The sequence below is a fragment of the Rhamphochromis sp. 'chilingali' genome, assembly GCF_963969265.1.
Source record: "Rhamphochromis sp. 'chilingali' genome assembly, chromosome: 6".
Taxonomy (NCBI): Eukaryota; Metazoa; Chordata; class Actinopteri; order Cichliformes; family Cichlidae; genus Rhamphochromis; species Rhamphochromis sp. 'chilingali'.
In genome coordinates this window covers 887,216-1,031,394 of record NC_137933.1, presented here as the reverse complement: position 1 = coordinate 1,031,394, position 144,179 = coordinate 887,216, and the positions used below count along the sequence as shown (strand labels likewise).

At 40.6% G+C, this 144,179-nt stretch overlaps 5 protein-coding genes and 1 long non-coding RNA gene across 9 annotated transcripts in view; 3 read left to right on the top strand and 3 right to left on the bottom strand.

Annotated features, from left to right (window-relative positions):
• mtch2 (mitochondrial carrier homolog 2) overlaps positions 1-3,233 on the top strand; it is a 17,739-nt gene extending 14,506 nt beyond the window's left edge. Inside the window, exon 13 of the mRNA XM_080884622.1 lies at positions 2,561-3,233. Coding sequence (XP_080740748.1) covers positions 2,561-2,647 — 87 coding nt within the window. The 3' untranslated portion in view covers positions 2,648-3,233. The remainder of the gene's footprint in view (positions 1-2,560) is intronic.
• Positions 3,234-12,038: 8,805 nt separating this feature from the next.
• On the top strand, positions 12,039-15,337 carry tlnrd1 (talin rod domain containing 1). Its single transcript, XM_080884303.1, has one exon. The coding sequence runs from the start codon at positions 13,661-13,663 to the stop codon at positions 14,723-14,725; it is 1,065 nt and encodes a 354-aa protein (XP_080740429.1). The 5' UTR covers positions 12,039-13,660; the 3' UTR covers positions 14,726-15,337.
• A 43,515-nt stretch (positions 15,338-58,852) lies between these two features.
• LOC308398453 (hatching enzyme 1.2-like) lies at positions 58,853-64,541 on the top strand (the record flags this gene model as incomplete). The annotated part of the gene is made up of 8 exons (XM_080885111.1): positions 58,853-58,912; positions 59,203-59,206; positions 59,423-59,500; positions 60,322-60,477; positions 61,958-62,078; positions 62,865-63,043; positions 63,959-64,040; positions 64,347-64,541. The coding sequence occupies 8 exons, from the start codon at positions 58,853-58,855 to the stop codon at positions 64,537-64,539; spliced, it is 873 nt and encodes a 290-aa protein (XP_080741237.1). The 3' UTR covers positions 64,540-64,541.
• Positions 64,542-65,423: 882 nt separating this feature from the next.
• On the bottom strand, positions 65,424-69,060 carry fadd (Fas (tnfrsf6)-associated via death domain). The gene is made up of 2 exons (XM_080885508.1): positions 68,696-69,060; positions 65,424-66,672 (listed from the first exon to the last, which is right to left on the bottom strand). The coding sequence occupies exons 1-2, from the start codon at positions 68,991-68,993 to the stop codon at positions 66,410-66,412; spliced, it is 561 nt and encodes a 186-aa protein (XP_080741634.1). The 5' UTR covers positions 68,994-69,060; the 3' UTR covers positions 65,424-66,409.
• A 941-nt stretch (positions 69,061-70,001) lies between these two features.
• ano1a (anoctamin 1, calcium activated chloride channel a) lies at positions 70,002-121,083 on the bottom strand. Of its 4 annotated transcripts, none has more exons than XM_080884819.1 (26): positions 120,928-121,083; positions 115,416-115,564; positions 109,770-110,099; positions 100,941-101,039; positions 100,241-100,392; positions 92,596-92,650; positions 92,284-92,335; positions 91,527-91,582; positions 90,887-90,928; positions 89,029-89,093; positions 88,650-88,784; positions 87,892-88,052; positions 87,173-87,258; positions 86,522-86,533; positions 83,659-83,730; positions 82,759-82,833; positions 79,511-79,712; positions 78,138-78,249; positions 77,856-77,913; positions 77,484-77,584; positions 76,662-76,804; positions 76,078-76,230; positions 75,048-75,100; positions 73,387-73,571; positions 73,101-73,206; positions 70,002-71,676 (listed from the first exon to the last, which is right to left on the bottom strand). In XM_080884819.1, exons 2-26 carry the CDS (start codon positions 115,500-115,502, stop codon positions 71,440-71,442), a joined length of 2,829 nt encoding a protein of 942 aa, XP_080740945.1. In that variant the 5' UTR covers positions 115,503-115,564; positions 120,928-121,083; the 3' UTR covers positions 70,002-71,439. The 4 variants fall into 4 exon arrangements, with proteins under 4 accessions (XP_080740945.1, XP_080740942.1, XP_080740944.1 ...); XM_080884816.1 differs by lacking the exon at positions 120,928-121,083 and adding an exon at positions 119,077-119,672; XM_080884818.1 differs by lacking the exon at positions 120,928-121,083 and adding an exon at positions 118,453-118,483.
• Positions 121,084-129,196: 8,113 nt separating this feature from the next.
• On the bottom strand, positions 129,197-129,980 carry LOC308398359. Its single transcript, XR_013971941.1, has 3 exons — positions 129,827-129,980; positions 129,403-129,480; positions 129,197-129,312 (listed from the first exon to the last, which is right to left on the bottom strand). It is a non-coding gene; the product is annotated as an uncharacterized lncRNA (long non-coding RNA).
• Between the last annotated feature and the right edge of the window lie 14,199 nt (positions 129,981-144,179).

The window sequence follows — 144,179 nt, the reverse complement described above, 5'->3', positions numbered from 1 at the left end:
GATAGAGCGGCTGTGGCATGCGGGACCTGTCGGTGGTCTGGATAGCATGTGGAGCTTCGCTAGCAACCCGGCATTTCATCTCCGACAAAGTTATCCCGAGAGAAGTAAAGCAAGTGTGTAAGTCCATCTCTGAATGTAAAGCATTCCTCCGTTAAGCTTAACAAACGACTGCCTCTTCTGGCTGCTACTTCAATCATGAAACTGCTTAACGATCAGCTGATCAGCTTTTCTGTCACGAGTCCGTCTCTCTTGTTTGCTTTTGGCCCACTTTGCACCAGAAAGAGGAAACCAGCGGCTGAACAACAGCAGCACGTTTAAGCTTGATCAGCTGTTGTTAGAATTTATTTAATATTACTTTCTACTCGAGGATCTTTTTCTACATAGCTGACGCTGGTAACTGTGCAGGGGCGGAGCTAGCAAAGTTTAGCCAGGGGGGCCGATAGGGCATTAACAGGGAAAAGGGGGCACAAAGACATACTTTTCTTTCTTATTCTCATTTAAAATGTCGAGCTTTTAATAAATAATTATCTGACACCCAAAGTTTTAATTTGATGTAAAATGAATAGAAGTCAATTACTGTATATAGTGACTATTAAGTCTAATATATATACCCTAGTAAGCTATAGTACTTTTTCCTTTGGGAAGGTACCATCTGTGCAGTCTGCAATTTTGTTGAAGAAAGATGTTGAATCTATTTAATATTTCTTGAAAAATAATTGATTTCTGTGCATTTTTTTTCACACTGCATCAAATTAAGGTTGATTACGTCGATTAAGCATCATGAGGTGGAGCGTGAGGGGTGGTTCCCTATTTTTTATTTATTTATTTTTGTTGTTGCTGGGAGTTGGAACCCTATTAGTTAGGTTGCTTAATATTTACGCTAAGTACTCTTTAAAATACCAGAATAGGGAGGATGGTGTAGGCTTAAGTTTATTAGATTGATCAGTATTGCTGAACTATGAAACATTTTTTTTGCATACAGGTATAACAGAATAGCTTTAGTGTAGTTGTTGTTTTAAACTTGAGTATGAACTTATACAAAATGCAGCAAGATATTAAAAAACAGTTTTGTTGATTAAAAAACACTATATCGGATTCATATCGGTATCGGCAGATATCCAAATTTATGATATCGGTATCGGACATAAAAAAGTGGTATCGGTCCATCTCTAGTAGTTACCACTGTTGCCGCACAGCAACAAGGTCCTGAGTTCGGCTGCAGCATCTCACCGGGGCCTTTCTGTGCGGATCTGCATGGACGTCATTCAAACATTATACGGGCCACAAGAATTTGCACTTTTATTGACTAAAGCCATATTTTGATATGTTTTATGTTTTTTTTCCACAAGAGCAGTTTAAGTTTGATGAAAAATTAGATTTTTCATGGAATTTTCCCACCACTGCACGATCATGTGACCTGCTCTAAAAACAGTTTGGAAAATATGTCTTTTTTTCCCACCCAAACCTTTTGTCTACATGTATAATATATACTTTAAAATGTAGCTGTTGTTGCCCTCTTTCATCCAGTGTAATTCCTCTTGAGCTGGGATTTATGGTTCTCTCACAAATGCTATCAAAGCACAGACTCCTCCCTGTCCCTCTCCTATATGCATCCACTATTTTAAATTGGAGTCCTAACACTTTATCTCCCCACTAGGCCATTGTGGCTCAAGAGTTGGGCGTTCGCCTTGTAATCAGAAGGTTGCCGGTTCGAGCCCCGGCTTGGACAGTCTCGGTCGTTGTGTCCTTGGGCAAGACACTTCACCCGTTGCCTACTGGTGGTGGTCAGAGGGCCCGGTGGCGCCAGTGTCCGGCAGCCTCGCCTCTGTCAGTGCCCCAGGGTGGCTGTGGCTACAATGTAGCTGCCATCACCAGTGTGTGAATGGGTGGATGACTGGATGTGTAAAGCGCTTTGGGGTCCTTAGGGACTAGTAAAGCCTTATACAAATACAGGCCATTTACCACTAACATGTAGTCTTTAAATAAAACCTACATAACAGTTAAGGATTAAAAATATTTTTTTTCTGCTCATTTGATGCCAGTTCCCTTCTTTGTCACAGACACACAACAGATATTTTGCAAATGTTCTGTTTCTATTTGAGATTCTTGAATTTAGACATTTAAAACACATAATTTCACTCTTCAAGTAATTTCAAGAATAAAGGCTTTCAGATTTGTTTGTGGCCAAATTTTCTTTTGTCATTAGTCAACTTTTTAATGCACATTTAACTTCTACAACTACTTTCCAAGAAAGGTGAGAAAAACAGCACCTTTGTTCTGAAGTACTACCGACTGATTTGCAATCACGATGCCAGGGTAGTGAGTCAGTCACGTGACTGAAAACTATGGATTGTTTGATGACAACTGACCCAGCAGCATCACCCAGAATTTCTTCAGAAATGTTCTTTTCTAGTTCTGTCTTTCGGTCATGCATTATGTATGTTTTATTCTTGTACAGCACTTTGGTCAACGCTCCTGTTGTAATTAAATGTGCTATGTAAATAATTAAACTATGTGTAAACTGACTATTACTAACACTTCCTACCTCTTTTCATTACAGGGCAACATGAGCAGAGGCAACAGTTTATTTTTCCGAAAGCTTCCAGCAGGAAAGACATACGCAGTCGACCAGAAGAGATTTTTCTAAAGCTTCAGGAGCGCTGAAATGAACATAGTTGTGATAATAAAACAAAAATCCAATATTGCCTGATTTGGGAATTGGACAGTCAGCTTTTTGTATGCATTCGTTTGCCCTGAATTAGTTTTTTTTCCTTAACAGCTTGCCAGCTTAGGAACTGAACAGTTTTAGTTAACTGCAGAAAGATTGTTTAAATGAAATGACAAAAATATTAAAGGGCAGAGCTGTAAGACAGTGACATGTTTTTAAAATATGAACTGCCTTTCTACTTCCACATTTACAAAAACTAAAGCTGGCATAATGATTATGTGATTTTTTCCCTTCATGTTTTCTTTTTTGTTTTTTATGCATTTGGTAATGTCTAAGATTTGCCACGTTAATGATCATATGGGATCTCTTTTCATCTGGTATTGTATTGATGTAATTATTCTGAAGGTGACCTCTGAGTGCATGTGTAAAGATAATTGGGGGTGAGGACAAGTGGTGGTGGTGTTTCTGAAGTATACAGTGAGACATGTGTAGAGCGGTCTGGGTGGACTCTGAAAAATGAAAGTACTTTAGCTCCTGATTGACCCAAATAAAAGGAAAAAATGTCTTTCCTGTAAAAGGTTTTTGGGAAGTATGTTATGTGAAGTGGTACAAGTGTACAGATGTTTCATTTTTAACATAGTGTGGCACTTATATGTGCAGAGCCATTGGCACATGCAGTTGAGAGGCAGTTGGGGGGGCACTGACTCCTCTGGTTGTTGAATGACAGTCAGTTTGTTCAGAATCTTAAATGTTCCTGCTGCTGCACTCTTCTGAACAGAGATATCTGATGATGTGCCTGTAATCTGCTGGTGCCAAGTATAAAACTGTCTGTCTGGAAGTCCCTCAGGATCTAAGACTTTTGGGACCTTCTCGACTACCTTCGTCTTGGGAACTTCTAATCGACCTCCTAGGACCTGGCGTCCATATATGTGGACGTCATATTTTGGGTTGTCTAGACCAAAATACAAAATCTTGCTCTATAAGGGCCTGACATCCACTTACGAGGACATTATACTGTAACTGTTCTATCAAATTTAAAGCAAGTCTCATTTTTCTCCGAAACAAAAATCAGGTAAAAAAAAATTTTTTTTAAAAATCACGTAATTCTTTGTTTTTACATTCATCAGGTTCCAATCAGCCCAAATAGCAAAATAGAAATTGAAAATGCATACCATGAAAGAGTTTGGGTCTTAGTAGGTTAATATGCAGCACCAATGTTCCTCTATACAATTTCAGTGGAACCCCGACTTACGAATACCCCGTTTCACGAAAAAGTCAAGTTACAAAGGCACTGAACGGCAACATTTTTGACCGTGTTGCAGCAAAATGCCCAAGTAACGAAATCCGCTGGCTCTGATTGGCTGAGCCTACAATGCCCACAATTCCTTCCGAATCATGTGACAACCCCTTGGCTTCTGTACTTGAGCTTCGCTGTTCCACTTGAACGACGTTTTGTTGTTCTAGTTAGCAATTAGCCTATAGCCTGTCGTTCAGCATCGCCTCAGTCAAAAGGCGCGATGGGTGCTTCGACTTAGGAAAACTTTCGACTTACGAAAGACCCTCGGGAACGAATTAATTTCGTAAGTCGGGGTTCCACTGTAATTTTCTCAAGGGACTGCGTGAGAAACTGTGGCCATGTCCACATGCACACAGGTATTTTGGTAAATGTAGATACAAACATTTATATCCACATGTAAACGGAGTTTTGGATTAAAAATGAGGTGCTTCAATTGATGGAGAAGGAGCTGCCAGGGTAAAGATGTTCGAAAACACTATCCTGTGTTTAGACGTGGACAGGGAAAACTAAGATTTTGCCACACAATGTCAAAAGTGTGCACATTTACTTGTTTTGGTCAATTTGCACCATGTTTGTGAGCTGCTTTTGACAGTGTTTGGGTTTGGTTTTTGCATTTCGATGTGAACTGAGGTTTTTCAAAATAAACTCTGAAGAATCCCTGTGCATGTGTGGACATAGTCATAGGACTGTTGTCGAGAGCCATACCAATAAGCTTATAAAGATTGAGGTTCACTTTATACCAGCTTGGTATAACTTTTTTTCACATACGGTCAGGTAGGTTTGGATGGCTTTTATAAAGGATTTTTATCATCATTTAAACTATATAGTCATATCAAAAGAGACTTTTCACAGGACTGCATAAAGTTCTCTGAAAAACTTAAGTACCTTGAATAGGCATTAGACTAGACTGAGTAGCAGTTAATCAAAGGTCTTGCTAATCAAATGCACTTGATGTGACCACCATTGTAAGAGAAGATTTGACCCTTTGCTGATTGGGAGGATTTTTAGGTATGTGTGAACACTAAGCCGCAATCTTCCCAGGAGTGGACATTCTGGGAAGTTCACTCCAAGGTCAGATCATAGATTTGGTCAAACACTGGATGTTAGCGCAAACTCCATACCAGCTGCCAAATATGATAAGGGAAAGTTGATGGTTTGGGCTTTTCTTGCAGCTACAGAAGCCGACCACTTTATTAATTATATAATTTGTTCTCTGGATTTCTCTGGTGACAAATAGTTGACAGTTGCAGAAAGGAACTTAAGTCTTCTGTTTACACAATTCTTAATTCTTGGATGTATGTTTTTGAGAATTAGAAAATAGAGTAACATTACCACTACTTGCATGGAAATTTTCTCATCCTATGCAAGAAAATAGGTTTGCACAAAAAATACTGTCAGATTTAGGAGATAGATTTGTATTTCATGTGTATTCTGAAATATGAATCTACTTTATTCTTATCACATTGTGTATGTTAGTAATTCAGAATCATTCAGAATAAACAGCCTCCATACAATCTGCATGCTGCCCTTTTCTCTTTATAAGGAAACATGTTTTCCTCCAGGTAGACCAGTGAAAGTAGTGACCCTGTTGTAATAGGGAAGTCTGCATTTCTCTCATACAACACACAAGAAATAAGGAGATAGGATGGCTGTAAATGGAACAATAAGTATTGGGAGTGCAAACCTCTGCCAAGGCAGCTTACATCTGGGCAGTTTTTAATTCTTTTAGGGAATAGTATTGTCTTTTACATGCAGATCACGAACATTATTATGATTACTTAGAGGTGAGGCGAATAACACTGATAATCTCTTCATCATGAAACCCATTAGTGGTTGGGTATATATGAAGTTATGTATTTGCAGGGTGGCTGTAGATCAGGAGGTAGAGCAGGTCAGATGCTGATTGGAAGGTTGGTGATTCGATCGCTGGGTCCCCCAGTTTGCATGCCAAATATCCTTGGGCAAGATACTAATCCCGACTTGCTCTCCGATGCATCCATCGAAGTATGAATGCATATGAATGATAGTTAGAAAAGCACTTACCGTATAGATAATATTGCTTGTATGTATGGGGTAAATGCGGCGTGTTGTATAGAGCGCTTTGAGTACTCCAGGAGAGTAGGAAAGCGCTACATAAGAATGTGATGATGATGAGCCTATGATGAACTATAGGTTTACATTAGAAGGGCTCAAAGTCGTAACACACACACACAAAAAGAATTTATCTCACAGCATTAACAGAATGGGGCTCAGACCACATAAATCCCCTTTTAAAACCACAAAAGTCTTCAGATGATATTAGTTCACCATCCCCTCTAGAATGGTTAACACTTTGTTAACCACTTTGAGAACGGATGTAAAATGTGAAAAAAAATGTATCAGAACTAGAACAAAAGATAATTGGAATCTGCCTATGCTGCCACACAAGAACATGTAATCAACAACCTGAGAAAACGATAACTAGAATTAAATGAAATATTTAACCAGAGAACAAAATTTCTGATGCAAAGGTTGCGTTAGGACAACGTTGTATGTGGTACTAAATCTGGAAAATTCCTTACTAACCAGTTAAAGCTACATAAACAAAAAACAACAACATAAAATATATGGCTCTTAAAGTACCACCCATATGACCGACATTAAAGTAAAGTAAAATAAACAACTGTACTGCATTAAAACAGTCAAAGCAGTTCAAGTAATTTCTTTAGGTGATGACGCCTGAACCCTGCTTTGGGCTCCAAACTACAGGGTGGACCATTTATATGGATACAGCGTAATAACATGGGAATGGTTGGTGATATTAAAGTCCTGTTTGTGGCACATTAGTATATGTGAGGGGGCAAACTCCTCAAGATGGGTGGTGACCACGGTGGCCATTTAGAAGTCGGCCATCTTGGATACAACTTTTGTTTTCTCAATAGGAAGAGGGTCATGTGACACATCAAATCTATTGGTAATGTCACAAGAAAAACAATGCTGTGCTACAATGTAGCTGCCATCCCCAGTGTGTGAATGTGTGTATGACAGGTTGTGTAAAGCGCTTTGGGGTCCTTAGGGACTAGTAAAGCGCTATACAAATACAGGCCATTTACTTTGTCTTGTTTTGCCTTCTTGTGGTTTATCCATGTTTCCCCAGCCTGTCATGTCTGCTCTTTCCCTCGTGTTCCCTCGCTCCCTCTTGTCAGCCTCTGCTCCACTCCTGCATCATGCTTCCTGTTTTATTGTGAAGCTCTTGTGTTTTCATGTTCATTCTGTTCAGTCTTGCTTCCCCTGCCTCGTTATGGTTATTCGTGTCAGCTGCGTTCCTTGTGTGTCCTCACTTCCAGTATGGCAAAGCCATAATGGTCCACTCGGAAAAATAAATCAGTCTGGCATTTTTCTTGGCCATCAGACAATAATTGTGATTGTTACAGTGCTGGAGAGGCAAAAAATAAATTAAATTTAAAAAATAAAATTCATGGAACCACAAGTAAGGCCGCAGTCCGAGGGCAAAGTGCTCTAATGGGTGTCTAATGAGTGAGTAAGTGAGCAAATGGCTTGTTTGTGTGCAAGCCTGGGTGTGATGCTTGCTGGACCTTGGTCCCGTTGGGACATGGTCACCGCTCCACGTTGGACTCTTTTGCCCCTCCTTGGCTGCTTGTTGGTCCCGGGGTGCGTGGCTGGATGTACTGGTGTGGCCTCCTCCCTCAGTTACCCGTTACCGGTGTGAGCTGCAGCTTCCCACCTTTATTATGAATTCATTCTCACACAAACATACACTCACTTATTCTCTCACACGCACACACGGTAAGAAGATTGTTGATTTATGTATTTTTACATTTTTGTGATCCAAGGTTTTGTGTTCCAGGTGCTGTATGGTTTTTGGATTTTTGTCACTTACAGGTGCAGGAGTTAGCAATACTTTGTGCATTTCTATTTGTACTCCATCCTTTTAGTCTATCCCCCATCTCCTCCTTTTTCTCTCTTGCCTGTCTTGCCTTAGACATCGTCATACTATATCACATATATTGTAATAACTGAAATAACACAAATAAAAATTAATAAATAAACAGATAAAATATTCACATGAACAAGAGGAGCCTATAGAGATTCTACATAGCTGTTCTTGCAAAAGAAAAATGTATTTGGCACCACAATGCATTCAGATCAAAATTCTGATTGCAAAAGCAGCCAGACAGGACATTAGTGCGCAGGGAGCCACCGACACAGTGCAGAGATGGTCGGAGGAGAGCGAGGAGGCTCTTAAGGATTGTTTTGAGTCGACTGTGTGGGAGGTGATCTGTGACGACCACGGAGAGGCCATCGACAGCCTTACTACATGCATTACTGACTATATTGATTTCTGTGTGGATAACACCGTACCTACTAGGACTGTGCGGTGTTTCTCCAACAACAAACCGTGGATTACCCCAGAAATTAAAGCTGTCCTGAAGCAGAAGAGGAGGGCCTTCAAATCTGGAGACAAAGAGGAGTTGAAAAGGGTGCAGAGAGAGCTGAGGGGACTGATAAGGAATGGGAAGGACAGCTACAGGCAGAAGATGGAGAACCAGCTTCAGCAAAACAACGTTGGTGAAGTCTGGAGAGGCCTCAGAACCATCTCTGGCCACAAACATCAGAACTCTCTGCCTGGGAGGGATGTGAGGTGGGCAAATGAACTGAATCATTTCTTCAACAGATTTGATTCATCCATGAGACAGTCTCCAACACCGGCTGCAGACTCACCCACCCCCACTGCTGCTGTTCCACCTCTGACACCTCAGAGACTTTACACCTCCTCTAATCACCCTGTTTACTCCTCCCCACCCCCGACAACAGCATCCAATACACACTCAACACAAGGCTCCAGCCTGTCCCTCTCAACCACCCAGGTTAGGAGGGAACTGAGGAGGATTAAAGCCAAGAAGGCAGCGGGCCCAGATGGCATCAGCGCAAGGGTCGTCAGGTCCTGCGCAGACCAACTGTGTGGTGTGATGGAGCACCTCTTCAACCTGAGTCTGAGGCTGGGGAGAGTCCCACAGCTCTGGAAAACCTCCTGTGTTGTACCAGTGCCAAAGACTTCACGCCCCAAGGACCTCAAGGTTCAAGGTTCTTTATTTGTCACATGCATGTCACAGTGAAATGTAGCCTGACACGCTCCTTGACATGTGCAAAAAATTGGGGGGGGGGGGGGGTAGAGGAAGAACATTTTATATATATATATATATATATATATATATATATATATATATATATATATATATATATATATATATATATATATTAGGGGTGCAACGATACACAAAATTCACGGTTCGGTTCGGTTCGGTTCGATACTTTGGTGTCACGGTTCGATATTTTTTCGATACAAAAAAATGTTCATGCCTTTTTAATTTGTCATTTATTAAAATTATAAATATATATTTTAACTCAAAAGTACAGTTTTTTAATTTAACCCTAACCCTTGTGCGTGTTTTTTATTTTGACAGCGAATGCGCACCTGCGGACCACTTATGTGCAGCCCTGGTTATTTAGCTCGTCATATTGCAGCCACAGAAATTCTTTTGTCCATGAAACCATAAAGCTGCACTTTCTTTTTGCCTTATAGTCTGATTTGTCATAACTTCTCCGTTTTGTGGTAAGCTTTTCTTTGGCTGTCACTTCTTCCCCCTGACCTGTCTTATTTGGCTCAGCAGAACTGAAATGCTTTTACACACGCACTCACATAAGCTCAGCGATTCTCTGCGCGATCAACCTCTCACATGTTTAAGCTGCGGGAGATTTCACTTGTCATGTTTGCATAGTAAGCTAACGATTAATAAGACGATGTCAGAGGAATTGGTGCACAAATGATCATCACTCACAGATCAGTGCTGTCGCTCTCTATACACAGTTCGCACGATTGCAAAGTGAAAGCAAAAAAACAAGCGCAAATTCAAACGCGACTTCAATATGTCACATATTGACAGTGGCTCACCGATGCCAATGACATAATTACCCAGCTACATTTCTGAAAGAATGCAAAAGCATTGACATATATTTTTCCTACAATAGCCCGACGGGCAGGGAAGAGATAGATTTTGGTAGCCCGACTGAAAAAATCGCTAGCCCCGGGACGTCGGGCTAGCGATATTGCGAGCCCTGTATCTAATTGAGGAATCACTCATCTTTGGAAAAGAGAGTTTATTACAGAGAAATGTCTCTTTCCAAAATAAAAGCTATACTATCCGCTTCTTCTGGGCTATATTCTCAGCAGCATAAGGAGAATCATGTGCTAACAGCTGTCTAAATGACTCGGCTAAAGTTAGTAGCATGCTTGTTGTTTTTGTCTTTGCACTAGGATGATGTCGGCGTAAATGTGCAGTCATATTCGTTGTGTTCCCACTAGTGCTTTCAGGTTGATCTTGTTGAAATGACCTTAACGCCACAACACGGCAAATCTCCGTTAACGAGCTACCGCCGATCGCTCTGTGCATGGGGCTAGACGGCCAACACGTTAACGAGCTAACTGCGCTAACACACTAGTTCCCACCCATGTAATTGAGCATTGCATGGCACATCCAACATACTGTTTTACTTTAGTCCATGACTCGCTTACCTTCAGGGTCATACGTCACATGAAAACCAAAATAATTCCAAACGCCAGATCTGAATGTTGCAAGGAGAGCTTAACTTCTGTCTTGCTAGCTTGCCCTGCGCTCTTCCTTCTGACTATGCTGTCTGTGTTGAGCGCTCAGTGGATCTGCGCTCGACAGTGCAGCCTAGGCGGAGTAGTCGAACGCAGATTCACTGAGCGCTCAACACAGACAGCATCGTCAGAAGGAAAGTTGATAAAATAAATTACAAATGTTGTATTGTTCGATACATATGCGTACCGAACCGAAAGCACTGTATCGAACGGTTCAATATCGATACGAATATCGTTGCACCCCTAATATATATATATATATATATATATATATATATATATACATATAGTATATACACTGGGTGAATGTGCAGTAGTAGCAGCAAGCAGGTGAATTCTGTACATTAATATGAATAGACATCTGACTATTTTACAGGATAGACAATATAAACATATTTAAAATTAAAGGAATTGAAATGTACATTGTGCCTTGGTTTAGTGTCTGGAAGAGTCCTGACTCAGTCAATTATAGATGATGTGAGAGGGCGGGTGTGTGTGTTTAGGGCACGGATGGCTTGGGGATAGAAGCTCCTCTTGAGTCTCTCTGTCCTTGCCCGGAAGATGCGGAACCTTCTACCAGATTGCAGAAGTTGGAACAGTTTGTTGCCAGGATGGGACGGGTCCTTCAGTATCTGCTCTAGTCCGGCATCTCCTGGTGTAGGTGTCCTGAAGCGGGGGGAGAGCAATCCTGCAGCAGCGTTCTGCTGTACGGATCACTCTCTGGAGAGCTTTTTGGTCCTTCACACAGCTGTTCCCAAACCACGATGTCATGTTCTGTGTGAGGATGCTCTCCACAGCTACAGGCCAGTGGCTCTGACATCGGCCTGTAGCTGTTGAGGTACAGGCCGATGCACCTCAACAGAGGCTGTCTTAATTTTACAGTAAAGTTTCCTTGTAATCGTTGATTTTTAAAAAAGTTATGTTGTTCATTTTTCTCAAAACGTCTTGTTTAGAGCCTTCTCTATCCCAGCAAAGTTTGTCTGCATTTGTCATTATGATGAAATTAGCCTTTTGTCATATGTTCAGTGCAGTTTGCTGTGCCTTGGTGAGGCTATGTTTTATTTTCAATTGTCTTTTATGATTAAACAGATGTGAAATGCCTCTTTCTACTAATCAGCAATATGCGTCAACAGAGGAGTTTCAGTGTTTGGGATGAATGATGCTAAATACAAAATTGAAAATAACTTGAAATAAATTGAAATAACTAAAATCACTCACTGATTGAAACCAACTTAAAACATGTAATTTAACTAAAATAAAAGAAGCATCTTTTTTTAAAAAGGAAATAATCAGCTATTTATCCCATACAAGTGCAAACGCCATGGCCTCGCCGTCATGGCTGCATGCTGTTGCATAAAAGCTGTGCTTTTATTTGTTTAATAAAAGGCTTCCGGTCTCGGAAGCTCGCTATGCTAGCGCTAGCGCCTCACTTGACTTTATAGGGGTGTCTTATGGCAGGGCAGCAGTCGCCAGTCCTGAGAGTAAAACAGGTCGCGGAACTCTGTGGTCACTGTATAACTACGAACTTTTTTCGCGACTCCGTTAATGTTAAACTACATTAGGTTAGTAAATATAAACGGTGCTAAATTACTTAACCGCGAAGGACTGCCGGTATTGTTCCGTTGCTACAAGTTTGCTCAGTCCAGCAGCCGTTCAGAAGCGACCACACCCTCCTTGCTTCCTGATAGTACTGTAGTGGGAGCGCGCAGCTCTACTTTCAGTCGCTGGGAATAACGGCCACTTCTTGTTGCTGCGCTGTTTGGATTCGGTGTCGTGGACCTACAAAACAAGTGATTTATATGTTCAGAGAACACTGGCTGTTATGGATATGAAAAGTGAGCGCACACAGAGGATATGCGGGGCTACACACTCTCGAGTCCCGAGTTAAGACGCGGAGGAGGACGTGGAGGGCGGACTGACGGACGATGCATATGGAGTCGAGAGGACCGGAGCAGTCGCTATCTTATAACCCAGCGCTCGGATTGAAAAAGAAGAGGTTGAAAGTGGACTGAGAGGCTTCTTCTTCCTGGACAGTGGCATTTTCGGTGAATTTTACTCGGGAGGACCCGTGAAATGATGGTGTTGGAGGATAACTCCAGTCCTTCCACTGACCAGAACAGCTTGCCGGGTGGTTCCCCGATTGTAACCAGCATGAGAACGCCACACTCGGTGGGAACAAGTCGGCCAAGATCTCGGTGCTTTTTCTGGCTATTTGCTGTGACGCGAATGGCCACAAAATGATATCCTGAAGTTAAAAAACAGAGAGAGCGAGAAAGAGAGAAAACTCAAAAGGCACCCGTTCATTGCTGAGGTGACGTCTTCTTTGAAAGAAAAAAAAAAAAAAAGCACCAAGGAAGGAAATTTGACGTTTGCTGATCAGCAGAGATTCACTTTGGGAATGTTCTTGATGACAAGGGGCTTGTCAGTGTGTACTTTCCCGTTTAGAAGGCACCTTGGTGGCACTGCTGTTTGTGTGTTTTGTTTGTATTTTTTAATTTAGAAGCCTGTGAATTCCTTTTCTCCACAACAATCTGGGACTATACTTAGAATAGTGACTATGTTGTTCAGGGCATTTAAGTTAACATTTCCAAATAAGAGCGTATATCTTGTTACACTGATTACTTTAAAGTTGTAGGGCTTTTTCTTGGGTGTTTTGTGTAATAGATTTACTAACAAACTACGGCAGATAATGCTGAGAATATATTCACATGTACTCCTATTCTTAAGGCTTTTATACAGACACATATGCGTTAACTATTTGGGGTAAATGTAGTAATTGAGTTTTGCTCTTTCCGCATGTTTACACTGAGCGTACGTGTCTTGTGTTTTAACATGTAATTTACAATTAATAACCTAAACTCTGAAGGAACTTAAGGAAGACTGTTTGGCCAGTTCTTATTTAAAAGTTTAGTTTTATTTGAGAAGTGTCTTAAACAGTAAAATGCATTGTAGCAGCAGAAAACGAGATATCTGAACCCTTATATAAGAGCCATTTGACCCTCTCCCCCTTCCTCTGACTCCCTTCATTATTATGGCTAGTGGTGGCTCTGGCAAATCAGCAAGTGAGGGATCAACCAGCACACCCGGTGGCAGTTTGCAGCAGAGGAAGCGGCTCTCCTTCATCTGTGACACATGTAAGGGCAAGATGCAGCTCGTGGCTGACCTCCTCCTGCTGTCCAGTGAGACCAGGCCTGTCATGACATCTGAAGGTGTGGCTGTGGCTGACACCTTCGACCAGTGCCGTGACACGGTCATTGCCCGCACTAAAGAGCTCTCCATTCTCACCCATGACATCCAGAGCCAGCTCAACATGGGTCGCTTCACGGAAGTAGGGGACCGCCTCCTGGAGATGACTAACCTTGTGGTGTCTTTGACTGAGTGCTCAGCTCATGCTGCCTACCTGGCATCTGTGGAGACGCCTGGCTCTCAACAATGCCTTCCGGGTCTGGTGGATCGCTACAAGGTGACCCGCTGTCGACATGAAGTAGAACAGAGCTGCAGCGTTTTCCGAGTCACTCACCTGCAAGACCTCACCCCACAGCTCCTCCTCGAGCTCTCTCAGAACATCTCCACCAACCTCAAGACTCTAACGGACATCTCATCACTGGCCAGCGAGAGGTCCAGGGATCGCTTTGCAAAAGAGCAGTTCAAGCTGAGCGTCAAGAGCATGAGCACAAGTGGCACGGCCTTCCTGGCGTGTGTGAAGGAGGTGAAAACCCAGCCCAGTGAGCTGACCAGGAATCGATGCATCCTCTTCAGTGCTGCTCTCGTCCAGGCTGTCGGCGCCCTTGTTGGGTTTGCTACAGAGCCACAGTTCCTGGGAAGAGCTGCGAGCATCTCTGCCGAAGGAAAGGGGGTGCAAACGGCAGTGTTAGGTGGGGCCATGAGTGTGGTTTCTGCCTGTGTCCTTCTCACTCAGGGCCTCAGGGATGTTGCCCAGCATCCCGAGAGCAGCTCCAAAATGGCAGACTACCGTGAGCGTCTGCGTAACTCGGCGTGCGCCGTGTCCGATGGTTGCACTCTGCTTACTCAGGCACTCAGAGAGCGCTCCTCTCCAAGGACTCTGCCACCAGTCAACTCCCATTCTGTGAATTAGTTTAGGAAGGGGCTATGTAGGTTCAGTGTCTTGTTTCATGTACCAAAGAGACTCACTTTGGGTTAATCCCTATTCATCAGGTGTAGAGTAACATCCGAAGAACACTGTGTGGGCCTGTTCTTGTGGTTAAAATTTGTGTGTAGAATGCAGAAAAGCACTAAAACAACCACTGCAGGGTTTTTGAGGTTGCGCTGGATGTAACTTAACTTAAACCATGCTCAAAACGGACCACTTCACCCACTCTGGGTATGAACTGGGCTCAGCAGACAATGTGCTTTCATCAACAGACAGCAGCTTTCAGACCTGAAAAGTTTACCTCAGTTTTCAGTTGCAGTGAAAACACCAGCCTCGATGATGGATGTAGCCTCGCAGTATGAACCTATAGTTGGCTGACCTGCTCCATTATATGGGCTTTGTGAGATTGGAAAGAGTGAGCCGAGTGTCAAGATGCTTTTTTTTTTTTTTTTCAGTGTGTGTGAATTTTTTTAAAGCTGCTGTGAGTGTGTGCCCTAGGGTTTACACTATCTACCAGACTTCCCCATATTATTTTCAAGTGTTTTGACCATGCATGTAATGGAGTATTTATTTCATCTATTAAAAATGTTTCTTATATGCTGTTGTGGCTAAAATGTTTTTGAAAATCCGGCTATTCACTTAATCTAAAAAACCCAAACATTTTCGGTTACTTTTTTGTGCAAGCTATCTCTGTGAGAGCTGTAGACTGCAGCTTCTCAGTCTGTACATTATGATCTCCATTAGTGATGAAACAGGAGGCAAGAGCAAGCTAGTATGTACTTTGAGACTGACATGCTGCTTACCCGAGGGTAAAGCTGACCATGGCTACACTCAAGGTAGATCGTTTTTAATCACTAAGATGAAACATTCACCCTTTGACTGCATTAATGAATGAAAGCAGGTTTAATATGTGAAAGACAGATAAACTGACTTAAGTAATTGTGTAATATTATCTGTGTGAGACTGCAAACTAACTTTAATGCTATTTCAGCATCTTTCTTAAAAAACATTAGACATATTTTCTATTGATGAACAAACATTCATGAATTCATTAGTACCTGTTCTATTTTAGGCCTTTTGGTGTCTGTAATGAACATTCATGAATGTTTCATTTAGCCTGAATTGAACAGTTTGTGTGTTTGTTGCTGCTTTTTGAAAGCATCAATGACAAATGTTCACTCACTCATCTGTCAAACTCTGCGATGCATTGGACTCATTCCAGACAGTCACCCCTAAATTATTTGACACAGTGCTTCCTTTTACAGTTTTCTCTCTTTTTTTAATTTGTTTTCAGATTCAGGTGATCCATAGGCCAGAGTATATTCACCATGTGTGCTCGGGGCTCTTTCTCTCATGGTTTCCAATCAGGCTGATCAGTTTTATCTCTGACATTTCTGCTTCTGTAATGTGGTATTTGTGGTATTCATAGAAAATATTATGAAAAGGCTTTAGTGACTAAAACTAACCCACTCAAAGAAATAAGGATATGCTCTAATACTTATGGCATCTCGATGAATTAAATATTCAAATTTCTGTACATTGATAACAAAATGACATAATAATGGTCAGTGGAAACCAAAGTCAGGGATTCAATTCAAAATTCCACTAAAAATGAAACTTTAGTTAAAAAAAATCACAAAAACGTGTTCATCTGTAATTTGATTTGTAATCATTTGTACAGCAAAGCAAAAACATGACCTGGGTAGGCATGCTGATAGCTTTTCACTTAGTAACCAGCTTAGATGCTGTTATTTTGAAGCAGGGAAATGTAGGTCCTTGCACACTTATGTGAAGATAAACTGCATAATATAACACAAAACATACGTTTATTTAAAAACAGGTTAATAAATAGTTGAAACCATTACCTTGGAACTACCAAAAACTTCAGTGACTTTGAGTACTCATGGTAATTAAAAAACAGTTGTAGTTTTAATGTTTTCAATTGTTTATTGGAATTTAATGGCTCCAAACCTGATTGCCTCTATCATGGCACATTTGTCTGACAGTGGCAAACTTCTAAACAGTGCTGTCAAACTTGTCAGTGGAGCTTATGCATATCTGATTTACATGTAAGCCTTCTGTATACTCTTTGTTTAACAGTGTTCACATAATAATTCAGATAAACTGTAGAACAGAAAATTGGTAGTATACAACGAGGAAGTTGATATTTCCATGTATGGCCCTGCCTGTTGGCATCTTGCACCCTGCTATAATGTGAAGGGGCACACGTTTTTTTTTTCAAATGCAAAGTTTGCACCATAATTCAATATCTTGTGGAACTACTTGTACCAACCATAACTTCAAGTGATTGTTTTCTGTATAACTGTCAGTTTGTCAAATCATTGTAGAGGATTTTTGGGTTATTACTCTTTACAACTTTGGTCTGGTTCATTTAATATTGTATTTGTTCAGGTTCTACCATTGTATACCAATCAAGTTGAGGTTGACTTTGACTGGGACATTTCAACACCTCTTCTTTTTCAGCAGTTCTGCTGTAGATTTGTTGATGTGCCTTAGAAAAGTCTGAGAATTAAGAAAATATTTCTGAGTAAGGGCTAGGTGGATGATAGATAACAAGAAATAAAACTTTTTGTTTTTAGTATTCCAAACAAATTAAAACTGTCTGGGGGTTTGGTTGACGTGGCATTATTAGTGGCCTCCACCTGTAAAATGTCTAATTATTGCCCCTCTAGTTCACCTTTTAATTAAATTCAGTTCAATTCAATTTTATTTATAGCACCAAATAAAAACAACAGTTGCCTCAAGGCACTTTATGTTGTAAGGTAAAGACCCTACGATAATACAGAGACAACAGAGAAAGTCCCAACAATCAGAAGACCTCTAATGAACAAGCACTTTGGCGGCAGTGGGACTTAAAAACTCAATTTTAAAAGGAAGAAACTTTCGGCAGAATTAGACTCAGGGAGGGGCGGCTATCTGCCTCAGCTGTTTTGGGTGAGGGGAGGAAGACAGGACAAAAGACACACTGGAAGTGAGCCAGAGATTAATATTAAATAATGATTAAATGCAGATTGCAACCACATAGTGAGTAAAAAAGTATGAGTGAAAAAGAAATAATTGTGAATTGTGGGAAGCCCAAATTAGCCTAGTCCTATTGCAGTATAACTAAGGATTCAATAGGGAATCAGTGAAGAAAAGTCGGTGTGGGAAAATATGCTCTCCCTGTCAGTAACCTTGCTGCAGCAATTTGGACCAACTGAAGGCTTTTGCGGGAGTTTTATAGGACATCCTGATTGGGCCTGCACAATAAATCGAAAATATATTGTCATCACGATATCAGCCTGCGCGATGGGCCCATCGCAAAAGACAGCGTAAACTGCGATAATGGAGTACCTTAAAATGTTTACACACGTGCTTTAAAGAATTTGCCAATCAAAGAAACCCCTTTACACATTAGACCAGTCGAATAGAGCCCTTCACGGCATTAACCAATCAAATGGATTAGAGGCCCGCCTCCTACGCAGGTGGGGAGCGAACAACGCTGCAGCAACGAGTCACAGTTGTAATGGCTGAGAGCGAGACGCATGACGAGAACGCTACTGACTATGAACTCGTGGCTAAAAAAAATAGCACCTCGCTTATTTGGAGGTACTTTGGATTTGGTAAAGACGACGTTCTCCAAACACAGGTGCTCTGCAACACTTGCCGAACACTCGGCAACCACCAGAGGAAACACGACTCCACCATCATCTTCAACACAACCACAGAGAACAGTTTGAAGAGTTCCAGAAAGACCGGGCTAGCTAATGTTGCTAATGTTAGACAAAGAGCGCCGCAGCAACGGCCGTCTCTGTATCAGAGTTTTTCAAGTGGAACAACTTATGAGAAAACGTCGAAGCGCTACAAAGAAATAACAGAGGCCATTACACATTTTTGACAAAGACATGATGCCTATAAATACAGTTAGCAGGGAGGGCTTCACCAGTCTGATACATAAAGTGGACCGGAGATACCGCATCCCCTCAGGAAACTACTTTTCCCATGTCGCCATTCCACAAATGTACGAACCATGCCGCTGGACCGTCAGGTTTGAACTGAGCCAAGCTGAAAGCTACACCAGCACTACAGTAAAGTTTCCTCTCCAGTTTTGACTGGCATCATAACTACTTGGTGAGAGGTAAAATGATGAACAGCTGCATTGAGATAATTTGCAGAATAATTTAAGTTATGTTTATTTAAAACTAATTATAGGGATGGTTGTTCGGCAAGCTTGAATTCTGAAAGGATGTCTTTCAGGATTCAAGCCTCAGAATTTTTTATTATGGGGCAATGTTTCAATGTTAAAGTGCAGTTTGTTGTTACACTGCTAATACAGCAGCTTTCTTTAAATAAAACTGTTGCAGTAAAACGGAAATTATGTATTCTTTTTTGTTTGTTTGTTTTGCTATTTATTTTATCGCAAGTCATATCGTTATCGCAGTATTGATCACAGTTATCGCACATCGCAGGTTTTCCTAATATCGTGCAGCCCTAATCCTGATAATAATGAATTACAGTCATCCAGCCGAGAATTAATAAAAAGACAAACTAGTTTTTCAGCGTCACTCTGAGACAGGATGTTTCTTTTTGTTTTTTACTTTTTAAAAACGTAATAATATCTTTAACACCAAAGCAGCTGAAACTGATTAACAAACCCCTTTGTTACTTAACTGGATAGATAATTATCCCAGGACTCTAACTGACTTGATGCTTGATACTGCTGCTTGATTAAAAAGTATTTCTTTTTTATCTTTATCAGAACATATATTTTTTAGAGAACACCAGAGAGGCAAAAAACCTGTTAGTGGTATCCTTGGGAATCAGGACTCATGGAGTGTGGTCAGCTTCTTCAGCCAGCAAGTGTGACTCATGATGTAGCCTGGTGCTGTCCAACTCTTCAGACTGTAGAGCATCTTTGCTGTCTGTCGCTGTGACACTTACTGGGTCCTGTTCAGGGAGGTTGCTGTGGTCTGCTCTTACATCCACTGCCACTGAGCATTGTGTTGTTATTAATCTCTGTCTCTCTTCCACAGCCTGCCTTTTGTCCCGTCTTCCTTCTTTCACTCCAACTGGTTGCAGCAGATGGCCCCGCCCCTCCCTGAGCCTGGTTCTGCCGGAGGTTTCTTCCTGTTAAACAGGAGTTTTTCCTTCCCACTGTTGCCAAATTCCTTGCTCATCGGGGGTCAATGATTGTTGGTTTTTGTTTTGTATGTATTATTGTAGGGTCTACCTCACAATATAAAGCACCTTGAGGCAACTGTTGTTGTGATTTGGCGCTGTATAAAAATATTGAAATTGAATTGAATTGTTGTGGGTTTCATCCTTCCAGTATTGTGTCATCTCCAACCTTGGTGGGGTTATTCTCCCCTACCACTGAGAGTACACCTTGGATGGTTCAGTGGAGTACACCTGGTTTAATCTCCTGTTATGCCTCCTTAAGCCACTGGCCAAGGCTGTGAGTCTTTGCTTGGCAGATTCCAGGGCCTCCGATAGGGAGCGCTAACTTGCCCGCTAGTCTCCTTCTCCATGGAGTGTACTGCTACTTGGGGCTGTTCATCTTATAGCCAAGAATCTATGTGATCACTGCTGTAGTGGCGTAGATTGGGTGGTTAGTTTCGGCGTGTTCGCAGTAGGGATTGTCTGTAATGCTGATTTCAAGTTTCAAAGACGAGTAGTATTACCACTACACTATACCAGTCAAAGGTTTGGACACAGCTTCTCGTTTTTCTTTATTTTCATGACTATTTACATTGTAGATTCTCACTGAAGGCATCAACACTATGAATGAACACATATGGAAATTTGTAGGAAGCAAAAAGTGTGAAATAACTCAGAAGATAGTGTCATCTCTACAAAAATCCATAACATCCACCAGCAATCTCAGTTCAAATCTTGTGTCTACCTCCTCTCCAGAACCTTTTCTCTATTTTGAGCCCTTTTCCACGTTTCATCTTCCTGATTTATCTGATATTTCTGAGTTTATATGTAAATCAAAGCCTGCCACATGTCATCTTGACCCTATGCCTACAGGGCTTGTGAAATCCTGCCTCTCTTCCTTACTCGCACTCATCTCTGCTATCATTCACTCTTCTCTCACCACCGGTATCGTTCCCTCCTTATTCAAGACTGCTTCAGTCACTCCTATACTGAAAAAACCTTCTTTAGATCCTAACAACTTTAACAACCTCCGTCCGATTTCCAATCTACCCTTCATCTCTAAAATACTCGAAAAAATAGTTGCAGTTAATCTTCATTCACACCTGGTTAATAATAACATCTATGAGAGGTTTCAGTCTGGTTTTCGCTCATGTCACAGCACAGAAACTGCTTTACTTACAGTCACTAATGATCCTCTAATCAGAGCTGACTCTGGTCTTCTCACCATTCTCGTCCTTTTGGATCTGAGCTCAGCCTTCGACACCATTTCTCACTCCGTCCTTCTAAGCAGACTTTCCTCTCTCTGCATCTCTGACACACCCCTAGACTGGTTTCAATCATATCTCCTTGACCGCTCCCAGTTTATTCACCTGAAATCGTTCTGCTCTCGTCTATTCCCGGTCACTTCTGGTGTACCCCAAGGTTCAGTCTTAGGCCCTTTTCTCTTCAGAATATACATCCTCCCTCTAAGTACCATTTTCTGCAAATCTGATCTTCACTTTCACTGTTTTTATGATGACGCCCAGTTATATCTCTCCTGCAGACTTGATTCCTTCTCCCACCTTCTTCCCTTACAGAATCTGAATTAAAATCCTGGTTTAGCTCTAATTTTCTAAAGCTCAATGAGGATAAAACTGAAATCCTCCTTACTGGCACCAAATCCAACCTTTTGAAGGCAAACCATTTCTCACTCACCATCGATAACGCCTCAGTTTTCCCTTCTCCTCAGGTTAAGAGCCTTGGTGTCATCCTAGACCAGGGGTGGGCAATTAATTTTTACAAGGGGCCACATGAGAAACCCAAGTTGTGTCAGAGGGCCACATCAACGACATCTTGAACCCAAGTCTGCTTAACTTTCTTAAATTGTAAAATTCACTAAATTATATATTACGAATAGGTGGTACTGGTAATCAGAAGAATAAAAATAAAATAAAGTAAATATTTATATTGGGCTATGCTATGTGAAATTGTGGTGCATATTCCAAATAAAACAAAAACAACCACCGAATCAATGTCATTTTATTTTAACATGTTTAACTCAACAAACAAGATGTTTATAGAAATGCAACAATGCAATGACTTGTGTCATGTTTTCCTCCTTTTCAGTGAGAATAATCCAGCCTGTTCTGGGTTTGAACAAGGGCATTGAAATCTGGCTGAATGTCTGAGGTGGCTATGCGAAGAACTGCTGAGAGGTGGTCCTCAGTGACAGAGGACCCGTGTTTGGATTTGTTGAACTTCATCACCGAGAATGTCTGTTCACATACAGAGGTCGATCCAAAGAGGACTAGAATTCTCTGAGCATGACTCCTCAGGTGTGGAAAGTTCTCTTCTTTGAGGGAGGAATGAAAGTCCAGCAGTGAGACTGACCTGAAGTGCTCTGCCAGAAGTGTGTCAGACTGCAGGCCAATGAGTTCCATCTGAACATCACTTGAAGCATTATCCACACTGCAGGTGAAGGGAGAAGAAACCATGTCCATTTCATTTTCAAGAGCTTTGAAATCTTGAATTCACCTTGAAAACTCTGCATGCAGTGCTTCTAACATGGCTGAGTACTTGTGGAGGTGATTGGCATTTGGAAGAGCCTCCTTTAGTGTTGGCAAGTGGGTCAGAAAGTTGTCCTTCACTTGGCTTGAGATAAGCTGCAACTTCCTCATGAAAGCCTTTACTGCACTGTACATCTCGTGCACAAAAAGTCCCCTGCACTGCAGTTTGACATTTAGTTGGTTCATTAGTGCAGTCACATCCGCAGCAAACCCGAGGTCTGCCACACAATCTTCATCTGAAAGCTCTGGGACGGCATGTCCTTTCTTCACACAGAAATCCTGAATCTGGTAGTAGCTGATGTCCCCATGTTCCATCTCATTTTCCTCCAAAAGAGCAATAAATTGTCTGTGATTTAATGCTCTGATGAAGTTAACTGTTTTAGTTACAACATCTATCTTTAACACTATCTCACACTTCCTGATGTATAATACAATGCAAAAATGTCAATTTCTGCACAGGATTAATTTCTGTCACTTTATCCTGCATTCTCTTTAAAAGTCCTACCGGTACATTTTTCCCAGTCAGATTTGGACAACCATCTGTTGTTACACCTGCCAGATTGTCCCATTTCAGCCCTAATTTGTCCAAACATGCATTTACCTCTGTGAACAAGTCATTGCCGTTTAAGTTTATTACACTGATACATATATACCAACAAGACAGTGTCCATCACTGTGACAACAGCGTTTGTTTTCATTCAAAGGCTTTATGGTTTTTCCTATAATACCTGGTGGGCCGGTCTCTAGTCAAAATGCCCGGGCTGATTTTTTGTCCCAGTCCAGCCCTGGTCTCACCCGTTCTGCGTATTTCCATATACGCAACATTAAAAGATTACGTTCTTCTCTTTCCACCCAGTCTACGTCCATTCTTGTACATAGTCTTGTTACCTCCCGTATTGACTACTGCAATTCTCTTCTGCATGGTCTCCCCCAAAAATCCCTCCATAAGCTTCAACTGGTTCAGAACTCTGCTGCTCGCATTATCACCAGAACCCCTCCTACCAGCACATCACCTGTTCTTCGGGAACGTCACTGGGAGCCAGTGACGTTCCCGATAATATACAAACTTCTTCTGCTCACCTTCAAGGCCCTTCATAACCTCGCTCCTCCTTACCTTTCTGACCTGTTAAGCACTACCTTTTCTGCCCACTCACTTCGATCTTCTTCTTCTATCCAGCTTTCTGTGCCTTCCTTCTGCCTCACCGCCATGGGAAGCAGAGCTTTTAGCCTTTTAGCTAACCCAGGGTGTCTACCTCCAGATACAAGAAACACTGGTTCTCTCCCCCAGTTTAAATCTCAACTCAAAACCCATCTGTTCAAATCTGGATATTCACTGCGAACCCACTGTTTGTTAATTTTATCTTGTGCTTTTGTTTTATTGTGCTTCATTGTGTCATTGTTCTATTGTGTGTTTTATCCTATTGTACAGTGTCCTTGGGTGTCTTGAAAGGTGCTTTATAAATAAAATTTAGGATTTTTTATTTTTGATTCTTCAGCCTTTGCTTTTAATACTGTTGTCCACTCTGTTGTTATTATCTCGATGAGAGAGGTAGCCACCTAAAATGGTTTTCCTACAATCTTGAAGGAGTTCCCAGAGGTTCTGAGCACTTGTTGGCCTTTTTTCCCTTCACTCTGCGACCCGTCTCATCTCAAATCATCTTGATTGGGTTTAGCTCAGGTGACTGTAGAGACCAGGTCATCTGGTCAGCACTCCATCACTCTCCCTCTTGGTCAAATAGCCCTTACACAGCCTGGAGGTGTGTTTGGGGTCATTGTCCTGTTGAAAAATAAATGGTTGTCCAATTAAACGCAAAGCGGATGGGATGTCACTGTAGCCATGCTGGTTCAGTTTGCCTTCAATTTTGAATAAATCCCCAACATTGTCACTGGCATAGCACCCCCCCCATAACTCCTCCTCCATGGGAACCATCCATGTAGAGACCATCCATTCACCTTTTCTGCATCGCACAAAGAGACAGAGGGTGGATTTAAAGATCTCAAATTTGGACTTATTAGACCAAAGCACAGATTTCCACTGGTATAATATCCATTCCTTGTGTTTCTTGGCCCAAACAAATCTCTTAGAATTCATATAATGGCATAAAGAATCAGCTAACAGTTGTCAGATAGGGCTGTCAGCTATGTACAAACCTGACTTCTGCAGAACCCAACTGATGGTTCCAGCCCCATTAACAGAGCAAGATATTCCACAAATGAAGTCTGACAAGGCACACCAAGTGAAAACCATTTCATGTGACTGCATTATGAGGTTTATTGAGAGTAGGCCAAGGGTTTGCAGTGCTGTCAACAAAGCAAAGGGTGGCTACTTTGGGGAATCTATTTAGAGTTATTTATCAAATCTTTCTTTGCTAGATAATTCCATATACCCTGCTTCATATATTTGATGTCTTCAGTATGTATCTACAATGTATCTGTGAAGGTTCTCAGTCATCCAGGTCATCGTAGTCAAAGGAGCTTGCAAAGAAAAGCGTCTGGACTTCTTTAAGTTGCTTGAAGACGTTTCACCTCTCATCCAAGAAGCTTCTTCAGTTCTAAGGTCAAATGGTGGAGAGTCCCAGATATAAACCTAGTGGGAGTAGGACAATGAGCTCACCCGAAACTCTGGCTGATTGGGCCCCACACCCAATTTCACACCTTGGCTCAGGCGATTAGAGGATCATCAGGGGTCCTTTTGTCCCTCTGTGGGGGGAAACTCCCACTAGGTTTATATCTGGGACTCTCCACCATTTGACCTTAGAACTGAAGAAGCTTCTCGGATGAGAGGTGAAACGTCTTCAAGCAACTCAAAGAAGTCCAGACGCTTTTCTTTGCAAGCTCCTTTGACTATCTACAATGTAGAAAGTAGGGAAAATAAAATAAAAACATTAAACAAGAAGGCGTGTCTAAACTTTAGATTTTTTTTACCCTTAATAATCTTCATTTAGAAACTGCATTTTGCGTTTACTTGTGTCATCTTTGTCTAATATCTAAATCTGCTTTAAAAACAATCTGAAACATGAAGTATATCAAACAGAGGAAAGAAATACTATATCAGGAAGGGGGCAAAGATTTTTTCACACCACTGTAGCTGTAATTGTTTCTTAATTTTTCTGTGATTAAGTTAATTTTTTTCAAACAATCACATGGCCTACAATTACAAACCAATATCCATTTAAATCTGAAACTGACTGCATGAATTCATTTAGTCACGTTTAAATTAACAGTAGGACTACTTAACAAAAAAATTGTTTTACTTGCAAATGTAGCACTTTAGCCTTTTACATGGGTAGTAGTAGATTGAAAGGCTTTCTCTTAGCCCAGCATTTTGCAGCTATCTTGAGAACTCTAGGTGAAACTAAAACTGCTGGTCCACAACAGGAAACCTATAGCCTGTGCTATCAGGAGCGACTTCCTTCACACAACAAAACGCTGTAGTCATAATTTCGAGCAAGGTTTCGCCCATTTCCTGCTGCAGGAGGGAAACGCTTGCCTATCCTTTTCCCCAAGGGAGCGCCCATCCCTTTAGTGCTAAAGACACCCTTTTCTGAAGAAGAAAAACCTGCTGCAGTGTTCGGAGAGAATTCTGATATGCAGACATGGTTTGATTAGCAGCTAAACACAAGTTTAGTTTGTTGGTTGGAGCCGTTTGTCACTTGGATAGATTCGTTTTTTGTTCATTAAATTCATATGCTTTTTGACACTGCAGTGCTTTCTGTGTTCCAGACAGGCTGGAGCCTTACTACCAGGTGTATTGTAATCTGAGAAAAGCAAGCTGATCCTGGGTGCATTATTTATGAGTCTGCTTTGAAACAGGGTTAGTGAACACTCTGCTTCTCATCTGTTACCATACTTATACGTTTAAATACAAGGCAATTCAGTATTTTCAGAAGATTGATCTTCTTGAATTTTAGCAGCAAGTGACCTCTGACATCAAGGAGGAAAACATCTCAAGTCCACACAAGTGAACTGGCAGAACACTGGATCTCCTTTTTCCTTTTCTTTGGTCATAAGCAGACTGTACAGAAATTCTCTGATGGACAACTAACCGACAGATTTCTCAGTCAGTTTTCTATCATCACTAACCTGTTGCAGCTTTTCTGTTTTTTCATGATTTCCTAAACCATTAAAAAGCTTTTCACATAATACACAACACATGTGTCATGTTCAATTTTGCCCCCCCCCCCCCCCCCCCCTTTTTTTTTGTTAGTTAGCCTTTTGCTTCTGTTTTGTTGACTCCTGCTTTTGACATCTAACAAACCTGTAATTTTGAGTTCATGTCTGTCTGCTGAGTGCTGCATACTGGGTCTATTGTTATATGTGAAATATATGGTAAGTGGATGGATTCTTATTTAGTGCTTTTCTACTCTAGCTGAGCACTCAAAGCGCTTTGTACAATTTGCCTGATTCACCCATTCAATTTTTTCTATGTTTATTTTCCACATAAGTACTTTCTAACATTCATACATATTTGCACCACAATGGATGCATTGACAGCAACGTGGGGGTAGTATGTTGCCTAAGGTATGCAGATTGGAGCCAAGGATTGAACCATCAACCTTCTGAGTCACCCCTGCTTGTCAGAGCTGACTGGCAGGGGTAAAAAGACAGACAGAAAAATGAAAGGGGGAGAAAGTAGGAGAAATATAATAAGAGGAAATAGTACAAGAAGAGTGTTAAAGACCTGAAGCCACACATCCCCAAAACAACTGAAATGGAGAGAAATTTGCCTCAGAAATCTTATGAATGCATACAAAATGATACAAAAGCGTAAACTAAAATTTACAATTGTGTACAATGATTTGTGAGTAACTTTTGAGGTCTCATGTGTGCTCCAATCCACACAACAATGCAAAGCAATTTGACCACATGCAAAAGTATTTTACAAATGCATACACCAAAGCCTGAATAAACAATGATTACTTACGCACAATTTATTAAGCTGAGCTTCACAAATTGAATAATGTTCTCTTTCAAAAACCTTTCTGTTTATTACAAATGTCTAAACCGACACTTAACATCCATCGCACAGATCACATCCAATGCCAGCGTTAGGTTTTCAGACAAATTTCACACTGCCCGCTTTGCAAAAATGTACTTTGCATTCAGGTCCCTGTTTAAAACTATCACTGGGCTTCCTCTGGTTATTTAAAAAATAAAAACTTGTCACCCCAGGTATTGTGCCTGTTAGGTTTAATATACTGTATTTTTCAATAAACTGTTAAAGAGTTCAGGATAAGCCATCAAGCTAATATTAGTGTTAGCCTGCTATTATGAGAGAATAGTAAGATAGTGTCAGTTTGTCATTCCACATTACCTGGATCATATCCATCTTCAAAATATACCGAGTGTCACATAGGTGCTATGTGGCTGGCAGGATGATGACCCAAATGCAGAACAAAAAAACAAAAAACCCAAACAACAAAATCCACAACAAAGAAAAAAAAAACAGTTCTGGAGGGCCCCCACGTGGACAGCGGTGGTGGCAACAGTTCTGTTGGCCGACCTTGTGATAAGTGGCGGCGCAAGAAGTTATGGAGGTTGACCAAGACAGTGAAGATCCTCAGCCAGTAAATCAGGAGGTCAACAGCAGAGGTGAAGAAGGAACCTTCAGGACCTAGACAAGGGCGAAGACAGAGGTGGAGAACTTCAGGTGGCTTGGATGGTGGTTGGCGCTAGCGTAGCTGTAGTCTGATTGATGGCCAGCATCGGTGGGGCTTAGTAGATGCAGGACGTGCAGGCCACGTCTGACTTGGCAAGCCATGCAGGCTCTGGACATGCAGACCTCTGGTGGAGTTATCTGGAGCTGCACAGGGCACACAGCTTTCTCAAGATGCATTGGCTGGGGCTGCACAGCATTGCCTGCTCTGGACGTTTATCAGGCAGCAATGTGGAGTTCATGGCTGGCAAAATAAACTTGCCTGAACTCCCAGCTGGCAATGGAGGAGGCTCGGTTGGCACGCCTGGGCACGCAGTGGAGACAGGTGGCTAAACTCACAAGCAGGGGAGGCTAACCAGTCCCTACGAGGTGCAGGTTCAGAAATAAAACAAACATCTCTAACAGGCTGAGATACAGGGAGTGCAGAATTATTAGGCAAATGAGTATTTTGTCCACATCATCCTCTTCATGCATCTTGTCTTACTCCAAGCTGTATAGGCTCGAAAGCCTACTACCAATTAAGCATATTAGGTGATGTGCATCTCTGTAATGAGAAGGGGTGTGGTCTAATGACATCAACACCCTATATCAGGTGTGCATAATTATTAGGCAACGTCCTTTCCTTTGGCAAAATGGGTCAAAAGAAGGACTTGACAGGCTCAGAAAAGTCAAAAATAGTGAGATATCTTGCAGAGGGATGCAGCAGTCTCAAAATTGCAAAGCTTCTGAAGCGTGATCATCGAACAATCAAGCGTTTCATTCAAAATAGTCAACAGGGTCGCAAGAAGCGTGTGGAAAAACCAAGGCGCAAAATAACTGCCCATGAACTGAGAAAAGTCAAGCGTGCAGCTGCCAAGATGCCACTTGCCACCAGTTTGGCCATATTTCAGAGCTGCAACATCACTGGAGTGCCCAAAAGCACAAGGTGTGCAATACTCAGAGACATGGCCAAGGTAAGAAAGGCTGAAAGACGACCACCACTGAACAAGACACACAAGCTGAAACGTCAAGACTGGGCCAAGAAATATCTCAAGACTGGTTTTTCTAAGGTTTTATGGACTGATGAAATGAGAGTGAGTCTTGATGGGCCAGATGGATGGGCCCGTGGCTGGATTGGTAAAGGGCAGAGAGCTCCAGTCCCACTCAGACGCCAGCAAGGTGGAGGTGGAGTACTGGTTTGGGCTGGTATCATCAAAGATGAGCTTGTGGGGCCTTTTCGGGTTGAGGATGGAGTCAAGCTCAACTCCCAGTCCTACTGCCAGTTTCTGGAAGACACCTTCTTCAAGCAGTGGTACAGGAAGAAGTCTGCATCCTTCAAGAAAAACATGATTTTCATGCAGGACAATGCTCCATCACACGCGTCCAAGTACTCCACAGCGTGGCTGGCAAGAAAGGGTATAAAAGAAGAAAAACTAATGACATGGCCTCCTTGTTCACCTGATCTGAACCCCATTGAGAACCTGTGGTCCATCATCAAATGTGAGATTTACAAGGAGGGAAAACAGTACACCTCTCTGAACAGTGTCTGGGAGGCTGTGGTTGCTGCTGCACGCAATGTTGATGGTGAACAGATCAAAACACTGACAGAATCCATGGATGGCAGGCTTTTGAGTGTCCTTGCAAAGAAAGGTGGCTATATTGGTCTCTGATTTGTTTTTGTTTTGTTTTTGAATGTCAGAAATGTATATTTGTGAATGTGGAGATGTTATATTGGTGTCACTGGTAAAAATAAATCATTGAAATGGGTATATATTTGTTTTTTGTTAAGTTGCCTAATAATTCTGCACAGTAATAGTCACCTGCACACACAGATATCCCCCTAAAATAGCTCAAACTAAAAACAAACTAAAAACTACTTCCAAAAACATTCAGCTTTGATATTAATGAGTTTTTTGGGTTCATTGAGAACATGGTTGTTGTTCAATAATAACATTATTCCTCAAAAATACAACTTGCCTAATAATTCTGCACTCCCTGTACACACAGTTCAACAATTTTGTTGAACTAAAAACTAGGAACAAGGAACTCAAGCTAGGACACTGGAAAAGTAAGACAGAGTAGCAGGAAATATAAGAAGCACAGAGGAAATACATCTGTACCTATCAGGTGATTGTTGCACCAACATTTAAGGTTTTGCACGTAAGTGAGAAGGATGTTACGTGTAGTTTTAGACATTTGTGCGCACAGAAAGGGTTTTGAAAGAGAATATTTTATGTGTGGTCAAATTGCTTTTGAATTTTTGTGATGGGAACATGCATCCTACATACAAATTTGGAAATCCTAGTTTACACATGTGGATCATATTGTACAGATTCATAACACTTTCTTTCCGTACAACTGCTTGTGCACCCCAGCAGAAGAAGAAGAGAAGCCCCAGATAAAGCATTTTAGCCAAAGGTCAAGATTCCCAAAGAACTAGAGGCAACAGGCATGCCACCCCACTAGAGGCTGGCCATTACAGCATGAGCCAAGAACAGAGCCCAGGGGTTCATGATGCCAAAGAACCTCCAAGTGTGAGTGGGCTCCCCACCTCAATGTCAGTTACCCACTAGTCAACAATAGACACACAGAAAAGCACATGAACTGGTCTGACTCTTAGTCAAGCTCCAAGGTAAGCTGAAATTCTCCATGCCCACACTCTGTATGAATCTGAAATGCACAAGATCTCCTGCTGAATTTGGTGATATCAATCAGGAATCCAGAAAAATACATTACATAAAAGTTCTAAATTGATTTCCATGTCACTGAGTGAAAAACGTGTTTTTATTTGTTGTTGGTCATTGTCACTCACTCACTCTACAACCCATATTCAGTGTTCTGGTTTAGAGAAGGTTGTCATCCAAGATTTTTCAATATATGGCTCAGTCTACTGGGTGCTTAATGCACTAAAGTTATCCTGTACCGTTAGCAGAAAAATGGCCTCAGAGTTCAACCTCCATGGTTGGCAGTGGGGATGGTGTTCTTTCTTTCATGTTTAGCATTTCTCCTTTTCCAGTCTGATGCCAAATTGATGATTTTGATCTCATTTGATGACAGTATTGTCTTCTAAGCTTTCTCTAAATAATTTAGATGTTATAAACATAAGGCGGCCCTGTACACATCTTGCAGGTGCAGCAAAATTCCAATACGTAATGGTGTAGGTGTGTTGATGTAGTGGATCATCAAAAAGCTCCTTGTGTTTAGTTTTGGGCTCATCAGCCATCTTTCTTGTGTTGATCCTTACCTCATGAGGCATGATCTTGCACGGAGCTGCAGACTGAGTGATTGATGGTCATTTTAAACCATTCACACCTATGGGCAATTTAGAGTTTCCAGTTAACCTAATCCAGGGGTGGGCAACTCCAGGCCTCGAGGGCCGGTGTCCTGGGGATTTTAGATCTCACCCTGGGTCAACACAACTATCAAATGATTAGATCATTACCAGGCCTCTGGAGAACTTCAAGACATGTTGAGGAGGTCGTTTAGCTATTTAAATCAGCTGTATTGGATCAAGGACACGTCTAAAACCTGCAGGACACCGGCCCTCGAGGCCTGGAGTAGCTCACCCCTGACCTAACCCCACTAAATGCATGTCTTTGGACTGTGGGAAGAAGCTAGAACACCTGGAGAAAACCTACACTAACATGGTTTGCATGCAAAAAATACAGAGGAAAGAACCCAGCCTGAGGGGGGAACTGAACTCAGCACCTTCTTGTTAGAAGTAACAGAGCTTACCAATGTGTCACTGTGCTGCCTGCTTGTGTGCAGTTCAGTTTAATTTTATTTATACAGCACCAAATCACAACAACAGTCGCCTCAAGGCGCTTTATATTCTAAGGTAGACCCTACAATAATACATACATACAAAATTTAACAGGGAGCCAAAGAAGGGAAGCCAATATAGGAGAAATCTGCTCTCTCTTTCTAGTCCCTGTCAGGACTCTTGCTGCAGCATTTTGGATTAGCTGAAGGCTTTTCAGCGAGTTTTTAGGACTTCCTGATAATAATGAATTACAGTAAAATAATTTTTCACCATCACTCTGAGACAGTGAATTTTCTCTTGTGGGACAACTAAAGGATTATTCTATGCTATTCTATTCTATTCTATTCGATATTTCCAATTTTAGAGATATTGCATAAATGGAAGTTAAAAATCACAGTCCTACATATTTGCTTAATTTGTGCAGTGAAGGACATATCCTGGTCAAATATGACCCCAAGGCTCCTCATAGTGTTACTGGAAGCAAGGTTATTATCGTTAACGAAAACTAACGAAATAACGAAAACTAGAAGTGAAAAAACATTTTCGTTAACGGAAATAAAAATAAAAACAAAAAAGGAAAACTAACTAAAACTGTAATGTGTGCTCACAAAACTAACTAAAATTAACTGAATTTATAACAAAAATGTGTTTAGTTTTCATTGATGTGTGCGTGTCCTACAATAGTCAAGGGTGAAAATGAAGTTTAGTTTCCAGATTTATTCTTGCTGTGTCTCATTGTGCCAGCAGGTAGCAGCACGTTAGTCGAGTCGTCTGTGTTGCTGCTCCGTCCACGTGCAGAATCATGTCAGGGAAAGTCGGGAGAAAGCGCCAGAGTCCAATTTGGGATTACTTTGAATATGACTGTGTTTTGGATAAAGCAAGTGTCTTGTAGTGGAAAGAGACAAATTATGAGGGACATTTCTAAAGGGGAAAAATCCCACAAACCTTAAAGCGCAGTTGAAAAGCTCACACAAGAAGGCTAACCTAGCTTACCTTGAGAAGGGAGCACACTCAACCCTCATTCCCAGAAAACAGACGCTAACCCCAGGCAAGGCAGAGTGATGCATCCCGGGACAACAGGACGGGGACATCTACATAACTGTGTGAGTCAATTGCCTTAAAAAAGTTTATCAATTCACTTGAACCAAAATTACGAACACCCGGTGCTGCAAGAGTTAATAGTCTCATTGGGGCCAAGATATAAAATTTAAAGTTGCCTGGTATCAATGGTTGTTCATCTGCCTTTATTTATTTATTTATGTATTTATTTATTTATTTAAAGAACCCACAGTGTTGGGAAGGTTACTTTTAAAATGTATTCCGTTACAGAATACAGATTACAGATTACATGCCCCAAAATGTATTCTGTAACGTATTCCGTTACGTTACTCAATGAGAGTAACGTATTCTGAATACTTTGGATTACTTAATATATTATCATGCTTTTTACAACAACATGAATGTACTATTGCTGTGTGATTTATTACTATTAAGATAAGATAAGATAAGATAAGATAAGATAAGATAAGATAAGATAAGATAAGATAGAACTTTATTAATCCCTCGGGTGGGTTCCTCTGGGAAATTCGATTTCCAAAAAAGCGCAGCACCGACAGAAGTTACAGAGTTATACACACACACATATATATAAATACAGAGACAATATAAATAAAATATACGAAGGGGATAAATAGAATAAATAGGAATAAAAATAAAAATACAAGTGAATTGCACATTTTACACATTTTACTGAAGGTCCGCGGCTTCGAACTGTAGTAAAGGGACCTCTGACTAATACGGCGGGGTCCGTAGCCGAAAAATAGCTTTACTTTGTTGTGTGGGTCAACTTTGCTAGCAGAGACAGAGAGAGGCGTTGAAAGGCTGCTCCAACGGAGCTTATTGTTTTCGGAGGAAAACAGGAACACAGCGTACAGTCGAGTCTTAACAGCTTACTTACAGCTGGGCTCGTCAGGCACTCTTCTTGGCTGCAGTGGTTATTATTATATTTACATGCTTCCAGCTCCCGTTTTTCCTCGACGGCAACTCGTACCTTTCCACTCCCCTTTTTCTCCCTCCTCGCACTCACAGACACATAACGTGTATGGCAGTCCATTCTCCCTGCAGCACGGACTACACTGCCCATGATGCTACATTCTTTAGAGCTATATCTGTAGCATTCTGCCTGTTAGCTTAGCACAACAACAACAAAAAGGCGCTCTCTCACCCAGGAAACACAGAGAGAGAGAGTCACCCTGTAACCATGGCAACCGTAACGCTGCCGCCTGGAACAACAGAACGTAGCTGTCAAACAAAACCAAACAGTCCTGACCCGCGACAATATGAAACAGGAAAGTACCGCAGTGTAATCCATTTATTTCAACAAAGTAACTGTATTCTGAATACCACCTTTTAAAACGGTAACTGTAACGGAATACAGTTACTCATATTTTGTATTTTAAATACGTAATGGCGGCACATGTATTCCGTTACTCCCCAACACTAGGTGGAAATGTGAGTTGTCTGTCTCTGCGTGTTAGCCCTGCGACAGACAGGCGACCTGTTGACCTTTTGTTACACTTAATTATTGCAAACACAGCTAAAACTATAACTGAAACTAATCAAAACTAAATCGAAACTAAGGATTTTCAAAAAAATAAAAACTAAACTAAAGTAGCAAACAATTGGTAAAAACTAATTAAAACTGATATAAAATTGAAAATCTGAAGTCAAAACTAAATAAAAATAAAAACTAATGAAAATTGCAAAACTATTAAAACCCTGACTGGAAGCCAAGATAATGCTATCTAGAGGAATGACACAATATTGTGTCTGATGACACAATATTGAGAAATTTCCTGGAATTTTAGGGTCAAGTACAAAGGGAAAGTTGTCACCAATCTTTTTGCCAATTCCAGCCTATTTTCAGTCTACAGTCTATTTTCTTAAATTTGGGATTGATATTCAGTCTCTCGCTATTAAAATGAAACCATAAAAATTACAGACTGTTCATTCCTTCATAAATGAGCAAATTCTGTATTCAGCAGAAGATCAAAACATTATACCCTCCTATGTTTAGAAACCTGTCAAATATACAGTCCTCATGAGAACATTTCTCATTTATCTAAATTAAGAAAGTTTTCCTTTTTAATAAATTGTGTATTTGAAATGGAACAAAAAGATTGCAGGCGATAGAATCAAACATGTGGGCTGCTCTATTTGACTGAAAACACCCCCAATTAACATTCAGCTCCAGAATTTAAAAACTTGGCTGCCTCTCAAGTTCATATTTAATCTCAGACCTAGACCTTACACCATAGAACTGAAACAACCTTTATACTGAGCCATGTCAACCCCATTGTTTTTCATGACTGCAGGGAAAAGGTGGTCATTTGGATTCTGTAGACCCACACAATGACCTTCAAGCCCCAACAGTTTCAGGATCTTATTCTGGATCCTGAATCACTGGATAGTTTCCTCCTGATGGGCAGGCACAGTGCACATATTGTTAACAGAAACCCACTCCTTCATTCACAATACACAGTTTCTTTCCTGTCCCTACCACACCCTGCTTACTATTGTCCTCGCATACAAACACAAAATATCATATTGGGCTTGTCTATAGTTCACCTCCACAGGCACAGCTTTTACTTTCTCAGTCTTTCTTTTTTCTCCATGCCTTAATTTTTTGAGCCAAGTCACTATTCTTTGCATTGTAATCTGTCATTCTGTCTTTGTGCTGTTATTTCTCATTTGGTAACTACCAAAAATATTGGTACTTATAAAAATGTTACCTTTCTACACAACTTGAGCACTCAAAGTGCTTCCTACTACAAGTGTCTTTGAAGTATTCCCAGTCACCATGATCATGGTAGTCTAAGGGGCTTGGAGATAAAGTGGCCAAACGTCTTTAGATTTATTGAAAATGTATCATGTGCTTCATCACATGAGTCAAGATTTGAAAGATCTGTTTAGACTTACATTACAAGACTTAGACTTCAAAAGAAAGTAATTCAAAGAAAGTAATTTATATTACTTTCTTCTTACTCCATAAAATGACCTGAAACACACTGTCTCATAATTGCTAGTTAACAATATAATCCTACTCTGGGCTATAGTTCAGGATCAGAATCAGAATACTTTATTAATCCCTAAGGAAATTTTGTAATTCCACACACGAACACAAATTCCTATCCTAATGAGGACCAGTGTTGGTCAAGTTACTTGAAAAAAAGTAATCAGTAACTAATTACTGATTACTTCCCCCCAAAAGTAATCCTGTTACTTGTCACGTACACAGTCATACACAGTACGATATGCAGTGAAATGCTTAGACAACTGCTCGTGACCTAAAGAAAAAAAAAGGAAAAGGCTATGAATAAGATAGGAAATAAATATGAAAAATTAAAAAGGGTAAATTTAACTAGGAAGGAATAAAATATAAATTAAGGTTAAAAATGAAATAACTGTACAACACAAATTAGAATGAAGGGTAAATTTAACTGGGAAAGAATAAGATAAAATATATAAATTAAAGTTGAAAATAAAATAACTGTACAACAAAATACACAATATAGAACTATATAAGAATGTATGAAGAAATATAAATAAATAAATATATATATATATATATATATATATATACACACACACACACAATAACAGCAGCTGTACAAGTATTAACCGGAAATGAAGAATATAGTGACCAGTGTTGTGCAAAACCAAAGTCCAGAAAGTCCAGTGTGTGTGTAAGAACCATATGTGTGGGTCAGTACTGTGTGGTGGTGTGATTGAGAGACCGTATCGCCTGCGGGAAGAAGCTCCTCCTCAGTCTCTCTGTGTTGGTCTTCAGGGAGCGGAATCGCTTTCCTGACCTCAGCAGAGAGAACAGTCTGTTGTTGGGATGGCTGAGGTCCTTCACGATCTTCCTGGCCTTGGTCCAGCACCGCCTGCTGTAGATTGAGTGCAGGTCAGGGAGCTCGGAGCGGATGGTGCGCTCAGCTGACCGCACAACCCTCTGTAGAGCTCGTCTGTCCTGCATGGTGCTGTTCCCGAACCAGGTTAAGATGTTTCCCGCCAGGATGCTCTCTATGGTGCACGAGTAAAAGTTCCTGAGCACCTTGGAGGGCAGTTGGAAGTCTCTCAAGCGTCTGAGGTGGTAGAGACGCTGTCGGGCCTTTTTCACCACGGTGTTGATGTGACAGGACCATGACAGGTCCTGCGTGATGTGAACTCCGAGGTATTTGAAGCTGTCCACTCTCTCCACTGGGCACTCGTTGATGACGGGGGTCTGGTAGTTCCTCTCCTGCTTAGTGCTGAAGTCCACTATCAGCTCCTTTGTCTTACTGACGTTTAGAAGGAGGTTGTTCCTCTGGCACCAGTTCTCCAGATTCCTAATCTCCTTCAGGTAGGCCGTCTCGTTGTTATCAGAGATCAGGCCCACCACGACGGTGTCGTCAGCAAACGTGATGATGGTGGTGGAGCTGGTAGTGGCCACACAGTCATATGTGTACAAAGAGTACAGCAGGGGGCTCAGAACACACCCCTGGGGGGCTCCAGTGCTGAGAGTGGTGGAGGCTGAGACATGTCCACCCATCCTTACTGCCTGTGGTCTGCCAGTTAGGAAGTTGGAGATCCACTGACACATAGATGAGCTGATAATAAATAAACTGAATGAAATAACTGCAATATTTCAACATGTCACTTATTTGACAAAGATGTAGTGACTTGATACCAATTAAGCCACTACGAGGCTCAAGTGGAGAGTACTGCTTTGCTGACTCACTCTTAAACAGACCAACAAACAAATTGCAAATCCCACGTGACATACTATACCATGACAACCATAATCCCTGGATTAGACATGCAAATACCTTGCACACTACCTTATCACCTGATCAACAATCAGTGGTCATTGAATAATGGTTTTTGATCAGTTTTTGTTGATCAATGGTTTTGACAATCTGCATATTAATGATCAAGGAACTGAGCTCACAGCCCATTGTTCACCATTTATTGCGCAAAGGTACTGTGGGGGAAGCCTGCAGTCAGACTGAGACTGAAGAAGTCCCTTGGATGAGTGACGAAATGCTGAAAAGGCTACGTCCAGATGAACAGAATGAACTTTTTGGGATTTCCTTACTTTACCTGCATGATTGAGCATGGATCAAGACAAAAATTCAGTATTATTTCTGTTCATATTATAAGTTATGTTGTTTTGTTAGCATTTTAAGATGTCTGTTAACAATCTCTTTATGTACTTGCACTGAATGCATCCATGTGCTAATTTTAGCTTTCTGACCTATGTGACGTGATGATCATATCATACACAATTAAGTTGTGATGCACTTTGACATAGTTTTAAAACCTTTTATTTTTTCTTCATTAATAACTCTGGAGTACTTCTTTTTGGATCTTTTAGGCTTTATTTGCACTCCTGTATTGCTTTAAGTCACAGAGTGTATAATACTTGTATGTTGTGATATTGTTCACAACTTAATTTAAAGAGACTATAACTGCTCCTGAAGGTTTTTCATGTTCGAAGTAGAATAAAGGGCCATGCTCCAACTGATGTTTAACCAGTATTTTAATCTTCTTTTCACCAGCAAACACCGTGAAAAACTATGTTGAAATGATCAATGAAAAACACGGATATTATGTCAGCAGAATAAAAATTACAACTCAAATAAAACATACACACAAAGTAAATGCACCAACATACTGTGTGCGCCTTTCTACTCAACATTCATGTGCAATTGTGGTCCATATTTTCCATATTTTCACCTTGTACACAAGTCAGCCTACTCCCATTTGGTTCGAGCCCTCAGTCTCTGGCAACATGTGCGCTTAATTACACATCACCCCAAAGCACCACAAAGCGCCATACTCAGGTCGACCAGTAGGTTGCGACAAAACAACATGAAACCAGATTAAACACCAACTTTTGAACATTGCAATCACATAATAATTACATTTTAATGTGACAGCTACAGAAACTGTATGAGAAGCAATAAATTTTTTATTTTGTAGTTTTCACTGTGTTGAAACGATGTCCAAAGAACTGTCAGACATTGCTCAGAACTGTGTTAGCTGAAGAAAATAAATGGCTAGACCCATTAGAGACTCTCTTCTGTTATTATTGATGCCAGGGGCTGCTACATATGCTGCAAATCATTAAGCATACTGGCAACTATCTCTAGATCATGTTAATAACATTAATCATGAAGAAATCTACTTTATATAACCTCTGAGAGGAGTTGTACATTCCTGTTAACATTTTTCCAAACAATATGTACGTGTGCTTCTAGCCTTGAGCAAACTGTCATTGTTTATTTAACAAAACCTAAGCCAAAATCTGATTCGCCGTAGATTCATTGATTGAGTCATTAATTGATTCATTGTAGCTTGTGGAACCATGTTTACCAGCAATAACTTAAAGTTACCATTTTCTATATGACTTTAACAGTCAGTCACATCATTGTGGAGAAATATTGGGCCACACTATTCACAATGTTGCTTCAGTTAATTGAGGTTTGTGGGCATTTGTTTATGCACAGTTCTATTAATATCATACTTTAACATTTAAAATCTAACTGAGGCCTGTGAAGTCTGAGATGTAGCTTTGCATATTTTGCAGTTTCCTTCAGCTTCCACGGTTTAAACTTGAGGTAAAATAACTGAGACTTCCACACATGGGAAGATTGGCAACTGTCTTGAATGTTCTCCACTTGTGACTGATATTTCTCACTGTATCATTCCTCAGATTGCTTGAAAATCACCTTATAACCCCCTTCACTGATGGGCAGGAGCAATTGCTTCTCTAATATCGTTGCTGATGACTCTCCTCCTTGGGGTTTTGTTAAAAACACCTCAATATTCAAATTCAGCAACTGCAAAAATTACATAAATAGATAGAAAAATCATTTATTCCTTATTATCATTTTGCATTTTTGTACAACAAAACCTTTTTCAACTGCAGTCTTTTTCACAACAGCATATACAATAAATAAAGTATAAGAAGAATAAAAAGAACATAGTAGATACTAAACTGGCTATTGCTAAGTTCTTTGAGTCGGAGAGTGTAATTAAGAATAAATACAAAAGAATAAATAACACACATTATAATGTCCACCTCATTCCTGACAGGACCATGACAGATGCCTGGTGGATTCCTGACTGATTGCCGGCTGATCTGTGACTTTAATGATATCCCCCACCTGTGACTTGTACAATACAAGGAATATTAATGCCCCCTCGCAGCATTTCTGAAAACCAGTGTTGATGTCTTGTACATCCACCAGGGGACGCAGTGCAAATGGAAGTTTATTCATGTTTTTGCATTGAGCAGAGGTTCTATAAATATAGCAGAGGTTGTGCACACTGAGCACGCAAGAAAACAAAAAGTGATGCTTACACTTGGTGGTAGAGCAGGTCAGCTACTGATTGCAAGGTTGGTGGCATGTAGACTAGGGGGTCTGCATGCCAAGTATCCTTGGGGAAGATACTAACCCCCATCCATCAGAGCGTGAAAGTGTGTGAATGTTAGCTAAACAGCACAAAGTATAGAAGAAAGTATTTGTGTGATTGGGTGAATGAGTCGTGTTGTATAGAGCGCTTTGAGTACTCCGACAGAGTAGAAAAGTGCTATATAAGAACCAGTCCATTTACGAATGTTGTCTTTGTTCAAAAATGAAAATCGAAATTTTAACTCAAATCGATTGGTTGGTCCTGTCAGAGAAGAGTGTATTTTAGACGTGATACAAAAGGCCAAGTCAGACAGAGAGCACCATGGTAGCAACAACATTCATGTGCTTGTGCATTCTGTCATAATAAAATCTACGTGCATCTACTGTACATGTATTGGCAATCTGTCCATGCCAGTTACTGTATGCATTGGCTTAGTAAATAAATGAGAAAACATAGCAGCAATGATCGCATTCACGCATGGTTACTTTCAGCAGTACTCAAAGCACAAAGTTGCCTGCTGCTAATATTTGTACAGTACATTCCTTTTTTAATATTGTGCTGTGAACTGGACACTCCAAATGCAACAACAGATAACGGTTTGTTCAAAATATTTCTGATGATTAATAAGGTAAGTGAAATGTTGCTGTAGAAGTTCACCAGGTAGCTCTTGCACTGTGCTTAAAACTATTGGTAATTCTTGCCATTTACACTTTCCAAATTAATCAAAAGTCATAGCAGTATTTTTATGATTTATTTTAATAATGTGTTTCAAAACTTTTGCACTGTGAGAGAGACACGACAGGGAAACAACCCCCATGCCTTCCTGGAGATCTTCAGGGCCACAGCAGAGACGTGCCGTTGGCCAAAGGAGTGGTCGCTGGGGCTGCTCCTGCTGCAGTCTGGCAGAGCCCAGGCAGTGGCTCTCAGCCTGCCCACAGCAACAAGGTGCAGGTTTGCGGGTGTCCACCGAGCAATCATGGATGGCTTGGGCCTGGTATGTCTGCAATGCATTCAGCAGAGATGTGGGGTAGTCCGGACCTACTTGCATTTTGCATTATTGAAAGAAAGGCTTTATTGATTGAGTCGTGACACTCACACAGAAGAGGAATGCCAAAAATGATTTTCCAGGTGGCTCACCAAAACGCCATGGCAGGGCATATGAAATATGCTAAAACTCTGGAGCAAATAATGGCCAGATTTTATTGGCTGGGAATCTGAGCAGATGTGCGCTGATGGTGTGCGCCCTGCCTGGACCATCAGCTGGTTAACCAGCTGGCCATCGCAAAAGTGCCCATTACTATATAAGACTGCTTTCTTCCATTTGTGCAACATCTCTAAAATTAGAAATATCCTGTCTCAGAGTGACGCTGAAAAACTAGTTCATGCATTTATTACTTCCAGGCTGGACGACTGTAATTCATTATTATCAGGAAGTCCAAAAAACTCCCTGAAAAGCCTTCAGCTGATCCAAAATGCTGCAGCAAGAGTCCTGACAGGGACTAGAAAGAGAGAGCAGATTTCTCCTGTTTTGGCTTCCCTTCATTGGCTTCCTGTTAAATCCAGAATTGAATTCAAAATCCTGCTCCTCACATACAAGGTCTTAAATAATCAGGCCCCATCTTATCTTAATGACCTTGTAGTACCATATCACCCTATTAGAGCACTTCGCTCTCGCTCTGCAGGCCTACTTGTTGTTCCTAGAGTATTTAAAAGTAGAATGGGAGGCAGAGCCTTCAGTTTTCAGGCCCCTCTTCTGTGGAACCAGCTTCCAGTTTGGATTCAGGAGACAGACACTATCTCTACTTTCAAGATTAGGCTTCAAACTTTCCTTTTTGCTACAGCATATAGTTAGGGCTGGACCAGGTGACCCTGAATCCTCCCTTAGTTATGCTGCAATAGACGTAGGCTGCCGGGGATTCCCATGATGCATTGAGTTTTTCCTTTCCAGTCACCTTTCTCACTCACTATGTGTTCACAGACCTCTCTGCATTGAATCATATCTGTTATTAACCTCTGTCTCTCTTCCACAGCATGTCTTTATCCTGTCTTCCTTCTCTCACCCCAACCAATCACAGCAGATGGCCCCGCCCCTCCCTGAGCCTGGTTCTGCTGGAGGTTTCTTCCTGTTAAAAGGGAGTTTTTCCTTCCCACTGTTGCCAAAGTGCTTGCTCATAGGGGCTCATATGATTGTTGGGTTTTTCTCTGTATCTATAAAGCGCCTTGAGGCGACTTTTGTTGTGATTTGGCGCTATATAAATAAAATTGAATTGAATTACTATTAATGGAGGTCCCATTTGAACGCATTGTCAAGGACCTCATCAGGCCATTTCACCGGAGTGCACGTGGATATTGCTTTATATTAGTTCTGGTGGATTATGCCATGCAATATCCCAAAGCAGTGCTGGTTGGCTGAAACGTTTAATGTTTAATAATGAAGAACCTTAAAACATTACTTTCAGCATCAACTTTGTTTTAAAGCCTTTAAAATATATACCGTTCAATAGTCGACCTTTATCTTACAGAGATGTGATGATTTTATGGATAATTAAAGTCAGTCATATATCCACAAACACAACAAGCTGAAAGTCAGTGATGCTGCTCGGTTTGCAGTCCTGAACATCACGGCACAAGCAGGATCCACTGCACTTTTAATGTGAGCTGTGTTATATTGCTGCCTCTGTTCGGTGGTGTCGAGCCAATCAGACTTCAACGTTTGTTTCAACGAGCTGACGGTTCACTCGTTAAGCTGAAAGAAAGATGCTAGACAATCTGCTCCCTGTTTGTGAAGGATTGCTAGAAAAGTTTTTTAAAAAATTATTAGGTAAAAATTAGGTAATGTTAAAATAATGTTATCATCCCAGTGTTTTCAGTGTGGGAGAAAGTACTCAGGGCCTTCAAGTTACACACCATGAAAGGCAGCAACAAGTTTGATGTTCAGAAACCTAAAGTCTGTATCAGCAGCAGAATGGAGCTAAAAATAAATGTTGGTTTCAGTTCTATGAAGCTTTGAGTATTTTGGATCAGTAGCTGCTGTGTGTGTTGCATCATATTGCTGTAACTGTTTATATGCTTTATATATTCTGAGCTAAGTTGATCTATAGTGTTACATCATATTCTATAAGGATGTTATGTGTTTGTAGACTTTCTGCCCAGTTTGACCCATTTAGCAGAAGTCAGCCTGTTTAAGGCTCTGATGTCTATTCTGTGTGACTTACAGCAGTTGTGACATGGTCTGATTTTCTCACCCAATAAAGGAATATTTCACATATCAGTATAGCAGACATCTTGCTCCTCCCCCTTTTGTGAGTGTGGACACTTCCTCTCTTTGCTCTTTAAATGCTTTGCTTCTTTTATTGATTTTTATGCTGATTTTTTTCCCTTTTTTCTATATGAGCTTACCTGCGATAGCTTCTGGACACTTATAGATCATTAGGACTAAAGTGTTCTTATCAGAAACAGCAACATTTTTATAGTTACCTTATCTTCAGCGCTCCGTGTGTTTGTGGCCTAGACACAGCTGAAGCCTGATTACAGCGTCTGGGCACCGAACAGCCTCAATAGCCTGGAAAGGTGCTAACCGCTAGGCTAACTAGCAACAAGATGCCTTCCCTCTCCACAGATGACTACCACAGCCTCCTGCAGAAGATTGCAGTACTGGAGACAAAAATTCATCGCTTAGAAGTAAACGTGGAGGTAAATGGACTGTGTGGAAATGAAACAACCTTGCCTTTGACTCAAAACAATGGCGATGAGCAAGCTAGTACACAGCTAAGGAGCACAGATAACATGACCAAGAAAGTAGACTCTGTGCATTATTATAAATCCTCAAGTGATAATCCCCCCTTGGACTGTCTTGGTGCAAAACCAAGACATAAATCATGTCTCCTGGAAGGGGGAGGACGTACCACAGGCAGGGCACAGCGAGCTGAAATCTCTGAAACCGACTGGCCTTCACTTCCTACGAGACAGAGAAGCTCTTCTACCCCTGTATACGAGAGGAAACAGGACTGGACAACCGTGAATAGGAAGGTTAACAACAAACCTCCAAAACAACTGAATGTGAAACTGCAGAACAGATTTGCTCCACTATCAAAGGACCCTGGATCGATATCGGACAACCATCCATCTAAAAGCAGCGAAATAAGGTCTGAAAATCTGTTGAAAAGTAAAAGGCCACAGGGAAAGCTAAAGGCTAGGCCTGAAACTCTGATTGTGGGTGACTCTGCTGTAAAGGATGTACAAAGGATGTGCGGTAAGAACACTAAAGTCGTTGTTTGCACTGAATAAATGGCTCATATCAGCATGTGCTGACCACTCAGTGCATTTTATCGACAACTTTAATATTTTTTGGGAACGCAGGCATCTGTTTAAAGCAAATGGATTTAATTTTAACAAGTCAGGGGTGAAACTGTTCACCTCCAACTTGTTTTATTCCATACGTCATCCATCCTTGGTGCCAAGGCTGAGATAAACGAGGAGTTATCTCATAAAGAGGAACAAACAGTACTCCAAGAACAGACAAAGCCCAGCAGAAACCTTGAGGAGGAGCTCCATCTGCCCCCACCCGGGAAGAGCCTCAGAAAGGAGAGACATCCATGGCATCTGAGGAAGAGCCTCAGAAAGGAGAGACATCTGAGGCAAGAAGAGGGGTCCCTATTTGCCTCCAACTCTCTCAACAACACCAACGACCAGGACAAGGGACCACGACCTTCCCCAGTCCCCCAAACCCCTGACAGGCCATCACCCTCCTCCCCCTCCCTTTCTCCCTCCTCCCCACACCTGAAATTCACTGAGGAGATGATGGAGCGGGTCAGTGCTGGGCTCAGATCTACCCCCCGTCCCAATCCCTTTTTGTCCCCCATAAACCCCCCACCAGAGCGGCCAAAGGTTCGCCATCGAGCCCCACACTCAACAGAGCAATCGAAGTCACATTGCCCAGCCTCGCCCCCCTTAGTTCCTCTTCATGCCCTGTCTCCACAGTCTGATGTGTGATGTGTTTAGGGTCCGGGCTGTGAGGATTATGGCAGTGATGACTTTTCCCAGGAGAAGCTGGGACCCTGTTTACTAGAAGGTTTTAAAATCTCTGTACTTTTAGGTGACAGGAGACATGTGGCCTGGTCAAAACACAGAGAGCTGCTCTCTAAAAGATCTTTAAACATAGTAAACATACCTTGTGTGCCACAGACTGCTCCCAAACACGAGGGGACAAGTAATACCTCTAAAACACTTAAGTTGGCTTTATTAAACGTTAGATCTTTAGCTGGGAAAACATTTTTAATTAATGATTTAATCACTGAGCACAGCCTTGATTTTATGTTTTTAACTGAAACTTGGTTGGACCAAAGTAACAGTGGAGCTGTTCTCATCGAGACGACCCCTCCTAACTACAGTTTTATCAGTGAGGTCAGGGCGAGCAGGAGAGGAGGAGGGGTTGCTGTCTTATTTAATGAATCATTTCAATGTAAGCAGCTATCTCCTGGAAGTTTTCAGTCTTTTGAATATGTGGCTTTACAGCTGAAGGCCCCATCCAAAGTTGTGTTTCTTAATGTTTACAGGCCTCCCAAATACTGCACAGACTTTTTTAATGACCTCAGTGAACTGCTGTCTGTGATCTGTGTTGATTTTGACTGTGTAATTATTGTTGGGGATTTTAACATCCATGTGGACAACCCTCAGGACAAAGGGACTAAAGACCTGAGTAACACTCTGGGCAACTTTGGGCTGACTCAGCATGTAACAGAGGCCACACATAATAGAGGACACACTCTTGACCTACTGATCTCCAAAGGCCTGAGCATTTCAAAGGTTACTGTGTCTGATGTGGGCCTGTCTGATCATTACTGTGTTTTCTTTGAAAGTAAAATCTCAGCCCACACAAATATATCAACAACAGTGATCACAAAACGGTGTATAACTGAAGACAGTAGTGCAATTTTTAACCAGGTCTTCCCATTAACACCTGACCTGTCCAGAGGGTCAGTCAATGAGCTCGTCAATAGCTTCAATGCTAACATGTTAAATGTAATGGACACTATTGCTCCCATTAAGGTGAAGGTTATCTCTGGAAGGAAAAAGTCTCCATGGAGAAACTCCACACTGGTGAAAAATGAAAAAAGAGAGTGTAGGAAAGCTGGGCGCAGATGGAGAAAAACAAACCTCCAGGTTCATTATGACATTTATAAAGAGAAACTTCACAATTATAATTTACAACTGAGGAATGCAAGAAGGTCCTACTTCTCTGACATCATCACTAAAAACAGCCATAATGCTCGGGTCTTATTTTCTACAGTTGACAGGCTAACAAACCCTCCTGTGTCAGTGGCAGCTGAACTTCATTCAACCATGGCCTGCAATGACTTCGCCAAATTCTTCACAGAGAAAATCCAAAAGATTAGACAAGCAATTGGTACATCAACAGCAGATCCAGGATATGTACTGTGTCCACCGAAAAACTGTTTAAACACCATGAAACAGTTTTACCCGATTAACAGCAAAGACCTGGAGGACATCTTAGGTCAACTGAACTCCTCCTCCTGCTGTTTAGATGTCCTGCCAACAAGTTTTTTCAAAAAGGTCTCAAAGACTTTGGAGTCAGACCTGTTACAGATCGTCAACTTTTCTTTATTATCAGGTGTGTTTCCAGAACCACTAAAAACTGCTGTAATCAAACCTATACTGAAAAAGGACAATCTTGACAAGACACAAATGAACAACTACAGGCCGATCTCAAATCTCCCGTTTTTAAGTAAGATCATTGAAAAAGCAGTTTCTCAACAGCTCAGTTACTTCTTAAACAGAATAACTGCTACGATGCCTTCCAGTCAGGTTTTAGACAGAACCACAGCACTGAAACCGCTCTGACCAAAGTGTTCAATGACATATGTCTGAACACAGACAGTGGAAAAATGTCAGTCTTAGTTTTACTGGATCTCAGTGCAGCATTTGATACAGTTGACCACAACATATTACTCAAACGACTGGAGAACTGGGCAGGTCTTTCAGGAACTGTACTAAACTGGTTCAAAACATACTTAGAAAACAGGAAATACTTTGTATCAATAGGTAACTTCACATCTGAGCAGACAAGTATCACATGTGGAGTTCCCCAAGGTTCCATCTTGGGACCCCTTCTGTTTAACATCTACATGCTCCCACTGGCACAGATTATAAAGAACAAAATAAACTACCACAGCTATGCAGATGACACACAAATATATATCACAATGTCACCAGGAGACCGAGGCCCTGTACAGGCTCTTGGTAAATGCATTGAGGAAATTAATGACTGGTTGTGCCACAATTTTCTCCAACTAAACAAAAACAAAACTGAAGTAATAGTCTTTGGTCCCAAAGAAAAACGATTACAGGTCACCAGAGAACTTCAATCTATACATCTAAAAACCACAAACCAGGCGAGAAATTTGGGTGTAGTGATGGATGCAGACCTAAACTTAGAAAAACACATTAAGACAATAACAAAGTCAGCTTACTATCACCTCAAGAATATATCAAGGATAAAAGATCTGATGTCTCAACAGGACCTGGAAAAACTAGTCCATGCATTCATCTTTAGTAGGCTTGATTACTGTAACAGCATCTTTACAGGTCTACCTAAAAAATCAGTCAGACAACTACAGCTCATTCAGAACTCTGCTGCTCGAGTCCTCACTAAGACCAAAAAAGTGGACCCCATCAGTCCAGCTCTGAGGTCTTTACACTGGCTGCCTGTCCGTCAGAGGATAGACTTTAAAGTCCTGATGCTGGCCTATAAAGCTCTGAATGGTTTAGGACCAAAATACATCAGTGACCTCCTGACCCAGTATGAACCTTCCAGATCCCTCAGGTCATCTGGATCCGGTCTTTTATCAGTTCCCAGAGTCAGAACCAGACACGGAGAAGCTGCATTCAGCTTTTATGCTCCTTATATCTGGAACAAACTCCCAGAAAGCCTCAGATCAGCTGAAACACTCAGTTTATTTAAATCCAGGTTGAAGACTCACCTGTTCTCAGCTGCATTTGAATAAAGCACCAAATCCACACTTTAAGCTTAAATTTCAAAGCTTACATTTAACTACTGATTTTATCTACTGTTTTTTTTTTTATCTATTTTAAATCATGCTTTTTATTGCTTTTGTTTTTTAATGTCTCTGTAAAGCACTTTGAATCACCTTGTTGTTGAATTGTGCTACACAAATAAACTTGCCTTGCCTTGCCTTACTCTTCATTTTATCAGAAACAGTTATCACAGCTCGTAAATTGAATTTTTACACATATATGTATGGATTGACATGTCAACATATTAAAAGAACAATATTTGTCTCTTATATATAACACACCTATATATACACTGTAACAGATACTTGTCTTTGAGTGAAGATTTAAGGTGATAGGAAATATAAATAACTGAAACTTGAATCTTTACTGAAGCTCAGTAGCTGACACAGAGTTCAGGTTCACTGCTGTAATAACTAATAATGATTAATATATGGTATATAATATATAAGTGGTAAATGGACGGGTTCTTTTATAGCGGTTTTCTACTTTGTCTGAGCACTCAAAGCACTTTACTCGCTGCAACAGCATTTTGCAGATGTGTTCTCCCTGCTGCCCGGCTGTGCAAATGGAGCACCATTTTAAAACACAGCCTGGCATGACAATGTGTTCACGGCCCTACAGGGTACCTGAGCATAAGAGACAAATTGTTCAGATTGAATTGGCCAAAATGCTAAAAGTGGGAAAAATAGAAAAGTCACACAGCACTTGGTGTAGCCCCACGGCTCCTGTGGTGAAGAAAGATGGTTGTATATGGTTCTGTGTTGATTATCGCAAGGTGAATGAAGTGTCACAGTTTGATGCTTATCCCATGCCCCAGGTCAACGAGCTCCTGGACCAGTTATGCACTGCTCGCTTTTTCATGGTTCTCGATTTAACCAAGGGCTACTGGCAGATTCCCTTGTCTGGGTGCGGAGTCCAAGGAAAAGATGGCCTTTTCCAGTACATACAGTTTGTACCAATTTGTCACACTTCCGTTCGACTTGTTCAGAGCCCCTGTCACATTCCAGCGCCTGATGGACCGGGTGCTGCAGTTGCATGCTGCATATGCTACTGCCTTTTTGGATGACATCATCACAAGCCTATGAAATACTGGGAACATATAGTCTGGTCAGATAAGACCAAAATTGAACTCTCTGGATGCCATAATACACACCATATTTAGAGGTCAAAAGACATATCACCTCAAAAATACCATACCAACAGTGAAGTTTGGAGGAAAGGACAGAGATATTCTTCATAAAGATCTGCTGCCATCTACTGGGACGATGAAGATGAGATGAGGATCAATGTTTGAGCAAGACAGTGATACCAAACAAAGCCAAGAACAACCTCAATTAGTTTCAGAGGAAGAAATAAAGCTGCTAGAATGGCCAAGCCAACCACCTGACCTGCATCTAATTAAAAGTCTATGGAAAAAACGTAAGAGCCCATGAAACCTTCAGGATTTGAAGACTGTGTGGAAGAATGAACCAAAATCACACCTGAGAAATGCATGCAACTAGTTTCTCCATACAACAGGTGTCTTGAAGCTGTCATCACCAACACAGGCTTTTGTAGGAAGTATTAAATACATTTGAGTAAGCATGTTAAGTACTTTTTCCCTGTGTCATTATTACAGATAACGTAATTTATCCATCGTCTTTGTTGTGTGACACTTTGGTAATGAGACGCCTTTTCATAGGCCATTTTCTCGTATTATTAATGTAATTTATGGATATCTATGGTATGATTTCTTTGCATGTGTGAATTGGATGGGTTGCTAGTAGGGCTGGACTGGAATAAAAGAATCCTCCCTGACATTTTTGGTCTAGGCGGTCCATCCCTCAAAAAAAAAAAAGAAAAAAAGAAGCATCCATATATTATGTACACATTTCATATTGTTTCATTATTGATATTGAAAGATTTTCTTGTTAATCAGGTTTGAATAGTTGTTATTGGGTTAGTTATTAGTTGCACTGCTAATAGCTAAAGCTACACTTTAGCTATTAGCAGTGCCTCGTGGTCAAAGCGGCCATTCCTTTTACCATCTCCACGGGACAAGACTCATCTGTCCATCCGCATCATCCGCAGATGCCAATGTTCACATTTTGGACAGAGAGGACAGATGGTTTGAAAGAGGAGTGAAAGAAGCATCTATGTCCACTGTGAGCGACCATCTTTGAACAGAGGCGGGGTTTACGACACCAACTGTCTGCCATCTATAATCCAGTTTTGAGATCCCTTCCCAGACGCCTTAACGCCCACTCACATCCTGGGCCATTTGACGTCAGGAAATCACATGACAGGGTGGGGCCAGGTTTCACAATGAGCTCACCCGAAACCTTGGCTGATTGTGACACACACCCGTTTTCACACCTTGGCTTGTGTGATTAAGTAGAGGATCATTAGGGGGTCCATTGTCCCTCTCGGGGGGATACTCCACAGGGCTTAAATCTGGGACCCTCCACCATTTGACCCTAGAACTGAAAAAACTGTTCGGATGAGAGGTGAAAGGTCTTCAAGCAACTTAAAGAAGTCCAGACGCTTTTCTTTCCAAGCCCCTTAGAATATTCATTTTACCCGAATCCATGAATCTAAGTATGTCTGTTCATCTATTTTCTCACCACCTTAATTTCACCTCTTCCTCACTCTGTTGTTATGACTGCGGTCTCGCCTCCTGTAGTTCTCCTGTGACTATGTGACCTGGTTACTGGTTCTTTCTGGTACAGCAGCAGGGCCTCCCACAGCTAAAGTGGTTAATTTGACACATTTTTCTGCATTTATTTTTAGTTGATTTGCCATGTGTAAGTGATACATGCAGGTTTTAGAATGTGAAACAAAACATAGCAACAAACTGATTTTCTATTACTTTGAAACATTTCTAAATGATCAAGGTGTACTTTCTTGGTATCTATCATACAGCACATGGTATGTCTGGTGTTAAATACATATAAATATATATGGTATTATTAATACTGTATGCTGTTCATTAACATTAATTATTAACTGATATTTATGCAAATGCTGGTTGTTGCTGTGGTTTCTCTGCTGTATCATTTCTTTTTTTTCAGCAGGTGTTGAAGCAGATTCTCACTGTTTCTTTTCTCTCTTCCTCTCCTTTTGTTAAATTCAGCTGTTAAAGTAAGACCGGCATATTTTTACATCAGGGGACGAGCGAAATACTCAGTTCTCCTCCGCCATTGCTGTGTTTGAGTTTTGGACGAAGTGCATTCTGGGATACGTATGGAGAGACATTTGGCCATATTTGTGTACTTGCGTTCTCATGAGATTCTGATACCCAAAGTAAAGCATGCATCATGTCAAGTACGCTCAAAATGCGTCCTCGATAGAACCAGAGGATGCCACGGACTTGGTGCAGCCAATATCCCAAAATGCATTTCGTCCATAACTCAAACGCAGCAATGGCGGAAGACAGCGGGTAAAACTACAAGTAAAGTTTGAGGGGGTGTCCAAATTCATGGGCTGCATCCTCCTGAGGCCGCATTTGTAAACCGATTGCGTCACAGCGACGCGCCGAAGGCTGTCCAAATTCGTAGACTCCTCCGAATGCAGCCGACAAATGCGTCCTCCTTTTCCCCGAATTTGAAGGATGGGTCGGGTGCGTCCTTCGTAGCCCACCATATCCCAGAATTCATAGCGCGGCCCAGCCAAACTCCAGTTTCCGGCAATGGCGGCCGCTACTAAGTTTTAAAATTACTCTTATTAATCTTCCTGGGTCGATAGCTAGCCGGGAGCTCGAGGGTCATTAGAGCCGCAGAGAACGGCAAACTCCCGGCACATCATGTTCAGATCACCGCGGACTTTTGCTACTGAGGTTAAATGTAATATATAAGTCACTTAGACAACCTAAAAATGTTATTGTTGGGCTTTTTTCAGTGTTTTATTTGTTCATGAGGCTGAGATTAAAGTTATTAGATTAGATAAAATAAAAGATAATTGATAATAGATAAAATAAAACTTTATTAATCCCCCGGGTGGGTTCCTCCTTGGTTTTCACACAGCTGAATAAACGTCAGACAGAAAACTGATTAAACAGACGTGTGAGATGGTGGAGAGTTTACTCCAGTGTCCTGTTATATTTTAGATAGCAAGGAGCAGACGGCTGAGTTTATTAAACTCCACCGAGACAGCGGTGACGCTAATCTGAAGGCGAGACCGTCCAATTTCACAGCCGTTTACTTCCGGCCTACCCGACCTTCTGAGGACCCGGCCCACGTAGACCGCGAAGGCCGGGTCCTCAGGAGGATGCAGCCCATGAATTTGGAGACATTACTTTGTCTGTGACACAAAAAAACCTTTTAAGATATTTTCTTAAGAATGTAGATGTGTAAACTTCAGATGTCTGCTAGCTTTACCAATACATCACATATTTGCAAAAGTGCTCCAACGTTTTGGCAGATGTCTGTTACCCCACCAGCTCGGTAGTTGACCGCGAGATGAAGAGAGCCGGTGAGGACGACTTGACTCCCGGCACATTCTTTCTAGCTAAATAAAGCCTTAAATCTAAAGCTTTACTTTAAAATTAAATAAATATTCAGCTCAAAATATACTGACAGCTGTCATTATATTTTGAGCTGAACCTGATGTAAAATGTTCTGTTCTTACTTTAACAGATGACTCTGAATAAAATCTAACATATTTTAATCCAGGAGGAAACATTTTCACCAGCATGTTGATACATGGCGATCCTGAAGACTGTTCCATTGATGATGAAATTATGTTTTTAGTATTTTTTCAATTCTCTTCCAAACAGCAGCTGTCTAGTGTAAGTTCTGAGTGTTTAATAAAATAAAAATAAAAGCATTCTATTATCCAATTTGTTTTTATTCAATAAGCAACTCACTTTGACTTTTGACAGTTTGGAGGCGGAGTCTAAAGGAGACCAGCGTCCTAATGTGATTGGTCACTTTTTTTTGGACACTTCAGGTTACCTCGTTAAACTGAGCTACACTGAGGCAGCGACAGAAATGCTTTTTTAAACTGTATTTGTTTACAATTTGAGAAATAAAGTTTGCTGAATTAATTATCAACCGTTGATATTTGCTGTGCAGCAGTGGAAATGCAGACAGCTGTCACTGGATTACGTCAATGTTTTGGAAATATTTAAATCAGAGGATTCTGAGGCACATTCTGAAATACTGCCGTCTCAATCTTTTGTACAGTATTACATTGCTTCTATGATTTAAAAACTAAAAAAAGAAACATCCCCAAAATCTCTTAACGGGAATCAGGAATGGAAGTATTTATCAGAATCTGGCCAAAATACTGCCAAAGTTGCTCAATCTGCAGCAAACACATGTAACTGCACATACATGACTGGACGCCAAACGTTTTTTAAGATGTTTTTCAGTATTAAAGTGACGCTTAGTGATAAATCAATACATCCACTGCAGCACATTAGAAATAACAGCTGTAGTTACACCAGCAAACTTTTCAAAAAGTCAAAACCTCAAGACTGATGTGTAGCACCGATTAATGCTTACATTAGAGATGTGCAAAGCAGCCGGCATTTGTATCGCTAATTGTATTTGTTGGGGGGCGGGTTCACTGAAAAGAAAATAACATAACAGCCAGTACCTCATCTGCATTTAATCTGAGCTTTTGTTCACTGTTCATTAAGACATTGAACAATAACCTTACTAATAACCACAGATCTAAGTAAGAGCAGAAACAGCTCTTTACTATTGTTCTTGCTAGTCTCTTCATGAACTCAATTAAGATTTTTAATAAACAAATATTAAACTTATCAAACAAAGATGAAAAGAACTTGAAAAGAAATTGATCATTGACAACAGGCGGCAGATAGATGTGTGGTGTACCCTGTGGTCTTCAAGTCCAGGACCGGAGTGACAGGCGGCCAGTGAGTGAGGATAAAGCGGGAGTAATATGCTCCCTTCTCCTTGTAGCAGTTTAAAGCCGTGTGGCAGCCACGAGCTGAAGATGTGACAATGATACCAAGGTACAATGAGTTATAGAAATCCAGCCGAGTTGTCTGGAACCAGCAGCTGAGCGCCTCTGAGGCAGAGTTTATCTAAGTCTGATGTAAGAGAACTGAAAACTGCGCTGCAGTGGCTGTGACAATGCCATGCAGGAGCGTGGTTCTTAATGCACCTCATGGACAATACAATGTCAAAGAACACAGGCTTATGATCTGTAGACATTGCATCTAAAATCATCAAGTTGTCAAGTTAGAAAGGGGCAGGCCATAGGCTGAAACAAGGTCCAATGTATGTCCACGTACTTGTGTAGGTCCGTCCAGCCACCCACTGTGTAAGATTAAAAGAATCTCTTTGTTTATCAGGACAACACACATGGATCTCCAACAATAAAGACGTGACCATATTTAGGCATGACTTCAGCTAAGAAATCAGAAAGTCACAATCACCACAAAGCATGAAGCACATATAGCACGCAGCAGCTATGGTGCGTAATACAGTTATTTACACAGCATAATGATGCGTGCTTCTTAGTATGATGACTTGTTTAAATCATAGAAGCTATGTGATACTGTGCACAGATTATTGGGACAACAATACTTCAGAACCTGCCAAAGAATCCTCTGATTTAAATATTTCTTCAACATTAAGGTAACGCGTGTGGCTGCTGAGTTCTGCGTGTGGGCGTTGTTGATTTTATGCACAAGTAAATTTAAATGCAATGAAATGATTTGCTGGAATTATGTTTTTTCTTGCCCTGGACTTATAATATTATCCATACAGTTCCTAAAGAGTCAATGTAATACAGTTAATACTGGAGGAAATTGCAAAACTGACATTGTCCACATACTTAGCTAGCTGTGTCACCATGTGGACAGCTGGCTGGTAAAAGCAAGATGAACTTGGATTTCAAGCAAAGTGAACTTTCTTTCTTTTTCTTTTTCTATTCTGTCCTGTCTTGCAGTAGCTCTCACTTGGAGAGCTCTCAGTATATTTGAAAATGAATCTTTTGCTCGTTTTCAGTTTGAGTTTCAGTCGTGTAGTAACTGTTGGTGCTTGTGTTCTTATTAGGCACGATGAAACACATCATATGAAAAAAAGCGCTTAAAATACTTAAAATTCTATTTTTTGTTACTTCAAAATGTGTAATATGTGTAATTTCCATTGCAAATAACAATCATATTTAAATTGGGAGGATGCCACTAAAAAACTGGGCTGAGCTGAACTGTGATGTTCCCCAGGTAGACTGAAACTATGTGCCTTCTTCTTGTGTCGTCTCACTCATCTCTAGCCCTGTCAGTACTCTTGCTGCAGCTTTTGAATTACAGTAGTCGAGCCTGGAACTAATAAATGCAGCTTGATGATTTGTTTTATGTCTTAACAAATTACACAGTGTGAGTAAAGATTTTCAACCTGAACATTTCTCAGGTACAGTGAGGACAGGCTTTCTTTGTGCTAATTAATTTGTTGAAAAATTGGATGGAATTGGCCTTTCCCACTATAGAATCTGCTGAGTTAACATACTGCTGTCAATATGATGCCTGGCCTTGTTCACTGTGACAAGGTCAGGCTGTATTGACAGCAATATGTTGAATATCTCACGCTGATAAGAACAGCAGATGTTTTTTTTCTCAGACAGACTAACAGATGATCAAACTCCAGCGACGTCTCAACACATTTATATGCAGGGTGATTCTTACTTTTGCTTTTTAGAAATGTCAGTGAATTATCTGCCTGTATTACTTTAGGTCTAACCATGCTGTAGAAGAATAGTCAAAAATATCCCATCACTTACAAAAACACCTAAATACATGTGCTTGACAATAATAATAGATGGAAATGGATTTATACTATAGGCAACATTTTACCCTATGAGTACTCTATCTCCTCGCATCCGCAGACAAATTAGAATCATCAGTTAACCTAAAGAGCACATCTTTTGAGGAAGGTCAAGGACCTGCACAGGTATGTTGAAAACATGCAAACTCCACACGTAAACCCTAGCCTACTGGGAGAGATCAATCCAGAACATTCTTCCTGTGCAGTGACACCACTATGATAGCATCTGTCATAGGATGGAGAAGAGGTGGAGTGGACAGGCCATCACATTAACAACACAGAGAATGAAGCGAAAACACTCATTAATACCAGCAAAGAATTTAGAGTCATCACTAAATTGTGCTACCTGTCTAATGCAGTTGGGTACCATGCTGCGTCAAGCTATAAAGTACTGTTTACTAAAAGTGGTCCAAACATTTACAAACCAATTAAATTCAATTTTATAAATGTTTTAATGTAACAACAGTTGCCTGAAGGAGCTTTATATTGTAACAGTAAAGATCCTATAATAATACAGAGAAACCCCAACAGTCAGACGACCCCCTGTTAGCAGGCACTTGGGTGACAGTGGAAAGAAAAAACTCCAGTTAAATAGGAAGAAACCTTCAGCACAATCAGGCTTAGGGAGGACAGGCCATCTGTGGATGGTTGGGGATGAGGGGAAGAAAACAGGACAAAAGAGAAACTGTGGATAATTAATGTGGATGATTAATAACAACTAATAATTAAATACAGAGAGGTATATTAACACATAGTGAGTGAGAAAGGTGTGAGAGAAGAAAAACCACTCAATGCATCACGGGAATCCCTCATCAGTCTAGACCAGGGCTGCCCAATCCCGGTCCTCGAGAGCTACCGTCCTGCAGCTTTTAGATGCATCCCTACTCCAACACAGCTGAATCAAATGAATGGCATGTTATCAGGCCTTTGCCAAACACGATGGCATGCTGAAGAGGTAATCAAACCATTTGACTCAGCTGTGTTGGAGTAGGGATGCATCTAAAAGCTGCAGGACGGTAGCTCTCGAGGACCGGGATTGGGCACCCCTGGTCTAGACCTATTGCAGCATAACTAAGGGAGGATTCAGGGTCACCTGATCCAGCCCTGACTACATGCTTTAGCAAAAAGGAAAGATTTAAGATTAATGTTGAAAAAGAAGAGAGGCTATTCTGTCCCCTGAATCCAACCTGGAAGCTGCTTCCACAGAAGAGGGGCCTGAATGATGAAGGCTCTGCCTCCCATTCTACTTTTAAATAGTCCAGGAACCGCAAGTAAGATAAGATTTGGTCTGATTATTCAAAAAACTTGTAAGTAGTGAGAAACATTTTAAATTCAAATCTGTATTTAACAGGAAGCCGATGAAGAGAAGCTAATATGGGAGAAATCTGCTCTCTGTACCACAAAAAGATAAATAAATACAAAGTTGAATTATGAGTGATTTCTATGTGGAAATACTTGTGTCTGCAGTACCTTCAACGGTATTACATGCATGTAAGCTGAGAAAATAGTATTTCTTTGCAGCATTTTTGTCATACACGGTCAAAAGCACTGGAAGTATTTTGTGCAGGTTTGTAGGGGTGGTGATGGCATCCTTGGTAAACCATGTTTTTCACCTGTAAGTTCAACCTTCCAACTACCAGTTAAGCCTCTCATGGTGTCCACTTTTCTGCTTGTTTTTTAAATTTATTTTCCTGAATTGACTCACATTCAGCCGTTTTATACAAACAGTCACAGCACAGAATACAAACTGAGCTGACAGCTTTTGGCACGAGGAATGGGCTAGAATTAAAAAATTCTGCAGACATCAGAAGTTGAGAAAATGCTATAAGGATTTATTAAAGCTTGTCAGGTTCAATGAATATTGTTAATTGAGGTCCTTAATATTAACATTAATAAATGGCCTGCATTTGTATAGTGCTTTGCTAGTCCCTAAGGACCCCAAAGCGCTACACTACATTCGGTCATTCACACACTGGTGATGGCAGCTACATTGTAGCCACAGCCACCCTGGGGCGCACTGACAGAGCCGAGGCTGCCGGACACTGGCGCCACCGGGCCCTCTGACCACCACCAGTAGGCAAACACGGGGTTAGTATCTTGCCCAAGGACGGAACCAGCAACCTTCTGATTAGTGGCTGACCTGCTCTGCCACCTGAGCTACAGCACCCCTGTAAATACAGACTGTGGGTTATTAGACTTTTGAAGAAAATGTATCTTTAGGAATATTAGCATGCTCCACAACGTTTTCTCAAATGTTCTTTTTTTCTAGTTAGTACAGTAACTTACATTATGACATAAAATGAAAAACACTACATACATATGTGTGTGTGTGTGTGTGTATGATGTATATATATGTATCTGAATACTTCATGCTCTTATGACACGCGTGTACACTAAACCTGTGACAGATGCAAAGTTTCACACCAGTTGCAATGACTCACAGTTTTCCATCTGCAGTGATAACACTTGTGTTTGCACCTTTCGACACATCCTGTTATCGTTGGCGAGCCAGGGAACAGTATAAAACTTGACAGAAAGACGCTCACTCATCAGCGTTTCAGGTAAGACAGGTCTTCTGTCATCACCGCAAACTCCATCGTTCACATGCTAATTTTCTGATTTCCTTGAAATTTTGCATTTTAAGTACTTTAATGTGCATGAGCTATGCTGCTTGATAACATACAATAATGTGGTCTATATCACAAATCTTTTGCAGCCATGTTGGTTTTCTGTTGGTGTCTTGTCACTCTGCTGCTGCTATCCTCTTCCTGGGCTCAGGTAGAAACTTCCAGAGACAACCATGCGTGTTAAATTAAATTGTGTGTAGGCCAAATTCCCCCTGATGCAAAAAAGTATTACATTTGAAATAAAAAATGTTATTAAAGAAACAATTGGTACAAAGAGTTGTATCAGTTTTATAATGAGAGTTTTGTTAGTCGTGTTTATTTCATTATGAAATGCATATTTCAGTTGTTTTAATTTTCCGTTGTCCCTTTGCTTTTCAGTTACAGTTACAAACTAATGTCTCTTTTGTCTGTTCTTTGTAATGTTGCTGTGGCTGAGTACAGGAAGGTAAGAAACAAATAATTGCTTTTTATGATATAATTCAAAAGTCACCAGTAAGGGAAGATTTATTACAGGTTTTAAAATTCTACTTTTTGTGCTATTGGATATCAATTAAAAGAAAGTTAAGCAACAGTCAGTCCATTTGAAGTAAAAGCTATCCAGCTGTAACTGAGCTGGTGTTCAAAATGATCATGTCTACTGTGAATATATTATCTTATGCAGAGATTCCTAGCACTGACGAGGACATACCCAGAGAGCTCTCTGTAGGTCAGCTGCTGGAGAGAGCCAATAGAAACTACAGTAAGTTGGTTACCTGTTTTAGAACTTACTTGCACATATTTGTTGCAGCAGCATTGGTGGTACAGAAGTGGGGATGTTAGCAACGTGGATTTAACGTAGTTTGATAGTCTTTTCCTGTTTAACTGGTAATTCACTCCACACTGAATTATCGGTCAAGCAAATATTAAACTGTGTACTATATATAGCTATAACTTATGTTGTCATCACAATAGGCACAGGAAGACATACCCCTGAACAAGAAATTTAAGGCGCATCCAGCTACAGCTCATTTTCATACAAACAAAAACTGAACCAATAACAACGGAGAACTAGATCCAAATCTAACTCAGCTATGCCACCGAGTGCATAATCTTTCCTCATACAAAGCAAATTACAGCCACTAAACTTTCCATGCAAAATGTGTAGCTATTCTGGGAAACAACACTGACCAAAATTTGTACTTTTTATGTTACATGACTTTTAAAGGAAAAAGCTTTTTTTAGCAGCTTCAGGTCTACACATGATCCAGATCACAAGTGCTAATAATAGACAAGCAAAATGGCTCTGGACTGGCTATTTTAATTACACCCTAGACTGGGGCCACGTACAATGTTGTGATTTTTCCAGTAAAAATGCATTTTATCGGTTTTTATAAACATTTGCATTTGAATCTGGTCTTTGTCATTTGTCATGAGAGGTGGCCTAGTTCTGCTAATATGAACTTTCATCAGTTGTTATGACTGATGTATGAATTGCATGACTGATGACGGCAGTGCCACCTATAATAAACCACTGCTATTCTGCATGTTGAAGACAAGGAGCTGACTCTGTTTTTCTTACAGCACCTGACATTGATGAGCCGACATTAATCGGAGGTGACGTTGCTATCAAGTCTGAAGCTGACAGAAATGCTGACCCCTGCACCTCCAGAGGCTGTATGTGGGGAAAGTGGACTGATGGGAAAGTCTATGTCCCATACTACATTGCCAATCACTACTGTAAGTATTGTTTTCTTAATCATGGAACAGGCCAATGCCAAGTTATGTACAGTGTTTATGCCTGGTGGACAACAATTCATCTTTACACTGACTTGTTATTATAACATCTCTATTTGTATTAAATCTAATGACTTTCAGACTCTGCCCTTTGATACCAACTAATCTTCATTTTAAGAATTAATACATGAATATACCACAAGCACTTTCCTGAATCAATAACCTGACATATGCACCAGTTAAAAGGTTGGACACACCTTCTCATTTAACGTTTTTTCTTCATTTTTACTACATTCTACATTGTACATACATACTGAAGACATCAAATATATGAAGCAAGACATACGAAATTATGTAGCAAAGAAAAAGTTGATAAATAACTAAATATTTATTATATCTTAGATTGCTGAAAGTAGCCACCCTTTGCTTTGTTGACAGCGCTGCAAACCCTTGGCCATATCTCGATGAGCTTTATGATGTAGTCACCTGAAACGGTTTTCCCTTCACAGGTGAGCCTGTCAGGGTTCATTTGTGGAATTTCTTGCCTTCTTAATGGGGTTGGGACCATCAGATGTGTTGTGCTAAACTGCTAGAATTCATATTATGGTAAGAACCAATCAGCTAAGGAAAGAGAAACCACAGTCCATCATTACTTTAAGAACTAAGGTCAGTCAGTCTGGAAAATTGCTAAAAGATTGAATGTGTCCCCAAGTGCAGTAGCAAAAACCATCAAATGGTACGATGAAACTGGCTCACACGAGGACCACCCCAGGAAAGGAAGACCAAGAGTCATCAGCCTCAGAAATCACAAGTTAACAGCACCTCTAGTTAGAGTTAATCAGCTGTTCAAAGGAGACTGCACGAATCAGGCCATTATGGTCAAATAGCTGCTAAGAAAGCACGACTAAGGAAAAGCAACAAGCAGAAGAGATTTGTTTGGGTCAACAGATGGTCTCTACATGCATGGTTCCCACCGTGAAGCATGGATGAGGTGGTGTGATGGTGTGGGGGTACTTTGCTGGTGACACTGTTGGGAACCAGCATGGCTACCACAGCACCCTGCAGCAACATGCCATCCCATCTGGTTTGCATTTAGTTAGACCATCATTTATTTTTCAACAGGACAATGACCCCAAACACACTTCCAGGCTGTGTGAGGGCTATTTGACCAAGAAGGAGAGTGATGGAGTGCTGCGTCAGATGGCCGGGCTTCCACAGTCACCTGAGCTAAACCCAATGGAGATGTTTGGGGATGAGGACCACAAAGTGAAGGCAAAAGGGTCAACAAGTGCTCAGCATCTCTGGGAACTCTTTCAAGACTGTTGGAAAATCATTTTATGTGACTACCTCTCTCATCGAGAGAATGCCAAGAGTGTGCAAAGCAGTAATCAAAACAAAGGGTGGCTATTTCTTCAAAACAGCCACCCTTTGTTTTTAGTTATTTCACATTTTTTGTTTACTACATAATTCCATGTTTTACCAGCTTCCCGTGAGATTGCCATCATCACTCGTGGACTAGAGTCCTTCTCTTCAGTTTCCTGCATTCGTTTCAGACCCTACCAGGATGGCGATCATGAGTGGCTGAGCATCGAGTCCAGAAATGGGTAAAGCTCCGAGTCTGACCATTTTTTTTATTCTTACCACCTTCGGTGAGCCACATGCAGTTAGTAGGATTAAAAATTTACCTGGAGATTGTAAGTTTTCTGTTTTAATTTAAAAGTATCACAACTCCTCCTTTCATTAGTTTATAATGAAAGAAAACCCACTCTTTAATCACTGTATTACAAAGGAAGTGATTACAAATGGGGCAGCACGGTGGCACGGTGGTTAGCACTGTTGCCGCACAGCAAGAAGATCCTGAGTTCAATTCCACCATCAGGCCGGGGTCTTTCTGTGTGGAGTTTGCATGTTCTCCCCGTGTTTGCGTGGGTTCCCTCCGGGTACTCCGGCTTCCTCCCACCGTCCAAAGACATGCAGCTTGTGGGGATAGGTTAATTGGATAATCCAAATTGTCACTAGGTGTGAATGTGAGTGTGAATGGTTGTCTGTCCCTGTGTGTTGGCCCTGCGACAGACTGGCGACCTGTCCAGGGTGGACCCCGCCTCTCGCCCTATGACAGCTGGGATAGACTCCAGCGCCCCCCGCGACCCTGAAAAGGAGAAGCGGAAGTGAATGGATGGATGATTACAAATGTTTTAGGGACCACTAATATTTTAAGTAGCCAATGAGTGACTACTGGCCAGTTTAAACAATAAGGATTCAACATAATTCATCATATGTTCAAATACATTATTGTTGTCCTATGAGGTGTGTAAAGCAGCACTTGCCTTACAGATATACAAAAGGCTTTTGTGATTTCTAAATATTGCTGGACTTTTCTGTTTTAACAGCTGCTACTCCTATGTGGGTCGCCAGGGCGGTGGTCAAACTGTGTCTCTAAGCCGTCAGGGCTGTCTTTACCACAGCACTGTCCAGCATGAATTACTCCATGCCCTAGGCTTCAATCACGAACAGACCCGCTCTGACAGGGACAACTACATCAGGGTGTACTGGGAAAACATCCTCGATGGTCAGTCACCATTTTCTGTGCTAATTTGGATTTTGTGTTAAAGTAGTTCAAAGCACAAAGCAGTTCTAGAGAAAGAAATAGTCTAATTAAGGTTGAGATTAAGGTTTTATTGCACTGAGCTAAAGTTCAGTAAATAAAATTTAAAAAAAAAACTAAAGATGACAGCATAATCTGTCAACAAAGATGAATACAACTTTAGAATAAAGCTGTTTATGAATGTGTGTGTAAATGGCCTGTATTTATATAGCGCTTTACTAGTCCCTAAGGACCCCAAAGCGCTTTACATATCCAGTCATCCACCCATTCACACACACATTCACACACTGGTGATGGCAGCTACATTGTAGCCACAGCCACCCTGGGGCGCACTGACAGAGGCGAGGCTGCCGGACACTGACGCCACCGGGCCCTCTGACCACCACCAGTAGGCAAACACGGGGTTAGTATCTTGCCCAAGGACGGAACCAGCGACCTTCTGATTAGTGGCTGACCTGCTCTGCCACCTGAGCTACAGCCACCCCACCGTGGCTGTAGCCCACCGTAAATGGGCTAATGAGGCTCATAGTAAAAGGCACTTTGAGCATTTAATTAAATCAGACAAGTGCTATATAGTTACTGATCAATTTACCGCTTAGAGCCTCTTAGTTATCTCCAGAGTGGGTGCAGCCCTTTCAACCATGTTTTTATTACTTTAAATCTTTAGTTATTTTTTATTGTTAGTGGAGTTCATTTTTTATTGATTTGATTTACTTTTTAAGACATAATTTTAGTTTTTAGCTTAAAATTAGTTCATGACAACAACCCTAAATGGGATGAGGTTCAACGGCTGCTTTATTAGAATGATAATATAAAAATGTGCATTTGTTAGATATTTGAGTTCCCACACATCATGAACATATCTCCTTATTCTCACAGACATGGTGTACAATTTCTATAAGATTGATACTCTAAACCAGGGAACTCCTTATGACTACAACTCTGTCATGCAATATGAGAGGTAAGAATAAATTCATACTTTTATTTACATATGTTACTTTTATACTTTTTTTACACATAAGTCCAAGTAAACTATGTATCAAGTTAGGAATTTGGGTGTTCCTATTATTTTCACATGAAGAAACCATCAACTGTCCCTGCAGCATACTGCTAGCAGAGCAGAGCCTGTGCACAATCATAACTTGTCTGTGCATACCGTCCTATACAAGTGTGTTGAGTAAAACCAGTGCAAATATGCTTTCAAAGATTAGAACATGATGTACTGAGGAGCTAAATCACCAGAAAAATGAACTTAACTTGTTTTCAGGTACGCCTTCTCCAAGAACAACCAACCCACTATGGTGCCCATTCCTAATAGCAATGTAATGTTGGGCGGGGCCACTCAGATGAGCAAAAATGATATCGATAGGTTGAACAGACTCTACCAGTGCTGTAAGTATACTGCAACAACAAACACACAAAGTGATACTGTACTGCAAAGTCAGCTAACTTTAAAATGAGAAACTGTGTCTGAAAAGACAAAGTCTGGAGGTCTTTAAAGCTCCTTTCTTGCATGGAAATCCCTTCCTCTTACACTTTCAGCTCTAGTTTTTGGGGGTGAACCTGGGTCTTCATTCTGTGTAAGAAATATATCCCAACATTAAAGTGAAATTAAAAAAAGCTTTAGCAGACCAAGTCAAGTAGATATCATGTAAAATGAAAATAAGTCTCATGCATGGATTTTTTGAACTGCCCTGCAGCAGGTTTGCCCCGAATTTCCTCAAAAGAGGAAAATGCAGATTTCTGCAAGTGACCCAAACTAGCATCAGTTCATGTTCATATGCTAGCACCATCTGTAGCTACACAGAGAGCCACACAGAAAGGAGATCAGGGTGAACCATCCAATCAAAAGTTCGTTGTTTTTAAGCATGAAATTGTTTCTATCCCACACAATATGAGACACCATTTAGTTATTATTATTAATTATCCTGGCATTGTTAAACTGCAGTCACAAAGAAATATCCTGTCTGACCAGATATTTGCGTTAGATGGCGTCAACAGTAACACTGTGAGATCATATTCGACCAGGATTTGTCCTTCAATGTGTAAATTAAACAGATATGTAGGACTGCTTTCCATTTGTGCAATATCTCTAAAATAAAAAAAAAAACATCCGCAGAGTGAAGCTGAAAAACTAGTTCCTGCATTTATTACTTCTAGACTGGACGACTGTAATTCATTATTATCAGGATTTCCTAAAAACTCCCTGAAAAGCTGAAAAGTTGGACGCTTCTGCTTAATTTTGTGCAACATCTCTAACTTTACAAACATTCCTTTGCAGATTCGGTTTAAAATGCTACTTGCATAATCGGGGCCCATCCTATCTTAAAGACTTCATAGTACTGTAATCAGAAAAGAGTGAGAAAAGACTGCGGGCTTACTTTTGGTTCCTAGGATATTTAAAAGTAGAATGGGAGGCAGAGCCTCTCCTCTGTGGAAACGGCTCCCAGGTTGGATTTGGGAGACAGACACCCTCTGGTTTCTTTAGACTAGGCTTAAAACTTTCTTTTTTGCTGAAGCATATAGTTAGGGCGTTGTTTCTTCTTTCTCATTTCACTCTCTATTGAATTATTATTCGTTCCTTTTAAACGCTGGCTCTCATGCCTTTTATTTTGTGTGCTTCTGCTTTTCTCTTTCCCCTCACTCCCAACAGGTAAGTCCCCGAGCCTTCCTCCTGCTAAAGGGAATATTTCCTTCCCACCGTGTCACAGTTATCATCTGTCAGTCCCATTTTGGTTCTTACAGAAAGGTTCCCTTAATGAGATTCATTTTTGTCTGCAGAAACTGCACCCTGGGCAGAGGACCTGCCACCTTGATGACATCAAAGCCTACGAGGGAAAAGAGTTGGATTCGGGGTATATTTTGGGTTAGACGAGCAAAAGCATTGAAATACAAAGCTGTCTGTTGACAAAGAATAAAAAGAACAACAACACAAATCTCATTTTACTTTCCAAAATCAGCTTCTTTTCCTAATTATTTCCCTTTTCGTCTAAATTGTGAATCAAGAGCAAAATCTTGGATGAATAGTGTGACATAAAAAACATCTTTCATAATTTTGGAACGCTTGATGAGAAGATCCTGTACCTCAATACAGTTGAACACTTTTATATATGAGCCATATTAACAAATATCACGAGCAATTTAGTCACCTTGAAAGACTGAGAGCAACATTGCTTTCACAAAGCAGGAGACCCAAACAGCAAACTAATAATAACGATAACAGGACATAGAGATACAATCAATCACTCAAATTACTTTCATGACTTTTAACCTTTTTGTTTGCCATTTCCTTGAGCAACAATTTTCAATTTAAGAGTGTATTCTAGGTTGCTAGAGTCTTTCCTCTACTTTATCAGCAGTCATATTCAACTGGCAAGCTCTCAAAGCATCTATCAGCATCTTTGTTTGGGCTTCAGCTCCTTGACTCTTCCTCCACTCCTTGAGCAGCTCCACTGCCGTCTCCTCGAGATCTGTTGGACGCCTGTTAGAGATGGACTCCAGCTTGGTTTCACTCAAACCTAATTTGCGGCCTAGTTTTCGCCAACTCTTTCCAAGATTTTCGGCAATTACCTCTGTGGCAATTTTCAGTTTTGCTGCAAAGGAGAAAAGCATATTAACAGGTTAAATATAAAACATTTTTCTGATATGGGTAAAGATTCAACTTTAAGATACTTTCTGGAAACCAGGGCAGCCATCTAAACACCCTACCAGGAAACAATGAAACGTGGCCCCAAACAGGGACAACTAGAAACAAGCCTATCTAAAACTCCCTGCGTAAAGACCTACTTATAATTCCACTTATCTAGTCAATGACTGTTGCAGACGGCATAAGTCTGCAGACAATACAATACATTCTTGATGTATTTATGGTTATACATACAACAGTGCAAATCTGCTTTGTTGTATGTAGAGATAAAACCCTACCTCACAACCCTCTAAGAGAAAGCACGTGACGACAGTGGGAAGGAAAAACTCCCCCCAGCAGGTTTTTAACCCTCTCCAGGCAGACGCTGCAGATTTGCAACCGTTAAGAACTAACAACCTGATCACCCCACAGACATATTTTATGAGTTGCTTTACTCAGAAGTACCACTGCAGGACTTGGTTGTGCATTAGCAACAAAAAACCTAATTGGGCCTGAGAGGGTTAAAACTCTGGCTCTCTCCCATGAGCATCTTTTAAGCGGTGTGTCTGTGCTCTCTTCTCTCTCCACTCACCCCCAACTGTTCATGGCAGATGGCCCCGCCCCTCCCTGAGCCTGGTTCTGCTCCAGATTTTTTCCTTCCCACTGTCGTTACATGCTTTCGCTTAGAGGGTCGTGAGGTAGGGTTTTCTTTCTCTCTACAACCTGAGGTAGTAGTGTCATAAACGTCTTTAGCACAAGTGCATCCTTACCAATTTCATAAAAATTAAGAGGGCATGTGGCAGACAGGTGCTGCTCATCAAATGTGATTAATTGATTATCAGCAGATGTGACAAACGCTGTAAAACCAAAACTTTTTTGATCATTTATGTGTGTCCTAGCCCAAAATCACAGACACCATAACCCACTCTACAGGCCTGAAAAATGTTACATTTCAAGTCAGTGTAGTTAGAAAAACACTGAAAAAGTCAAAGTCCAGACCTCGACCTAACTAACTAACACTGTGGTGTGACGTTAGGACAGCTAAGAGTAAATTAATGCCTCCATAACCTTTGTTAAGAAGAGTGGGGAAGACTTCCTCTACAATTATGTGAAACACTGAAAGTCAAACAGAAAACCATTCGTTCACGTTATTGCTGCTGAACACGGTTCCACAAGTCCCTGAATCGTGAGTCTGCAGAGTCTTGTGATAAACATTGTCCTGGTACATCCAGGGCCTTTTTTACTAATAAGAACACAAGATTTTGGCACGTCTTAATTAAAAAATAAAGATTAATTACACCATAAACGTAGTTAAATACGTCAAAAAGCTAAAGTTACTGTACATTACAACAATTACTTGATTTTGAGGTCAGCTGGAAACTATTGTGGCATTTGGGTGATTTTATACTGAACGACACAAAAACAGTGTCTCAGGCTTCTGAAAACATTTTTGGTCGAAAGATTTCAGGATTGAGAACTTTTCATTTTCTCTTTTTTCTCTTTGCAATCGGTGGCAGGAGTAAGTGTGTGACTGCTAAACAAAGCAGCTTTCATCCTGCACTGTGACAGCATCCTTTACCCTCCAATGACCAGACGACTTCACAGATGTGGTCAGCTGTGTTAAGTATGGGTGGAAGCTCAGACAGAATAAATGGCTAACTCTGCCCAGTCACAGGAACCCAGTGCATCCTTTGGCACTCTTTGTATAAACCTCAAATGAAGCTTGTGAGACGACATGTTTTATTGCCTAAAAAGAATATTTGAATGTCTGGCACTAAATGAGGAAGGCTCCAGCCGTGTTTCTCGAGTCTGCGGTTGATACAATCAAACATGCTGGTGTCTAAAGTGAAAGTCACTCGTTTTCTGTATAAATCAGCGCCCATACTTTGGAGCACGATACTCTGCAGACGTGCATTATTATTACTGTTGTTATCGTTGCTCTTGTCTCCCCACACTGCGACTGTGCTCACACGAACACGTTCATGTCGTACCTTTCTCCTCCTCACTCAGGCCATCGTCAGCTTCAGGCTGAATACTGAAGTTGTCTATCTTGTCCGAGAGATCTTGTCGCTTAATTTCTCTGAGAAGCTTTGAAAGAAAGGCCGTGTTATCTTCTGACAGTTCGCCTCTTTCCCTGAAAAGCTGAAAGAGTTCCCGGCCGCTGCCGATCTTTTCCAGATTTCTTTTCCCGATCTCTTGTAGAACCAGGAACTTCATTTCATTCAGCTGATCAGCAGACATGGCGTTAGAGATCTCCAACAAAACGCTGTTAAACTGTAAGGCGCTCATGTCGACAGGATCGAGCACAAACACAGCACAGCCTCTGGGCGGCTGACTTTCACTTTCATTTCGGTGAGTTACGTCTATCCGGCGTGTCTGTTGTTAAACTTCCGCTTACCGATAACCAATGGAAACACGGCACACGTACAACACCGAGGAGTGTGTTTGCGGGGATGGGGGAGGTTTGCCGTAAGCATGCCCGTCTGCTGAGCGGTGTTACGGTTATGCTAGATCCGAGGGCGCACAGGAGCTGGTCCGCTGATCCCAGCGGCTCAGACCGCCAAAGACTTTTCTTTGAATTAAACAGTTGTGATAGAATCACGTGTTGTTACAGTTATTATTTAATAATGCGATGGTAACGTTGTGCTGTGGCAGACAGTGCTCCCAAGATTGACCCCAAAAAGCATATCTTAGCTACTTCACCCATATGTAAAGTAAGCGCACACAGTGTAGCATGTAAACAGAATTTTAAGTTGGAAAATAAAATAATATACTAGCAGTTAGTCAATATTCATGGGTTTAACTAAAGAAGTTGGAACGAACTGTGTTTTGTAAAAGGCTGCTATAGTAACAAAGTACCTACAGATACAATTCAGTCACACACACACAAATTATTTATATATTTATCATAAAGGTATTAAACATACCTTTATTAGTGATACACATTATTGTACTTTATTGAGCCCCGTGGGGAAATTGCTCTCTGCATTTAACCCATTCACTCAGTGAAGCAGTGGGCAGCCATTGGGCGCCCGGGGAGCAGTGTGTAGGGACGGTACCTTGCTCAGGGGTACCTCAGGGTAGCTGTTAAGGGGAATCGAACCCCCGACCTTCCGATCATGGGGCAACCACTCTACCTACTGAGCTATCCCTGCCCTAAAAACCTCACTAAAAACAAATAAAACTATTATCTAACACAAACTGTCTCTGCTGACTCGTGCAGTCACAACTTGAGCAAATAATACAAACTCCAAATCTACCCTGACTCCAACTGTGCAAAAGATGTGAAATTACTCAACACATAAAACAACTTGAGGACATTCACCCTTTATTTTGCAGTAAATATAAATAATAAACAGACAAGTTATCAAAGACAGCCATGAATGTGCACTGACACACATTAGTTTAAATACTAGGATGTTACATTTGTTGTTTCATTAGTGTTGAAAACAGGAGAATATGATCTCATCAGGGCAATCCAAAGAGGGTGTTCATGTACGACATCAGGTTTTACAAAGTTATAAAAGGCTGTGATGGAAAGAAATTAAGCTAACAAAGGCACTACTACCCCGTACATGTGCTCTATTAATGACTATGACTACTAACCAACTAAGCCAGAGATTACTAATGGGAAAATTATTTGGTAAATTAAAATGTGCAGTTTTTGTCACAGCTCAGAAAGAAGTTACACCGTTAGTGATAAGAATAGTTATAGTTTCTTGTTTACAAAACTATGAATTCAAATTGGGACAACAATAAAACATTTTTAGAAAGTAGCTAAAGTTAGTAGATCCCTGGTCACCTACGGATTCATGAAACGAATTCATTGAATAAATATAAAAGACAACGTTATTCATGCTTTGTGCTTAAAAAGCTGGAATTGCAGCTTTAAAAATTGTTGCAAGGTAATGTTTTTAAATACAAATATATGAAAAATGGTGAATGATCATTGTCGACAGAAAGATGATCATCTCATGCTGGAAATCTGTTGAGGAGTTGAGTGATTTAAGGCAGACAACTTCGTAACGCTTTGACCGGGTTCAAACCTGTTCCTGTGGTGACTTTATGTGATACACTGGTCCTACTTTTCAGAGACATCAACAACTTAAAAAAATGCAAAGTTCTTGTCTTGTTGACACTCCACATTTTAAAAACACAATAACACGCACACCGCAAACACTTACTACTATATTTCCTTTCCCTTATTAGCACACAAACTCTACACTAGTAATTAAGAAAATGCACCGGACATTTACTTACTCATAGTTGATAGCTAGCTATGCAAAATAATAGCTTGAATTGCAAAGTGTGAGCGGCTGTAGTGGAAAATGTTTTTCTTTGGCAAAATCTTCAAATAAATAAAATGGCACCTGAAATGCTGTAAATTGTTTTAGAGTTTGAATCACTTCTTCTGGGCTCTGTAAAGCCGACAGGTTCCATTTGCTGAGTAGAGAATGGGTTAAAGAGAGAGGCTGAAGGCTGAATGGCTTTTTCTTTCCTTGTTTACATCCAATAAAGAAGAAGTTGGTAAAATAAGTTGAGGATTTATGGTTAGTGGTCTAAGATGGAAAATGTCACATGCAAGTGCAGCAAAACCTTTGCTGATATTACAAAACTGACTGTTAATGTGGACTTTACACAGTTAGCTTGTACCTCAACCAGACCGCTCTAACAGCTCAGTAAGAATTTGTTTTGCTTATTGCCATTTGTGATTCTTTTCCCACCAACCAACAGGTTAGGAGCAGTTTGCCTGTGAAACAGGGCGTGAGCGTGGCTGTGGTGGCCTCTGATTAGCTGACAGAGGAACTGTGCAGTTGTCTTGGTTGTCTCTTGCTGCAAACCTTTTCCCCTGCTCCTCTTTCATAAAGAGCTCCACCATTAGGATCTTCTCCTTGTGGATCTGGAGGCTGATGTCCTTAGGAATGTCTGGGATAAGCCAGTCCACAAAGTCACTCATAAGCATCACCACATTCTGCAAAGGGCAGAGTCAACAGAGAACACAGATCATTATAAAACAATTCTCATTAGTGATTGAACCTTTCTTCTTCTTCTCTTACATTAAGAATAAAATGTGCAATAAATAAACCATTAATCCAAGTCAGCTGCAACAGAAGTAGCAAAGAGTGCTAAATCAACTAATAGTTATATCATTTACCTCCTTTTAGATAGAGGAGGAAGACAGCATATGAGTGGAGCTCTACAGAAATCTCAAATCTACAGAAGCATAAGTTCAACAAGTTCAGAGAAGATCGCTGAAAATGGCAGGAACATAATAATTCATATGGCTCTGTGTAGACTCAACATTAGTTTTAACCTCCTAGGACCTGCGTCCACATATGTGGACATCACATTTTGGGTTATTTAGACCAAAATACTTAATTTTGCTCTACAGGGGCCTGATATCCACTTACGAGGACATTATGCTGCTACAGTTCTATCAAAATTTAAATGAATATCCTCATACGTGGCTCTCATTTTTCTTAGAAACAAAAATCAGGTAAAAAACAAACAAAAATCAGGTAATTCTTTTTACATTCATCGGGCCCCAATCAGCCCAAATATCAAAGAGAAATTAAAAATGCTGCCGTGGAAGAGTTCGGGTTTTAGGAGGTTAAAGGAATAAATGGACTGGTTCTTATCCAGTCCTTTAAGTCTGACGTCATCAGACGTTTCCGGGTCCAAATATTCGCTTCAGGTCCCAAAGTCAAACGACTACTGCAGCATCACTGAGTTAAAAACTGTAAATTCTTTCATCTTTAATAAAATGATCAGTGTCGCTGCTCCACCAGGTGTAACTATGAAGTTTAACATGCAGGCATCCATGAAAACAGGTTAAAAACGCCGTAATAAATGCAGAGTGGTTCGGACCTGGAAGCAGGTTCATCACCTAATAAGACCTGATATAGTGCTTTTCTACACTACTGAGGACTCAACGTGCTTTATACAACATGTCTCATTCCCCCATTCACACTTACTCATATAGGTTTGCATACACCCTTTTCTATGCTTAATGGCTTTCTATCTAACATTCACACATTTCAGACTGATGGACACGTTGGAGAGGAACTTGTCTGATGCCATGTCTTGGCATGCAGACTGGAGCAGCCAGGGATTGACCTTCTGATTAGCAGATAATATGCTCTAACTCCTGAATTACAGCTACCTCAATAAGTCAACTGTAGAACTCAACTTCCTGTTTTTATACTAATGTTTTATGACTGACGAGTACTCTGCACTTAAGGCTGTGAAACAGCAGGTTAGGAAAATGAGTACCTTCAAATGAGATGTCACAGGCTATGTTCAGACGATTTCTATCAACGACTTATTTCATGAAATAAACGAAATCATAAATGGTTTGTTTGCTTTGTGCGATCTTATCTGTGCATTGTTCCGAACCTGAAAAACAATAACGAAGGCGAGACGAGCTGCTAGAATGGCCCAGAATTCCTTGGAAAGTTCATATTTCGTACTGGACCAGGGAGGATCTCTGTAGTCCTTGTATCTAGCAGTAAAAAACACAAAAGCTTTTTTACATAAAGTTTATTCAAACTGTTGTTGTGCTTTTATAATAGATAAATGAGAAATTTGAATATGTTTGGATATATTGAGTCTTCATTATATGAATATCGTCTGATGACTTCAGCAGCCTCAGTTTCCAGACCCTAGGAAAGCAAAAGCTTACCTGCATACTGATACCTTGTAGCCCAGGTGCATTGGCTGCAGAGGTTCTGTGCCTGGATCGAAGTCAGTGACATTGAAGTATGACAGAGTGTGGTTGACAAAGCCATGCAAGGTGCCGTCAGGACTGTACATGTATTGGTAGACAAGCCGAGGGATGAAGTCAGAGGTGAAAGCGATGACAAAGGCCTGGAAGACAAAAAGTTCAATTCAATTTCTTTATATAGCACCAACTCAAAACAACAGCAACAATCATATGAACCCTCATAAGAAAACATTTTGGTGACAGTGGGACGTAAGAACTTTCTTTTAACAAAAAAAAACAAGCTCAGGCAGGAGGAGCCATGACCGGTCGGGGTGAGGGGAGGAAGACAAGACAAAGACATGCTGTGGAAGAGAGCCAGAGATGAATAATAACTAATAACTGAAAGCAGAAATGTGTATAAACACAGAGTGAGTGAGAAAGGTGACTGTAGAAGAAACACCCAGTGCATCATGGGAATCTCTCAGCAGCCTAGACCCACTGCAGCATAACTAAGGGAGGATTCAGGGTCACCTGGTCCAGCCCTAACTATATGCTTTAGCAAAAAGGAAAGTTTGAAGCCTGATCTTGAAAGTAGAGATAGTGTCTGTCTGGCCAAGGTAATGCTGTCCAGACTAAGAATCTGGTTAGACACCATATTTCTAAGATTTTTAGGGCCGAGTACAATAACCTCAGTTGGATCTGAATTTAGAAGCAGAAAATTAGAGGTCATCCAGGTCTTCATATCTTTATGGATATATGAAGTTGTCATCTGCATAGCAGTGTAAATGTATGCTATGTCTTCTAATGATACTGCCTAAGGGAAGCATGTATAATGTAAACAGAATTGGTCCTAGCACTGAACCCTGTGGAACTCCATAATTAACCTCAGTGTGTGAAGAGGACTCCCCATTTACATGCACAAACTGGAGTCTATTAGATAGATATGATACAAACCACTGCAGCACAGTACCTGTAATACCTACAGCATGTTCTAATCGCTCTAATAGGATATTATGGTCGACAGTATCGAACGCTGCACTGAGGTCTAGCAGGACAAGCACAGAGATGAGTCCACTGTCAGAGGCCATAAGAAGATCATTTGTAACCTTCACTAAAGCTGTTTCTGTGCTGTGATGAGCTCTGAAACCTGACTGAAACTCTTCAAATAAGCCTCTGCAGATGATCTGTTAGCTGTTTGACAACTACTCTTTCAAGGATGTTTGATATAAAGGAAGGTTGGAGATTGGCCTATAATTAGCTAAGACTGCTGGGTCTAGAGATGCTTTTTGAGTAAAGGTTTAACTACAGCCAGCTTGAAGGCCTGTGGTACATAGCCGATCATTAGAGATAGGTTGATCATATTTAAGATCGAAGAATTAATTAATGGCAGGACTTCTTTGAGCAGTTTTGTAGGAATGGGGTCTAAAAGACACGTTGATGGTTTGGAGGAAGTAATTATTGAAGTTAACTCAGAAAGATCAATTGGAGAAAAAGAGTCTAACTTAACATCAATGGTACTAAGAGGACCAAGACAATGTACTAGTGTAGTCCTAACTGAGTGAAAATCGTTTTCCAGGACAGCCTTGGCATTGTTTTTATATTGGCATTGTATAACCATACAGATTGCTGATAAGACTTACGTTGACAATGACCGCTACCTTGCTGAGGCCCCTCAAGAGGTTGTACCAGATCCCTGCAGAAAGACAGAAGAGCCGTTATTCATGAGAAAACAGCAGCTCCGACATGCACACGACTAGAGTTTGCACAGGGTGATTTAGTACAACTGCAACTCACTGGTGCTGAGTGTTCTCTGCATATTGGAAATGCCACTGCAGACGGGTTCTGAGATTAAGCTACTTAATCGAGTCACTTAACTTCTCTACGTGAAGAAAACCAGCTTTCAGAGATTTCAGTCTTGCAACATATAACTCTACACAATGTTAGCTTCATAATAGGTTTGCTGTAGTGTAATTCAGCTGTAAGCAGAGTCTTTTTCCTTACAGCAGCCTACTAGAATGGCATATGTAGCAGTCCTTATTTTTATGTGTTCTGCCTAGTGTGAGAGTCATAAATTTAATTTGAAATCAATTGAAATGTATTTTATTCATATAGCCTCAAACCACGAGGACAGTCACCTTCAGGCTTTTCATATTGTAAGCTATAGACCTTACAATAACAGAGAGGAAACCTCAACAATGAGATGATCCCGTTTGAGTGCACAACAATGGGAAGGGAAACTCCCTTTAACAGGAAGAAACCACTGACAGAAACAAGTTCATGGGATGGGGGCCACCTCCAAAGACAGATGGGTGAGGATACATGTATTTAGTTTCAGTTTGTCGGGACACTGTACTGCAAATTCACCTCTTTTTTCACCCAAATGAAAGAAATGCTGTTGAAGACATCTTAGGGCATATTTTCTTGAAGTCTGAATAACAGAGTGCTAATTTAGTTCATTGATTAAACTGACTAAAGGCTGCAAAAGAAAAATACACAAACGAGCACTATTAGCAATTGCAATGTGCTACTTTTGTGTGCTGTTTTCAGTCTGTGTGGATTTTTTGTACTGGGTTTATATTTTTGTAACATTAGTAAAACACATTTCTTAACAGCAGATGTTACTGCAATTTTAAGAGGGTTTAATCTCACATAGAGATAAAAGAAACGAACCAATGTCTTTGGCTTTAGCTGCAATAGGCCTGCGAAGCTCGGTAACAAACTTCTTAGCATCCAGACGAATTTCAATTATGTTATTCAGAAGAGCAAAGAGCGGCGCCAGAGGGAAGGAGGCCACGAACAGAGTCACCATCCCAAACTGGATTACTAAAGGAAAAGGGAAAAAACAGACAAATAGAACAGCATTTAGCAATGACTCATCCTCGATTGGGTGAAAGAAAATTAATACAGAAAACTATTTTTAACATCTATAAATAAGCATGAAAAAAAAATTCCTTCAGAATTTCTTTAAAAATGAAAAGAAAGCCAATTTTGATAGCGGTGGACAGTTGTGAAAACCTATTTCTGTTTAAGCATGCCATGTTTAAAGTCACGAGATTCTGGCTGCCTCCTAATGTTACAATTATTACTGAGTTTCTTGTAACTGTAGTTTGAGCTTAATCAGGTATGTCAGAAACAAACTTTATTTGCTCTGCTCGTCTTTGTCCACCACTACTCTTTAAATGCATTTAGTGCAAACCAGGTAATTTATTTATTTGCTAACAACATGATTAACAAAAGTGATGAAACTTATTTACTCATTTCCATGTACTCTGGATTGAGGCCAACAAATGGACCCAGGAGCTGGTCCTTCTCATAGCGTTTCAGAGTTTTATGCGGCACTGGCTCTTGAATGGAAACCATTTCTGACTTCCTCCTGCGGAGCATTTTTTTCAGCTTCCTGCAAATCCCAACAATCCATTAAGAAATTACACAATGAGATTTGTAAAAGCATCACTCAGTTTCTAAAGTGTTATTGTGCAAATGCATGCGCATCTTTGATTTTTGTTGTTGTTGTAGATTTCTCCTTAACTTAATGGATTATGTATCCTAAAATTTGGGAGATTATTAACCACATTTGGACAAATACAGGAACTCTATTCTGAATACTACGACTACGATAAGTGGTAAATTCTTCAAAGTCTTGAGTTCTTAATTGTTAGGGATGATAATTTGGATGTCTAACACTGCTGGAAGAGCCAAACATGTGGCATAAACCTCAGTCACAGTGTATGTGCACAGAGAGGCTGAGCAGACTACAGGCTTACAGTTCAGCAAGGTGCTGTCTGGTTTCCAGGGAAATGTAGATGAAAACTAGACGAGCAGTATTCTCAGACATACACATAACTGAGTGGGTGTGCATTATGTGATCTGTGACTTACTGAACCCACACAGTGGGATCTGTGCACACCACTGTTGCTTGTGAAGCTTGCACACAAGAATTTCCCTCATGTGTGCTGTACCAGTGTATCAGCACATGTAACGTGTCAATAAAACTGATTTGATTTGATGCCGATCCCTCATTCAATCTGTGTTCAAGTGTGTTTTTGAGCTTGCTGCAGTCTCTGTTTTGCACTCACGGTAAGCCAATCTCAAACAAGTTGTTCTGGATGAGCTGTTTGCCTAGCATAGTGATGCACAACTGAATGCACAGCTCCATGAGGCAACCTGCATGGGCACACTGTAGGAGAGACAGTGAACAAGTGTAGAAACAGACAATAGTGAAACATTCGAAACAGACCATTTGAGAAAAGAAATGTAAAATTTAACTTACTATTAGTTACTAGGATTTTTTCCCCTTAATCTTTATATGAGAATGTTAAACTAAAAATAAAGGTGACTGTGTGCTCTTAGTCATAAAGCACCATCTAATCTAGCTGTTAATTGTTATCTAGAGACAACTGGCTCCATTCCCTCCCTCTCTTCTCTTGAGCATATTTAAAGTGGATTACCTCTTCCATCCTGTAAGACCCAACAACATACAAGTAGTTTCCAGGCCTCCCAACAAGCCTATAAAAACAAAACCACAGTCACAAAGTCTGACAAAGAAAGCATTGACTTTACAGAATCATCATGTTTCCTTCTTCCAGCAAAACATCTGCAGACAACAGTGAGTTGGATAAAGCTGTGTGTGCATTGTCAGTAACACATTATAGTGCTTGATTTCCCTACAGTCCAGTTTAGTTTGACTAAAATGATCTGAAACTAAATTATGTGAGAAACTGTTGTTTTACCTGCCCCTGAAAAAGGCCAAGTAGACAATGGGTGTGAAGGCATTGACGAACTTCAAGATAAAAGTCTTGAAGATGAGGCGTTCCTCAAAGCTCTTGTCCGTCTTTGGAACCTCTGAAAAAGCGCACAGTCGATGTAGTGTTAGACTCTCCTAAGATGCCATTCTCGTCCTATGTCGGGGACATTAGTCTGAGATTGCTACGTCAAGCACCATTTATGCAATCTATAGGACTAATGCTGTACTGTCGATGAGACATCCTCGGCTTTCTATGGTTTCCACATTTGTGGGGGCTGTTGCAGCCCCAAGCAAATTTAAAGATGTCTAAACAAACAATGAGAAGGTGGAATGACATCTGCACTAATGCAGCTGTTGTTCTAGACTGTTGAGCTGAAGATATTCTAGCGCTCACATTTGGCCACAAGCTCAAGGTAATGTCTGAAAGAAAGATATCATTAAGGTGGCGCTCGGGCTTAGAGAACTTTTAAGGCAGCTCAGAGTAATTGTTGCATGTCCATAATGGCTAGATTTGGGCACGGGCAAGCTTACCATGCACACCAAACTAAGAGAAGACCCATAATTCTCTTTATTATCTCTCATGTGGTCTGGAAGGGGATTGGTGTTTCTGCCCAGGATGAATGAAAACACTGCTGGAGAAAAGGGTACCAGGAACACCCTCCTGCCACCACAACTTACTTCAGATAATCAAATTAAAAAGGACTGATAAAAAGAAAGGCTTTGTGTCATGGCTCTTGCTCATTTTGACCCAGCATTTCCTGTTTCTTATATTTTGGTGTTTTTTCTGTATTAGGATTTATGTTCTGATTCTTTAGTTGTGCTGTTTTGATTATTATTGTTCTAGATTTAGTTCAGTGTCACGTCTGCGTCTTTGTTATTTGTTTCTTGTTTCCTGTTTTACTTTGAAGGTCCATGTCTTATGTCAGTGTATTCGGTTTTACTTCCCCCTGTCTCGTTAGGCCTAATTTCTCCCAGCTGTGTCTCCTGTTTCCCATTCCCTGATTATCCCTCTGTGTACATAAGCCCTGTGTTTCTCTTTGCTCTCTGTCACGTCGTTAATGTTGCTACCCTCTGTGTGCTGTGTGTTTTGGCTTGTACTCCGGTTTAGTGGCTCAGTTCCTATGTGCAGAGTTTTGTTTTGTTTCAGTTTTATTCATGAGGAGTTTTTCCAGCAACAGATGCTGCGTTTTGAGTTAAGTCCTGTCTTTGAGAGTGCTGCGATTGGGTCCTTTCCTGCACACAGCCTATTATGACACTTTGTGTTCTAAAGTCCTTTTGTGTGGCATACAAATACTACTACAAACAGTAGGAAGAAAATAATATTTGGTAAGAACATCAATCCAACAAAATGTGCCTCACCCAGTCTAGTGAGCCAGCGGGCAATGGCTCCATAGATTTCATCCAAGATGATGATGATGATGAGGTTGATGATGGCAGCAGTGGTTTTGACTGTGGCTCGGATATTATACCGAACTACAGGGTGGCTGCTCATGTGCAGCGCTGCCTTAATGCTAATCCGGTACAGGATGACTCCAAAGACTATAACAAACGTCACAATTATCTAAAATACAAGAGAGGCAGAATTAATAAGTGTGTTGGTTAAATGCGTCCACACGGAAAAAGCTTGGTTTTCAGCTACTGAACCTGCGGCACACAGTGAGCACCGTGAGACCAAAACAAACCCAACTTCCCAGAGAATGATCTTCGCTCTGCGTTCTAGGGGATCAAGTCCCTTTCCAAGGACCCTTACATCAAAAACTCTCTAGTGACAACTTAATGGACAGGCCTTTTTGAGAGCCCTTTTCTAGTCTTACAGCTCTCTCAAGCTCTGCCTCCTGACATCTGACCCACATTAAACTCATGGACTGAACACACACACAACCACCTATAACTGAACACACACAAAATGGACAAAAACAAACAAATGGACAACTGTACCCTCATACACACAATAACAACATGGACTGAACCACCACTCACAACCACCAGCACTTTATATACCTCTGTGGAAATTATCCACATATTTCTTAACTGCACTACTGTAAATGCTGTATAGACAATCATTCTGTTTATAACTTGCATAGTTCATATTTCTGTATAGCTTTATATTTATATCCTGTTCATAGCCTGTACATATAGTTATAGCATATTCATAACATACCTTAATACCGTGTACATTGTAACATACCTATAATAGACCCATTCTGTAATATATCTATATTATGTCTAAAGCACTTTCTGGATGGATGCAAACCGTTTTTCGTTGCCTTGTACTTGTGACATGTGCAATAACAATAAAGTTGAATTCTATTCTATTCTAAGCACATAGTGGATTATTCTGCATGCTTTATCTAACACATATTGAGGGGCAAATTAAAATCACCAGTTAACCTAACCACCATATTGAAGCATTTAGATTGGTCTTGATGAAATTTCAGTAGCAGCTTAAGTTCAGTATTTTGATTCCAGTTTTTTGTAGAAGACACATTTATTTAGGGCGATCGTGGCTCAAGAGTTGGGTGTTTTTGTCTTGTAATCAGAAGGTCGTTGTGTCCTTGGGCGAGACACTTCACCTGCCGCCTACTGGTGGTGGTCAGAGGGGCCGATGGTGCGATATGGCAGCCTTGCTTCTGTCAGTCTGCCCCAGGGCAGCTGTGGCTACAACTGTAGCTGCCTCCACCAGTGTGTGAATGTGAGAGTGAATGAATAGTGGCATTGTTAAGCGCTTTGAGGGTCTCGAAAAGCGCTATATAAATGCAATGAATTATTATTATTAAATACCCACATTTTCATACAACAGCATATTCAATCGCAGCCTTCATTTCATTCCACATAATCACATAATAAATACCCTATAAAGTGCTTTGCAAAGGTAATGTATGCTCCATAGCCAAGTTGTTTGATGACCTTGTAATTCTAAGGACCTTGTTATGGGAATGTACTTGCATTTGTTAAGTGGTATAAAAAAAACAACTTTTAAGACACTGGTATGAGGAGGAGTTCATATTGTCTTTAAGGATTAATGACTGAAAGTGGTGCTAAAGGTAAAATGTCTACAATTTCTTTGAGATTGGCAAAAGAGAATGCTAACACACTACTAGACAGAGCAGGTCATCTACTAATCATAAGGTTGGTGGTTAGATCCCTGGCTGCTCCAGTCTGCATGCCATGCTGTATAAAGTGCTATATAAAAATCACGCCATTAACCATGTAAGTAGTGTATAACTTCATGCATTTTACAATAATAACATTTTAAGTTTCCGTAGTTCAGTAGTATAATCCCCTCAGCTCTTTTCACCAACTAGGACCACTGTCAGTGGATCCTCACCAGTCAGTGAGGGTGGGAAACATGTAAGACTGGGCTCTCGACACGTTCCATGCACTTAATAACAAAATAATGACCAATAACTGTTTTTGTTCACTGTCAATCTGATTGCAAAACAATAAGCATTTCCCTGTATGTCATACTGTGTATGATTGTGTATGTGACAAATAAAACTTTCAAACTGAAAGTACGCGTTTCAGGTCATGTTTTGAGTGGCTTAACCTTGCCTAAGGTCCAGGTATTTTAAAGGACAGGAAACACTTTTGAAAGTTATGTTTGAACAGTGAAATGTATTTAAAAAAAGTTAGACTTGGCTTTATTGTTATAAGGTCACATCAGCCAGGACATTTTTATGGTATTCATTTTTCTTGTAAGTTGGTAGGGTAGAACAGCATTTATCACATTTACGTTGATAAAATGAGGAGTTAATAAAACATCCATCAAGCATATAAACACTGACTATTAAAGATGTAAAGGCATGAACAATGAATCGCCTCCATAATATAGTTCCTGCCCAGAAACTACTGCATATTTATGATGTGAGATGAGGAAATACTTGTTTTTCTGCTAAATTACAGTTTTCACAGTTGTTTTCTGTAAAAACTGACTTGTCACTGTCATGTAATTAATATATTCTTAGTGCTTATTTTCTGATTATATTGTTTTTATGTACTTTAATAATGAAGGTTTGTAAAGCAAGGCCACTTTTGATAAACCAAGTGCTTAGCCAGACTGAAAAACAGGTAGTCTAGGGTAGAGCTGCAGAGGTATAGGAATACATGAAACCAGACAGAAAAGCGGAACTAGTACATACAAGGACCAAAATAACACCTATATGAGACACATGTTTGGCTGCTAATGTCAGAGATTCTGCAGCTGGCTTTGGGCTGTGCAGGGCTCTCTCTTCTGATGATTGAATAAACAATTATAAATGTTTTGACCACTGAGTCGGGTTTTCTCTGTCCTATCATGGGGACCAAAGAAGCAGGTTTAATATCACCCATGTATTGAAGTGTGCCTATCTTCAAGTATTTGTAGGCAAATATAAATACATTGTCAATACTTCAATTAATAAGAGCCTGAATTCATTTTGTGATTAAGCACATTATTGTCGTCCAAATCCTAAAACTTATGTAGTAACATTATATTCTCGCCTTTCTCATTTACAAAAACCTTTCAACATAGTATTGCCAGAAACAGAAATAATATGGGACAATGACATCATCACTCATGCTTCAGAAACACATGTTGGTGAACACAGTGGGAGACTACTGGTACTCACCATAAAACCCATCATGACCACAGTAGTCAGGTAAGCAGGCAGCCTATCTGTACATGTCAGCTTCACCTTTTCATCCTATACACACACACACACACACACACACACACACACACACACACACACACACACACACACACACACACACACACACACACACACACACACAATGAAGGGCATTAAGACCTGATGCAGATGTGCAATTCCCCTTCCACTGCCTTATTTCTGTCTTTCAGTAGCAGCCCTTTATACACTGGTCATGGAGTTGCACAAAGCACATATAACAAGCATAGACACAAATCAGTGGCTCCAGTGGAGCAGAGTTAATTCTGCCCTCAGCTGTAGTGTCACATTTGAGTGACTTAAAATTGGGTCAAGATGCTGAGATGACTCCATGTTTATAGGATGAAAAAGGTGTGTCCTTGATATAACGCAAGGATTTTTGGGGGGGCTCAGGATATCTTACACTTTGAGCCTTATCTTTATTCAAAAGCAACATCATTAACAACCAATTAGATTAAATCAGGCTGTACTCAGAAAACCAGTTAAACCAAGCAAGTTATCACTATGTAGTGACCTCTGTGGCTTGCAGGTCATTACATAGCAGAACACAACATATTACATAGTGATTTACATTAAACCCACATTGACCATTTCGCACACAGTGCTTTATCATATGTGCTTATATCTACATCCAATGGCAATTTAGAATAACCAGTTAACCTAACATGCATCAATTTGAACTTTGGGAAAAGGTGACGTGACAGCAACCACTGAACCAACACTATTTTAAATCAGCAACTGTCTATGTAAATAAAATTGTGATGCATCCAATATCCATATTTTCATAAAGCACTGGAAACATGAAAAGATTTTGTCAGAAAAAAATTGACTTAATTTTACCATCAAGTCCGAATGTTCCAGTTTCACTTTCTTTTCCATGACCCGGAACTCGTACTCAGCTCGATTGTGGTCCTGGAAGAGAACATTTGCTTGTTACTTTTATTGATGGTGCTTTTTGTTGATTAGTACTAAATGTGCAAGACGTTAAACTTGCAAGAGAAGATCCCATTTGGAATTCAGAATGGAGACAGGAATAAGTTAAACAGCCTTGTGGCAAAAAGTTTTGCAAAATAAGCACTTGGTGTTTAGGTTTCTGTACAACTCTGCACAAGAAAAGGAAGATATGTATCAACTCACCATGAAAGAAATACACCAGCTACACCAGTAGTTTATCCTATTTTGGCATTTACAGAATTTTAAGGTGGAAAGCATCAATCCATCATATTTCTAGCTCATTTAGAAATTTACTGCCTTTATTAAAAAGGCAGTATTTTGGGGATTTCTTATATTTCTGGGACCCCCCCCAAAAAAAACAAAAATCCCCAAAGATACGAACAAACAAGTATTACATAAAGTTTAAAACAATGACACATGATGATGATTAATGATGCATATAATTTTTCCTTTAGGATTAATACCGTTATTTTTCTTCTCTGTATTCTTAAACATTAGATTGGTTCCCAATTTTTATTCTTTCCTTCCAAATTTTAACTCTTAACCATTTAATTTACAAATGAAATTAAATGGTTGTGTAATAGTGACGTGTGTAGCTGATGGTGAAATGTTCCTTTAATGGTGAGAAATACATGTTTATATCTTAAGGAATGTGATATGCAGCCAGAATTGAATGGATGTGTACCCAGCGGAGGAGGAGCTGTGTGTAAAGAGAAACTGCATCACTAGAAAACAAAGCTGACGGTTAGACAGTGGCCTAAAGGTACATGTGTCAGACTAATGTACAGACACACAGGCTCAGTGAAACACACATGAGCAAGCTTCCAAATAGGAAAAATGACAATGTTGTCCAGTACAGCTGAGTAAGCAGAAGAACTGGTCTGTGCTGAACAAGGCTATTTTTCATGTGGACCGATCAAGTAGAAATAGCTTGAACTTTTTCAAGTAACCATTTTTTATACCATCTCATCTAGATGTTTAACAAGACATTAATTCAGAACCTGCTTTACATTATCACAGTGTCGATTTCAACACTGACGTATGAACTACAGAAAGTAGACGACATGAAGAATGTATTTGCTTCCATATTTCCACTGAGATTTTTTATTTGATCCATTTTGGAGAAAATACATGTATTTGACATAAGATTATTCTACCAGCCTACATGTCCACTGAGGTACCACCGGAGCTAAAAGTGATCTAAAAGCATTTTGAAGTTCATAATTCTGTATTATGTGGACCTACCTAAGCCTGTGCTTTAACTGAACCCCATAACCTGCAGACCTGGATCAGTAGGACCAACATATTTGCCACTTACACAGATGATGCCATTTGCATTGCAACGTTCCTGAACCTTGCACGACCTATCCTACAAGTCAATCCTCCTCAGCATGTTTCACAAGGTCGTGCTGAACCCCCACCATTTACTCTGCATCTGCCTTACTGTACGTGGACATTTCTGCCCTAATAATTCTGTTTCAGTAACTAACTCAGTTTTTTATGCAAGCCATCACAACCTTCAGCTGTATTTATCACCGATTCTAGTTTTTCTACTAGGTTTTGTTTTTTCTTTGTTTTGTTGACTTAATGAGGTCCCAAAGATGTATTTTATTCACAACATCTTCATCACTGAGTCCTGCCAAAGGATGGGATACCACATCCCGCTGACAAAGAGAGGCCATCCTAACTACTCATGCCTAGCAACTCAAATATGGGGGTGGGATGGCTATCGTTTGTAATAACAACCACACATAATTACCTTTGCTCTCTTTCTTCTTTTTCTAGCTTTACTGCTCGTTTTAATCACCATGTTCGAGACATTTAATCTTGAAAAGTCAGTCAAAAGCCAACTACACTGGACCTTGTGCTGGGCTACAGCATCTCATGAATAACACTGAATTACTTTACCTTAATTCATCTGCTTACAAGCTTTTTATGTTTCATAGCTTGGCTCCATTTCCTTCTCAGAGACTTCTACCTGCATTTGCTCTCTCTGAACTCAAAGGTCAGCTAGCAGCTTCTCTAGAACATTCTTAGTTGCTCCTTCATCTAAGGCGTGTCTCAGTCAATGAATTGTTAAACCATTTTAAATACACATCAAACATGGCGCCAAAATATCCTGCCTGTATTGAATCCTCATTGCATTTGAGATTTTTATTTCAAGAAGATTAAAAGTCAAGAATTGGTAGCACTTGCTATTACAGCTCAGTAATAAAGGGGTAATAGTAGGTAACAAGAGTAATAATATGGTAATTTCTAACTCGTTACTATGCAATTACTAAAGTAATAACCACTTAATATGCAGGTAATATAATGGTAGCAACAGTAGTTACAGTTGAGTATTATTACCATGAAATTACAGTAATAGGATAATAAGAGCGCCAAAACTGGGGGTAATAATATGGAAATACAGCTCCGTAATAACACTGTAATAGCAGGGTGACAAGGAAGAAACCAGAATGTCATAATGTGGTCATTTCTAAGTTATTCCCACCAAAAATAAAAAAATGGATAAAAAAGATAAAAGTCAGACAACTTCAGAGCTGTGAGTCCAAGAAATGCCAAGACTGCTGTATTGATCAACTAATTAACTGGACCACATCTTCAGAACAAACCTCAAAAGATAGTCAAGCCAACTGAACCACAGAGACAAAGTCAGGTAAAAAGACCACATGGAGACTGTTAGACACCTTAAAAGAGAAGAAAAGTCAGAACAGATCTGTAACAGTTAGTGAAAAAGAAGTCAAACCTTGTGTTCCCCCTGTGAAGTAAACCAAACACACAAGAACATAAAAGCGATATCAGTTTACGTGTCAAGTTAAAAACATTTCATGTTTTTTAAGAGTAATATAATGACGATATGATATTGTATTGAATTGTACTGTGTACATTATGATTTAAAAGACATTCACTCCTAAAGGTTTGTGTGGGAACCTTATCTTATCTCAACCATTATGTTACTTATTACTGTAGGAATGTGTTTTTAAGATAGCTGCATAGAAGATTCCTGTATCCTTTATATCCATATTTGTCTCTGTTTGAAGAAGAGTGTTGTTAAACCTTAACATCTGCTTTCATGTTTGACCAAAGCACTTTGTAAAACGAGCAAAGATCAACTGGAACATATGGCACTGCAACAACAAACTTCAAGTTTCTATTTCATTTGTGTTTCTAGCATCTTGCATCACACGTTTATACTACAAACTGTGCAGGTTTTGTAGTTATTGTGGTCCTAAAAATATAATTAGCACATTAACATTAAAAAGATGGACAGTAATATTTGCACAGAAAAAGAACTTGTGCAAAAAGTGCAAACTTATTATTCATTATCACTATTTACTAATTAACACTAGGTAACAATTATGCTCTGTGCATTAAAACACATGTGGGGTTATCTCACCTCCTCCTCCTCTCCAAACCCTGTGAGGTCCCAGACATAGTTGAGTCTCATCTGCCGCCTCTTCCAGTGCTCCATAAAGAGAACAGCTACATAATAAGACACACAAACTCAACGCATGCTCGGACACCAGCTGCAACATGTTTCTTGCTATTTTCCGTATATATAAATGGCAACCATAGAGAGTGTGAACATTTTATACTTTTATTGTACCTGTTCATATAAGGTTATGCAAGTTTTGTTACATAATGTACATAATCAACAGCAAGCAGTGCCTTTATTTAAAAAGTACGGATTTATAAAACGATTTGGAAATCATGTACATTTTACAATCCTCCAAATGCTTTTTGTTAATTCATATAAGGGGTTCATAATAAGATGTGCTGATGTTACATTGCTCACAGTTGATGACTCCACTTGTATGATTGCACCTTTCATATTTCTTAATATAAAATATGAAATATAAAGTCTGGCAGTATTTGGCACTAAAAATACACTGAAACAAAGGTGCTGGTTCCATAGATCAAAGCTTTAAAATAATACAGTCTTCTGTTCCGAGCTCCTTAGACTACGATGACCTGGATGACTGAGAACCTTTACAGACAACGCAGTCTTGAATTTGGTACAGTTTTAGCGATGCTTTGCTGCACGAGCTTTATTTGTTGGTGGTCTGCATATTTTCTGGTTGTTGCCTATATATTTGGACAGCAATTTGTACTCACCCCATAGAGCCATGAAGACAGAGAAGAACACAGTGGCTGCATTGTCAAACAGATGGCTGGCTCGGGCTGTGCCACATGCTGTAACCAGCTTCCAGTAGCTGCAGGCTTGGTCGCATAGTGGACACATGGTAATATTGTTTCTGGGATCACAAATTTCCATGCTAACAAAAAAGAATAGATTTCAGATATGAATCAGTCTAAGCCAAAAGCCGGAGACACCTTCCCGTCTGTTACTGAGACCAACTTGCTATACTTCCTATGCACTTTTCATCCCACTCTCACTTCTTCCTTACTAATCCTCTCCACCTCCTGATTTACCAACAGTCCTCTAGTACTTCGCTCATCTTCTCAACACATTTCCGTCATTTCTTAGCACATTTCCATTTTTGTCAAACCTAAAATCTGTTGCACACCCTTTCTGGCTTGGTACAAGTCCCTTTCTCGTTTCTTAGCTTCTAGCTCCACATACAACTCACTCTAAGCCTTTTCCATTGCCACCTCTCTCTTTACTGTAGACCTACGCTTTCTTGTACTCCTGGCTACGTTCTTCTTGTTATTAAGACATGAAAATGAGAAATTTGTTCACTCCATTTGTGATGCAAATGTCAACAGGTCACAAATAAAATAAAATAAAATAAAATAAAATAAAATCACAAAAATGTTACCTACCTGCGGTGAGTTTTAGACAAAATTGGAATCATAGCAAGCTGACACTTGCAATAAAGGCAATAAAAAATAAATAAATATGTCCAGCGTACCTAGGTATGTTATCATCGACAGTAGCACAGCCATAGAGAAATACAATTACTCCAATGATGGCAGCAGGGATCAGCATCTGTGTGTAGACTCCCAACCAGGCAAAATACAGTCCAATCTTTTCCCCAAAATATTTCCTGGGTGAGAGGAGATACAGAGGTCACATCACTGTCAAATCCATCACTGCAAAATTAACTGTGATTCCTTAATAGTTGAGCTTAATTCCATGTAAATAGGTCATGTATGCCACTATTAAAGTCATAATTACAAGACCTATCTGATTAAAATTAATTTCCTCAATTTAAAGTCAGAGGACAAATAAATTGTGGTTTTGCAAACTGCATTTCCTGTCAGCAATTTCATGCCAGATATGGATCTCACCTGATAAGTCCAATGGGCTGGTACTTGTAGAAGACACTGTAGCTTGCCCACTGTTCGTACAGGAGCTGTGAACAGAAGCACGACTCAATAAATATATCACATGCTACAAATATATATATATATATATATTATTTATATATATATATTTTTTTTCTTTTTTTAAAGAATTAGAGGCTATTTTTTTGCAGATTTATCAATTTTTATCTATGAAGCGCCTTGAGGCCACTTTTGTTGTGATTTGGCGCTATATAAATAAAACTGAATTGAATCAGTTTTTATCAGTTTCACGTTATACGTCCTAATGCAATAACATTTATTGTGCCAAAAGAAATGTTTCCAGATTTTAATTTCATAATCATCCATCCATTCATTATTGGGGGTTCGGGGATCAGCAGTCTATTACATGGCTGACACAGAAACAGACAACCATTCACATATATAGTCATGCCCACACCCAACTGCTATATGATGCAGTTATAAAGCAGTTGACTGCATTAGCTCTGCACATTCTCATTTCCTAATTCTAGCAGGGGGACAGCACATGACAGTTAGCCCAAAAGGTTGATTCTGTTCATCTGGACGTTTTCAGGGGGAGAAACGTTTCGTCACTCATCCAAATGACTTCTTCAGCCTCAGCTGACTGCAGGTTTCCCCAACCTTATAAACAGTACATTTGCACAATGACTGAAACCAGCCCACTACATGAACAATGGCTGTGAGATCAGTTTTTGATCACTAATATAACCAGAGGGAAGCTACACCAAGTCTGAAAGGTTTACCAAAGTTACATAAACAGGGTGCACCTTTAAGACCAACAGTCTGTATGATCCACTCGGTCACCTGTAACATCTCCAAGTTTCTGGCTTCAGTCCTCAACCCGCTGGTGGGCAGCTCTGAGCACCACATCCACAACATTTCAGATTTTGAGAGATGTCATTATGGAGGCAGATGAAACCATGGTGTTGTATGATGTTACGTCTCTCTTACTTGTGTTCGAGTCACTGAAGCAGTCGACGTAGTGCGTAAGAGATTACAGGATGACCCCGATCTCAGCACCGATCAAGTGTGTTTGAACTGTGTCTTCATTCCACCTATTTCACATACAAGGGTCGGTGCTACAGACAGAAACGCAGGTGTGCCGTGGGCTCCCAGTTTCACCCATCGTGGCCAACTTGTACATAGAAGAAGTAGAAAAGAGGGCCATGTTATCCTATCCAGGAACACGACCAAGTCACTGATTCAGGTATGTGGGTGACACCTACAGGCCAGTGGACACTCTTTCAATGAGAATGTACACATCCTGTACAGCGAGGAACGCTGGTTTAAGGGTGAGTCAAGGAGGCCATTTACGTGAAAAGAGAGAGACCATCTCTGAATCGAGCAGGGGGTCTAATTGTCCATCTGTCACCATCTCACAATGCTGTGATTGGAGCCATTCCCCAACTCTCTGTGAATGGGACTCATGGCCATCAGAGGAAGAGGAAACCTGCAGTCAGCTGAGACTGAAGAAGTCACCTGGACGAGTGACGACACGTTTCTCCCACTGAAAACGTCCAGATGAACAGAATCAACCTTTTGTGATTTCCTTACCTGGAAGATTGAGCGTGCATCCAGATACATGATAGTTAATTCAGTATCTGTAATGCTAAATGGACTCGTTATTAGTTATTACGTAGTGCTTTTCTACTTCACTTGAGCTTCCACGATAGCTTCCAAACTCCATTGTCAGTTAAAAACAGGGTGTAAGGTCACAGTTTTGTCATCAGTCAGTTTAGGTTGAATATAAGTGAGATTTTTTTTAATAGACTATGTTTTGGTGTAATACTGTTACAAAGAAGTATTTGTATTCTCTACTTACCTTCCTGTCATTAGGTTCTGCACTCACCCCTTCAATGTCTCCCTGTAACACACAGGTTTCATATTCAGTATTATACACATTTCCACTGTATAACAGCCTCCCTAGTTGACTTTAGGTTAACATTTAGAAAAGGAATATTGGTAAAAATAACAACAATAATACATTTTATTTACATTTTACAAGCAACTAAACAACAAAATCACAGCAGATATAAGATAAAACAGTAGAAAGACACCATGGAAATAAAAGTCAATACACCATGAACTAAAAACACACACACAGCACTTTACACAACTTGTACATTCACGAGTCACACAGCAGACTGGGATCAAACCACCAACCTTTGGTTATTAGGTGACCTGCTCTACCACCTGAGCTACAGCCGCCCCAATTACAGCATCACAATTAAAAAATATTACTGTCTTAAACTGAGCTACATAAAAATACATAAAATCACAGAGAGAGCTGAGAGTAAATGTAAACAATGTTTTGGTTTTTTTGTTTCTTTTTAAATAATAGTGTACAAGCAGCTTAGTAATTGTAGATTTTAGGAAACCCACTGAACTATAATCATTATCGTGGTGTATAAACATCAGCCTTCTCAGTCAAACATGGGGGAGCCCAAAAGTGTGATACTCACATCATGGAGAGGATAAGCAGATGTGTACACACCATTGGCTAGCAGACTGGTGAGCCCTGCATGAAGGCACATTTAACAGAATTATAATTCAGAAACACACACACACACACACACACACACCATGTTGTATAATTAAATGCAGAAAAGAGTGCATGATCAACCATTAGTTCGTTATCTGAAGCCCTTGAGTTGCTTTTGAGCATAATGTCACAGTCGGCTCTGATCATCAACATATTCAGTAAATCGCTCATAAATAAAAGCTAGTGCAAAGCTGCTGTCCTACAGAGTTTCTGTATTTTGAACAGTTGTGCAGATCACTGCCACTTTTGCTGATAATAACAGTGCTGGTGGTCACAATTTTATTATCATTTGTTGTGCAAATCTGACCTTCGTCTGAGTTATGTGACTGTCAGCTACATTTTATATTCTTAATTTAATTTAATATTTTTCTTCAGGTGCTGTTAAAACCTAGAAGTGGACTTTAAAAATTGTTTCACTGTGTTAGGCTGTTTTTTCGTGTTAGAATAAAGGAGTTTTTTCAGTACAATTCTGTTTCTCACACAGTCAAAAATCCTCTGTGGGATTATTGACGTTCATTATCTAATATTTCAGCTATTGTACTGATATGGTTAAAATGGACATGATGGGGAATTCTACATGTGTCAAGACCGCTCTCGGCCTGTGGACCTAATCAAAGAGAGACTAGGATTAATTGCACATTGATTCATTCCTAGTATCAGAAAGGCAGATTTCTTACCCAAGGGATATTTGGGTTTGATGCATTTTGTCCTCTTCAGTACCTCATAGACCTGACCGTTAAACAACAAAAAAGAAAACTGTAGCAATAATGCAGTTTGTCTCTTTGAGGATGAGGAGCTGAACATTTAACAGAAAACAAAGCAGGGAACTCCGATTCATGAAGTGTTTTGGTTAAATTCCAGCCACTCTCTTGTTGTACAGAATTAGAACCTTATAATCATAAGCCAAACAATTATTTCTTTATTTTGACATGTATCAATATATACAGGATTAACTCTTCAACCATCCATCTACTAAAACAAATACTTACTATGGAGCTCCGAGTCTTGCTGTCAAAGAACTTGTTCTTGTCAGAGAGATCAAATCTGATAAGAAAGAAAAAAGAAAACAACACAGATGAGTTACAGATGCAAAGAAACACTTGTGGCATGTTTGTGAAATGTGCTCTTTTTCACTATGTAGTCTATATAATAGATGCAGGAAAAGAAAAACATACAGAAAGTCTGAACTGAGTGAATCCGTTATAATTCCAATATCAGACAGGAATTCCACAAAGCTATTCCCCATGTTACCTCGATAACCCTCAACTTAAATAAAGCTTTTGGCTTTTTTTTCATTTATTAATTATTATTTATTAATCATTTCATTATGAACTGTTTCTTTTCAGATCAGGCACTCCCACCCATCTCATGTTCTTCTTTCCAGTTCTGTGATGTTTATTAGCCTCTCGGTGATATTCTGTTGGTCATTTTGAATCATTCCAGTCAATCAGCAATTGTGTTTTTCATAGTAGTTGTTTGGCCTTGTTTATAAGTTCCATCAGCTCTGTCAGCCAGCATTAATATGTTACAGCTGCAGTTTTATTGGTTGAATGGTGTTCTTGTTTCATACCAAGAAACGTAACATTTCTTTGGAAATTACATCATTTAGTTCAAGACAACTGTGGAGATATGTAGGAATCAAAAGCATTTCTAATGAAGCCAGAAATGCTTTGTAAGATACATTTTGTAATCTAGAACTAGGAAAGTTGCTTAGGTTAGAGTGATTTCAGAGCCGAACATTAAGTAACAGAGAAAATGTGGAGGGATATCTCTTGCAAGCTGTTAGTCAGAGCTCCAAATATAGCTGCTCACTGCCCACTCTCTCCTCCATACATCCCAGCAGGATGACTGTAAGACATTAGTGTTCTCTTATTACTGCCTTTAAAAGCAAATTCACTTATAGAGAGAACATAAAGCCTGTGCAGCCTATATTTAGTCAAGTTATTCTAAATCTTTTATTCTGGGATTTCTCTTTCATTGTGCTGATAAAATAAATGTTTGCTGTAGACTAGCTTTATTTGATCACTATGCAAACCTGATCATGATGAAAGCTTCAGCTTTCCTGTTATAAAGTTGTAAAGTTGCCAGTTCCAACTTCAGTTCAGTTTAGAAAAACAATATGAAATATCAAAGTCTATCCTGTGAATGTATTTTTCTCTGATTCCAGATTTGCAGTTATCTTCTCTCTGGTTTTTAATTCTAAAACTGATAGTAATGTTCTTGTTTCCCTCGGAGAACACTCTCTGTCAGCTAACATTGCTCATTTATTCAACTATTTAATGTTTTTGAATGGATACATCGAGCTTCCTTTCTTTATTATCCACATTTTAAAGGTGTTTAAAATTAACACACAACTGACATCAAACACAATTAGCATATTTTTAAATTAGTTTTTGGTCACTTGATAAATCTAAAACCTATATTTTCATTTTGTATCGCCTCTGTTTCAATGTACAGCAGGCACTGAAAATTGTTATTTAAGACTTGTTCAGAAACAGCCTTATAGCTTCTTATCTTACTGCTATTTGCTACTGAGTATAAAGTGGGTTTCTAGGCTCTTTCTAGAAAGCCACGAAGATACTTGAATGTTTTCACTTGGGGCAGAAATTCATTCCCAACCTGGAGGTGGCACTGCAACCTTTTCCAACTGAGAACCATGGCCTCAGACTCAGAAGTTCCAATCCACATCTTAGTAGCTCTACTTTTGGCTGCAGAAACCCCAGAGTAACCTAAATGCTTCATAAAGCCAACAGAATCACACCAACTGGAAAAAGCTAGGATTAGATGCAGAGAAAATTGAATCCAACATCCTCAACCTCTTAGCTGTGCCTAGAAATTTGATCCATAAATTATGACTAAAACTGGTGACAGAGACTGGAGTCCAGTACACTCAGCGAAGTCTTACTCTTTGCCAGCAGTACAAAACCAAGTTTCCACAATGGTTGCACAGGGTCCAAATAGCCAAAACCATTAAGCCCAGAACCCCATATTACCAAAGCTCCCTGTAGTGTACATCTCAAAGGATGCATTTGAATACATTCTTGAAGTGCAAAACTCAGATGAAGACTGGCTGGACAACCTTCCATGTATCCTTGAATAGCCTTGAGTGTCCCACTACTGGGATAAAAGCTACATTTTAACTTCTGAATTCAAGATTTGACTAACGGGGAGACGTTCTTCTCTAGTATCCTCAAATAGAGCTCCTCAGGGAATCTGAGAATTGTTAAAGCACACTATTTGTTCCCCCTTTTTAATAGGTGGACCACCACAGCAATTCAGACAATAACTAGGATAACCCCCAACATTTAAAGCATGTTTTTAACCATCCCAGGGATCTCAGCTGACCCTGTGTTTCCAGACTACCTTCTCTACAGCAGACATGTCAGTACTGTTTAGGAAAACTCAAATTGCTGCTACTGCCTGAATGCATCCTAAGTTGAAGTCAATAGCAATCCAGTAAACAGTGGGTAGGGAAAATTTTCCCTTTCCAAAATTTTCTGATGGTCTGCCCGAATGACTTTGAACCAAACAAAAGCCTTTCAGAAATCACCAAGGTTTTGTTTCAGTTGGTACCTAACAGGTGTATCCAGGATCCCAAAAGCCAACAAAGCTCAACAGGACTGCTTTCACCTGACAGCATTTTTCATCTCTGGTGTCCACCATGTAGATCATGTACTGGTGCTACAACAAGTAGCAGCTACCAAATAATGAAAGGTCTGTGCTGCCTCCTCAGCAAAAAGGCTGTGAAATGAGGTTGAGGTTTCTCAACCATAAGCTCAGGCTCCTTCCACACCAGAGAGGTGGCACTCCATATGCCTAAAGGAGCTGTATATTAGATCACCAAGACCTTCAACTGTACACTAATCCACAAAATACGGGATCTGTAGGTCTTTACCTATATAAGCTGAGCCCAGCCAGGCCCTATGGGTTAAGGCCTACATGCTTTCAAATGAATTGGCTCTAGGGTGGTGCCCTGGGTAAGGTTTGAATCCCTGTTGAATATATCGTCACTGAATTTTTGGAAACTCAAACCAGTAAGCAAGCTTACTTGCAAATTTCACATAGGGTCAACTACTTTGTTGTCTTCATTTTAATTTTGTTTTAAATAATAGATTGAAGATGGTGCCGGATGTCATGGCACGCCGTCTCTCGGTTCTGCAATGTTTACGTTTTATGTTCTTAGTGGTGTCCCTGCTAGTTTTAAAAACTCACTCCCTGTTGGTATATGAGCGACAGACGCTGCTTTACATCCGTGACTCACTACTGAAGCTCTCCAGCGTTAGCGAGCGATGTGGAGGACTCGCTCTGGCGTCGGTACCGGGGGAACTACATCGCCGTGATCCCCCCTGGAATCCTTTGAAACGGCAGTGCGAATGCGCGGCACACGCTCTGGGAAGCGTGTTCGGGTCAGAACTCGGATGCGGCGGGTCCTTACCATCGGTGACCCTGGCTGTTTAGGACTTTATTTTGGCCTCAAACAGCGCTGCCTTCTTCCTATTTACCCGACGTCATCGGAGCACGCTCACCCGAGGCTGCTTCATTGGTCGCCATGCCGACGGGATACGAGGAGCGGTGGAGCAAATATGAACAACCTACAAATACTGCCTGCTGCCACGGATGGACAGAGAGTTAAATTAGCTCTCTTAAACGCAAGATCCGTATCAAATAGAACTCATGTTCTTCGGGACTTCTTTGGTACTCATAAGCTGGATGCCATGCTCCTAACTGAGACATGGCTGCGCGTTGGTAAGTGGCACCCTTGCTGGAACTCTGCCCCACCGATGCCAGCTTCTTCAGCTCCCCCAGGTTGTGTGGGAGGGGAGGCGGGGTAGCCTCTATCATCAAACACTGTATCTGTTTGCATTTAAAACAAAGTCCTGGTGTTTTTACCTCATTTGAGTCCCAACTTCTGACTTTAGGCTGTCCTGTGGTTCTAATTATAGTCATCTATCGTCCACCTAAATATAATGACTTGTTTACTTCGTAATTTTCAGACTTCTTGACATGTTTTATCACTCACTATGAAAGGATTCTTATAGTGGGGGACTTTAATATTCATCTGTGTTGTGAGGATAAACCCCTGGTCAAAGATTTCTTGAATGTACTTGATTCCTTAAACTTCACACAATTTGTGTCTGGGCCAACACGCAAGGGCCACACTCTAGACCTTGTCTTGGGCTTGACCGAGTTAATCATACAGACAATCGGTCTTAAAGGTGCGTCCTGTTTATGTATCTTTGGTAAACCATACAGACTTGGTGTAGACCCCCCTGGGTACAGCCTGTGGTATGAGGTCCGGTCAACAACATTGTCTTGTTCTAACTGCTTCAGACGGTCTATCACCCTCTTCCTATAACCACTACCTGGGTCTCGTTTCAGGGGCTCATAAGTATTTTCATGATTGAGCAGTGACAGTTGTCTGCCGGAAGGATGATGATGTTGTTGTCATTACTAAGTGATGTGAGTGCCTTCCTCTCCTCCATGGTGATGTTGGACGCTGGGGGCTTTGCATTGCTGAGACAGGCTAAAACTTTCGTCCGTAGTTGCTCTGCTTCCACTTTGCAATATTGTTGTTTCAAATTGCTGTTTCTGTGGCTGTGATCAGGTCCACTAGCGGGATTTGTCTCGGCATGACAGCAAAATTCAACCCTTTAGCAAGGATGTTTTTCTCTGTTTGGGTGATCTGTCTGTCAGACAAATTCTTCACCCACTTGTCCACATCGGTGTTGCATCCTTCTCTCTTCTGGCTGTTGAGGACACTCTCCGTATTTTGCCGTGGTTTCCGACATACAACAAGTAAGTCAAAATTCCTTTGTTGCCTGGTCTGAGACTTCGTGTGCTGTGCTAGACGAGCCTTCTCAGTGTAGTCAAACACCTTTTTAAGAGTATTCTCATCTAGAAGCATTGTCAGTCTCTGTCGCATCCGCTCTTCTTGAGATTTTAGCATGTCGATGGTAAAATTTGTTTGCCTCACCCGTTCATTAAGCAGCTGATGCTGTGCCTTCTGGAGGATTTTTGTTGCCCGGAAGCCTTTAACTGAAGAGCTCATTTGCAGACTTTTAGGAGTAATCCTGTTTTGTCGGCATCTGAGGCTGAATCTCAGGTGGTTCCTGTTATCCGCCATCTTACGTGCTGTTTGCTCATACTGACGTCCAAGCTCTAGGCAGTCCTGGATGAGTGACGAAACGTTTCTCCCACTGAAAATGCTACGTCCAGATGAACAGAATAAACCTTTGGAGATTTACTTACCTGGATATCATCGGTTGGTATGTAATTAAAGATGCAAGCAATTTCTGTTTAACTTTATGGAAGTAGGCTCCAGCATATTTGATTCTCTTTTTAGATATTTTTATGCACAGCCCTTTGAATGTCAAGGTATATGTCAAACACACATTCATTTTTCAAGTTAATAAATGTAATTAATAATTAATTGGACAGTTCCTTTTACGACAATTAAATTAAGTGATGATTTGTTAACCTTGTTTTTGGGCAAATACATCATGTATGGGATAATTGTGTGTTTGTCCCACAAAGATAAAGAAATGCTGCCAATGAAAGAAAAGCAGCTCTTAAAATACAGGGAGTGCAGAATTATTAAGCAAATAAGTATTTTGTCCACATCATCCTCTTCATGCATGTTGTCTTACTCCAAGCTGTATAGGCTCGAAAGCCTACTACCAATTAAGCATATTAGGTGATGTGCATCTCTGTAATGAGAAGGGGTGTGGTCTAATGACATCAACACCCTATATCAGGTGTGCATAATTATTAGGCAACGTCCTTTCCTTTGGCAAAATGGGTCAAAAGAAGGACTTGACAGGCTCAGAAAAGTCAAAAATAGTGAGAGATCTTGCAGAGGGATGCAGCAGTCTCAAAACTGCAAAGCTTCTGAAGCGTGATCATCGAACAATCAAGCGTTTCATTCAAAATAGTCAACAGGGTCGCAAGAAGCGTGTGGAAAAACCAAGGCGCAAAATAACTGCCCATGAACTGAGAAAAGTCAAGCGTGCAGCTGCCAAGATGCCACTTGCCACCAGTTTGGCCATATTTCAGAGCTGCAACATCACTGGAGTGCCCAAAAGCACAAGGTGTGCAATACTCAGAGACATGGCCAAGGTAAGAAAGGCTGAAAGACGACCACCACTGAACAAGACACACAAGCTGAAACGTCAAGACTGGGCCAAGAAATATCTCAAGACTGGTTTTTCTAAGGTTTTATGGCCTGATGAAATGAGAGTGAGTCTTGATGGGCCAGATGGATGGGCCCGTGGCTGGATTGGTAAAGGGCAGAGAGCTCCAGTCCCACTCAGACGCCAGCAAGGTGGAGGTGGAGTACTGGTTTGGGCTGGTATCATCAAAGATGAGCTTGTGGGGCCTTTTCGGGTTGAGGATGGAGTCAAGCTCAACTCCCAGTCCTACTGCCAGTTTCTGGAAGACACCTTCTTCAAGCAGTGGTACAGGAAGAAGTCTGCATCCTTCAAGAAAAACATGATTTTCATGCAGGACAATGCTCCATCACACGCGTCCAAGTACTCCACAGCGTGGCTGGCAAGAAAGGGTATAAAAGAAGAAAAACTAATGACATGGCCTCCTTGTTCACCTGATCTGAACCCCATTGAGAACCTGTGGTCCATCATCAAATGTGAGATTTACAAGGAGGGAAAACAGTACACCTCTCTGAACAGTGTCTGGGAGGCTGTGGTTGCTGCTGCACGCAATGTTGATGGTGAACAGATCAAAACACTGACAGAATCCATGGATGGCAGGCTTTTGAGTGTCCTTGCAAAGAAAGGTGGCTATATTGGTCGCTGATTTGTTTTTTTTTTTGTTTTTGAATGTCAGAAATGTATATTTGTGAATGTGGAGATGTTATATTGGTTTCACTGGTAAAAATAAATCATTGAAATGGGTATATATTTGTTTTTTGTTAAGTTGCCTAATAATTATGCACAGTAATAGTCACCTGCACACACAGATATCCCCCTAAAATAGCTAAAACTAAAAACAAACTAAAAACTACTTCCACAAACATTCAGCTTTGATATTAATGAGTTTTTTGGGTTCATTGAGAACATGGTTGTTGTTCAATAATAAAATTATTCCTCAAAAATACAACTTGCCTAATAATTCTGCACTCCCTGTAGTTTAAGACCAAAGCATCAAAGCATGACGCTTTGGTCTTAAACTACAAGAATTAAATGTGTAAAATTAGAGAAATTATCAATTACTTTGCTGTATTGTGAATAACACGGGGTGGGTTTTTGTAAAACTTGTGAAAATGCAGTTAAAAGTAAAAAGTGACTTCTTCAGTCTCAGCTGACTGCAGGTTTCCCCAATCTTATAAACAGGACATTTACTGTACTGTTTATAAGAAGTATGTACTGAAGAAGTCACCTGGATGAGTGACGACACGTTTCTCCCACTGAAAACGTCCAGATGAACAGAATCAACTTTTGGAGTTGAAATTGGAAATTAGTAACAAGCTACAAATTTGTGGTTGTCAACAAACTGGACAACTCAGAGACAACACACACGGGTTCTATAGTGTATGCCTAAGAACATGTGTAAAAGCCTAAGTTTGAGATATACTATTTTTCAATTGTCTTTATAATTATAACCAGATATTTTACTTACAGGTGCTGTTTTTCTCTGGAGAAGGGGTGAGAGAGGGGTTTCTGACACTGTGCTCGGCTGGTATCGACTTTAGGGTGGAGAGGAGCTGTAACTTTGTGAATGAACATCCTGATCTTCTCCACCACACTACTGCCTTGTTTCACTTCATAAACCTGCAGAGGAGATCCAAATAATAAAAGAAAAGAAAAGAAATAAAAAAAAAACCAAAACCAAACAATCCAAAAACTACCCAAAAGTAGCAATTTGATTGAATAATGATTTCATTCCAAGAGCTAAAATGTAATATATACTTTTTCCATTTTGTGTTTACCAGCCATTCACTTCAAGAGCCTTGAAAGGTTGAGGTGTAGAGAGCTGTAGTTCTTTCTGTTGCTGTGTTCTTTCACATACATTTTGCTGTCAGTTTATTAAAAACAGGCTGATGGTCAATAAATTTAAAAATAATTTACTTGGGTACTACAGCGATCATAAACTGGACTACATTATTGGAGATACTTTCAAAACACTTTAAGAAAAGCACAAACTAATACAAATAGGGGACTGTATGATATGATATGATATTTTTGGACTGAGTCAGCTGATATTTTGTATTTTGTGCAAAGGATTGTGCTACAGGACAGCATCTGAACACTTCTGAAGTCAAAGCACAGCAGCAACACTGAGTTCATATTTTAGAAATGGGAAATAATTGGTGGAGTACCTTCTTTGTTGGCATTTTGAGTTTCATGAATTCAGCCTCTCGACACAAAACATTCCAAGGAGCATGGATCTTTAAGAAGCCAACTCCAGGGATAGTACTCTGAAATACAACAGAGGTTTGGATATTAAAAAAAAAAAAAAAAAAAAACATCATTAAAAATTCTAACAGATTAATTCCAAAAAAAGAGCACATCCTAAATTGCAAAGTGCACAAACATAATATATACACATTCTACTGTTTTCTTAGCAGGAATCAAGTTAAAAACATGCTTATGTGTTTCTGCAGAGAGCCTTTTTCATCATTTAAAGTAAAACTTAATTCAGTTATATCCATAAGGGCAGAGTTAAAATCACTTTTATATATACCATTACTTATGCACAGTGAAGAATAACAAGTACAGATATAAGCAATTATAAAAGGATGCAAATACCCCTATGCAATTCTGAGCCAGTTTGACCTTTAGGCATCAAGATCTAAGCCTAGCATCTCAACAAAATTCACAAACCATTTACACAGACTGAGGTGAAGCATCCTGGAGTATTTTTTTTTAAATATTTTTTTCATCAGCTACAAAAGTCAGGAAACAGAGTGTTCAGAGGACGCTTTGATTTTGATCATTATCATGATAGCCCATACCCCTATAAAACTGTTCATTTATGTCTTTAAGGAATTTTCCACGTTTTAACTAACTGGTGTGGTATATGGCTTTATGAACAGATAAAGCAGAGTATTACCTGCATAGCAGTGAAAATGTATGCTATGTCCTCTAATGACACAATTTTACAAAAATGGATGGAAGCAAAATCACAAAAGAACACCTTTGTGATTTTGTTTTTAAAAAAACAAAAACAAAATTAATAAATAACTTTGAGAGGCTCTTATCCAGAGCCTATCCTTATCAGGATCGCAGGGGGCTGGAGCCAGCTACCATACAGCAAGAGGCGGGGTACACCCTGGACAGGTCGCCAGTCTGTCGCAGGGCTCCCACCCAGAGACAGACAACCATTTGGACTCACACTTAGGGGATATTTGGATTCACCAGTTAAGTGCATGTCTTTTAGCTGTGGGAGGAAGCTGGTGTACCACAGGGAGCATGGAGGACCACAAGAGTCACACATATCGAGATTCTGTGCTTGAATAATGAATTATGCAATCAGATATGTATTTGTAAATTCATTATTAATTATTTTATGTACTGAAACATTAGTAATTTATTACTTAGCAATTTAATTAAAAATAAAAACACTATTTATAAATCAATATTTCAAAATGAATTATTAGTCCATTAATAAATACTTGATATTCGACAGAACATCACTTCATATTCTATACTGTTCACTGGTTTCACCATACTTAAACTATTGTGCAGAGGTCTGGGGCAATAACTATAAAACCACATTACATTCACTTTTTACTCTTCAAAAAAAAAGCAATTCGAATCATCCACATTGCAGGTTACAGGGAACATACAAACTCACTATTTTGCAGTCGATCTAGTAAAATTCCAGACAGCACAAATTCTATTCAAAGCAAAAAATAAAGAACTGCCAGGTAATATTCAGAGTATGTTTTTTTGAAAGAAGTTATAATTTAAGGGGTTTTTGTAACTTCAAAACAGGGAAGGTACGTACTACAAGAAAAAGGTTTTGTGTTTCTGTTCATGGAGTGAAACTGTGGAACAGTCTGAATATGGAATTAAAGCAACGTCCAAACATAAAACTGTTCAAAAAGAGTTATAAAAATATAATCTTCTCCAACTATCACATTAAAAATGGTGATTCCATTCCTCATTTGAAAATGCCTTTCCTTTTCCCTTTCCTGTTAGCTCACAGACTTGCTATTATATTAGCAAATCTGTGAATTAACTTTTTAACTAATAACTATTGGATTAGCTATCCGGTCTTTAAGTCTGACGCCATTAGCCGTGCCTGGGCCCAAACTCAGCTGCAGGTCCCCAAGTCACATGATCACTGCGGCATCACTGAGAGTTAAAAACAGTTTAAATTCTTTCATCTGTAACAAAATGATCAGCGTTGCTGCTTTACCAGGTGTAACAATTAAGTTTAACATCCAGGCATCCATGAAAACCGAATTTATGAAATTTAACGGAGTTAGAAGTCAGCAGGAAGTTAGCTCGCTAGTTTCCACGTAAACATGATATACCGTGTTCTGACAGAGAGATTTCTGAAACAAATTAAGACGTACAGCTCTACTATCACTTCCAACATAAATGCAGACAGAAAACTAAACGGCTGTGACATAGGTAGGGTTACTGAAGTTTGGCTAACATAGCTGTGTCGCTACGTGATTGCTAGCAACACAGCTATGTTAGCATAATATAAACAGTGAAGCTGGTGAATGAACAATAACTTTTTTCCACTCAATAAAAGTTAACGTGAGGGTTCCCGAAGGTTCGGGCAGGATGCTGTAAATGGGCCAAACTTCAATCGGGAGAACAACTGAGATAATCCATCCACAGTACGAGGTTAGTTATTAATATAGTGCTGCATGGGCTGGGCTGTAGTTACATCATAAGGTTTTAAAAACTGAGCTTTAAAATGATTAGCGGTAATAAAACCAGAGAGAGGCCGACAGTGATCACTGACTGTTTTTAGGAACTTGTTGAGATTAAATAGAACAAGATACAAAGCATTAAAACATGTAAAAAAACATAAAAGGCTCATTAAACACAGAGTAGTTTGGGCCCGGAAGCAGAATTCATCACGTTATCACTTAAAGACTGGATCTCATTTCAGAAATCCCGGAGCAATGCAAATTAGCCACACAGTGTGATGTAAGGTGGTCTCTGATTGGTTAGACAGACAGGCTTGTTGCCTGCCTTTTTTACACTCCTGTTTGTGCACATAGTTTTGCACAGCGAAGCTAAGAAGTGTGTGTGCTTGTGCAAAGGTCTTTCAGCTTCGGCATTTAGACTCTGTCCAACACGGATATATGAAGAATGAAGCGTCTTTGCAGTGAAATGAGAACTGTGCGCTTGTTGAAGTCAAGGTGCTAACATGACTAATGTTAGTTAGCATCACAAATATTACGTATTCATATTTTAGTACAAGCCGTTTTTGTAAGCTAATGGGCTTTCCACGAATAAAGGCTTGAACCAACACTGAGCCCAGTTACATTAAAAGAGTTAAAAGAACTGAGACATGGTGATTAAAATAATCCGGTCATTAAGTGATGACATGACGAATCCTGCTTCCGGGCCTAAAGTCGTCTGCGTTTAATATGGCTTTTGTGTTGTTAACATGTTTAATGTTATGTATTTTCTTCTATTTAATCTCAAAAAGCTCCTAAAACAGTCAGTGATCACTGTTGACCTCCCTCGGCTTTTATTACCGCTAATCATTTATTTAAGCTCAGTTTTTAAAACCTTAGGATGTAACTACAGCCCAGCCCATGCAGCAGTATATGAATGACTAACCTCGTATTGTGGATGTGCAGTGTTGGGAAGGTTACTTTTAAAATGTATTCCATTACAGAATACAGAATACATGCCCCAAAATGTATTCTGTAACGTATTACGTTACGTTACTCAATGACAGTAACGTATTCTGAATACTTTGGATTACTTAATATATTATCATGCTTTTTACAACAACGTGAATGTACTATTGCTGTGTGATTTATTACTGTTACTGAAGGTCCGCGACTCCGAACTGTAGTAAAGGGACCTCTGACTAATATGGCGGGGTCCCTGTCGGCTCGTAGCCGAAAACTAGCTTTACTTTGTTGTGTGGGTCAACTTTTCTTGCGAAAGAGAGAGAGAGGCGTTGAAAGGCTGCTCCAACGGAACTTATTGTTTTCGGAGGAAAACACGAACACGGTGTACAGTCGAGTCTTAATAGCTTACTTACAGCTGGGCTCGTCAGGCTCTCTTCTTGGCTGCAGTGGTTATTATTATATTTACATGCTTCCAGCTCCCGTTTTTCCTCGATGACAACTCGTACCTTTCCACTCCCCTTTTTCTCCCTCCTCGCGCTCACAGACCCATAATGTGTATGGCAGTCCATTCTCCCTGCAACACGGACTACACTGCCCATGATGCTACATTCTTTAGAGCTATGCTTGTAGCATTCTGCCTGTTAGCTTAGCACAACAACAACGAAAAGGCGCTCTCTCACCCAGGAAACACACAGTCGCAGAGAGAGAGAGCGTCGCCCTGTAACCATGGCAACCGTAACGCTGCCGCCTGGAACAACAGAACGTAGCTGTCAAACAAAACCCAAACAGTCCTGACCCGCGACAATATGAAACAGGAAAGTACCGCAGTGTAATCCATTTATTTCAACAAAGTAACTGTATTCTGAATACCACCTTTTTAAACGGTAACTGTAACGGAATACAGTTACTCATATTTTGTATTTTAAATACGTAACGGCGGCACATGTATTCCGTTACTCCCCAACACTGTGGATGGATTATCTCAGTTGTTCTCCTGGCTGAAAGTTTGGTCCTTTTACAGCATCCTGCCATGCGATTACATTTGTTCCTGACCACCGAGAACACTCACGTTAACTTTTATCGAGTGGAAAAAAAGTTAGCGTGTTTATATTATGCTAACATAGCTGTGTCGCTAGCGGTCACGTAGCACATCATTATATACCAGCTAGCCAAACTTCAGTAACCCTACAAACGTCATGCTGTTTAGTTTTCTGTCTTCATTTATGCTGGAAGTGATAGCTGAGCTGTACGTTTTAATTTGTTTCCAAAACCCCGCAGTCAGGACATGCTATATTGTATTTAGATAGAAGCTAGCGAGCTAACTTCCTGCTAACTTCTAACTCTGTTAAATGTCATAAATTCCGTTTTCATGGATGCCTGGATGTTAAACTCAATTGTTACACCTGGTAGAGCAGAACGCTGATCATTTTATTAAAGATGAAAGACTTCAGACAGTTTTTCAACTCTCAGTAATGCCACAGTGATCGTTTGATATATGGACCTGCAGCGGAGTTTAGGCCCAGACACGGCTAGTGACGTCAGACTGAACGACCGGATAGCTGTCAGTTCTCTCGTGTCTGCTAAGACTGGAGATGGCACTATTTAAGTTAATTTATTTGAATACGTGAGTGCACACATTCATTCTGCAGATAAATGATGATCGAGGATAATGTGCAGTTTTATTTTTTACATGATGCCTGTCTTTATTAATGCAATTTGAAAATTAATACATAAAAGTTGGATGTTTTATGAATTTATCCAATCCCAGCCCCGAACACGGTATGCTGAATCTTAGCATTGAATGTCCAGTATATTTCAATCAGTAGAATTTGTACAGTACCTAAAGCTAGTCAAACGTGTGGTAAAGGTACAGAAGATAAGATACAAAGGCCCTGAATGCTGTATTATATACAGTAAATGATGTGGAAATTATTTTCGCAGAGGTCATAAAGTTATTAAATCACTGCTGATACTTTAGAAAATGTAAACATCAACCAATTATTTTTGTGTCTTTGTTTGTGTGTTGACTAGTGGTGTGCGGATCGATATTGAAATATCGATTCTTCAGATACCAGTTATTTATGTTCTAGAATTGATTCTCATATTAAAATATCGATATTTTAGTACTCTGGGGTAATTTTGTAGTTTTTCCCCATTAAAAGGAACGCAGTGGAAAGAAACTATATCATTTGGATCATCTAAATTGGAAGGAACTACTTCCTCTTCCGCCTTTCATAGTCATATGCAAAACACAGTTGTGTAAATGTGTCCAGCCCCTGGCGTGCGCACTCACAACAATGGCTGAGCGTAAACGGAGTCCTGTGTGGACGTATTTTACCTCCGCAAACAGCCCAGACGCGGTTTGCGATACATGTGTCAAGACAGTGAGGTGTTGTGGCAACACCACTGACCTCATCAAACACGTCAGAGTAAATCATATCACAGAATATGATGAGCTTATGTTGAGGAGGAGGACGGGGAAGGTGCTGCTGGGGCGAGACAGACGTCTCTCGCAGAGTCCTTTAGTGCTGCAGGCAGGCAACATGCTCAATTAGCGCACAACTTCAGATTTTTTTTTTATTTCTATATGATTATTCTGCATTATTAAGCAATGAGAACAAGTAGTCTGATGTCGTGTAATCACTATGAAGCTATATTATTACTACAATTAAATAATGCAATCTGTTCCCTACCATACTCATGGAGGATTTTACAGCTCCGAGTCAGCTTTGTAGCATCAAACACCCACCCATCTGGACTTAATGCAGGAGAGACTGTGTAACCCAGTAGAAAAAACATCTTTTTAATTTTATTTTCCTTTCATTTTCCTTCTTTCTTTCTTCCTTTTATTTTTATAAATGCATTTGCACTCTTTTACCTTGAAAAATATTTTGAAATATTTTGCTGTTTTACAGTTTAGGACCTCATGCCTTTAAAAGGCCAAATCTGTAAATCTGTGCAAAAAAAATCTGGATTCACTGTCATTTTCTGTCAGGTAAAGAAACTTTCCCCTCTTGAACGTTGTTCAGCTGCACAAGCAGGGTCTCTTGCAACACGCCATCACTGTTGGGATGGTGGGTTGCAGGAAGACAGTCATTTGGAATTTCTTAAATGATCCTGAGGGTTATGGAACGAAAAAGTCAAGTGGAAAATGTCACCAGTCCTGAGCCGGAGGATCCAATTGGCTGTCCGCCAAGACACTGGACAATCCTCGACTCAGATTAAGGCAGTTACTGTAGCTGCAGCCCCATAACCATCAGATGGCATCTGAGACTGAAGGGCTTCAAAAACAAAGTCCTCGTCTTCTTGAACGCCACAGGAATGTCAATTTGGAGTGTCTTCATCTGTAGGGATACTCGCGTTCTAAATATCTGGGGTTCCTACTAGACAATAAACTGGACTGTGAGCCAAACACCAACTAGGGCTGGGTATCATCACTGATTTCGATTCAATTCCAATTCACAAGGTCCCGAATCGATTCGATCCACAATTCGATTCAATTCGAATCGGGGAATTTTTGCCTCAGACAGTCAGAAATATTATAATTCAGATAATTTTATATCTATAAAAAGAAAGCTGACACTTGTGGGACTTTGTCAAAGGTGTGAGCATCAGAGCCGATGTCTGAGCATAAAACACAGAAAAACATGAAGGTGATTTCCTGGCCTGGGATTTTATAAAAACATTCTGCAGTAGATCAAAAACAAAAGAAAACCATTAATCAACATATGAACGTTACCTGATGCTGCTGACGTGAAGCAGAGCAAAGTTACAGGTTTTATTAGAGACACAGCGTTTTGCAATTTTGCATAATTTTAAAGTTTAAATTTGTTCAGTATTGAACAGCAGAAATGAGGCTTTCTTTTTGGAAGTAAGTAAAAGGGAAAAAACAGCGGCCAACAGCCTGTAAACAACGGTAGACTTGTGCGTAACAAGCAAGCGAATAATGCAGAAAACAGATTTTTAGACAGGAAACTGTTCTTGAAGAGAGAGAGCGAGCGAGAGAGAGAGAGCGAGAGAGAGAGAGAGAGAGAGAGCTGTGCATGAAGTGTGGTTTTATCCTGGTGGAAGCAAAACAATAAAAGTCAGACTGAATCCATAACGATGTTTATGTGAAGCCCAGTTTGGATCTTCTTTTGCTGCTGGTTCAGTCAATGTTGTTTGGAGAGAGATCAAACTAACAGCTTTAGAATCAGCGCAAAAAGGGGCGTGAACACAAAGCGCCGACCCGCCGAAACATCAGAATCAGCGAGCTGTCGGCTTTCAGCCCCGACCGTGAGAAAGTTGCATCTCACTGATTCTGATCTGTCGGCGGGTCGGCGCTGTGTGTTCACGTCTCTGTGCAGAATCCGTGTTCCTGCTCTCATTACTGTCTTAGCGGTTGTTGAAATTTTGTGAGGTTTAACCTGAGATTCTGGCATTTTGGCTAAAATACATTTATATTAAAAATCATTTCAGGATTGTAATCGATTGATATCACCTTATCCAAGCCAGAATCGATTTTAATCGATAAACCGATAATCAAAACCCACCCCTAACACCAACCTTCTCTACAGGAAGGACCTCCCTATGGAGGCTTGTATCTTAACATCTGCTGGAGTGAGTTTAACAGTCGATGGTTCCCAGTATGCTTCTCTATGTGGTGCTGTTTCAAAAAGAACATTCACAGACTAAATAAAATAATCAAAAAGGCTCAATTGTTGGTGAACTTGGACCCTCAGGAGGAAGTGTGTTCTTATTTTGAATTATTGTTAATGAATATATTTTGTATTCGTTATTGGATCAACTCATTATAGAGTGACTGTTGCCTTTTATTGAGTGCGGGAGCAGCTGACCACATGTATGAATTTCCTTAGGGATTAATAGTTTTCTGAAGTGCAAAAGAAATGAAACATCACCATTAGCTGATGATCAAGAATCAGCACATACTGCTTAGTGCAGTGGTCCCCAACCCCCGAGCCACGGACCGCTATCGGTCCATGAGTCGTTTAGTACCGGGCCGCGAAAGTTGAGGCTCGGGTGTGAAATTTATGGTTTTCAGGGTTTTTATTGTTAACTCGGTTTCCCTGGGTCTTTTCCCACGTGTTATGAATAAATCTTCTCTTTTGTTACCGGTACTGGTTTTATTTTGTTGTATTTGTCTCTGACACCTTAAAGGCCAGTCTGTGAAAATACTGTCGGACATGAACCAGTCCGTGGTGGGTTGGGGACCACCGGCTTAGAGGACTTTTTGTTAGCAAATCAGTCCTGTTATTAACTGAGAGCAGGGATAAACCTGAGCAAAAACGAACAGGATTATGTTAAAATCAAAATGTCATCATTACATTACCCTAATCAAACAATTTCCCTCACCCCAGCCCTCTCCCTTCTCACCCCTTCATCCTTTTCCAGTTCTAGCCCTGTCTTCTGGAGGTTTTCCTCAAACTCATCCCGTTTAAAGCGCTTGTCATCCTCATGATAGTCAGTCTGATGCTCCTGTGCGGCAACCTCTGGGTCTTCTTTTGGTTGTAGCGGAGCTCGGCTGCTTCTCTTGCTCAGGCTGCGCCGAAGTCGTCGTATGAAGCTGTTATCCCCAAACTTCGATGACTGTCTTCGTGTGCTGCCAGACTTTTGGATATGGTAAGTCAGAACATAGTCCACACGTCGCTTCCCATCAGAGAAGTACAGGCCAAGCACTTTGTCTGAGCATAGATCCTTCATTGGCTGGAAGCAAGACAGAGATTCAAAACATTTCCATTAAATTGTATTTATATAGCATTATATAGGACCAAAGCATTTTATACTGTAAGGTGAAGCCCCTAAAATAATACAAAAAAAATCCCCAACAATTACACCCCCCTTCCTCCCTTGAGCAAGTGGTTTAGTGACAGTGGGAGAGAAAACCTCCCTTTTAACAGGAAACCTGCAGCAGAACAGGAAGGGCCATAGAGCTGTAACTGGCTGAGGGGAGGAAGACAAATCGCCCACTGTGGAAGGGAACCAGAGAATAATAACAACTGATGATTAAATGCAAAGTCTTGTTTAAACTACTTTACACTTACAGGGAGTATCATTGATCGTCACTGATTATGTATGCAATAAAATCAGAGGAAAAATATACGACATTCTTGATATGATTTTTCTTCTCTTCTGTATTTTTAATGCAAGTCAGGCACATTGAGCAGTTTTAACCTTCAATGTTGAAAACCTCACTGATATTATTATTTAAACAGGACCGATGTTGATATACTAAACAGTACAGGTAGCTGTTGGGAGTCATGTTTACACACGAGCTACATGAGCTTTGAAGAGGCCTTGTGTGAAGTTAAGCTTTTTTACATGTAGCACACAACAGATGATTCTTTGTCAAAGGCAATGTCACTGAAATAATTCATTTGGTTTCAAGAATGGATGGCATCTGCACATTTGTTTTTCTGACACTAGCTCAATATACGGTAATATAAAACTGATACAATGCAGCTTCAATTATGCTGCAAAAAGCACCTGGATATCCTGAATGGACAGACCAAATTAACCTTTTAAAATGCTTCATATTAACAATAACTATAGTATTCTACAAAAGTGTTGAGCCACCCTAATTTATTTATAACATCTTCCACCCAAATTGAATTTAGGTGTTCACCATGCATGCAGACTGCATCTACAAACATTTGTGAATGAATGGGTCACTCAGCTGGTACTCCGTTAATTCCAGCTTGGTACAGTGACAGAATGCCACTTGTGCAGCAAGTCTAGTCATGGAGTTTCCTCGCTACAAAACTTTACACAGTCAACTGTTAATGGTATTATAACAAAGTGTAAGCAATTAGGAACGACATCAACTCAGTCACAAAATAGTAGGCCAAGTAAAATCACAGAGCGGAGGCGCATAGTGCACAGAGGTCGCCAACTTCCTGTAGAGTCATGGAGTTATTCACTAAAGACTCCAAACTTCGCTGTAACGCGGTTCACCTTTCGCGGCCTCGTTGTTTTGCAGATTTGTTTGTGCAATTTTGCACGCTTTTCTTTTTCTTTAAACAGCGCATTGTGTTCTGCATCCTGATTGGCTGGAGACCATTGTCGATCAGTATTGTGCCGTGCCGTACAGAATGCATTCAGCTTGTTGAATTGACATAAATCTTCGATCGCTAGCAGTGTGACTCTGAAATACTGTACTTTATGTTTGTACGTTTTCTCCCCAACAAACAACAATGTCGACGAAACGTTTTGCACCGTCAAACCCAAATGGAAAAGATATTTATAAATCTTATAAAGCTTGTATCTGTCTTGTGTGAAACTTGTATGAAAAGCATACAAGAGTAAAAACAGATATAATATCCCTTGAAAAATTATATAAATGAAACTTGTATGTTTTGGATACTTACTAAATATATGAAAGTAATGAGAAAGTGGCCACTTTCATGAGTAAATCATGTAAGTTTTTACTATTTCTTTTCCATATGGGAGGGCACCTGCAGTAGCACCCAAAAGGCAGAGGAAGATGCTAACCATCGCACAAAAAGTTGGACTTTGGACATAAATGAAGTAAATGAAGGTAGAAGATACTGTATTTTTTGGGCCATAAGACACACCAGATTATAAGGCGCATTAAGCAGACACAGCAGCAAGTTGAGGAGAAATTTTGAATGGTGCTTCTTCCCTGTGATTGTCTTTATGCCACGGCCACATTAAAATTTGAATTTTGATGTAATGCAGTCCAGCAGAGACAGACCAGAGAGAACTCCATTTGAATCCACCAATTAGAAGCATTTTATTCCTGATTTAATATGTTCTCAATGAAGGACCCTGGAATAACTTTGCCCGGTAAGGACATCCAGTCAAAAACTTGATAAAAAGGGCTAAAGCAGTAAGTTTGTGTGCGCGTGTCTAACACTAAAAATAACAATGAAATTAGTTCCTTCACTTCTGTTTTAACTCGAGAAGAGTGAAATCAACAATGGAGTGAACAGGAGAGGTGGAAGGAACTTTTGATAGTTATAGCCTCCCATTTTAAATTCTGTAAGTCACTATGTTTTAGAAAGGTCATTGTGTGGAAGCACAGAAAAATGTATGGGCAGAAATCTGTGCCATCAGAAACTGAAGTTGAATAAGTTAAATTTGAATTTGAATTGCTCGGATCGAATCTGAATTGTAACTTGAATAAATGTTTTTAAAAACTGAATTTGAATTAGCCCAATTTGAAATTCAATTTATTGGTTTGAAAATGATCACTAAATCGATCACTAAATTGAAATTGAATTTTATATTTTGAAATTGAATTCATTTGCTTTGAAACTGCATTTTATCCTTTAAAAATTCAGCTCTCGAATAATTTCAGATTCACTTCTCACCATTCAGTTTCAGTTCTACAGTTCAGCTTTTTGGGACTTAAATCCGGTTAGAGTGTGATTAGTGCAGATTAATAGAACTACGTTTTACTAGCGGACCGAAAGTGTTACTGACGGGAATCTACAGCGTCTTGAGCTGAATTAAGACTTCAGAAGTCATTCGTCATGTCGAATGACCAGCGGATAAACTCTCAGGTTGGTAATAAATGTATTACATGTATAAGAACAAGCGTCATGTTAACAAATGATAGCCGTACAGTAACTGTTATGCTTATTGTAGCTGTTAGCTCAAAACGCTAAAGTTAGTCAGTTTTGTCTGTTCTTCTGTAAAACAAACTAAGATTTATTTTTAGAATTAATATTTTGTTTCTAAGTGGAATTGACAATTTAGTCTGTTTCGTTTGTTCTATTTTGAAACTTAAACGCTTTAGCGGCTGCCTTTTGTGTAGTTTGCAATATTTGCCTTTATTTATCTGAAAAAGTCTCATGTTCCTTAAGTACATCTACCCTGTTGAACTTATTATGGGAAATAAATATTTAAATAAAAACAAGCTGCTGATTATTTCACATTTTACTTGTGAGCAACGGCACATTTAAATCTTACAAATATAGTTATTTGGCTTATATCGTGATAGATATCGTTATCGCCTGAAATGAAAAAACATATCGTGATATGAAAAAATCTTATATCGCCCAGCTCTACTTAAAACTAGGAGAATCTTGACAATAGGGCTGCCACAAACAATTATTTTGATAGTCGACTAGTCACCGATTATTTTTGCGATTAGTCGACTAATCAGATCATCATCCATTGGATGTAAAACTACAGCTTATTGCACCAGCAGCATCTGCTCTTATATAACTATCATTAGCTTACAGCTTTAAGTGTTTAAGGTCTGTGCTAACTAACAATAAAGACAAGATGATAGTTTATTAAATTTTAATGAAATTTGCAGATTGTTTCGGTGAAGTTTAATAGTAAATTCAGTAAATTCTCGAGCATCTCACACTTCTGATGATCAGCTGTCTGCTTGAAGTTTATTCAGCTGTGTAAAAACTATAACTTTAATCTCAGCCAAACCGATTTACTCAGGAACAAATAAAATACTAAAAAAAGCCAAACAATAACATTTTAAGTTATCTAAGTGACTCATATATCATGTTTAACCTGAGTAGCGAAAGACGGCGGTGGGTTTGAAAACGATCTGCCGGGAGTCCGGTGTTCTCGCGGCTCTAGTGACCTAGCCCCCGGCTCGCTATCGAGCTAGTGGGTAACAGACGTCTCCGAAAACGTCGGAGCGCTTTTGAAAATATGCGGTGTCTTGATAAACTGAGCAGATATTTGAGGTTTACACAGCTACATTCTCGCCTGAAAATATGTAAAACGTTTATTTTGTGACCCAGAAAGAATAATAAGAGTAATATTAAAACTAACTAGCTGCCACCATTGTTGGAAACTGAGCTGCGCTATGAATTCTGGGACACAGCTTCTTCTTCTTCTTCGGGGTTTAACGGCAGCTGGCATCCTTGTACATGCAGTGCTGCCATCTTCTGTTTCAGTCCGTTATTAAACTCTTAAATCCTGCTACTGATTCCTGCGTCTTTTGTGAGCTTGCAAAGCTTCAAACGATGCGTCGACTATCAGTCGTCGACGATTTTGATAGTCGATGTAATCGTGACTAGTCGACTAATCGTGGCAGCCCTACTCGACAGTGAGAAATAATAATCAAGCTCCAAGGCATCTTATTTTAGTGCATAATAATACTGACTACATTTTTCGATTCTTTTATTGTGAAGAGTGTCTTTGTAGCATTAATTGGTAACACTGGGTGGAGTAAAAAAAGCTCGACTGATTTCATGGACATGAATTAAGAAAAAGATATTGACTCTAGTAACTGTCGAGCCTGGGATGCTACGATTGCATTAAAATTTGAGTTCCAGGCCTTTTTAAATTTTTGTTCTTGTGTCTACTTGTTCCGTTTTAGTTTCATCTGATTTTTTTATTTGTTTTTTTTCTATTTCATTTGTTTTCTGTTCTTTGGAAATTTTTGATGATTGATTTTTTTCTTTATCAATTTACTGCAAACATCAGTCATCCCTTCATTATTATTATTGCAAATGATGCATCAGGTCAAACATCTACGTCCAAACGACTCCAATCAGTCTTTGGTACAGTTAATTCAAGCTTTTGCTGCTGACAACCTGAGTGTGTGATTTGGCCTTGTCTTGCTGAAAGGAGAAGTCCCATCTTATCTCAAAGACCTCATAGTCTGAGAGCGCTTCACTCCTGGTTCCTAGAATATTTAGAAGTACAATGGGAGGCAGAGCCTTCAGCTTTCAGGGCCCTTTCTGTGGAGAGACAGACACTAGCTCTCCTTGTAAGATTAGGCTTCAAACTTTCGTTTTTACTACAGCATATAGTTAGGACTGGATCAGGTGACCCTGAATCCTCCCTTAGTTATGCTGCAATAGCTCCAGGCTGCCGGGGATTCCCGTGATGCACTGAGTATTTCTTCTTCAGTCACCTCTTTTCACTCACTGCGTGTTACACCTCCCTGCATTTACGGGATAGGGTGCTATAAATTTGCAATTGCATAGCAGTTGCAAACACATTCCTGCAGCCACCCCCTTCACATCATACAGTTTCTATGTATTTCTGAGACCTGTGGAAACCTTTATAGCAGATACCTACTATAGACTCATTGTTCTTTGCCCTGGTGACAAAATCCACGTCCAGGTTCTTCTCCTCACTACAGACCGGCTCATAATCAGCACTCATAATTGTAGGATGCGTCTGCTGCAGGCTGCTTGAGTGCTCACAAGATGATAGGGGGCTAGAATCTGAGGAGGAAATCAGAAATGCATTTAGAGCTTTTTAAAATACAAATCATGTTTCTGCTGAACATTTCACTTTTGATGAATCCTGAAAAAGAAAGTCCTGTTAAATCTGCCTCAGTAAACAATAAGAATACAATGGCGCAGCTCTATTAGTACCACTAATTCAAGTTACTGAATTTTGTAGATTTTTCAAACTGTCTCAGGAAATCTTGCCTTTGTTGTCTCACCGCAGGTTGTGGTATTGCACACCGCTGATTTTGACCTCTATTCTCTGATATTTCACTAAAACTGTTGAAAATGAACATAATGTGATAATCAGCAGTGTTGACACCATCTTTTGAAATGAAACCACTTTCCCAAGAAACTGCTCATATCATTTACACTGAGAAGCATTCAAATAATCCAACCTGTCACGGTGGCTCATCAGCAGACCCTGACATCTGCTTGGTTGCCTTGCTATATCCCTGATAACGGAACGAAGCATCCTGGAGTGCATTTAGAATCAATTGTCTCAATTGTGTAAAGCTTTGAAAGTTACTGTGCTATAAAATACACTTAAGATTTTTTTTAAGGTGCAATCTTCGAATATTTGGTATTGAGGATTCATCAAAGCTAAAGCCCTGAAACCCCCCTACAGACAGACACGTCTCACTGAGTTATATCCTCTGTTTATCCCCCATTTAGGTGATATCTAATGGTAAGTGGACTGATTCTAATATAGCGGTTTTCTACTCTCCCGGAGCACTCAAAGCACTCAATCCAACATGCCACATTCACCCAAGCACTTTCTTATAAATTTCTTAGTGCTTCCTAGCTAACATTCATACACATTTACACTCCGATAGATGCATCAGAGAGCAACTTGGGGTTAGTATCTTGCCATACAGCCTCGAGGAGCCAGGGTCGAACCACTGACCTTCCAATCAGTAGATGACTTGCTTTACCTCCTGAGCAACAGCCACTCCCATGGGTGATGCTGACACTGTCTTTGGATATCCAAAACAGCGATACCAGGCCTATTCCAGAAAAGGTTCTTAATATTTATTCAACAGTATTCTACACACCAGCCGTCTCTTATAAATTCTCTGAGTCTACTAGAACAAAAAGATGATAAGAAAAATATGTTTTTCTCTTTAATGAGCAATGGTAATTATGAATACATGTATAATGTTTTTAAATATGATATGCAGAGCAGTCTGTTGATCAATAAGTAATATTCAGTTGAATATACTAGTGTTCAGTTCTTTACCACGTTCATAAAGGGCTCTCTGTAGCCCACCAACGTGCTTATACAAATCTATATACATTTCAAAAGAACACCGGTAATTCGATCGATGTTTTTAATCTATGATGTATTTTTATTTCATTATTATGAGCACATCACAGATATATGCACCCCATGTTTGGCTTTTTGAAGAAAGAACTTGAAATTCAAGAAGAGGGTTGCCACTCTCACAGTGCTGTGTTAAACATGGAGCTGGAGTCAAAGTTTTCAGAAACCAGAGACTATTTATGGCTATGTCCACAATAATGCGTTTTCATTTGGAAACGCATCTTTTTCTCTCTGTTTTGGCCTCCCGTCCATGCTGCGTTTTCACTGATGGAAAACGCAGCATTTTGAAAACGGTGCTTTCGCGTCGCAGTGTGGACAGCGAAAGTGCAAACTTTCCAAAACGATGACACATGTTAGTCATATGATGCAGTCATGTGACCAATCAAACTAAGATAGCGGAGGGCATTATACAGCAGTTGTTTTGTTTGCTCTCAGGTTTGACAGCCCTATTAAAGATTAACATCAGTCTGCACGCGCTCCTGAGAGCTTTTCTTCAAATTCTTTAACTCTCACTGGCTTTTGCAACTTTGTACTTTTGTGTTACTCGCAGCAACAACTCCAGCTCATTGTTGGTCCATTTAAAAAAAAAACTCGGTGCTTTTCCTTGACATTTTGCCGCGACGTTTCAACGAGCTGGAAAGTAAATTAACGGCAGACAGAAATGAGGCAGGCCGAATCTTCTTGGTTTCACGCATGCGCAGGACTGGAACGTGAGCATTTTCAGACGTTTCAATGTGGACGCACAACTCTGAAAATGACTGAAAACCCTAGTGATGTACCTCATCTAAAAGTATTCTGAAGTACTCTCTCTGACAGAAATATAAAGAACCTCGTGTCTTAAGAGGTTGTGTCCATTTACGGCAAAGAGCGAGGACATACTCTTTGCTATGGACGTACGTATTAGGGAGTTTTCCCTCTTTGTCAGTTTCTATTAGCGAAAATTTACTAATACTGATACAATAAGATATAAGTGGCAGAATGCCGAGCCATTTCAAAATGACCACCTTTCTACAATTCTGTATAAAACACGCGTACTTCAAAACCCAGTTAGTTCAAAATTTGTTTGTTTTATTAAGGATTTAACTTTTCTTTTTTTTTAAACTTTCCTTGACCTTACCTGGCCTGCCCACACAGACACACCTCGAGTAATGTGTGCAGTAACCATAAGAGAACAAATATTGCCTGTTTATACTCAAGAGCCTGAAATGCCAGAGGTGAAACTGGTGTTGCTTGTATGGCATGGTGGATTGGTCATTGTGTGCTACATCAGGAATTCCTGAGCAGTGTATACCACACGCGTGCAGCTTCACATCAACAGCTTTCTTTGGAAATTTCTATAATTAAAATGTTAAAATTAAATGCATATTTTTATGTTAATATGTGGAAATACATTTGTTACATTACATTCATTTACTGCACAAAACAGTGTTGAAATCTACATTTTTGAGAACATCTCATTCAGTGAGGATGAAAACAATGTGCTCCTCGAGATTGACATTAAACTTTTTGATGCGGTCTGTTCTGGTTCACAGATTTCACACAACCTAATTGAACCTACCAATAAGCTGTGACATGCCACAGCACTCTACCCGACCTCACAGACAAAAGGAAAGATCAACAGGTGAGCCCAGTGCAGCCTTCAGTAGCTGAAGATCCAGGCAGTTTTCTCAGGAGCTAACAGGGACCAAGACAAAGTAGGACACTGTGTCAACGCAACGTTGTGTATGTGGTCACGCTCTGGTCCGTAGAAACATGCAAAGCAAGTATTCAGTATTCTGTGATTTAGCCCCAGAGGACCTGCGGGCTAAATCAGAGAAGCCATTCAAATGAAAATGGCACGTTGTTTATTAGCTACTACAAAATCTGAACTAGCCGTTTAAAGGTCAAGGCTGGTAAAGTAATAAGAGTTCACTTCGGTACTAGCAGGCCTGCGTGCAAGTTAAATGGGCATCAAGTCTACGGCACTCAAAGCCATCAGCATCTTAATGTAGCAACATGATTAGAGACTATGGCGCAGCACTACAGCCCCATCGACTCTGTATCAGTGCGCCTATGTGCCCAGCTACAGCCACAATACAGCGAAAGCTACTGAAATGGCTTAAAGGTCTTCCCCGGATGACAAAAATAGAGCTTTATTTCATCATCATCAAACTCATTCCAGCGAAAATGTTAAACCTCTTACCGAGCTCCAATGCGCTATCATTTTGGTCCAAGCTATCCGCCCGCTTCCTCTGACGGTCCATTGGAAATATGAAGGCGCTCAGGGTTCCACAGATACCCTACCAAATCTACAGAAACATGGCCCTCTGCTGCATCATCTATTCCTCACAGCCGCCCGCGCTGTTGCATGGAAACGCTGGACGGAGAGCTGCCACCTACCGATCCTTTGGACAGCTCGGAGACTAAAAGCAACTGTTTCCAAAGAAACTGCACCAGAGACGCGACTGTGTGACTGCGATGAAAAGTGGAGGTCCTTCAGAATTTAATTAGCCCCGTCTACATGAAATGTGTCAAAATGACCATGCCCGTGTGTGCGAACACGTCTTTTGGATACAAACAGCACAGCATTAACGCGCGGGCGCTCAGCGAAAGATCGTGCTGAAAAAAAGCCCCACAAGCATGTTGCATTCATTTCCATGATAAAAACAGGGAAACGTTTCACTCGCGGTTGGGAATCGTAAATATCTCCGAAAAGGAAAAGCTTCATTAACATACATTATTAGTAGCAGTAATATATATAATAATCAACAATCATATGACCCCCTATGAGCAAGCTGTTTGGCAACAGTGGGAAGGATAAACTCCCTTTTAAGAGGACGAAACCTCGGGCAGAACCAGTCTCAAGGAGGGGAGAGGAGGAGGACATTTACATGTCATTTACAAGCTGAGAGGGCGTGTACAAGACATGACTGTTCATTTAAAAGCACAAGACAAGTACTAATTAAATATGAACGTTGATTTATGGCAGTGAGACGGTCATTTATAAGACAGCTAAGCAGGTGAGATTCAAGATTTCTATTTGCATTTTGCGCACAGGACCAACAGTCCATGCACATTGGAATTCTTGTGCAGAGGTCAAGTTACATCCATGCTGTCATTACATTAAAAGACAGCATGTGGACATAGAAACCCGACCTTGTCCCACAGCCCTCCATTTTGGTGGATGTAAGATTAGAGATCTGCTGTACAAACAGCTGTGATGACAAATATTTAAAATGTGCACTAGCAAATTAGTAAAGGAATGCAATGGGAGCTCAGGAATTGCTTCAACTGTAGAGCTTATGATTTCCTGTCAGATGTGAATGCCGCATTTTTGTCGAGCCTGAGCATCACTGAGTCAACTGGTGCCGCCTACTCGAGCTGGGGTCTTTTCCAGTGGGTGCGAGGTGAGCGTAAAGTGGCAATCAGGAACAGACTGATCCAAGCCCGCAGAAAGCAGCTATGGACGTCTATAAACGCCGCCGCAGTCTGAGATATCGGTCTGCTCTAAAGAACTCTGTCAGTTTAGGACATTTTCTACCCAGACCAGAAAGAAATGCTTCTTCTCTCCATGTTAGACTGCAGTGTGTCTGCTCTCCGTGCCCACAGGGGGAATGCTCGCCAGCCTTCAGTGTGACTGTCACACTGTGACACCTTCTGGAGAGTTAATCGCGAATATTGAGGTCTAAACTCTCGGAGACTGGAAACGACGCGAATGAACCGCGACCGATCCATTTTGTAATTCATGAAGCAAACAACTGTAAGCGCGTCTCCTTCCGCGGGCCAGCACAAACACGACTCTCGAAGATTTAAATGAACGCGCATAGGCAAACGCGTATCGCGTCGTTTGACGCAAAACAGACAATAAATGCATGTTTTTAAAGTCAATCAAAGAGAGAGAGATCAGCTATCACACACCATATAGACAAATGACATAAAAACAAACAGGCTGAGCTGCATTCTGCAAAAAGCATAAAGAAAGCAGGAGACAGCAAGTGCAACTTTCCTACCAGTTTAAAGGAAAACTGTCTCGTTGATAGTAATGAATATTTACCTGTTTTTCCGGAGTTGCAGAGCAAAGTTTAGTAGAAGGTAAATGCAAGTACTGACAAGCTAATACTTCCCTCTCACCTGTACAGAGAGGGTGGAGGAGGAAGTGCCTCTGGTCTTCTCAGGTAAAGACTCTCCTCCCACAACAATTAAGTAATTGGTGGGTTGTGTGATGTGGCACTGTACAAGCATGGGACTGAATGGTGCGAAGCCCACAGAGTACATATCCAAAAGCAAATAAAACATGCATGCTGTGACTGTCAGGCTGATAGATGTGATAGCATGAATTTCTTTATTAAGGATGGATGGACAGAGGCAAGGCAATATCACAAATGCAGACAGGGAGGCAACTCAGAAACAGTCATTCCCATACAGGCATGTTCAGACTTGCAGTAGACTCCTGGTAGTTTTCCAGTTCTGAAACACACACACACATCCTCTGAAGTCATGTTTAAGGACAGAGCAAATTTTTTAAAGAACAGACAAACTGCATATATGTAGGAAACTGTCTTGTTTTGTTGACAGTAACCAGGCAATGTACAATGCGTTGCAGAGAAAAACGAACAACAATCGGGAACCCTTCTTAAATGTTTTCCTACCAAATGTTTCAGCAGCATGTGTATTTCCCTATTCAAAGTGCAACTTTGTGTGCAGAGGTTTCCTGTTTAGAAAAGGAAGAGCTAGTAGTAAAAAATCCACTAAAAAATGAATGCATGTCTTGTGCATTGCTGGTCTAGAACAAGTGATCTAGATCCTTTTCTGTGGGTCCAAACCATGCAAAGATAGTGTCCTGTTACTCCATCCTGATCGTAATACCTCATACTGACTATAGAACGGGTGTGGTGCATCACTAAAGATAGCTTTGTCTTAAGCAGTGTGGACAAGCATTATCATATTATTTGCCATTCTAAACCATGCACTTTATCCTGTCGTATTTCCATCTATTCTACGTTTAGTCCTTCGACCTCCTGCTTCCTTTAATGGGAACAACAACAAATGCAGTTGTAGTAGCAGTATTAGCAGCAAAAGTAGAAAAAGCAGCAGCAGTAACAGCAGTTGCAATAATTACAGAAACACCTTATGAATGGTTGAACTGTAAACTTTTGCCCCTACAAAATAAAAGCACATTCAGTTTACTATTTGCAAAGAGCTGCAGTGGGAGGAGCAGATGTGGAATTTTACATCTACTCGCTGTCAAGAGGAAGCTCTTTCATCTGTAGAGCAGAACTGGGTGCCGCTGCTTACGTGCATACATCAGGACTAAATGCACATATGCATGCAAATTCATGTATACACTGTTGGTGAATGCACAGTTCCTTAATGCAACAGTGAAAGCAATCAAACCTGACCTGTGTGGGGTATAGCCTGATGTCAGACTATAGCATCTGTGCTTTTAACCCTACAACAGCTGCTTCAAATCAAACCAGGGACTGCTGTTTGCAAAGAATTTGCCACATTTTCATCATGACTGTCAGTATGGACACTGGTGCTGAAACTCAAGCCTTCACAGTGGTAATTTCAGAACAGGCTATGCTAGAAGGGAAAAGAGGTGTGCATTTTAATGAGCTTAGTCTACCTACTGTGTTTCTCAATAATAAAAAGACTTTCGTTGCCCTGGGTGTTGCTTTAAAGAGCCCACACCCAAGTTTTTCTTAAGACTTCTCTGGGGAGACACCACTGCAGTCATGGTGGATGGTTGCAGAGTTTCTTCATTCAACCATCCCCCAGTGTGTAGTCCATGTATGTTAAATATGTCTGTTTTTGTTGGCTTATTTTGGGGTTTCTGGTTATTATTGTCCCTGTCCCTGTGTGTTAGCCCTGTAACAGACTGGCGACCTGTCCAGGGTGTACCCCGCCTCTCGCCCTATGACAGCTGGGATAGGCTCCAGCGCCCCCCGCGACCCTGAAAAAGGATAAGCGGAAGCGAATGGATGGATGGTTATTATTGACCATTCGAAATTAGTTTTGTTGCTATGACAATTAGTTCTCGTTATTATTGTAAATGGAGTTTTCTTATTGTTTTCATGATTATTTTAGCATTTCTGGGTTCTGTTAGAACTGTCATTTTGTTTTCAGTTTACTCATGCTGGTATTGGGCTAGTTTCTACAGTGCGTTGATGCCAAGTCCCTATTATTTTTAGTTGCTTTCTGTTTTATTTTGGTACTTCCTTTTGTCTTGTCATGTGTGAAATTGGTCCCAAAATCAGGACTCATAACACAAAGGGATAAACAAAAAGAAGGAGCTTTATTGCTATGAAAAATTCAAACAATACAAACAAAACGAAACCTAAACTAGAACCTAGGAACAGTAAACTAAGAAACTGGGAACTAGAAACTAGGAGCAGGGAGTAGCAATAAGGGACACACAGCAATAAGGGACAACACGACAACAGAGGACTTCAAAACACAGGATCACGAGAGAACAGGAAACAGGAGGGAAAACATCTTGAAATCTAAGGAGCGTGAAAAGAAAAGTGTCTGGGCTTCTTTAGTTTCCTTGAAGACGTTTCAGTTCTTCAGAACTGAAAAAGCTTCTCAGATGAGAGGGGAAATATCTTTAACCGCCTAACACCCAAACTCTTCCATGACATTCATCTAAATTTCTCTTTGATATTTGGACTGATTGGCACCTGATGAATGTAAAAACAAAGAATTACCAGATTTTTTTTTTTTTTACATAATTTTTGTTTCTGAGAAAAATGAGATCCACATATGAGGATATTTGTTTAAAATTTCAATAGAACAGTGGCAGTTTAATGTCCTCGTAAGTGGATATCAGGCCCTTGTAGAGCAAAACGTAATACAGCGTGTTAGGAAGGAAGGAAGGCTCAGGGCTTAAGTAATCAGCATCATGAGCTCATCCGATTAGAATAAGAATAAGCAGTCATCTAATCATTCACAGGGTTCTCCTTTTATTCTCCAAATCAATAAAGCAAAGAAGGAAGGAAAGACACACATGGACTGCCAATGCTGAAAGAAAACAGATTTAAGTTACTCATTACCTTAAACAATACATAAAATAAAAACCCCCAAACAGAACCTCACCTCTGCTGGGGCCCCGTGTGGGAGTGAAGAAAGAGTGAGCCAAAAGTGAATGCAGTCCTTATATAATGTGTGACAGGTGAGTGCAATTAAGGACAAGCACCACACCCAATCAAAGGGGAGAGAAGTAAACAAGGTGCATCTGGTGAAGTGAGTGGGTGTGCTGGGATGTGCTAAAACGTGGGTCTTTACAACACAGTGGAACCCCGGCTTACGAAGACCCCGTTTAACGAAAAATTAAAGTTACGAAGGCACTTAAAAGCAATATGTCTGCCCGAGGTACGGCAAAATGCCCGCGTAACGAAATAGAAAAAATAGAAAATTAGAAAAAATGAAATGAAATTCCATGTTATGTACATGCACATGTACGTATGTATGCATGCATACGTATGCTTTCTTCAACCTCCGCCACCTCCACCAAGAACTTCGTCTTCAGCCAGCATCGCCTCACTCAAAAGGCGATGGAAAAAGGTGCTTCGACTTACGAAAATTTTGACTTACGACAGATCGTCTTGAACGAATTAATTTCGTAAGTCGGGGTTCCACTGTATTTTGGTGTAGACAACCCAAAATCTGATGTCCACATATGTGGACATCAGGTCCTAGGAGGTTAAGGAAACTAGAGATGGCACGATACCACTTTTTTATGTCCGATACTGATACCGATATCATAAATTTGGATATCTGCCGATACCGATATGAATCCGATATAGTGTTTTTTAATCAACAAAACTGTTTTTTAAATATCTTGCTGCATTTTGTATAAGTTCATACTCAAGTTTAAAACAACAACTACACTAAAGCTATTCTGTTATACCTGTATGCAAAAAAGAATATTTCATAGTTCAGCAATACTGATCAATCTAATAAACTTAGACCTACACCATCCTCCCTATTCTGGTATTTTAAAGAGTACTTAGCGTAAATATTAAGCAACCTAACTAATAGGGTTCCAACTCCCAGCAACAACAAAAATAAATAAATAAAAAATAGGGAACCACCCCTCACGCTCCACCTCATGATGCTTAATCGACGTAATCAACCTTAATTTGATGCAGTGTGAAAAAAAATGCACAGAAATCAATTATTTTTCAAGAAATATTAAATAGATTCAACATCTTTCTTCAACAGAGCTGCAGACTGCACAGATGGTACCTTCCCAAAGGAAAAAGTACTATAGCTTACTAGGTTATAATAGACTTAATAGTCACTATATACAGTAATTGACTTCTATTCATTTTGCATCAAATTAAAACTTTGGGTGTCAGATAATTATTTATTAAAAGCTCGACATTTTAAATGAGAATAAGAAAGAAAAGTATGTCTTTGTGCCCCCTTTTCCCTGTTAATGCCCTATCGGCCCCCCTGGCTAAACTTTGCTAGATCCGCCCCTGCACAGTTACCAGCCGTCAGCTACGTAGAAAAAGATCCTCGAGTAGAAAGTAATATTAAATAAATTCTAACAACAGCTTATCAAGCTTAAACGTGCTGCTGTTGTTCAGCCGCTGGTTTCCTCTTTCTGGTGCAAAGTGGGCCAAAAACAAACTAGAGAGACGGACTCGCGACAGAAAAGCTGATCGTTAAGCAGTTTCATGATTGAAGTAGCAGCAAGAAGAGGCAGTCGCTCCATATATCGCTTGTTAAGCTTAACGCAGGAATGCTTTACATTCAGAGATGGACTTACACACTTGCTTTACTTCTCTCGGGGATAACTTTGTCGGAGATGAAATGCCAGGTTGCTAGCGAAGCTCCACATGCTATCCAGACCACCGACAGGTCCCGCATGCCACAGCCGCTCTATCACGTGATGCATACTGCTCCGACGTGCTAACGTTCTGAGGTGAGTTACGGCGTGTTGCAAGTTTTGTCAGGTGCTTTCGTGATATTTAATGGATCGGATTACATTTTTTATTTCTCTCCGATATCCGATCCAGTAATTTAGGTCAGTATCGGACCGATACCGATACGTAATATCGGATCGGTCCATCTCTAAAGGAAACTTAAAGAAATTCAGACACTTTTCTTTCCAAGCTTCTTAGACAATAACCTGGATGACTGGGAACCTTCACAGACACATCTTGAAGTAATCAGACACAATTGGGCAGGGAGGAAGCAAAACTGAACACAGGACGAGAGGCTTTCAAAATAAAACAAGAAACACACTGAGATGCAGACTAAAAGATAAAATCTTGACACTGGGACTTGGGGGAGAGAGACATGGGAACAATCAGACTGAGGAGACGGAGAGGGCGAGAGACACGACAGGCTGGGAGAACACAGACCAAGAGAGCCAGAATATGTGTTCATCTGTGTTATACAGATTACATGAACAAGAACCTAAGAGCTAGAAATATAACACAAATTCAACTCATTTTAATTAAACTAGAAAACACACACTGGGCCACAGACCCAGGGCTACGCCCATTTACGGTTACTTTCCCCTTGTCTTTTTAGCTGGATTCTGATCAGCTGTGGCTCACTTTCAGAGCTGATCCCAAAAGCTTCATCTGGACGTAACGTTTTCAGTGGGAGAAACATTTCGTCACTCATCCAGAGTCGGCTGACTGCAGGTTTCCCCAACCTTATAAACCTGGGGTATCAAGCATAAATGAGCTGTTGGCCACTGTTGCCACTGTCACCTCAGTGGAGAGCCACTTTAGTGTTGTTCAAGTAGTACAAAAAAAATCAAACAAACAAGAAAACACCCAGAAATATATCCAAAAATGTAACGTTTTGTTTGTTTTTTAGACAAAACTGCAAATGTGAGTGCAGATCTTTTGTGTTTTCCTCACTCTTAACTGACTGAAGCCTTTCATTGAACTACCAGAACCACTACCACATTAGCACAACTTCACAACTTCAAGGGCCAAATTGCATTACATTTATTTTAGTGCTGTCAGCGTTAATCTGAAAAAAATGTTGTTAACGTGGCAAATCTCCGTTAGCGAGTTAACGCGGATCATCCCATGGTTGGGGCTGGACGGTGCTAAGGTGCTAACGTGTTGACGCCGTGCCCCACGCGCAGGGCGATCCGTGTTAACTCGCTAACAGAGATTTGCTGCGTTAATGCGATTATGGCGTTAACGTCATTTTAATGAGATTAACACTGACAGCACTAATTTCTTTACGTAAATATACAGGCCGTAAGTAGGGGTGACGTGGGCCGCAAGTGGCCCCCAGGCCGCAAGTTTGAACCCCTGTGTTATAAACAGTACATTTGTATAACGACTGAAACGACCACCACTGGTGAAGAATGGGCTGTGATGGGAGTTTTTTGATCATTAATATGCAAATTGTCATGACCACTGATCAGCAACCACTGACCAATGGCCATGAGTCCCATTCACAGAGAGTTGGGGAATGGCTGCAATCACAGCATTGTAAGATGGTGACAGATGTACCCTTAGGCCCCTCCTCCATTCAGAGATGGTCTTTCCCTTTTCACGTAAATGGCCTCCTTGACTCCGCCCTCAAACCAGCGTTCCTGCTTGTCCAGGATGTTACATCCTCATCATTGAAAGAGTCTAAGTATTTCAGAGGCTTAGTAAATATCACTATAAATATAAGTTAGACGAGCCTGATAAAATCTATCTTATCCCTTTAGTAATTATTTGAGTTTGATAAGTTGAAATAAATGTCTAAAATGTTAACATATATGTTTGTGTTAAATTAAGGTTGTTATCTCAGACAAAAAATTCAGTATGTGCTTCACAGAATACCTTCTTTGCATGTGCTTAATATTTTTGTTTAAAATTGAATCAAAATATTTGAGAAATAGGTATCTATACTCATCAGTATCTTGGACTAAAATCATAAACAAGTAAAACACGATAACGTAGAGTAATTGAGTACCATGAGCCTTTTTCCTTGTTTTGTTCATTTTGTTTTTTAAATACTCTGAGCGTTTGTGTTTGCTCTCCTGGTTTGACATTCATCCTGCAAGTATGTGAGGCTTTGAGCTAAAAGGGGAGAGGCTCTTGTCTTTTTAGTGCTTGTTTATTTCAAGTTATCGCCATGTTTATGAGAATAAAATTTTTATTTGGAAAAATGTTTAAGATGTGGTCGTTTTTCATGCATGTATTATGAAACACACAACTACATATTAGTTTGGTTTTTTAGCCTTAAACTACCAGTGAAATACAATAACATTCATGTTTGAATGTCAGGGGGCGATCGTGGCTCAGGAGTTGGCAGGTACTCTTGTAATCGGAAGGTTGCCGGTTCGAGCCCCGGCACAGTCTCAGTCGCCTGGCCTGCTCTGTCAGTGCCCCCCAGGGCAGCTGTGGCTGCAACGTAGCTGCCGTCACCAGTGTGTGTGAGTGGGTGGATGACTGGATGTAGTGTAAAGCACTTTGGGGTCCATAGGGACTGAGTAAAGCGACATACAAATACTATTTATTAGTACAATTTTGATCACGTTCAGTTTACAATATTAAGCAAATGGAACAAAAGTTTGGATTAACTGACATCTATATTTCAGTTACATGACCAAGCATGTCAGTGTTATTTACTCAATTTTTTCATGTTTCTGTAACAACTACAATTATTCATTTCAACTTAATATGTTCAAGCTTTAGTTCAAGCTTTAGTTATGCAATTGATCAAGTATATTGAACAGATTTGACTGGTTTCCAATCTACTCAATATTTTTAAGTGTAAAGGCGTTGCCTCAAAAATGTTAAGTAAATATCAGTTTTCGTTTTTAGAGCGCACTGGTCTGTAGGTGTCCATCTGCGCTTGCGCTTGGTGATTTAAAAAATGTTTTTATGCTTCATTTAAATTTGCTGCTAAGTCTATTTTCATTGTTTCTGTCCATACAGGGCGCTGCTCTTGTGACCAGCAGGTTGTCTGTCAGTGTCAGTTTGTTTCATTGACCATTTTACACTGTTGCAATGGCAGCTACCAGAACACACCAAGAATGCCTGTTCAATCTGTCACATTAAAAATACTTTTTTCTGTGACAAACAGAAGTGATTTTAATGTCTCCTTTACTAGGCTGTGGAACAGTAAGCTTTAACGTTGTGTTGACAAGCCATTATATTAGGTACGCCTGTTAAGCATTCAGCTGCCATTAACAAAAATATATACAGCAACTGTAGAGTTAGGCATGCAGACCTGGATAAGACAATGTGCTGAAGTTGAAAACGAGCATTAGAGTGGGGAAAAGTGATTTAAATGACTCTAAATGTCATGAAACATACCGGGCAGAACGCACGGAGGCACAGAGTTGCGGTGAAACAATTTATTTACAGTGAAGGGGATGCATTTTCAGGGACAGTGTATATACAATAAAATGTGAACGCGGAGCCGGGACATGCGGGTGAGGAGATGCACACTGGCACTCGATCTGAGGAGAGAGGAACAGGAGAATTAGGAGGGTCTTGCCCGAAACCGAGAAAACTATAAAAGAGACTTTACCGAGAGTTGGAGAACTTACTTAGTACTGTTTGCCAAAAACCTCCGAAAGGGAAACAAACCAAACGAGGCGATCCGGAGAAAAAGGGAGACAAAAATCCTGGTGAGGAAACAAAACTTCGTACAGTCACCAGCGAAAATAATCCACAGGTTCCAGTAGTGGTGTGCGGATCGATATTGAAATCTCAGTTCCTCCGATACCAGCAATTTATGTTCTAGAATTGATTCTCACATTAAAATATCGATATTTTAGTACTCTGGGGTAAATTTGTAGTTTTTCATTAACGGGAACACAGTGGAAAGAAACTACATCATTGGGATCGTCTAAATTTGAAGGAACTACTTCCTCTTACGCCTTTCATAGACATAAATGTGTCGCAGCCCCTGGCGTGGGCACTCACAACAATGGCTGAGCGTAAACAGAGTCATGTGCGGTCATATTTTACCTCCACAAACAGCCCAGACGCGGTTTGTGATACATGTGGAAAGACAGTGAGGTGTTGTGGCAACACCACTGACCTCGTCAAACACCTCAGAGTAAATCACATCACAGAGTATGATGAGCTTATGTTGAGACGAACTGAAGAGGAGGAGAGGGACGGGTGCTGCTGGGGCGAGACAGACGTCTCTCGTCCTTTAGTGCTGCAGGTCTCGATGCATTCTCAATCATCCAGGAAAGTAAATCTGGAAAGTGCTGCAGGCAGGCAACATGCTCAGATAGTGCACAACTTCAGGTTTTTTATTTCTATATGATTATACTGTGTTATTAAGCAATGGGAACAAGTAGTCTGATGTCCTGTAATGATTATGAAGCTATATTATTATTACAATTACATAATACAATTGTATATTGTATTATGAAATACAATGAAATATAAGTTTTTGTACAGAGCATCGGTATCGGATCAGTATTGTTGATAGGCAGAGCATAATTGTGATTATGACACTTTATCTTTATCATACAAAAATGTTTGCAATTTAAAGAAAAAGAGAAAGGGAGGCTATTACATGTGTGTCTACACTGTATGTGTTCTTCCTGCTGTGGAAAATACATGAACGGACAACTCCAGGCTTCCTTTTTTGTTGTCACCGATATCAGACAACATTGACTGCAGATGACATGTGGCACGCACTAGTTGATATTAGAACTGTACAATTTCCTCTCTGACTTTAATCACACTGTGTGGAACTAAACACACAAAAGAAAAGAAGAGTTCGGACACTTCCCCTGTATGGTGGTGGTTCCCTACGGGATTTATTTAAGTTATGAGATGCTTGTCAGAGAATTATGTGTGACGTCAGTGTAACGGACATCTAGCTTAAATTTTTGTCTTCTTTGTGTCTTGATCTTGCATTTTTCTTTTTGCAATAACATGCAGTCACAACTTATATTAATTCTTTGCTGCCATATTTAGCATCAGTGTGAACAGGACTAAGGTCAAGAAGCCCTCCTCACACCACCATCCTCTGCAGAAATAGCTCTATTAACTATTTCCCATCATCATTCTCTCCACCGCTGTTCCCCAGACTCCTCCAAACACACTCTCTATTTCTTTCTCTCTCCCCCCTCACTCTGTCACTCTCTCACACACACACACACATACAAACACACAGATAAACTTCCTGTCATGACAAGGCTGAAATTAAAATGGCCTGTTAGTTTAAACCCGTTCACAGCACACGCTGATGTTGGGATATTTTCTCAGTCTTATGCAGATAGAGGCAGTCAGTAGTGCTGGGGTACAACTTGCAAACATTCTGTATGTAGGTTTGTGTGTGTGTGTAAATGGTAAATGAAATTGTCCTCGTGTAGAGCTTTTCTACTGTGCTTTCTACAGCTCGTCTCATCCACACTTTCATACAGGCCTAAGTGTGTGCCTTTCAATCTAACAAACAAAACAAGCTGTTTTTATTGGAGAGCATTAACTTTCATTCATTTCAGATATTTTGTCTTCAGTCATCTTAATAAGATATTGGAACTTGTTACTGTGATTTTATTACTGACTCAGAGTAATGCACAGTGAAAGTGAAATTAGCACATCTAAAAGCTGTTCGCTCAACAATGACAAGCACAAAACAGCTCTGTTAGCGCTCAGGGGGATAGCAGGCAGTGTAACAGAAACTAGCAATGATCCCGTTGAGTCACTTTGTGCTTCATGTTACTTCGGTCAGTTTTTAGTGCTGGAGTATTGCAAGTATAGCTGAAATAACATATAAAACATTATTCTGAAGACACTAAGTTTAAGACCAAATCTTATATCCAGACTGTGGCCTATGATCTGCTCCATTAGAGGGGCTTTTTTATTGGTAGTGCTGTACACTCAATTCTTTGGAATTTCAGGTTGACACAACCACCAGCACTTTATACAGCCTCTGTAGAATTATCCACATATCTCACTTATCTTAACTGCACTACTGTATAGTTCTGTGTAAATAATCATTCTGTACATACGATAATTTTTAATCCTACAACTGTTTACAACCTGCATAGTTCACATTTCTGTATAGCTGTATATCTCAGATTCTGTATAGTTTTTCATATTTATATCCTGTTCATAGCCTGTACATAGCTTGTACTCACTACAGCCTGTACATACTTATAGTTATAGAATATTCACAACATACTTCATACCGTGTACATTATAACATACCATAATAGACCCATTTCTGTAATATACTCACATATCTATATTATTGCTAATCCATCCATCCATCCATTTTCATCCGCTTTGTCCGGGGCCGGGTCGCGGGGGCAGCAGCCTAAGCAAAGAGGCCCAGACCTCCCTCTCCCCAGCCACCTCCTCCAGCTTATCCGGGGGAATACCAAGGCGTTCCCAGGCCAGCCGAGAGATATAATCTCTCCAGCGTGTCCTGGGTCTGCCCCGGGGCCTCCTCCCGGTGGGACATGCCTGGAACACCTCACCCAGGAGGCACCCAGGGGGCATCCTTGTCAGATGCCCGAACCACCTCAGCTGGCTCCTTTCGATGTGGAGCAGCAGCTGCTCTACTCTGAGCCCCTCCCGGATGGCCGAACTTCTCACCCTATCTCTAAGGGAGAGGCCAGCCACCCTTCGGAGGAAGCTCATTTCTGCCGCTTGTATCCGCGATCTCGTTCTTTCGGTCACTACCCACAGCTCGTGGCCATAGGTGAGGGTAGGGACGTAGATCGACCGGTAAATTGAGAGCTTCGCTTTTACACTCAGCTCCCTCTTCACCACGACGGACCGGTGCAGTGTCCGCATTACTGCAGCTGCAGCCCCAATCCGTCTGTCGATCTCCGACTCCCTTCTCCCATCACTCGCGAACAAGACCCCGAGATACTTGAACTCCTCCACTTGGGGCAGGAACTCATCCCCGACCCGGAGTGGGCACTCCACCCTTTTTCGGCTGAGAACCATGGCCTCAGATTTGGAGGTGCTGATCCTCATTCCCGCTGCTTCACACTCGGCTGCGAACTGCTCCAGTGCGAGCTGGAGGCCCTCACCCGATGAAGCCAACAGAACCACATCATCTGCAAAAATCAGAGATGAGATTCTGAGGCCACCAAAGCGAAAGCCCTCCGCCACTTGGCTGCGCCTAGAAATCCTGTCCATAAAAATTATGAACAGAACCGGAGACAAAGGGCAGCCCTGGCGGAGCCCATCACCCACCGGGAACGAGTCCGACTTATTGCCAGCAATGCGAACTAAACTCTTGCAACGGTTGTATAGGGATCGAATGGCCCGTAGCAATGGGCCAGACACCCCATATTCCCGCAACACCTCCCACAGGACACCCCGAGGGACACGGTCGAATGCCTTCTCCAAGTCCACAAAACACATGTAGACTGGTTGGGCAAACTCCCATGCACCCTCAAGTATCCTGGAGAGGATAAAGAGCTGGTCCAGTGTTCCGCGACCAGGACGAAAACCGCATTGTTCCTCCTGTATCCGAGGTTCGACTAACGGACGAACTCTCCTTTCCAGCACCCTGGCATAGACTTTCCCAGGGAGGCTGAGGAGTGTGATCCCCCTGTAGTTGGAACACACCCTCCGGTCCCCTTTCTTGAAGATGGGGACCACCACCCCGGTCTGCCAGTCCACAGGTACTGCCCCTGATCTCCACGCAACATTGCAGAGGCGTGTCAACCAGGACAGCCCTACAACGTCCAGAGCCTTCAGGAACTCGGGGCGGACCTCATCAACACCAGGGGCTCTGCCACCAAGGAGTTGTTTAACTGCCTCAGTGACCTCGCCCCCGGAAATTGGCGGGTCATTCCCCTCATCCCCAGACTCTGCTTCCTCCTCGGAAGACGTGTCAGTGGGATTAAGGAGGTCCTCGAAGTATTCCTTCCACCGCCTGACAATTTTCTCAGTCGACGTCAGCAGCGCTCCACCAGCACTATACACAGTGCAGGTAGAGCACCGCTTTCCCCTCCTGAGACGTCTGACGGTTTGCCAGAATCTCTTCGAGGCAGCCCGAAAGTCTTTTTCCATGGCCTCTCCGAACTCCTCCCACACCCGAGTTTTTGCTTCAGCCACTGCCCGAGCCGCATTCTGCTTGGCCTGTCGATACCTGTCGGCTGCCTCCGGAGTCCCACAGGCTAACCAAGCCCGATAGGACTCCTTCTTCAGCCTGGTGGCTCCCTTCACCTCTGGTGTCCACCATTTGGTTCGAGGATTACCACCACGGCAGGCACCAACCACCTTGCGGCCGCAGCTCAATGCAGCAGCTTCGGCAATGGAGACGCTGAACATGGTCCATTTGGACTCAATGTCCCCAGTCTCCCTCGGAATGCTGTTGAAGCTCTGCCGGAGGTGTGCGTTGAAGATCTCGCGGACTGGGGCCTCTGCTAGACGTTCCCAGCACACCCTCACTACGCGTTTAGGTGCACCAGGTCTGTCCAGCGTCTTCCCCCGCCACCTGATCCAACTCACCACCGGGTAGTGATCAGTTGACAGCTCAGCCCCTCTCTTTACCCGAGTGTCCAGAACATATGGTCGCAGGTCTGCTGATACGATTACAAAATCGATCATCGACCTACGGCCTAGAGCATCCTGGTGCCACGTGCACTTATGGACACTCTTATGTTCGAACAGGGTGTTCGTTATGGCCAAACTGTGATTAGCACAGAAGTCCAATAACAGAGCACCGCTCAGGTTCAGATCAGGGAGGCCGTTCCTCCCAATCACGCCCCTCCAGGTCTCGCTGTCGTTACCCACGTGAGCATTGAAGTCTCCCAGCAGGACAACAGAGTCTCCAGGTGGAGCACCCTCCAGCACCCCCCCCAGGGACTCTAAGAAGGCTGGGTACTCTGAACTGCCACTCGGCGCATAAGCGCAGATGACAGTCAGGACCCGTTCCCCGACCCTAAGGCGCAGGGAAGAAACCCTCTCGTCCACCGGGAAAAACCCCAACGTACCGGCAGCAAGCCGAGGGGATATTAGGATACCCACCCCAGCCCGCCGCCTCTCACCAGCCCAAGCCATGCGTAGAGGTGAGCCCGACTATATCTAGCCGGTATCTCTCAACCTCACGCACTAACTCAGGCTCCTTCCCCACCAGAGAGGTGACATTCCATGTCCCTATTGCCAGTCTTGGCAGCCGGGGGTCAGTCCGCCAGGGCCTCCGCTCCTGGCCGCCACCCGGCACACAATGCACCCGACCCCTATGGCGCCTCCTGCGGGTGGTGGGCCTGCGGGAGGATGGGCCCATGTCTCCTCTTCGGGCTGTGCCCAGCCGGGCCCCATGGACTAAGGCCCGGCCACCAGACGCTCGCCCTCGGGCACCCTCCCCGGGCCTGGCTCCAGGGCGGGGCCCCAGTAACCCTATCCCGGGCAGGGTAAACTGTTCCCTCGATGTCCTTTTCATAAGGGTCTTATGAATCGCTCTTTGTCTGGTCCCTCACCCAGGGCCAATTTGCCATGGGAGACCCTACCAGGGGGCAAAAGCCCCCAGACAACATAGCCCCTGGGATCCCTGTGACACACAAACCCCTCCACCACGATAAGGTAGCGATTCAATATATATTGCTAATATATATTGTAATATATCTATATTACTAAAGCACTTCTGGATGGATGCAAACTGCATTTCGTTGCCCTGTACCTGTGCATGTGCAATGACAATAAAGTTGAATTCTATTCTATTCTATTCAAAGTAATTTGTTTGCAACCTCTCAGAACCACCATATTACGGAGAAAATGTTTTCTACATTTTCTGCGGGATTAATTATGCTTTAGAATAGAATAGAATAGAATAGAAGGCACAGAAGAGTGCCTTTCATTTTCTTTATTCCTTCGTCGGCCTCATTTTCTCGGGAGAGCACGCGCTTAAGGACGCAGACAATAGGGATGACATCAGATGCAGATGAGGATGATGCGCTTACCTCCTTTGTTAACTCCTCAAAGGGAGCTAAAGCTCTCAGGACCTTTTCCAGTAACCCCCACTGCTGTGCACTAAGTGTGGCAGGCAGATCATACTCTGCAGAATATGCACACAAGGCTCGCTTCTGTTCTGTGAGGGTCTTGATCATATAATATGTGCTATTCCATCTTGTTCGCACATCTTGTATCAGACGTTTGGGTGACATGTTCAGCTCCATTTGAATGTCCTCCAAATGCGAATATGCCTGTGGTGAGTGTTTGAAGTGACCCACTATTTTTCTGCCCACTGTCACAGCATCACATACACCACGTTGTGCAAGCAGTCCCTCATTCACCACAAGTTGCAAAGTGTGCGCGAAGCATCCCAAACTTGCAACACCTAGCCGGTCCAGTGTTTTGAAAATGACAGTCTTCACTACAAAGCTTTCTTCGTTATGAATTAGCATACACGTTTTTATTGAACATTTGAAGAACTAGCAAAGAACACAGAAACTCTTGTAGAGGACATAAAGTCAGAGATAGAAACGACAAGGGGCAGGTGCATCTAGCACAGGTAGAGCTGCTGCAAAACCCCACAGAGCCCAGCAGCCAGCAACAAATTCTAGATCCTTTGCTTTTAGTTAGCAGTTAGCATTAGCAGCACATCCTGTGTCCAGACTTTTATGCTGCGCACTGTGACTCACAGCAATGGTCCCGGGTCAGCCGTGACTTTGTATTAAACTAATCCTAAAGTAATAATGGTATTTCTAACTGAAACTGTATGACCCTTCAAGGACCTGCAGTTCAAAAAAGCTCCCCTCCGACAGCCAAACCCATCTGTTCTCTGATTGGATTGTTACATTTGTGATTAACATGATGAAAGGAAGAAAAATAGGGTCAAAATTCGTACTTGTAACTTGCAGAGATTCACATGTTTTTTTTTGGCTAAGTCCACACACAAATCTTTTTTACGCACACACAAATTATTTTTACACATACAAATCCTGATTTACAAGTACAAACTATTTATGACCACATTTTGAGCCCATACCAGCAGAGTGAAACTGAAAAATGGTTTGAAACCGAAAAATGGATTGAAACTGAAAAAAGAAATTGTAAGCGAAAACAAAAAAATTACAGTTTCAATTAATTTTTTTTCACTAACCATTTTTTTACAGTGTCAATACAAGATTTTTCAGTACATTTATTTTAGTTACAATAATTTTTTTTCGGTTTCATTTCAAGGTGGCATCGTTCTGATCCCATAGTTCCCAAGATTTTTTTGCTAGGCCCCCCTTCCCCTTTGTTTTACAAGAAAAATGTTCGCAGCCCCCCCCCCCCCCCCCCACGCGCACACACACACACCCTCCAACCACACGCGCCCATATTTTGCTCCATTGTGGTTTATTTCACACCTCAAACATTTAGTAAACAGTTAAGCAAATACAAGTAAACAGCAATAAATTACAGGTAGTAATAAAATAAACTACTAACTCGTTTACGCTGCGTCCGCACCTACACGGGTGATTTTGAACACGCAGCTGTTTCGTCCACGTAAACGGCGTTTCAAATCTCCGAAAACGGAGATTTTTTAAAACTCCTTTTTTGCGTTTCCGTGTGGACGAGGAATACAGAGTTGGTCACGCAGCGTCAAAGGTATGCGCCTTTTTCACGTCACGCTGTGGCCACGTTATTGTTTACATGAGATGAACTGCAGAATGATAGAGACGAAATACTGTTAATCTGACTGTCTGCAGGTTTTACACACAGTTACTGTCCCTCTGTTTACAAAGGCAGCGGCGTCACGCTGTCATTATTTTATGTGTTGTTGTTTTTTTCCTGTGTAATAATGTTCAACATTGCATCAATACATTTTTCAAAAAATGCCTCTCTGTGTAACATGGGTTCAAAAACATAAACAGCTGTGGGATCCTGTTTGTCTGTGATTTAAACAGCCCAGCGCTGCTCCTGATGCAGGGGAAACCAACCCTGCAGGGAGACCTACCTCAGCACCTGTGCAGGTGAAGCCAAAGGGAAGATTTGCTTCACCATATTTTCTAGTCTTTGTCTTAGAATGAAGTTGGTTTGGAAACATATTCAGCGACGCTTCATCTCCTGCTTTGCGTTTGTGTGGGCGCCCCGTGCTAGCAGCGTCCAAGCATTTTTTTCCCTTTTCATACCGCGCCCCCCCTGCAATGGCCTTGCCCCACACTTTGGGAAGGTCTGTTTTGGGGGAAGCAATAGCTGCAGAGGTGACGAGGGCTGTATCCCAATTCAGGGTCTGCAGCCTTAAAGGCTGCATTTTAAGGCCGATTACATCAATTTGAAGCCCTCAAATGCGTCCTTCATTCCCCTGAATTTTAAGGATGTGGCGGTGTAGACTTTGTGGCCCAACATATCCCAGAATGCATAGCGCGGCGGTGGGTGTGGATAATTTAGCCGGGCAGAAGGGGAGCGGCGGAAGAGTGAACTGTCAAAAGTAAGTACTGAATATTATGTCACTTATTTATCTGCAAATGTTTAATAATGAAGAACATTAAAACATTCCTGTTGGCCACATGTTGGCAAAGTTATGTGACATTAGTGACGTTTGTACTAACTTGGTTTTAAAGCCTTTACTTCAAAATATACGCCGTTCAATAGCTGAGCTTAATCTTACAGAGAATGTGGTGATTTGATGGATAATTAAAGTCAGTCATATATCCACAAACACAACAAGCTGAAAGTCAGTGATGCTGCTCGGTTTGCAGTCCTGAATATCACGGCACAAGCAGGATCCACTGCACTGTTAATGTGAGCTATGTTATATTGCTGCCTCTGTTCGGTGGTGTCGAGCCAAACGGACTTTAACGTGTGTTTGAACGAGCTGACGGTTCACTCGTTAAGCTGAAAGAAAGATGCTTTAATCACAGCAGTCACACATGTGTCCACTGCACCATCTGGAACTCTTCTTGTTTACACTCGTAATAACACAAACACTAAATCCTGCTTCTCTGGTGCTGTTGTGTAGCAGTGTGTACACCTGAGACTGTCACCTGTCTGTCTGTCCTGCACTCTCTCTGTTTCTTTCTCTCTGATTGTGGAATAAAAGTATGAACATGTATTTATAAGTTACACTTGTGTTTGAATCCTGCAGCTTATCACACATTTGATTTCCATGTGTGACGACTGCAAGTGTCCAGAGTGAGGACAGACTGAGGGACCCACTGCTGCACATCATCTGTGAGGCTTTGCAGCCCTGATGATCCACCAGGACAAACTCAGCAGTGTGTGAGGAAGAGGAGGAGGAAGAGCCAGCAGCAGCTGACAGATGGAGAGAATAGACAGACTGTTCCCTGTTTGTGAAGGACTGCTAGGAAAGTTTAACATAACTGTCTGTGCTGAATCAGTCTTATTAGGTAATGTTCACATAATGTGATCATCCCAGTGTTTCCAGTGTGGGAGAAAGTACTCAGAGTACTCAGGGCCTTCAAGTTACACACCATGAAAGGCAGCAACAAGTTTAATGTTCAGAAACCTAAAGTCTGTATCAGCAGCAGGATGGAGCTAAAATAAATGTTGGTTTCAGTTCTATGAAGCTTTGAGTATTTTGGATCAGTAGCTGCTGTGTTTGTTGCATCATATTGCTGTAATTGTTTATATGCTTTATATATTCTGAGCTAAGTTGATCTATAGTGTTACATCATATTCTATAAGGATGTTATGTGTTTGTAGACTTTCTGCCCAGTTTGACCCATTTAGCAGACGTCAGCCTGTTTAAGGCTCTGATATCTATTCTGTGTGACTTACAGCAGTTATGACATGGTCTGATTTACTCACCCAATAAAGGAATATTTCATATATCAGTCTACTCTTCATTCTATCAGACACAGTTACCACAGCTCGCACATTTGCTTTTTACACATATATGTAAGCATTGAGCCACATTTAGCAATGCCAGCATATTAAAAGAACAATATTTGTCTCTTATATGTAATGCATCTATAGATACACTGTCAAAGATACTTGTCTTTGAGTGAAGATTTAAGGTGATAGGAAATATAAATAAATGCAACTTGAACCTTTGACACAGAGTTCAAGCTCACTGCTGTAATATATCCTGTAATGTACAGGGTGGGGCATTTATATGGATAAACCGTAATAACATGGGAATGGTTGGTGGTATTAAAGTCCTGTTTGTGGCACATTAGTATATGTGAGGGGCAAACTCCTCAAGATGGGTGGTGACCATGGTGGCCATTTAGAAGTCGGCCATCTTGGATACAACTTTTGTTTTTTCAGTAGGAAGAGGGCCATGTGACACATCAGACTTATTGGTAATGTCACAAGAAAAACAATGGTGTGCTTGGTTTCAACATAACTTTATTCTTTCATGAGTTATTTACAAGTTTCTCTTTGTTCACAGCCATTGACATGTCGAACAGGACTTTAATATCACCAATCATTCCCATTTTATTACGGTGTATCCATATAAATGGCCCACCCTGTATATATATCATAATAATCTGACAATAACTATAATATTGGCCATATTATATTTACATTACCAGAGTGAGATGATTTTAGTCTCATGAACAACATGAGCTAATTGTTATTTCCTAACTAATCTTAAATGAGTGTTCAGCACAGAAATGAAGCCCAACAATCATGTTTACAGTCCTGTGGTCTCAGCCTCAGATACTCAAGTAATCAAAGTGATGTCATAAAAAAATGAATGACCAAAAAACCATTTTCTCCTTCATTTCTGTCACACAAAGCTGTATGTAACGTTTCTCGCGGTTAGTATCATGGTTGCTAGGCAACCTGAGCAGCGCGACGAAGGCTACCCATATGGAAAAGATATATATAAATCTTATAAAGTTTGTATCTGTCTTGTGTGAAACTTGTATGAAAAGCATACAAGAGTGAAAACAGATATAAGATCCCTTGAAAAATTCTATAATGAAACTTGTATGTTTTGGATACTTACTAAATATATGAAAGTAATGAGAAAGTGGCCACTTTCACGACTAAATCACATAAGTTTTTACTATTTCTTTTCCATATGGGTAGACCGTCCCATTTCACAAGCCTCTCACTTCCGCGTACTCAGTGCGCGTACTGCACGTACTCCGAAGCATGCGGTCGCTGGATTGGGACACAGCCCAGCTCTTGTGGTTTGTGTGCTTTTGCTGCATTATCCTAAGTTGCACTACATTTGAACTTTTAGGGCCACCGAACAATAAGGTTAAATGTTAAACGGTTTAATGTTAAAGTTAAACATTTAGTGCAGCACTAGAGTAAGCATGATTTTTGAATAATATACATAAAATTGAATTTGATGCATAGTGCTGAAGTTTACAAACAAATGAAATGCACACTTTGTTGATATGCCATACAGGACATACATCAGCTACATCAAGAGTCATTGCCCATAGCTCAGAGCTAAATCTGGCCAATACCAATCATCATCTTAGAAAATATAGCCATGGTTAAGTTTGTGGAAAATATTAACTCTGATGTCTACAAGAGTGCACACTAGTATAATGACTGCTTTCTGTGTAACTACTTTGTACATTTTCATTACTGACAGTAGGGAGATCTTTTCACAAATTCTAGATGTATGCATATTCTTGCAACTGAAAGACTACTGAAAAGAACCATTAGAGTGCCCAGATTAGAGTTTTAAGTTTGAAATGTCAAATGAAGCTAAACATTTAGTACTTTTAGTCATGTAATCAACTCTATTCATTAAACTCCAGATCTATTTTCAAAATAGAAAAAAGAAAATGTTTCTACTGCTATCTTTTCAGCTTGATGTGGTTCCAATGCCTCATTCATATATACACACCTTTACTCTTTACATTTGTTCTGTCCCTCTGTGAGTCTTTTTTTTCCATCTTTTTAGTGCAGAAAGTTTTGAAAAGAGGACTTTTGTGTTTGCAGTAGACTCACGTTATACATGAACTGTTGTCACATTTGCAGGGGCCTGTTTTGTCTTGCAAGTATGTTTTTTACTGTGACGCTAATAGCTTATAGAATGGGAAACTACCAGCTCCTCAGGATACACACTGTTTTACTCAGGCCGTTCACTCGGATGTGGCTGATAAAAAACCTGACTGACTGGTTTTAGTTTTGTAGTACACGGTAGTGCTGGGTGTGGTGATGAGTGAGGGCTCAACACTTCATTACACAACTCCACATGTTACTCGCTGACTCGCTGTTCCATCCCTCTGAATAAATATGAGTGCTAGAAAACGTTTCAACATCGCCATCATGTGGAGCTTGCAGGCAGTGTTGGGAAGGTTACTTTTAAAATGTATTCCACTACAGATTACAGATTACATGCCCCAAAATACATTTTGTAATGTATTCCGATACGTTACTCAATGAGAGTAACGTATTCTGAATACTTTGGATTACTTAATATATTATCATGCTTTTTACAACTACATGAATGTAGTATTCATGTGATTTGTTACTATTATTGTAACAAAATACTAAAAATGTTACTATTATTGGTACTATTATTGTCTTTTCCAGGTCTTTAGGCTACTGTCATGGTCCTGGGTGTTTTGGATTAACCCGGGTTCTCGCGGTTTGTCCTGCCCGTGGGTCTGTCTTACATTATAAGAGTGCCTGGGACTTGTAAAGAGTTATTCATCGTGCACTTTGTAAATAAATTCACTGTTCATTATAGGAGTCCTGCATTTGGGTCCTACTTCTCACCTGCAGCTCCACGGTCTGACAGACCGTCACAGAATAATCCAGCCACAAATGGGCCCAGGACTGTGACGTTTTTAGTGACTCACAAAGATGGACAAGTGCACAGTTTTGTGTTTAACTGTCTGTTAGCTTGCCTGAAAGCATTGTGCCCTGTTGAATGAACAACTCTTTTGTTTTTAGTTATAAGGTAGAGTTTTCATATCAAACTGCTCAGAAATAGAATTAAATACATATTAAGATATTGAATTACATGTAAATAACTGTAGTGGCAAATTTCTGTCCCAAGCTTCGAAAAAATAATTCTTCCACTTCTTAATGTGAGCTGTTCAGATTTATTTCGGACTCGTACATACAAACAAAAGATGTCACGGTCAAAAAACTATTTGCTGCTACAGCGCACATTTCCATTGCCGTCCTGGCTCACTCTAACCTGCTACCCAGAGCGTTCTGCTACCACACATGCGCTGTAATGTTTTCTTACCCGACACAAATTAAACGCGCAGCATTTATTCTCTAACAACATATCATACAAAATTAAACATGTAACATAATAACTGAAACAGTATCAAAAATATTTCTCTATAGATTGGCTCTAACAATAACACAATGCTATCTGAGAAGGTATAGTCTTTAACCCTTTTTAAATATATTCTGTGGGTCAAATATATTTGATCCACATAGCATAAATTTGCCAAATGATAATTATAAATGATTTCAACAAGCTTGTGTGTATTTCAGCTAGATTTCAGCTCAAGTTTTTCTTATTTTGCGAAGCTTTAATTTACAAAGATTTACACTGTGACGTTATGCCTCGATGCATGCTCAATCATCCAGGCAGGGAAATCCCAAAAAGTTGATTCTGTTCATCTGGACGTAGCGTCTTCAATGGGAGAAACATTTTGTCACTTCAGCCTGAAGAATTCACTTGGATGAGTTTTGAAACTTTTCTCCCACTGAAAACACTGCGTCCAGATGAACTGAATCAACTTTTTGATACAGTCGATGCAATACAATAGTATTCAAATATTCATTAAAAATCATCCTTGATAGTTGATGTCAAACTTTCAAAATATTTCTCCTCTAGTCCACTTACTGTAGCTCTGGGCAACGTTTCATCTCTATTGACTGCAATATTCCAGAAAAAATAATATATGGCTTTTGCTCATGTTTGATGCAATACAATGGCATCGTATTCAAAAATTCATTAACAATCATCCTTGATAGTTGAGGTCATACTTTTAACACATTCCTCCTCTGGCCCACCGACTCTACGTCTGGGCCAAGTTTCATCTCAAACTACTTTCATACTCGCAAGAAATTAAAGGACAATTCTGCTCAAATTTACAAAACTTTAAAGGAATGTGATAACATCATGTTACAAATGTATTAAAATCATCTGTGATAGTTGACATGAATTTCTCAACAGATTCCTCTTCTTGGACACCCACACTGTATGTGTGCACAGAAATTAAAGGACTTTTCTGGTCAATTTTCAACATGCTCGATCGATTATATCATCACATGAAAAAATTTAAAATCATCTGTAATTGTTGACATGAAATTGTCAGATGTGCTGGAAAACATTATATTCAAATGATGAAACACCGCAGAACTAGAACGTGAATAACTACATAAAACCAAAGGAAATTATGAACCCACAAAACTCGAAACGCTATTAATTCTCTACAGTACAAATACCTCTTACAGGTTACTCTGGCCCGTTAAAAACTAACAGACCCTTAGGGCTGTC

Excerpts from the sequence above, each read along its gene's own strand:
- ano1a (XM_080884816.1), bottom strand. The coding sequence starts at position 119,137 with ATGGACCGTCAGAGGAAGCGGGCGGATAGCTTGGACCAAAATGATAGC. Across the intron at positions 90,929-91,526 it reads CTGCTTATCCTCTCCATGAT|GGAGACATTGAAGGGGTGAG; the intron begins GTGAGTATCACA and ends TGTGTGTTACAG. Across the intron at positions 76,231-76,661 it reads TCCAGAGTACATGGAAATGA|TAATCCAGTTTGGGATGGTG; the intron begins GTAAATAAGTTT and ends CTTTTCCTTTAG.
- tlnrd1 (XM_080884303.1), top strand. The coding sequence starts at position 13,661 with ATGGCTAGTGGTGGCTCTGGCAAATCAGCAAGTGAGGGATCAACCAGC.
- fadd (XM_080885508.1), bottom strand. The coding sequence starts at position 68,993 with ATGAGCGCCTTACAGTTTAACAGCGTTTTGTTGGAGATCTCTAACGCC. Across the intron at positions 66,673-68,695 it reads CCTGAGTGAGGAGGAGAAAG|CAAAACTGAAAATTGCCACA; the intron begins GTACGACATGAA and ends TCTCCTTTGCAG.